The sequence below is a fragment of the Phascolarctos cinereus genome, unplaced genomic scaffold (assembly GCF_003287225.1).
Source record: "Phascolarctos cinereus isolate Bilbo 61053 unplaced genomic scaffold, phaCin_HiC Scaffold_1;HRSCAF=81, whole genome shotgun sequence".
NCBI classification, from domain to species: Eukaryota; Metazoa; Chordata; class Mammalia; order Diprotodontia; family Phascolarctidae; genus Phascolarctos; species Phascolarctos cinereus.
Genome location: NW_027555514.1, coordinates 92,013,547 through 92,154,736, shown reverse-complemented (window position 1 = coordinate 92,154,736; position 141,190 = coordinate 92,013,547). Strand labels below are relative to the sequence as shown.

The 141,190-nt window shown below is 38.6% G+C and overlaps 3 protein-coding genes, 1 long non-coding RNA gene and 2 pseudogenes across 7 annotated transcripts; 4 read left to right on the top strand and 2 right to left on the bottom strand.

Annotated features, from left to right (window-relative positions):
- The first annotated feature begins 10,909 nt into the window (after positions 1 to 10,909).
- Positions 10,910 to 27,630, top strand: LOC110201958 (GTPase IMAP family member 4-like). 2 transcript variants are annotated; one of them, XM_020977883.2, is made up of 3 exons: positions 10,910 to 11,053; positions 17,026 to 17,098; positions 25,352 to 27,630. In XM_020977883.2, the coding sequence occupies exons 2-3, from the start codon at positions 17,077 to 17,079 to the stop codon at positions 26,281 to 26,283; spliced, it is 954 nt and encodes a 317-aa protein (XP_020833542.1). In that variant the 5' UTR covers positions 10,910 to 11,053; positions 17,026 to 17,076; the 3' UTR covers positions 26,284 to 27,630. The 2 variants fall into 2 exon arrangements, with proteins under 2 accessions (XP_020833542.1, XP_020833541.1); XM_020977882.2 differs by having other exon boundaries at positions 17,026 to 17,143.
- On the bottom strand, positions 24,466 to 47,512 carry LOC144456850 (uncharacterized). Its single transcript, XR_013486025.1, has 5 exons — positions 47,144 to 47,512; positions 42,663 to 42,702; positions 40,334 to 40,467; positions 38,401 to 38,457; positions 24,466 to 24,830 (listed from the first exon to the last, which is right to left on the bottom strand). It is a non-coding gene; the product is annotated as an uncharacterized LOC144456850 (long non-coding RNA).
- A 2,345-nt stretch (positions 47,513 to 49,857) lies between these two features.
- LOC110201959 (GTPase IMAP family member 8-like) lies at positions 49,858 to 60,961 on the top strand. Its single transcript, XM_078149772.1, is given in 4 exon segments — positions 49,858 to 49,905; positions 50,549 to 50,976; positions 50,978 to 51,144; positions 56,850 to 60,961. Coding segments are annotated over 4 exon segments (1,278 nt in total). The 3' UTR covers positions 57,485 to 60,961.
- Positions 60,960 to 63,734, top strand: LOC110201984 (GTPase IMAP family member 8 pseudogene; annotated as a pseudogene).
- Positions 63,735 to 83,869: 20,135 nt separating this feature from the next.
- On the bottom strand, positions 83,870 to 130,195 carry LOC110201974 (GTPase IMAP family member 4-like). 3 transcript variants are annotated; one of them, XM_078152854.1, is made up of 5 exons: positions 130,121 to 130,195; positions 105,867 to 106,015; positions 98,655 to 98,730; positions 93,511 to 94,355; positions 83,870 to 84,884 (listed from the first exon to the last, which is right to left on the bottom strand). In XM_078152854.1, the coding sequence occupies exons 3-5, from the start codon at positions 98,674 to 98,676 to the stop codon at positions 84,876 to 84,878; spliced, it is 876 nt and encodes a 291-aa protein (XP_078008980.1). In that variant the 5' UTR covers positions 98,677 to 98,730; positions 105,867 to 106,015; positions 130,121 to 130,195; the 3' UTR covers positions 83,870 to 84,875. The 3 variants fall into 3 exon arrangements, with proteins under 3 accessions (XP_078008980.1, XP_020833583.1, XP_020833582.1); XM_020977924.2 differs by lacking the exon at positions 83,870 to 84,884 and having other exon boundaries at positions 91,994 to 94,355; XM_020977923.2 differs by lacking the exons at positions 83,870 to 84,884; positions 130,121 to 130,195 and having other exon boundaries at positions 91,994 to 94,355; positions 105,867 to 106,192.
- LOC144456847 (cysteine-rich PDZ-binding protein pseudogene) lies at positions 90,609 to 90,968 on the top strand (annotated as a pseudogene).
- Positions 130,196 to 141,190: the final 10,995 nt, after the last annotated feature.

The following is a 141,190-nucleotide window of genomic DNA, read 5'->3' as shown; positions in this document are numbered from 1 at the left end:
CAGCACTGCAAAGGGCCCCAGGCAGATAAACACCCTGCACCACTCATCTAAAAGGAGCTAAAGAAAGCTAAAGGAAAGGAAAAGCAGGCAACCTAGAATTACCTGAAAGTTCCAGCCTTGCTGACTCCAGCCCAACACGAGGTAAGCTGCCAGAACTCTACAGCCTCTAATTATCAACATAAGAGGCCCCAGCACACAAACCCAGTGACCAAGACCTAGGCTCCCAACACAAGAAGCTTGGGTCAGTGCCCTCTATTCCCCAGAAGGAGAGCTCAATCTCTTTAAAGGCCAGGGAATAAAGAAACACCACAACTAAAAAGAAACATGCCATAGATTCATATTATGAGAAGAGTGAAGATCAAGACAGAAATTCTGAAGAGGACAACACCATCACAAGCCCACATCTGCAAACTGAAAAGGGAATATGAACTGGTCTGAAGCCCAAAAAGCCTTCTTAGAAGAGCTCAAGAAGGATTTTAAAAGTCAAATGAGAGAGGTAGAAGAGTCCTTAAAAAATACAATTGGCCAATTGGAAAAAAAGTACACTGAAGAAAACAAGTCCCTAAAAAACAATTGGCCAATTGAAGAAGGAAGTACAAAAACTAACAGAAGAAACAATCTGTTAAAAACTAGAATTGGACAAATGGAAACTAATGACTCTATGAGAGAGCAAGAATCAGTCAAACAGAAACAAAAAATGAAAAAATAGATGAAAATGTAAAATACCTCATCAGTAAAACAACCGACCTGGAAAATCGATTCAGGAGAGACAATTTAAAAATTATTGGACTACCTGAAAATCATGATGAAAAAAAGAGCCTGGACAGTATCTTTCAGGAAATCATAAAGGAAAACTGCCCTGAAGTCCTAGAACCAGAAGGTAAAATAACCATAGAAAGAATACACCGCTCACCACCTGAAAGAGATCCCAAATTGAAGACACCAAGGAATATAATAGCAAAATTCCAAAATTACCAGATGAAAGAGAAGGTGCTGCAAGCAGCCAGAAATGAACAATTTAAATATCATGGAACCACAGTCAGGATTACACAGGACCTTGCAGCTTCTACATTAAAAGACCGCAGGGCATGGAACATGATATTCCATAAGGCAAAGGAGCTTGGATTGCAGCCAAGGATCAACTACCCAGCAAAAATGAGCATCATTTTTCAAGGGAGGAGATGGATATTCAATGAAATAGGAGACTTCCAAACTTCCTAAAAAGACCAGAGCTCAACAAAAAATTTGATCTTCAAGTACAAGATTCAAGAAAGACATAAAAAGGTAAATGGGACAGAAAGATACAATATGTTGTTAATAAGGGCAAACTGTTTACATCCCTACAAGGGAAGATGACACTTGCAACTCTTGAGAACTGTATTGTTATTACACCATGTTAAAGGAGTATACATAAAGGGGATGGATATTAGTTGACTTTGATAACAAATGATAAAAAAAATCTAATCAAGTGGGTTAAATGGATCCAATAAGTGGATATCTGATCTTAGAAAATGTACTGAGAAGGAGGAGGCAGACAAGGGTAAATTACATTACAGGAAAAGACAGAAAATCCTATTACAGCAGAGGGAAAGAAGGGAGGGGGTGAGCATTGTTTGAACCTTACTCTCATCAGATTTGGCTCAAGAAGGGAATAACATAATCAGTTAGGTATAGAAATCTAACTTGCCCTATAGGCAGTAGGAGGGAAAAGGGGAAAGAAAAGGGAGGGGGATAGAAGGAGGGAAAGCAGTAAGGTAAAGGGGAAGAAAAGGGAAAGGAATAATAGAAGGGAGGAGGGACTGAAGGAGGAGTGGTCAAAAGCAAAACACTAGTGGGGGAGAAAGAGGAAGGAGAAAGAAAAGCATTAATGGGGGGAAAAAGGATGGAGAAATAGACACAGATAGTAATCATAACTGTGAATGTGAATGGGATGAACTCTCCCATAAAACAGAAGCATATAGCAGAATGGATTAAAAACCATAATCCTACAATATGTTGTTTACAGGAAACACATTTGAAAAAGAGTGACACATACAGGGTAAAGGTAAAAGGCTGGAGCAGAATATATTATGCTTCAGCTGAAGTAAAAAAAGCAGGGTATGCAATCCTGATCTCAGACAAAGCAAAAGCAAAAATAGATGTAATCAAAAGAGATAAGGAAGGAAACTACATCCTGCTAAAAGGCACCATATAGTTACTAAACATACATGCACTAAATGGTATAGCATCCAAATTCTTAGAGAAGTTCAGGGAGTTACAGGAAGAAATAGACAGCAAAACTATACTAGTGGGGGACCTCAACCTCTCTCTAGATAAATCTAACCACAAAATAAACAAGAAAGAAGTTAAGGAGGTGAATAGAACATTAGAAGTTAGGTATGACCTCTGTGAATGGGAATAGAAAGGAATATACTTTTTCTCAGCAGTACATGGCACATAAAGTGACCATGTAGGGCATAAAACCTCACAATCCAATGCAGAAAGGCAGAAATATTAATGCCTTTTCAGATCACGATGCAATAAAAATTATATGTCATAAAGGGTCATGGAAAGAGAGACTAAAAAATAATTGGAAACTAAATAATCTAATCCTAAAAAATGATTGGATCAAACAACAAATCATAGAAATAATCAATAATTTCATTCAAGAGAATGACAATTATGGGACAACATACCAAAACTTATGGGATGCAATGAAAGCAGTTGTTAGGGGAAGTTTTATATCTCTAAATGCTTACATAAATAAAATAGAAAAAGAAGAGATCAATGAATTGGGCATACAACTAAAAAAACTAGAGAAAGAACAAATTAAAAATCCTCAACTAAACAACAAATTAGAAATATTGAAAACCAAAGGAAAAATTAAGAAAATTGAAATTAAGAAAATTATTAATAATAAAACTAAGAGCTGGTTTTATGAAAAAAAAGCAATAAAATAGATAAACCTTTGGTTAATTTAATTGAAAAAAAGAAAGAAGAAAACCAAATTACTAGTATCAAGAATGAAAAGGTGAAGCTACCACCAAGGAAGAGGAAATTAAAACAATAATTAGGAATTATTTTGCCCAACTACATGCCAACAAATTTGACAATCTTAGTGAAATGGATACATATTTACAAAAATATAAATTGCCCAGATTAACAGAAGAGGAAGTAAAATACTTAAATAACCCCATCTCAGAAAAAGAAATTGAAGAAGCTCCAGGGCCAGATGGTTTTACATGTGAATTCTATCAAACATTTAAAGAACAACTATTTCCAATACTACATAGATTATTTGGGAAAATAGATGATACAAATATGGTGCTGATACCTAAACCAGGAAGAGTCAAAACAGAGAAAGAAAATTATAGACCAATTTCTCTAATGAATATAGATGCAAAAATTTTAAACAAAATATTAGCAAATAGATTACAGCAACTTATCACAAGAATAATACACTATGACCAGGTAGGATTTATACCAGGAATGCAGGGTTGGTTCAATATTAGGAAAACTATCAGCATAATTGAGCATATCAACACCAAAACCAACAGAAACCACATGATCATCTCAATAGATGCAGAAAAAGCTTTTGATAAAATACAACACCCATTCCTATTAAAAACACTAGAAAGCATAGGTATAATGGAGTCTTCCTTAAAATAATAAATAGCATCTATCTAAAACCTTCAGCAAGCATTATATGTAATGGGGACAAGCTAGAAGCATTTCCAATAAAAGGGGGCGGTGAAACAAGGATGTCCATTATCACCACTGTTATTCAGTATTGTACTGGAAACGTTAGCTTTAGCAATATGAGAAGAAAAAGAAATTGAAGGTATTAGAATAGGCAAAGAAGAAACAAAGCTATCACTCTTTGCAGATGACATGATGATATACTTAGAGAATCCTAGAATCAAGTAAAAAACTACTTGAAATAATAAACAACTTTAGCAAAGTTGCAGGCTATAAAATAAACCCACATAAATCATCAGCATTTCTATATATTACCAACAAAGCCCAACAGCAAGAGATAGAAAGAGAAATCCCATTTAAACTTACTGTAGACATTATAAAATATTTAGGAGTCTACCTCCCAAAACAAACCCAGGAACTCTATGAACACAATTACAAAACACTGTTCACAAATAAAATCAGATCTAAATAATTGGAAAAACATCAGTTGCTCATGGGTAGAGCTAATATAATAAAAATGACAATCCTACCTAAGCTAATTTACTTATTCAGTGCCATACCATCAAACTACCAAAAAATTTTTTATAGAGTTAGAAAAAATAATAACAAGATTCATTTGGAAAAACAAAAGGTCCAGAATATCAAAGGAACTAATGAAAAGAAATGCAGGGGAAGGTGGCCTAGCAATTCCAGATCTTAAATTGTATTATAAAGCAGCAATCATCAAAACTGCTTGGTACTGGCTAAGAAATAGAGGTGGATCAGTGGAATAGGTTAAATATGCAAGACACAGTAGTCAATGACTATAGTAATCTATTATTTGATAAACCCAAAGACCCAGCTTCTGGGACAAGAACCCACTCTTTGAAAAAAACTGCTGGGAAAACTGGAAAAGAGTATGGCAGAAACTAGGCATAGACCCAAATCTCACACCATATACCAAAATAAAGTCAAAATGGGTTCATGACTTAGATATAAAGGCTGATACTATAAGTAAACTGGGAGAACAAGGAATAGTTTACCTATCAGATCTATGGAGAACAGAAGAATTCATGACCAAACAGGAGATAGAGAACATTATGAAAAGCAAAATGGATAATTTTGATTACATTAAATTGAAAAGTTTTTGCAAACAAACAATGCAACTAAGATTAGAAGGAAGGTAGAAAATTGGGAAAGAATTTTTACAACCAGTCTCTCTGATAAAGGCCTCATTTCTAAAATATATAAAGAATTAAGACAAATTTATAAGACTACAAGCCATTCCCTAATTGATAAATGGTCAAAGGATATGAACAGACAGTTCTCAGATGAAAAATTAAAGCCATCTATAGTCATATGAAAAAATGCTCTAAATCATTATTGATTAGAGAAATGCAAATCAAAACAACTCTGAGGTACCACATCATACCTGTGAGATTGGCCAACATGACAAAACAGGAAAATGATAAATGTTGGAGAAGATGTGGGAAAATTGGAATACTAATGCATTGTTGGTGGAATTGTGAAATGATCCAACCATTTTGGAGAACAATTTGGAACTATGCCCAAAGGGCTATAAAAATGTGCACCCTTTGACCAGCAATAGCACTTCTAGGGCTATATCCCAAAGAGATCAACAAATGGGAAAAGGACCCACATGTACAAAAATATTCATAGCAGCTCTTTTTGTGGTGGCAAAGAATTGTAAATTGAGAGGATGCCCATCAATTGGGGAATGGCTGAGCAAGTTGTGGTATGTGAATGTAATGGAATATTATTGTGCTATAAGAAATGATGAACAGGCTGACTTCAGAAAAACTTGGAAAGACTTGTATGGTCTGATGCTGAGTGAAGTGAGCAGAACCAAGAGAACGTTGTGCACAATAACAGCCACATTGTACTATGACTAATATTGTTAAACTTAACCCTTCTCAGCAATACAAGGACCTAAGACATCCCCAGAGGCCTCATGATGGAAAATGCTATTCACATCCAAAGAAAAAACTATGGAAGTAGAATTGCTATCATTTTTTTCTTCTTCTGTTGAGTTTTGTTTCCTCTTTCTAATGGTTCCTTCTATTGGTTTTAATTTTTACTTACAACTTCACTAATGTGAAAATATGTTTAACAAGAATGTAAATGTATAGCCTATATCAGATTGTGCGCCGTCTTGGGGAGGATGGTGGGGAGAAAGTGGGAGAAAAATTTTAAACTCAAAAGCATTTGGAAGTGATTGTTGATAAATCAAAATAAATTAATAAAATTTTTTTAAAAAGAGAAGAGGAAGTGGAGGCATAGAATCTAGATTATAGATGGCTTTCTTAAAGAATTTAGTGACAAAGGTAGGGATGATAGGATCAAGTGAGGTTTTTTTTTTTGCTTTAAATAGTATTTTATTTTTTCCCACAATTATATAGCAAGAAAATTTTTTAAATTCATTTTTACAAGATTTGAGTTCCAAATTGTTCTCCCTCCCTGCCTCCCCTCCTGTCTTCTGAGAATAGGAGGCAGTTTGGCATAATTTATACATATGCTATCATGTAAAGCATGTTTCCACACTCATCACAGTTGTGGAAGAAGAAACAGATCAAAAGGGAAAAAACATGGGAAAGAAAACAGAAAGTGAAAAAAATATGCTTTGATCTGCATTCAGAGTTCATCAGTTCTTTATATAGATATGGATAGCATTTTTCTTTATTAGTTCTTTGTACTTGTCTTAGATCATTGTGTTGCTCAGAAAAGCTGAGTCATTCATAGCTGAGTCATTCATAGCTGATCATCACATGATGTTGCTGATACTGTGTACAGCGTTTTACTGGTTCCACTCATTTCACTTTGCATCTGGTGTACAAGTCTTTTCAGGTTTTTCTGAAATGTGCCTGTTCCTCATTTCCTATTGCTCAATAGTATTCCATTACATTCATATACTACAGCTCGTTCATCCTTTCCCCATCTGATGGGCATCCCCTCAATTTCCAATATTTTGCCACCATGAATAGGGCTGCTATAGATATGTTTGCACATGTAGGTCCTTTTCCCTTTTTTATGATCTTTTTGGGATCCAGACTTGGTAGTGATATTGTGGGATCAAAGGTTATGCACATTGTGATTGCCCTGTGAGCTGTACGGCATGTAAGGATCTTTAGAGGGGGAAGGGGACTCAAGTAGGGAAGGAGTTCTTCATTTTGCAAGCCTAGTCCAGATTCCTGGGAAAGCCATCTACCTCAGATGTCAGCTTCTTCAGGCCCTCATGAGGCCAAAAGGCAAGGCCTCCAATGGGTTCAGACATCCACTCTGAGATGAGGCCATCTTCAGATGATCTAGGAATTCATACCCACAAGTTGGCAGCTGTGGGAGTGATCAGAAGGACTGGTAGGGGCCCTTACAAGACACATGGGGTGACCATTGAGAGAAAACTCCTTGTACCAATCTTCGGATCAGAATTTTTGGTTAGCATGACATAGGTCCTTGGTTAAAGGCCCATAGAGATGGTCTAGTTCCCAGCCACACATGGCTAGGTTCAAATAATGCAATAAAGTTTTCCTCACAATCTCATAATTGAATTGTATTAAGTCAGGTACAGATCAAACTATTTAGAGGGCTCAAGATGGACTAGTTTTGAGGAAGGAGATTTACATGTCCCCAAGATAACCAAGAAAACTTAAACATAAACCTTGCAAAACAATACAGTGATTATTATTGTTAACTAATATGAGGTCTCCTTGTATTCCAGCATCCCATTCTCAATATCCATTTAGTCATCACTTTTTGAGTTCCAAATGTCTCATGTACTTATCTGGTCCCTAGATATCTTTTCTTAGACACTAGGCTTTATTCTCAGGACAGCTCTAAAAAGGGCTCTGCTTCTCTAGTTCGGAATATAGAGTTTCCTAGATAATTTTCATTTAATATAATTTAGTACAATCACTTAAACTTAGTTCTACAGTTCTGGAACTTCAGAGAATTTCAGTTTACTACCATTTGCTGTTTCTATCCTTACCTAAATCCTTACCTGACACAAGAATCTTTTTTTTAAAAATTTAAGGATCCAACCATAAAATAAACTCTTATGCCTTTTAAAATTATCAGACAGATACATTAGTAATGAGAAAATAAAATTTCACTTTCTTTACCATTATCTGTACAATTTATGCATCTTTCAATGCTTATTTTGTCCTCTGGTTCCAGAACATTAGGCCAGTTTTACTTGAAAATTTCTTGAAAAATGCTGTCCAGGTCCTGCTTTTGATTATGGCTTTTAGGTAGTCCAATGACTCTGATATTGTCTTTCCTGGATCTATTTTCCAGGCCAGTTGTTTTCCCACGAGGTATTTTACATTTTTTTCCATGTTTTCATTCTTCTGAATTTATTTGATTGATTTATGAGGTCTTATAGAGTCATTAGCTCCCACTTGCCCAATTCTCACTTTTAAGGTGTTGTTTTCCTCAGTTAGCTTTTGTACTCCCCCTCCTCCATTTAGCCAATTGTACTGTTTAATTGTTCTCTTCAGTGGATTTTTGTATCTCCTTTTCCATTTGGCCACTTCTATTTTTTCAGCAGCTTTCTAAGTTGTTGAGGCTCTTTTCATAATTCTCTTGCATCACCCTCATTTCTTTCCTCAATTTTTCTTCTATCTCTCTTGTATGATTTTTAAGCTCCCTTTTGAGCTCTTCCATGAGTTCTTTCTGGGCTAGAGCTGACTTCCCATTTTTTTGGGGGGGGGTTGCCCATAGGTGTTTTGACATTGTCGTCCTCTTCTGAGTCTGTGTCTTGATCTTCCCTGTCACCATAATAACTTTCTATGGTCAGATTCTTTTGTTTTGTTTGGTTTTTACTCATTTTTTTCACCTTTTTCCTTTCTTTTAAATTTGATCTCTGATCCCAGGGTGGAAGAGGCTCTGTCTTAGGCTTCTTGTGCCAAGGGCTGCAGTCTCTGGCTATTTACCTGGTGCTGTGCTGATGTTGCCCTGAGGCCCATGGGGCACCCTTGTGTCTGGTGTTACAATGAGGGGGTGTGTCTGGGATGGTGGCTGGCGCTTCAGGAGGCCATAAGAGTCTAGCAGCTTGTCTGTTGCTGCGCTATGGTCCTAGTGGTGGTGCCTGACATGTCCTGAGTCCAGGTGGGGTTTTTCTGCATTTCCCTAAGGATACATTGAAGCACATGGAGTTCTGGCCTGGGAAGGTAACCCGTGCCTGGGGTTATATTGAAGCATGTGATGGAACCTGGAGTCTGCTGTTTCCCTCAGATATGCTGAGGCATGGGGGAGGGGGGCAGGGGAAGGTCCTGGTGCTGACATTTTCCTTCTGTATCATACTGGGGCTCTGGATCTCCTCCTGGTTTGCTGAGGTGTCACTTGCTGCTGGCTTACTGGGATGCTTCCTGTCCTGTTATGCACTCCTTTTTTACCTGAGCAAGACAGACCTTTCTTGCAGATTCTCCAAGTCTCCAGGGCTAAAACACTGTTCCATCCCTTCTTTCTGCTGGCTCTGCTGTTCCAGGATTTGCTCTGGGAAGCTATTTTATGATTGTTTGGAGGTGAATATGTGAGAGCTACAGTGATTTCCTGCTTATTCTGCCATCTTGGCTCCCAGAAGACCCAAGGGAGGATTTTGAGTTACCATATTTATGCCACAATTCATTTTCTGCCCAAACCTGTTCACATTCTATCTGAAAGCTATATTTCTTTATAAACATGTAATGAAGGACTGATTAATAAGCCCAGTTCCTATGAGCCTTAGCAGAGTGCAGCTGATGCAGTTCGTCATGTGGAAGAGGCAGGGGAGTCTGCTTTAGGAAAATTGTGATGACTGTATAATGGAAATGCATTGGAGAGGCATTTGGAGTATGCACATTTTGGAGTGTGCACAAACATTCTTTCACTCATTCCCCTACCTATTAATCACATGGTCAATAGCAGTTGCTTTGTGTGGCTGCATTTGGACACGAATTTGGTGGAAATTTTGTTTCTAGAAAGTTTATTAGTTGTGTGAGCCCACTATCTCCCCAGAGGTCAAGAAGTTATAGGGGAGAGTATGTCCCTGAGGTGATTGGGGGAAGTATTTGTGTTTGTTCTTCTTATATCTTTAAAGTAAATATCCCTTTCTAAAAAGCTAATTGATGTTGAATAGTTAAATAGAACTGTGGCTCCAGTCACCATAGAAAAGGATACCACAAGCCTGAAGGTTACCTCTAGGGAGATATAGTAGCCTGCTGGTGCTAGGAAAGTGGTCCTGGAATACTTGTTACATATCTATTTTACTAGTTCTGCTTTTTCTATTCAGAAGTTCTTTCCCTACTCATTTTAGGCACCCAAAGGTGTGTCTGCAACAATGGCAATATCTTATCTTCCTCACGAAGACATCTTTTCTTTATACAAAAATAGCTTTTCTCACCTCTTCTTCAGAAAACTGTTCCTTGTGAAGACCTTATACAAAAATAACTTTTCTCACCTCTTCTTCGCAAAACTGTTCCTTGTGAAGGCCTTAAAAGGATTGTTGAAAGGTACATTGTCTCAGTTCCCCATTGTTCCCAGTCCTGACCATCAATCAGGATGGGGGGGGGGCATCTGGTAGGAAATGAGACACTGATTCTGCAGCTTTTTGTATCACCTGCTCTTTGTCACATACCCCAACCTGCAGATTGTCATGTTCTTCCTACCTTGGGGAGGAACTGAGACTGAAGGGCCCAGTCTCTTCTGCTGAGGTGGACTTATCTGATTTGTCTTAAAGTTACCTATCAATGACCAGTCTTCAATGTGTTGCTGCCTTGACATACTTATAATACAATCCATTTAATTCTCTTTGTCCTGAGTTTTGCCTCTTTGATCAGCATAAAAGTCCAAATGAAGAATTTTTCTTTCATCAGGACAGTATAGATTATAGGACAAGAGAAGTGGAATAATTTACTTATCAGAGGATTTTAGTGAGAGGGGAAGGAGGAGCTTGAAAATCATGGCCAGGTGAACACGCAGGAAAATGGTCCTAAAGTGCCAAGGGAGACAGAGGAGAGAGAGTGAGCAAAGGTCTAGTTAAGCCAGAAATCTAATAATTAAGAGTTGGTTACATGTTACTCCAGAGGATTGTTTTGTGCCAAGTAAAAATCTCTTTTTCCCTGGTTCCTCAATTCACCAACCCTTTTGCCTCTAAGAGGCTCAACAGGGATGGCACACCCAGTCAGGTAATATTAGAGGTCTGTTTTTCTTTATCTCCCCAGTTTCAGGAAATGGGAGGTCCCTAGCACAAGTAACTTTCATTTTACATCTGCCTTTTGCTGCTCACACACAGCCAGGCTCCAGGCACACCCTACACCAACGCTAATTCCAAAACTCAGCTCTGTGAGGAGGGAGAGAAGTCTGTGCATTTTGGTAAAGCCATAGTGCCCAGACTGGCCAGGTAAGGGGTTGATGGCACCTCTTCAGGGGGGTGGGCACCTTGCTTTGTCCAGGGGCAGACCTTCCCCTCTCAGACAGTCTGCTTTATTTCTCTGATTGCTTAAAATCTTAGCTTTGGCTCCTGCTGAGTCTGGGTGAAGTACATGTGTGTTGGCCGAATCCCCACTTCCTCCCAGAGCCCCAAGGTTGGTTCCTAGAAGACCATCCCTTCTCAAGTGTTTGGTTGTCCTTTCACACTTTGCCAAATTTGTGAGTGAGGGATGTTCTTGAGAGGTGGTGGGTGAGGAAGAAAACCTGCACTGGATCAGCAAATCTAAAGGAAGGAACAAACAAATCTGCCTATAGAGTTGGGTCAAGGTCATTACTGAGTTGAGGTTTGGGTCATTACAAAAAAACAGGGACTCATAGCAAAGTCATTACCCTAAAATGAAAAGCTAGCCTTACCCTTAACAGAGAAGGTGGTGTTCTCAGTGTTGTAGTTGAAAGACCAATTTCAGTTTCCCCAAAATGTCCCCCTTTCTTTTTCCTGCCTCAAATACCTGTTCCAGATCTCATGATTAGACACTAATTTCTTTGGGGTAACCATTGCTTTCTCCAGGTGTCCTCTAGCTACATTCTCTTCCTAGAGGAAGATTTACTTAGCTTTTCCCAAAGGAAGGGAAGAAAGCCAGCCCAGGCTCCCCTTCCTTTGACCTTCCTTCTTGGTACTCTGGCCATTCCTCTCCAATCCTGGGTGTTCCCAACAGCCCCCTGGAAAAAAGAAAGGGGGTGAAAAAAGGAGGCAAAAAGGCATCAAAGGCAGACTGAGCTCACTTCACAATTTTGTTATACTCTGCAGTGAGCCAGCTAAGAGTAGCCAACCACGGCTGCTGTGATACTCACAAAGAATACCTGAAATAATAGGGGAGGGCCATGTCATGGAGCTGGAAGGGCCCTGCAGAAGCACCTATGTGGGGCTGGGTGGCTCCATTTGTCCAACCTAAGAAGTGTGTGTCTGGGAGGGGAGGGGGGAAATGAGGGACGAATGGCCAGGGCAGCCATTAAGAAGGTCTGGGGAAGGATGGGGAGCCATCTGTCTTGCTGTAAGACAACTTTGAGGTCTTCTCTCTGGGAATTCTATGACTATACAGTCTCATCTCCCCAGCAGCGTCACTGTCCCAGGGAAGCTGACATCTGAGCAATTTATCTTTGGTGCCCCCAACCTCCTTTTTCTGCTCTTTTCTCCATGAGCTTCCCTTCTTCACCAGCAACCCAGAATCCTAATGCTGCTCCATTTCTTCTGTCAGAGAGTAGTCATCTAAAAAACTCACACATAAGTGTTACAAAATTACTAGAGTTGCAGTGTGTTATCATCCTGCCCCTAAACCACTTGTCCTCTAAAACAGGATCTCAGGGAGAAGGCAATGTTTAACTCAAAAGAATGTCCTACCAAGGAGAGAATTTCAGGAAGAGGAAAGAAGACATTTTAGGAGAAGAGATTTGCTTGGTATCCTTTAGACCCTAAGATGTAATGTGGCTAGACCATCTGCCATGTTCGTGAATAAGGAGAGTATTAGATAGACAGACCCTTTCTAGTCGTGGAGGTATTTAGGAGATAGTTTCCATTCCCTGTGTCTACCCTTCCCCCACAGACTGGTGGGAGCCCTGGACTTGGGTACAGCCTGTGCTTCCCAAGGCCATAGGAAAAGCTGAGGGCCTCTGCTTTGACTCCCTGCCAACACTGGGGTAGACTAACCTCTGGCTTTAGACAAGTCAATCCCTTCTATCCCTGGTTTACTCTTCTACCGTTTTTGGACATTGAGGGTTACACTGAGAAGCAGCAAAGAAAATGAGGGTTCCAAATGTTTCTTCTTTAGGGTTTTAATTTTCTTTTGTTTTATTTCTATATGAGAGAAGTGGCTGCATTTCCTGTTTAGTACTTTCCTTTGGCTCCAGAATGAGGCTGCGTATGGGGGAGCAGCCTAGAGGCTTCTACAGGGGGCATCTATAGCCTTCCTTATATCTCCCTTTTTGCATGGATCTTTATATTTGAAAATGAACAGTCTTGCTGTCACACATACTTTGCTCTATGTTTTAGAGAAAAGCCAAAAAAGCAAGAAAGCCATTCATGCCCCATGAATGTAATCCATTTGGCAGCACAGGACTGGACTAGATGTCTGAAACCTGTCGCCCTCCAAGAGTTTGGTCAGAGAAAGACAAACATGATTAGGTTGTGGCCATCATTTTATTTCTCTCAAAGCAAGCAGTCATGAATTGCATGGGAGCTAACAGTTTGGAATTGAGAGATCACTTTGGGTCCTGGTGTAGTTTATATGTCCTTTGAAGAGTAAGTGTTCCCAAGGGGTGTCAATCAACTCTGATTGGTTAACACACTGGGAGTTGGGCTATATTAAAATGAAGGTCTTGGGGAAAAGGGTCACCTAAATCTTGGTCAAAGAGACATCAATTTCCATATCACCTGTCTTGGCAATAGGGAGAGTCAACATTTTCCCAGACCTGTCAGAGCAAACACAATGAGCAGGAATACACCCATTAGCCCAAACTGAAGAGTTTCCTTTACTACCTGATTAGATGTTAGTTTGGGTAAATCTTTAAGGAAGAGTTCCCACATTGGTTGGTTTCTGGATAAGGAAGCAGATTAAATTACTTTCTGGCCTTGAGTTGGGTTTTGACCAGGATAAGGAGAATAAATGCAATATCATTATTAATAATGTTCTTCAGAAGAAGAAACTGAACTTTGGAAGAAGAGGCTGGGGAAAACTCTGAATCTCATTTTTCACAAACCCCAACACTGATTTTTACCAGTTGAAAAGGAATGATTTTTCTGCTCTCTTAATAAAGAAGGAAACAACTCTTTTCCCAAAAGAAAGAAAGGGATTTTGTAATCTCAAATTTGCATATAATGGCTTCTTAGGAAGTAGGGGTTTCCTTAGTTACCAGCCTTCCTTGGTTACACATGGCTTTTAGCCAAAGGATTTCAAGCCAATGAAAATATTTTTAAACCATGCTGAAACAGAGAAGATTATTTATCCCTTTTTAAATTGACCTCATACTTTGTTTTTAGAGATGGAATAACAAATGTTTTCAGTTTCATATTGCAGAGATTACATATTTGGATGCAGTAATAGCAATATGTAGCAATACCCACATTATGGGCAGATATCTATTTAAAATCTAAAAATCCCTTTATTCCCATATTGTCTCATATTCTCTCATTTGAGCTGTGTGGAGAAGTGAAGACACCAGGAAGTTAGTTACCTTTCTTAGATCACACACCTAGTGAGTGAGGAGACTGGGAATGGAAGGCAGGATTTCTGATTCAATCTCAGATGAACTAGCTGGTAGATATACTCTCATAGCCAGTAGCACTGTGGAAGAATGTCAAGTTACTCATAACTAAATTAGGAAGTGATCTCTGTGCATTCAGGTAAGTTTTTGGTATAATATATATATATATATATATATATATATATATATATATATATATATATATATATATATATATTATATATATATATATATATATATATATATAGAGTGTCCATTGTCAAGAATGTTGAATGCACTCACCAGAGGGGCTACCTGACTCTGATTCCATGGTTGGAGCCTATTGCCAATCTGCTGGTTTTGTGACTTTCCTCCTTGCTGCACCTACAGCCCACTGTCCTGTGGGCTCCCCAGCCCTCCTTATGGACCTTCAATTATTATGCAAAACAACTTATGTGACAGCTTGCAAGGCTATGCCTTCAGTGACACTTCCTCCCTGTTGAAATGTTTTTAAACCCTGCAATGTCTGCACCTGTTCGGCTCCCTAATACTTTGGTCCTGCAATGGTGCCCAGAAATGAAATTCCATTGCTTCAATTAAGGACTCTGGTTATTAATACTCTAGTAGTCCTTTAGATTTCAAGTTGACAAGAAAAATCTTGGTTTGGGATTTGTGCTGGTCAATAAGGCAAGCTCAGGAAACAAGGCAAAAGCAATTTATTATTACACCCACACAGTAAGCAGCACTTATTACAAACTGCCATAGCTTTTATAGACAGGAGTAAACAACTTCCATGTAAGGGCAAAAAAAAAAATGCTGATTGGTGTATGCATGAAGAAATGCGTTTTATGTCATGCCATTTTCCCCCATGTCTAATTATGCATGCCCAAGGCTTATTTCCAAACTGCTGTTTCCCATGGACTGGTTACCCAAATACCCAATGGTCAAGCAAGGTTTAGACATGGAGTCACTTAGAGTAACTTTGCACACTCATAAAACTTTACTCCCCAAAAGCCAAAAGTCAACATATGGGAATTGCAAGCCTATTCTTAAATTCCTAAAGTTTTAATAGGATTGTGATGTGTTATGGGAGAAATATCTCCTCTCTTAGTTCCCATTGTGGGTAACTCTGCCAAATAAATATCTACCACATTGCAGAAATTATAGAGGTAAAAATCTAGGTTTTAATATTATGCTGACACACCGGTTCCGGCCTCAAAGAATTCCTGAAAGCCAGTTAGGACCCTAGGAAGTATTCTTATACAAAATTACATTAGAGCAACAGAAATACTTTTTTTATATGTTGTAATTCTGCACGTTTCTCTTAGGTCATCAAAGTTATACAGATGATAGATTCATAACCCTACATTTTCTTCAATGTTATGAAAGTTGAACAGTCTTTGTTACTTGTCATAAATCTGTGTTGTGGTCTTAGAACACGGCATTATCTATAAGCAAGGAGTGTCATTTTATATTTAACCTCACCCAAAAGAGGGAAATGCAAAGCTGCATAGAATATTGGGTAGACAGCTGGTCTCAGAGATAGGGCACAAGGAAACAAGCAGACAAGGAATTCTGGTAGAAGGACACAAGACCTCTGCCATCACTGAAATATACTGATCCTATGACCCTGGGCAAGTCACTTAAATTCTCAGTGCCTCAGGAAAATTTCTTCAGCTTGCACCTTGCAGAGCAGGTGCTGACATGTGCCAGTAGAAGGAGGCTCATCACGAGGAATTTACTAATTCTGATGAAAACCAGTCATCATATTCAAAAAAATAAGGGGAAGGTGGGGAGTGCCAGACAAATGGAAACCAGAACTCTTTCCTCTGACAGGGATTGCGGCAAAGAGTTAAAGTATTGGGGGTTTTAAAATCTCAGTTAACACCGTTTAGATAGGGAGCAGGGGGCACCAGAGGTAGGGCACTCAGGGCTGGCCAGAGGATCAGCAGCAGCTCTTGGTAGGCAAATCCGGACCCTTGGGCAAGTCCAGATGAGTGAAGGGGATGAGGCACAGACACAACCTGGAAGAAGTGGCTAAATGTCAGCTGGTAGCTTTAGACTGCTGTATCATAAAGAAATAGTTCATGGTTGATGAAGAAGTTATGGTCATTTTTAGAAATGGCTGCCCTCGGTTGGCATCATCACAACAGTAATGAGAGAAGGCAAGGAGTGAACGTTTCCCCTGGAAACATTTGGAGAGAGGACCAGGCCAAGAGAACCACACTTACAAACCCTGCATCTGCTCTCTGCTACTTGGTCTCCCTCTTCTCAGTCTCTCCCTTCTCCCACCCATCCTCCACACAGTTGTCAGATTGATTTTCCTGAAGCACAGTCTGAGCAGGTCACTCTCTTAGTCAATAATCTCTGTTGGCTCCCTACTGCCTCTGCAGTAAAATATAAAACTGTCTGTTTAGCATAGAAAGCCCTTTGACACCTGGCCCCAAGTTACCTCTCCTATGATACATGTAGTACTCCCTTTCATGCATTTTCCAGTCCAGTCAAGCTTGTCTTCTTGCCATTCATCACCCATGATATACTATCGCCAGTCCAGGACCCTGTGAAGGCAAGTGATTTGGCCAAGTCCACAAAGCCAGTTAAAGGCAGAGGTGTGGACCAGAACCTAGGTCTCCTGACCCTGAGTCACAGTCTCTTTTTACTTCAACACAATTGACAATGACTTTAGTTCCCATTCTTTTTCTACAGAAGCTGCACCCTGTAATCGTCAAAGGCTATAGTGAAGAGATTCCTGCCAACATGAATGAGGAGACAAGCTATGGTGAGCAGACACCCAGGACTCCCCTGGACAGGGCTGGAAAAAAAGGTGACCAAGATCAGATAAGGTTCCCTCTTTTTTTTTTTTTTTAGCCATTAGGATTTTGGCCCTTTTCTAAGTAGGCCAAAGCTGCTCTGAGCAGCATTCTCCATTTGCCTGGCCTTTACTCAGTTTCTCTTTCTTTATTTTCCTCTTTCCTTCATATTCTGTAATTCATTCTCCTTTTTTCCTTTCTGTATGTTTAACCAGTCCCCTTATTGTCACAACAACAACCATAGGAAAGAAGGGGGATAAGAGTCTGTTTACTTCCTCCATCACTAAAATGGGTTCTACTGGATGAGGTTGGCCATAGCCAGGACATCTGGGGGTTGCCACTCTGTATTTAATCTATCTATTCTTTCTGACAAGATGTTGCACTTGTGTAGTGTGGAATGGGAAGAAGAAATGAGAAGGTGGCTGCTTTAGTAGCTACTACATCCTTTGTGGGAAAATGTTCCCTGCTTGTTTGAGGGCATGGCTATAACTAGACTGGATCAGCTGCTGACGTTCAGGAGGCACCCTTCCTTCTTGTATATAACCCAATGCCTCAGTCCTCCACTAGTGTCCACCCTGAGGGGAAAGAAGGGTAGTGGAAATGTCAACAGTGTTAGGTTGAAGGCCAACAGAGAATGGGAGAGGAGGGTAATTGGATCAGCTACCTCCTCCACTTAATTAGAATGTCGATGTGATACCACCCTCCAATTTTCATCTATCACCTGTTAGCTGTTTTTGTTCAAGGGGAAAAATACTTCAATGTATTTGTTCTTAGGGCTTAATAATTTAGTTGCCAGAGCATTCAAGGTCTACCAAGAATGGTTACTATCATGTGCAAAATCTTAGAGCCCCCTGCCAATTGCATATAGCGCTTCATCCCTGGCTCCATCCTTGGAGCATTTGCTGCTTACTGGCCCTAAACCTCTCTTCTCTCTTTTGTCCGTTTTTCCTCTTGGCTTTTGCCAACCAATCAAAGCAATGTTGGATGCGATAGTACAGCATTTGACTTTTTCAGGTTTTTGTTATGGTTACTCACGTGTGCTTAGATATGGCTTCTTCTTTATGAAAGTCTTTATTTTCCATTCATGCATACAGTTATTCATGCATACACACATAACAGTTACCATTTACATAAGGTCTTTTGGTTTGCAAAGCACTTTTCTCAGGTTTTCTCCATTGGTCTTTACAATACTCCTATGTGGTAGGTAATTTTATTATTCCCATTTGACAAAGGAAACTGAGGCTGAAAGAGAATTGACAATTTCTCTAAGACCACATAGGTAGTAAGTATCTGAGGAAAGATTCAAATTTGGGTCTTACTGTCTCCAGGTCCAGAATTCTATCTATCATGTCAGCTGGTTGCCTCTCTACGTAAACTACTTCTGGGTATAGATCTGTTTTAATTAACAAAGGATTCACTGCATATGTAAAACAATCAATGTTAGCACAAGGCAGGTTAGACAAGTACTAAAGAATGGCAGAGATGAAAAGCACTATATGTTTTGAGGATGAAAATTTCACCATGGGCTGAGGTCATTAGGAAAGATTTCAAGAAAGAACTAAGCCCTGAATGAAGTCTAGGTTCTAGGGAAGTAAAGAACAATGTGACATTCATTATGTGGAAAATGGAGTGAACAAAGTCTTGGCAATTAGAATGCTGGCAGTTAGTCTTGGAAACAGTGGAGAGACTTTCCTGATTGGCATGGAGAGGATAATCTATGAAGGAGTGGGTTACAATTTATTTCAAAATAGTATTTTCTTTTTTTTTCTTTTTTTAAAATTTTAAAAAATTTTTTCCATATGCTTTTGAGTTGAAAATTTTTCTCCCTTTTCCTCCCCCCCACCCTCCCCAAGACGGTGCACAATCTGATATACGCTTTACATTTACATTCTTGTTAAACATATTTTCACATTAGTGAAGTTGTAAGTAAAAATTAAAACCAATACAAGGAACCATCTGAAAGGTGGTTTTTTTTTTACAGAAGGTAAAAATAAGTGATAGTGATTCGACTTCCATAGTTCTTTCTTTGAATGTGAACAGCATTATCTATCCCGAGGCCTCTGGAAATGTCTTAGATCCTCATAATGCTGAGAAAAGTTCAGTTTAACAATCTTAGTCATTGCATAATGTGGCTGTTATTGTATACAAAGTCCTCTTGGTTCTGCTCACTTCACTCAGCATCAGACCATAGAAGTCTTTCCAGGTTTTTCTGAAGTCAGCCTGTTCATCATTTCTTACAGCACAATAGTATTCCATTACATTCATATACCACAACTTGCTCAGCCATTCCCCAACTGAGGGCATCCTCTCAATTTCCAATTCTTTGCCACCACAAAAAGAGCTGCTATGTATATTTTTGTACATGTAGGTCCTTTTCCCATTTATTTGATCTCTTTGGGATATAGCCCTAGAAGTGCTATTGCTGGATCAAAAGGTATGCACATTTTTGTAGCCCTTTGGGCATAGTTCCAAATTGTTTTCCAAAATGGTTGGATCATCTCACAACTCCACCAACAATGTATTAGCGTTCCAATGTTCCCACATCCTCTCCAACGTTTATCATTTTCTTGTTTTGTCATGTTGGCCAATCTGATAGGTGTGATATGGTACCTCAGAGTTGTTTTGATTTGCATTTCTGTAATCAATAACGATTTAGAGCATTTTTTCATATGACTATAGATGGCTTTAATTTCTTCATCTGAGAACTGTCTCTTCATATCCTTTGACCATTTATCAATTGGGGAATGGCTTGTGTTCTTATAAATTTGTCTTAATTCTCTATGTATTTTAGAAATGAGGCCTTTATGAGAGAGACTGGTTGTAAAAATTCTTTCCCAATTTTCTACCTTCCTTCTAATCTTAGTTGCATTGGCTTTGTTTGTGCAAAAACTTTTCAATTTAATGTAATCAAAATTATCCATTTTGCTTTTCATAATGTTCTCTATCTCCTGTTTGGTCATGAATTCTTCTGTTCTCCATAGATCTGACAGGTAAACTATTCCTTATTCTCCCAGTTTACTTATGGTATCTGCCCTTATATCTAAGTCCTGAATCCATTTTGACTTTATTTTGGTATATGGTGTGAGATTTGGGTCTATGCCTAGTTTCTGCCATACTCTTTCCCAGTTTTCCCAGCAGTGTTTTTTTTCAAAGAGTGGGTTCTTATCCCCAGAAGCTGGGGTCTTTGGGTTTATCAAATAATAGATCACAATAGTATTTTCCCCACAGTTACCTGTGAAGAAAATTTTTAGCATTCATTTTCACTAGATTTCAAGTTCCCAATTTTACACCTTCCCTCCTTCTCCACCCCTCTTCTTAAAATGGTAAGCAGTTTGATATAGTTTATACATACGCTATTACATAAAGCATATTTCCATGTTCATCATCATTTTGAAAGAACTAACATTTAAAATAAAGAAATGAGAAAGAATAAAGTAAATGAAAAAGATATGTTTCAATCTGAATTCAGAGTCCATCAGTTCTTTATCTGGATATGGATATCAGTTTCCTTTGTGAGTCCTTTGTATTTGTCTTAGATCATTGTGTTGCTGAGAAGAGCTGAATCATTCATAGTTGATTATCACGCAATGTTGCTGATACTGTGTACAATGTTTTTCTGGTTCTGCTCATTTCACTTTGCATCAGTTTATACAAGTCTTTCCATGATTTTCTTAATCTGCCTATTCATCATTTCTTACTGCATAATAGTACTCCATTACATTCATATACCACAACTTGTTCAACCTGTCTCAATTGATGGGAATCCCCTCAGTTTTCAATATTTTGACCATCGCAAATAGAACTTTCATAAATATTTTTTTCTTTTTTTTATTAATTTATTTTGATTTATCAACAATCACTTTCATAAGCTTTTGAGTTTAAAATTTTTCTCCCCCTTCCTCCCCACCACCCTCCCAAAGATGGCACCCAATCTGTTATATGCTATGCATTTATATTCCTATTAAACATATTTCCACATTAGTGAAGTTGTAAGTACAAATTCTCACTAGTGTTTTGCTTTTGATCACTGCCTCCCTCCCTCCCTCCCTCCCTTTCCTTTTTCTTCCCCGTTAGCCTTACTGCTTCTTCCCTCCCTTCTATTCCCCCTGTCTTTTCTTTCCCCTTTTCCCTTCTACTGCCTATAGGGCAAGTTAGATTTCTATACCTAACTGATTATATTATTCTCTTCTTGAGCCAAATCTGATGAGAGTAAGGTTCAAACAATGCTCACCCCCCTCCCTTCTTTCCCTCTGATGTAACAGGATTTTCTGTCTTTGCCTGTAATGTCATTTACCCTTGTCTGCCTCCTCCTTTCTCAGTACATTTTCTAAAATCAGACTAATCCACTTACTTGGATCCATTTAACCCACTTGATTAGATTTTTTTTTATCCTTACATCAAAGTCAACTATTATCCACCCCCTTTATGTATACTCCTTTAACATATTGTAATAACAGTACAGTTCTCAAGAGATGCAAGTGTCATCTTCCCTTGTAGGGATGTAAACAGTCCACCCTTATTAACAACATATTGTATCTTTCTGTCCCATTTACCTTTTTATGTCTTTCTTGAATCTTGTACTTGAAGATCAAATTTTTTGTTGAGCTCTGGTCTTTTTATCAGGAAGGTTTGGAAGTCCCCTATTTCATTGAATATGCATTTTCTCCCTTGAAAAATCATGCCCATTTTTGCAGGGTAGTTGATCCTTGGCTGTAATCCAAGCTCCTTTGCCCTACAAAATATCATGTTCCATGCCCTGCGGTCTTTTAATGTAGAAGCTGCAAGGTCCTGTGTAATCCTGACTGTGGTTCCATGATATTTAAATTGTTTCTTTCTGGCTGCTTTGCAGCACCTTCTCTTTCATCTGGTAATTTTGGAATTTTGCTATGATATTCCTTGGCGTTGTCAATTTGGGATCTCTTTGAGGTAGTGAGCAGTGCATTCTTTCTATGGTTATTTTACCCTGTGGTTCTAGGACTTCAGGGCAGTTTTCCTTTATGATTTCCTGAAAGATACTGTCCAGGCTCTTTTTTTCATCATGATTTTCAGGTAGTCCAGTGATTTTTAAATTGTCTGTCCTGTATCGATTTTCCAGGTCAGTTGTTTTACTGACGAGGTATTTTACGTTTTCATCTATTTTTTCATTTTTTGTTTCTGTTTGACTGATTCTTGCTCTCTCATAGAGTCATTAGTTTCCATTTGTCCAATTCTAGTTTTTAACAGATTATTTTCTTCTGTTAGTTTTTGTACTTTTCTCAATTGGCCAATTGTATTTTTAAGGGATTTGTTTTCTTCAGTGTACTTTTTTTCCAGTTTGCCAATTGTGTTTTTTAGGGACTTGTTTTCTTCAGTGTACTTTTTTTCCAATTGGCCAATTGTATTTTTAAGGACTCTTCTACCTCTCTCATTAGACTTTTAAAATCCTTCTTGAGCTCTTCTAAGAAGGCTTTTTGGGCTTCAGACCAGTTCATATTCCCTTTTGATGTTGCAGATGTGGGTTTGTTGACAATGTTGTCCTCTTCAGAATTTCTGTCTTGATCTTCACTCTTCTCATAATATGAATCTATGGTACATTTCTTTTCACTCATGGTGTTTCTTTATTCCCTGGCCTTTAAAGAGATTGAGCTCTTCTGCTGGGGAACAGAGGGCACTGACCCAAGCTTCTTGTGTTGGGAGCCTAGGTCTTGGTCACCAACTTTGTGTGCTGGGGCCTCTTATGTTGGTAATTGGAGGCTGTAGGCTTCTGGCAGCTTACCTCATGTTGGGCTGGAATCAGCAAGGCTAGAACTTTCAGGCAATTCTAGGTTGCCTGCTTTTCCTTTCCTTCAGCTTTCTTCAGCTCCTTTTAGATGAGTGGTGCAGGGTGTTTATCTGCCTGGGGCCCCTTGCAGTGCTGTCTCCCTCATTTCTTCTAACACACTGGGAAATTCCTTTGTAGTAGAATGCCCAAGCACCTGGTGGTTTTCTGAGCTGGTTTCCACAGATTCCCCCCTCAACTCCCCTCCATTCCCCCCCCACTGAGGCACTTAAAGGTCCAAGTGTTGGTGTTTGCCTGCTCTGCCACCTGGGCTTCAGGATCTCTTCCTGGTTAACAGTTGAAGGTTCTAACAGCTTACCTGGTGTTGGGCTGGAATCAGCAAGGCTCAGACTTTAGGTTCCTTTCTTCAACTCCTCTCAGATGAATGTTGCAGGGTGCTTATCCGCCTGGGGCCCTTTGTAGTGCTGCTTCCCTTATTTTTACTGAGGCACTGGGAGACCCATTTGCTGGGCTGCTGTACTGCTGTTCCCCATTTTTCTTCTAGTTCACCTGTTCCAGGGTTTTATTTTTTTTTCTGGAGTGATATTTTCTGAGTTTTCAAAGGTTGATAGGGGAGGGTGAGAGCGACTAACTTTTTACTCCACCATCTTGGCTCCTGGAAGTGGAAGTCCTCATAAATATTTTTGCACATGAAGGTCCTTTTCCCTTTTTTGTGATCTCTTTGGGATACAGACTTAGTAGCATATTGCTGGATCAAAGGGTATGCATAGTTTAGTTGTCCTTTGGGCATAGTTCCAAATTGCTCTCTGGAATGGTTGAATCAGTTCACAACTCCACCAACAGTGCATCAGTGTCCCAATTTTACCACATCTTCCCCAATATTTATCATTTTCCTTTTTTGTCACATTAACCAATCTGATAGGTGTGAGGTGGTACCACAGAGCTGTTTTGATTTCATTTCTCTAATCAAAAGTGATTTAGACCAGGGCTTCTTAAATAGTGGGTCACAACCCCATAGGGGGTTATATAGGGTCACAGAAATGAATGTTGAGGTTGTGAAAAATTTGGCAACAGTAAAAGGTTTCTAAATACGCAATGACCAAAAACTAATTCAAAATCAAGTGTGTAATGAATCCAAGGTGTTTGTAGCAATGCTTGCCAAAGTTGCATCGTGCAACTTCACTGTGCAGCCTTGCTTCTGAACATATAAATGGGCACTTTGCACTGTGCATGTCATCATGCCAAGCAATGCAATGAATGCTGCCAGAAACACCTTGGTTCAGATTTGAGATTTGTATATTATGAATTGCAGTGTTTTTGCTGTACATACAAAATCATTAAATGATTTTTTGCTTGGATTAGGACAAAATTTCCAACAATTTCTGAAATGGCACTAAATATATTTCTGCCATTTTGTACTACATATTTATGTGAAGAGGCATTCTCAGCATTGATGATTACAAAATCAAAATATAGATCAACTCTGAAAATGTTGAAGTCGCTCTATGTCCTATAGTATTCAAATATTCTACCAAGATTTAATTCTTTATGTAAAAATAAATACGCATATCCATCTCATTAGTGTACAAATTTGCTTTCTTCTTTAATAAATGGTAAAATCATATGTATACCAAAGAATTATTTTAAAACAAATTTCTTTATGATTTATATCAGTAAATATTTGATTTCTATACCTGTTTTATATATCTATGTACCCAGGGTCATGCAAAAATTTCTTGGGTGAAAAGGGGTCACTAGTAGAAAAAGTTTAAGAAGCCCTGATCTAATCCAACCTCCTCATTTTACATGTGAGGGAACCAGGGCTCCCATAGGTGAGGTGACTTCCCCAACATCACACAGGCAATAAGAAGCAAAGCCAGCCTTACAGCCCACAGGTCGTCTGATTCTGAATCCAGCATTTTCCCCATGACACCACTCTGCCTCTGTGGATTGAGAAAGAGAGATTAGACTCCACTTATAGAAATACCATAATAATCTAGGTCTGAAATAGGGTATTAGGAATGGGAATCAAAAGCTAAGGACAGAAGAGAGAAACATGTAAGTTCATTGACAACATGCTCTGTGAATTATTTCCCTTATAGTTCTCTCCAGGCTCAGTGCACTGCCTCGCACATAGTGGTCACTCAACAAATGTTTTATTAAATTATATTAAAAAACAAAAAGTTTTGTGAAGATAAATAAGGTTAGTTCTAGAAGCATATGAGGGACACAGGACAGGCAGACCAATAAAAGAGTCAATATTAGGTGACAACCATCACTAAGGTGAACCTATTTCTGAGCCAGAGAGTTATGTGCTTGTTACTACTGAAGGACATAATGCCATTGTGCATGTGACTCTGAGGCTGAAGCTAAGGGCAGAGACACAGCTATACTGTGTGGGAAGAGGGATTGAAAGGATAGCAGCTGAAGGTAGAGTTTAACCCTGTCACTCTTATTACCTCAGGTTATGGAAATGAAGACCCCAGCGAAAATCAACTGAGACTTGTCCTGGTGGGTAAAACAGGAGCTGGGAAAAGTGCAACAGGGAACAGCATCCTTGGTAAACGAGCATTTGAGGCAAGACTAGCAGCAAAGTCAGTGACCAAGAACTGTGCGAAAACAAGCAGATTGTGGAATGAGAGAGAAATTGTAGTTGTGGATACTCCTGGGATTTTTGACACTGATGTGTCTGATGTGGACACTTCAAAGGAGATCAGCCGCTGCCTCATTATGTCCTCCCCTGGGCCTCATGCCATCATTCTGGTGGTCCCACTCAGTCGTTATACCAAGGAGGAACAAGATTCAGTGAAGAAGATCCTGGGAATTTTTGGCTCCAAAGCCAAGAAATACATGATCCTTTTATTCACCAGGAAAGATGATTTGGAAGGTATTGATCTGAATCAATACTTAAGTGAAACTAGGAATGAAGCTTTGAAAGACCTGATTGGTCAGTTTGATGGAAGATACTGTGCATTCAACAACCGGGCCATGGGAAATGAGCAAGAGACCCAGCTAAAAGAACTTCTGAGTGTAGTTGAGCAAGTAGTACAGAAGAATGGAGACTCTTGTTACACAAACGAGATATATAAACTGGCAGAAAAGAATATTCAGAAAGAAACTGAAGCATTGCAAAGATCCTACAAGCAAGACCTGGAAAGACTGAAAGAGGAAATAAGACAAGAATATGAAGAGGCAATCAGAAACTTAAAGGATGAGCTGAAGCGAAAAGAAAGAGAAAAAAAAATGAATAAGGAAATTGCAGAAAAAGAAGCTTTCTATGAAAAAAAGCAAAGAAATGCCAGAGATGAGATTATGAACTTTAATTGGTTCTTCGACAATTTTCTGAAAATCTGGGGAGTGGCTTCTAACATCATTAAATTTCTATTTAAGGACTAAGGAACTTGGCAAAACTATTTTATGTTTTCTGTTGCTTTTCCAGCTCCTTCCTTCTCTTTTGGTTATTGATGAATACTCAAGCATCACAAGTCCATCCTACCACTCATGTTCCCAAGAATAAAGATAGTTGCAAATTTGGTATACAACAACTACACTAGTTAATAACTAACATCGCAGTCTGAAAATAAAAGGACAGGTTATTTTCCTGCGAAAATCTAGAAAAGAAAATTCTAACTCATTCTGAACTGGAAAATTTCCCTCCAAGAAACAGAGGAGGAAAAAGGAACAATAGTCAAGTGTGAAAATGGTTTTCAATATTTCTCCGTCTTCTCCTCCCTAGGAAGGGTATGTATTCTCTGCGTGGTGACTCTCATTCACATTTCAATTGTTGTCATCATCAAGGAACATAATAGCTAACAGCTAATATTTGTGAAGGAATTTAGGGTTTGCAGAGCACTTTACATAATGTTTACTTACAAACACAGTTACACATAAACCATGTCATCTGATTTGACCGTCATAATAACCCGGTAAGATAGATGCTATTATTATCCACATTTTATCAATAAGGAAATTAAACCTCAGAATCTAAGTGACTTGCTCCTGATAACAGGGTTAGCAAGTTCCTGAGGAAGGATTTGAATTCAAAACTTCTTTTCTCTAAGTCTGACACTCTACTCACCACACCACCTACATTCTAGTTTCACATTGGCCATTATATCCTTGTTATTCATCTTAACCAAATAGTACTTGTGGAAGGACAAAATGAAATCTTGTTTTATTCATATTTCTTAATCCTAAGCTGGAATTGCCCATAGGTTTTCTGTTTCCTAATGATCCACTCTCTCTCATTCCTTGTCCATTTAAATTGTCAGAATTCTATATCATTGACTGTCATGTTACTTGCCATTTTGTCGACAATTCATTTATGTAGCTCTTTATGATTTACAAAACCTTTCCCCACAGAAAATCTCTGAAATAATATTGCAGGTATTACTCTTATTTTACAAGTGAAAAATTGCAACTCAGAAAGAATTGCTTTTTCCATTGTCATAAAGTTGTTAGTGTCAGGGTTAGAATACAAGCCTGGATTTCTTCTGATTCCAGTGCCTTTTTACTACACCACATCACCTCTTCCATTAAACAACCGTTCACCAAACATTTGCAAATTTAATCTTTCCTGTGCCAATCACATTCAGAGTATAATAATGGGGCAAGTGGAATGTTAAATCCCTAAAAATTCATAGGCAGTGACTCTGACCCAGTAGATGAGACAACGTGGTTTAATGTGTTGATTTTACTCTGCTAGTCAAACTGCATGATCTTAATAAAATTTGATATCTCTGATTTTTCCTGGCCTTATTTCTGTTCTGTATTGACATGGGGAGAGAAGAGGGAAGCAACAGCACCATAATACCTTGGCAAATGAAGACAGGTTTCTTTTTTCTTGTAAAAATAAAAAAATAGGGGTGTCTTTGCATTTGTGTATGAATTGGTTTCTACCCCATTATAGGAATCTGTTGAATGAAGTTCTTCACATTTTATTCCCAGATCTTCTTTGGACCCATCCTCAACTGATCACCCCACATCCCGAGTAGTCTACTCTCTCATATCAGGCTAACACAAATACCTTGCCAAATAAGCTGGATATGTGTGGAGTGAGGCCAAAGCTGTCACCTTTGAAGTTCCCCATCTTGCTCCACACGTAGACACTCCTTTCTTGTCCTTAGAACAGCAAGATATACAACATAAGTATAGAAATAGATGGGCTGGGGGGCAGAGCCAAGATAGCAAAGTAAAAGCAGTGGCTTGCTTGAGCTCTCCCCAAATTCCTCCAAATACCTGTAAAAATGGCTCTAAACAAATTCTGAGGCAGGAGAACTCACAAAATGACAGAGTGAAAAAAATTTCCAGCCCCAGACAACCTGGATGGTAGATTGGAAAGGTATAATGCACCAGGTGGTAAGAGGAGCACAGTTGAGTGTGGGTATGCAGGCAAAACAGACCTCAGTGAATCTGGAGCAGGCCTTAGAGGACTGAATCACGGGCAGCTGTAGCAGTTTCCAGACTTCTCAACCCATGAACGCCAAAGACAACTTAGAAGGTCAGTAGGAAAAGTCTGTATCTCTGGTGAGAGAGAAGTTTGGTCCCAGCCCCAGTGTTCAAGCACAGCCCAAGGGTGGCAGCTGATTCCAGAGCTTCTGGCCCACAGACTGAGGGGGAATTGAGTGGCTGATTAGAAGGGGATTGCAGGGATCTCTTTGCTGGTGCAGGATTCTTTAGCTTTGCCCATTCTTGGATCTGGGTCACAGTTCTGAGAGGTGGTCCTAGGGCTAGGAAGAGTGCTGGCCTGGTGCAGCTTGTAATGGTGATGTGGAGAAAATCCTCCTCACAGTTCCAAGACAGAAAAGAGTGCTTGTGGTCATTCATAGACCAAAGCAGAGGACAGGAAAGGAGTAAACACTCCAGTCCTTATCATACCACCTTGGAAGAAAGGAAAATTTATAGGTCCCTAGAATTGTCTCTGAAACTAGCTGCACAAAACCCCCAAAGCTTGGGACAGTACGGTCTCCACACTGGAAGTAGACCCTTACCTTAACAAAGAATTCATAACTCAAGTAATTGGCTGGAATCATGAGTAAGCAGCACAAAAAGAGTCAGACCATAGAATCTTACTTTGGTGACAAAGAAGATCAAAACATGCAGTAAGAAGACAACAAAGTCAAAGCTCCTACATCCAAGGCCTCTAAGAAAAATATGAATTGGTCCCAGGCCATGGAAGAGCTCAAAAAGGATTTTGAGAAGCAGGTAAGAGAAGTACAGGAAAAACTGGGAAGAGAAATGAGAGTGATGCAAGAAAACCATGAAAAACAAGTCAACAGATTGCTGAAGAAGACACAAAAAAATACTGAAGAAAATAACACCTTAAAAAATAGCCTAACCTAATGGCAAAAGAGGTCCAAAAAGCCAATGAGGAGAAGAATGCCTTAAGAAACAAAATTGGCCAAATGGAAAAGGAAATCCAAAAGCTTAGTGAAGAAAATACTTCATTAAAAATTAAAATGGAGCAATTGGAAGCTAGTGACTTTATGAGAAATCAAGACACTGTAAAACAAATTCAAAAGAATGAAAAAATAGAAGACAATGTGAAATATCTCATCGGAAAAAGAACTGACCTGGAAAATAGATCCAGGAGAGAGAACTTTAAAATTATTGGACTACCTGAAAGCCATGATCAAAAAAAAAAAAGAGCTTAGACATCATCTTTCAAGAAATTATCAAGGAAAACTGCCCTGAAATTTTACAACCAGAGGGCAAAATAGAAATTGAAAGAATCCACCAATCTCCCCCTGAAAGAGATCCCCAAAGGAAAACTCCTAGGAATATTGTAGCCAAATTCCAGATTTCCCAGGTCAAGGAGAAAATATTGCAAGCAGCCAGAAAGAAACAATTAAAGTATTGTGGAAACATAATCAGAGTGACACAAGATTTAGCAGCTTCTACATTAAGGGACCAGAGGGCTTGGAATAGAAAATTCTGCAGGGCAAAAGAGATAGGATTACAACCAAGAATCATCTACCTAGCAAAACTGAGTATAAGGCTTCAGGGGGGGAAATGGACATTCAGTGAAATAGAGGACTTTCAAGCATTCTTGATGAAAAGACAAGAGCTGAATAGAAAATCTGACTTTCAGATACAAGACTCAAGTGAAACATGAAGAGGTAAACAGGAAAGAGAAATCATAAGAGATTTATTAAGGTTGAACTGTTTACATTCTGCATGGAAACATGATATTTGTAACACATGAGTCCATTGTCAGTATTAGAGTAGTTGGAGGGGAAAAATTATATATATATATATATATGTATACATAGTTTATTATAAATCATTTTTATAGATATTTCACTTTTTTTTTCACTTTGTTGTCTTCTAATTATATCCCTAAATGCCATTTGGATGACTTTGCTTAATGAGGCCTCTCACCAAGCTTGTTTTTCTCTTCATTTCTTTTCCACTTTTTCCTCTTGTGCTCTGATTTCTTTTCCAATTGTTTCCTTTAGTAGTCTCATTTCATTTATAAAATCATTTTCAGCTCTTTTTAGGAAAAAAAAAGCTCTTGCTTTTACTATCCACAAATGCTAGTTGAACTTGTGCTCTGGTTGTGTTTTTCTTTGAGGTTTTTCTTGTAAATATTTTTGAGTCTTCTTGTCTTCCAGGTTTATGTCTTGAGCATCATTGTCATCCTAATCACTCCGTTTATTGTTGTTGTTTACTTGTTCTTTCACCCTGACTTCATACTTTTTGTTAGGGCTAGTTATTGAACACTCCTGAGCCATGCTTTATCCTGTTTTGAATACATTTAAGCTCTTCTGCTGCTTTCTTGGGATATTGAGTACTGCGTTATTCAAGATACATTCGGCCTTTCCTCTAACAATGGGCACCTCCTTTACTTTCTACTTCTTTGCTGCATTAGAAAGTGCCACCAAGAATATTTTTGCATGTATCAGTCTTTTCCCTTCTCTCTGGGGTATAAGAATTTTACAGGTATTCCTGGGTTGAAGTTTAGTCACTTTTGGAATATAATTTCTAATCATTTTCCAGGATGGCTAGGCCATTTAAAAATCCCATCAATAGTACATTACTGTGTCTATCTTCCTAAATCTCCTTTATGAATTCTCATTTTTGGGGCAGCTAGGTGGCGCAGTGGATAGAGCACTGGCCCTGAAGTCAGGAGTACCTGAGTTCAAAGCCAGCCTCAGACCAAACACTTGACACTTACTGGCTGTGTGACCCTGGGCAAGTCACTTAAACCAAATTGCCTAAAAAAAAATAGAATTCTCATTTTCATTTTGTCATTGTTGCCAAGCTTGATAAATGAGATAGAAACTCAGAATTCTTTAATTCACATTTCTCTCATTAGTAATTTAGAGCATTTTCCCCCTATGGCTAGTGAAAGCTTAGGTTTTTTCTCTTGCATCTAACTTCTTCATATCCTTTGGTCATCTATCCAAAAATAGCTTTTGTTCTTATATGTTCCATTTCCTAGATACTCTGGATGTCAGTTTTATCAGAGAAAAATCCTACAGATTTCCCCCCAGTTAATCATTTCCCTTCTAATTTTATCTTCTTTTTTTGTACAAAATGTTTTTAATTTTATGTCCTCAAATTTGTCTGCTTTGTCTTTTTAGATCCTTTCTATGCCTTATTTGGTCAAGAATTCTTCTTGTATTTTAACTTGTGAATGTTATCTCCCCCCTGTTCCTCTAATTGGTTCATGATGTTACTTTTTACATCTAGGTTATACATACATTTGGACTTTAGGTACTATATGTTATAAGATGTTCTAAAAATTAGGTTTCAACCTAATTTTTTTCAGATATCAAGTGTGTCTTTCATCATTTTAAGGTGCACATTATTTCACTTGGTAATTTGGTAAGTGTAGTGTACTTGCTCCAGCCCTTTCACTTTCTCTTCCAGTAAAGAAACATACTGTTCCCTAGAAGTATAAAAAACATACTCTATACAAATCACTATAGAATTGCTCTTACTTTCTATATTTTTATATTTACTTGAGCTTAGATACTTAGTACTCTGTCACTCTTGAGCTCATATGTATAACTCATTAAGCTAAATATTGTCAAAATGATTTACTTTTACCTAGGCTCAATTGCTAGTGATTACTATGCTTGTTTTCATGCATGCCATCTGGCATATGCCATTTTCCTTTTTTTAATCATCTTATCCAATCAGATAAGTGATGCCTTAGAATTGTTTTAATTTGAATTTCTTTAATTATTAGTGATTTAGAGCATATTTACCCATATGGTTGTTGATACCTTAGATATATCCTCTGAAAACTGCCTATTCACATCCTTTAACCATTTATCAATTGGGAAAAGGGCTCCTATTTTCATGACTTTGATTCAGTTGTCTATAAATTTTAGAAATGAGTTATTTATCAAAAATTGGCTTCAAAGAAACACCATTTCCTGCTTTCCTTCTAATTCTAGTTGTATTGATTTTTTTTTTCAGAGTAGAAGTGAGGACAGTAAGTACTCCAGGAGCAGAAAGAAGGAAGGATCTGATTAAACTACCCACTCTGGGGGAAAGGAAGCTGAATATATCATATTACTGTTTTCCAGCAGCTTGCTACCTCAAGCGAGTGGCATGTAGGTGCCACACATGAAGAACATACCTTGGGATGATAGTAGACTAAGAGAGAATGAGAGGGAGCTGGGGACCTGATTGATGGAGGTCAACTTTCCCAGGCCAAAATCAGTGCTCTTGTTTCCTGTGGGGGAGGTATCATTGTACAGGAGTGAAGACTGGGAAAGGAGTATAACCATTGCAGGATTAAGACAGGGTGGTTGGGTGCTCAAAGAGATGAGCAGCCATTGGAACACAACCAAAAGCAAGTATAGAAGGACAACAAAAGGGGACCTGAGGTAGGGGGATTGAGAGGCATAGTGAAAGACAATAATACAGCAAAAGCAGACCAAAACCAAACCTAGGCCAGCCAAGAGATATAGGAAAAATGGCATATGGCATGTACGGATCTAAAAGTGAATCAAACCATAAAATAAAACCACATAAATCATCAGCATTTCTATATATTGACAACAAAGCCCCAACAGCAAGAGATAGAAAGAGAAATTCCATTTAAAGTTACTGTAGACATTACAAAATATTTAGGAGTCTACCTGCCAAAACAAACCCAGGAACTATATGAATACAATTACAAAACACTTTTCACACAAATAAAGCCAGATCTAAATAATTGGGAAAACATCAGTTGCTCATGGGTAGGCTAAACTAATATAATAAAAATGACAGTTCTACCTAAGCTAATTTACTTATTCAGTGACATACTAATCAAACTACCACAAATATATTTTTATGGAGTTAGAAAAAATAATAACAAGATTCATTTGGAATAACAAAAGGTCCAGAATATCAAGGGAACAAATGAAAAGAAGTGCAGGGGAAGGTGGCCTAGCCATTCCAGATCTTAAATTGTATTATGAAGCAGCAATCATCAAAACTGCTTGGTAATGGCTACAAAATACAGTGGTGGATCAGTGGAATATGTTAAGTATACAAGACACAGTTGTCAGTGACTATAGTAATCTATTATTTGATAAACCCAAAGACCCCAGCTTCTGGAATAAGAACTCACTATTTCAAAAAAAGTGCTGGGAAAACTGGAAAAGAATATGTCAGAAACTAGGTATAAATCAAAATCTCACACCATATACAAAACTAAAGTCAAAATGAGCGCATGATTTAAATACAAAGGCTGATACTGTAAGCAAATTGGGAAAGCAAGGAGTAGTTTACCTATCAGATTTACGGAGAACAGAAGAATTCATGACCAAACAGGAGATAGAGAACATTATGAAAAGCAAAATGGATAGCTTTGATTACATTAAATTGAAAAGTTTTTGCACAAACAAAGCCAATGCAATTACGATTAGAAGGGAAGCAGAAAACTGGGAAAGAATTTTTACAACCCGTGTCTCTGATAAGGGCCTCATTTCTAAAATATATAGAGAAATAAGTCAAATGTATAAGAATACAAGCCATTCCCCAATTGATAAATGGTCAAAGGATATGAACAGGCAGCTCTCAGATGAAGAAATTAAAGCCAACTATAGTCATATAGAAAAATGCTCTAGATCACTATTGATTAGAGAAATGCAAATCAAAGCAACTCTGAGGTACCACATCACACCTATCAGATTGGTCAACATGAGAAAACAGGAAGATGATAAATGTTGGAGAAGTTGTGGGAAAATTGGAACACTAATGCATTGTTGGTGGAATTGTGAAATGATCCAATCATTTTGGGGAGCAATCTGAAACTATGCCCAAAGGGCTATAAACATGTGCATACCCTTTGACCCAGCAATGGCACTTCTCGGGCTACATCCCAGAAAGGTCATACAAATGGGAAAAGGAATCACATGCACAAAATTATTTATAGCAGCTCTTTTTGTGGCGGCAAAGAATTGGAAATTGAGAGGATGCCCATCAACTGGGGAATGGCTGAACAAGTTGTGGTACATGAATGTAATGGAATACTACTGTGCTATAAGAAATGATGAACATGTTGATTTCAGAAAAACCTGGAAAGACTTGTATGGTCTGACACTGAGTGAAGTGAGCAGAACCAGGAGAATGTTGTACACAATAACAGCCACGTTTTGCAGTGACTAATATTGATAGTCTTAACCCCTCTCAGCAACACAAGGATCTAAGACATCTCCAAAGGCCTCATGAAGGAAAATGCTATCTGCAAAGAAGAAAGAATTATGGAGTTTGAAGGCAGATCGAAGCATACTACTTGCTAATTTTTTTTCTATTGTGTTTTGTTTCCTCTTTCTGGTGGCTCCTCCTATTGTTTCTAATTCTTACTTACAACATCACTAATGTGAAAATATGTTTAATAGAAATGTACATGTATAGCCTTTAAAAAAAAATGATGAGCAGGATGCTCTTAGAAAAACTTGGAAATGTTTACATGAGCTGATACAAAGTGATATGTACTATATACAATATAATAAAATGGTTAGCTGTGAATGACTTAGCTATTCCAAGCAATACAATTATCCAAGACAACTCTCAACATCTTATGATGAAAAATGTTGTCTATCCCCAGAGAAAAAACGGGTGATGTCTGAATACATTGAACCATACTATCTTTACTTTATTTTTCTGAGGTTTTTTTGGTCTATGTTTTCTTTCACAATATGACTAATATGGAAATGTTTTGCATGACTGCACAGGTATAATCTATATCAAATTACTTGCCTTCTCAATAAGGGGTAGTGAGGAGGGAAGAAGGGAGAGAATTTTGAATTCAACATTTTAAAAACAATTTAAAAAATTGTTTTTACATGTAACTGGAGGAAAATAAAGTACTAAACAAAAAATTGGGGGGAAAAAGAATGATTGGCATCTTGGACAGTTAAGTAAACAGCTTTTTGGCAGATTCTGAAACTGTATGGTTGACAAAATTGTGGTAGTATTTGATACCATCATGATGATGTTTGGGTATAATCTGTTAATGATGTTATTGTGAGAAAATAGATGGGACAATGATATGTAGTTTAAGCTAGTGTCCTGGTTTACCTTGTGGAAGCAGATTTTAAAACTCCTTTTGAGTTCAACTGAAAATATTAAAGAATAATATTTTCTCTACTCCAAAATGTTTTCTAGATATTTCCCTTTGATACTATAATAGCAGAGTTCTTTAATTGTCCCCTCTCAATCTAGATCAATTTAACCAAAAAATAAATAAGAAAGAAGTTGAGAAAATGAATAAAATTTTAGATAAATTAGATATGATAGATATCTGGAGAGAAGTGAATGGAAATAGAGAGGAATACATCATTTTCTCCATAGTTCATGGTACCTTTACAAAGATTAACCATATATTAGTACATAAAAATTTTATAGTTAAAAGCAGAAAATCAAAAATATTAAAAGTATCCTTTTCAGATCATAATGCAATAAAACTTATATTTAATTAGGTACCAAAGAAACAAATATCAAAAATTAATTGGAAATTAAACAACAATTTTAAAGAACGAGTGTGTTAAAGAACAAACCATAGAAACAATAATTTCATTAAAGAGAATGAAATATTGAGACAACATATTAAAACCTTGGGATGAATGTGGCACTGTAGGGAGCAAGAACATTTTAGAGATAGTGTGGTTGTGAGACCTAGCTGTGGCTTAGGAGAGGAGAAATTTCCCTAAGGTTGAGCCTCCTGACAGAATTCAGAAAATAACAGTATATATGATTTGAGGCTTAGGGAAACATTATGCACAACTTGCCGTTAAAACTTGATAATAATATTAAGCTGCTAAAAATAAAATAAAACAAATTTAAAATAAAAATGAGTAAGCAAAGAAAAAAGAACCTGACCATTGATAGCTACTTTGGTGTAAAAGAAGATCTGGTTCATATTCAGAGGAAGATAGTGAAATATTTAAAAAGCCACCCCTACCCTGAAGAGCAATGCCAAATTGTCACAAGACCAAAAAGAAATCTTGGAAGAACTTAAAAAGGAATTCAAAAACCCAATAAGAGAGAACAAGGGGGGGGGGGGAAAGCAACTCAAGACAATTATAAAAGAAAAAGTTAATCAATTAGAAAAGGAGATACAAAATCTTTTTTTTTTAGGCAGTTGGGGTTAAGTGACTTGCCCAGAGTCAGACAGCTAGTAAGTGTCAAGTGTTTGGTCTGAGGCTGGATTTGAACTTAGGTCCTCCTGACCCCAGGGCCAGTGCTGTATCCACTGCACTACCTAGCTGACCCAGAGATACATAATCTTAAAGAAGAAAATAACTCCTTGAAAACTAGAATTGTACAAGTGGAATCAAATGATGTTATAAGACAAGATATAATGAAATTTTAAAAAGTAGAAAAGAATCTGAAATATCTCAAAAAAACCCCAACTGATCTGGAGAACAGATCAAGGAGAGACTATATAGGAATTGTAAGGTTACATGAAAGTTATGATTTTTTAAAAATCTGGATACAATATTATAAGAAATTATTAAAGAAAGTTGCCCTGAAGTTTTAGAACAAGAAGGTAGAGTAAAATACAAAGAATCCACCAATAACTACCTGGAAGAGATCCTAGCAAGAAAACTTACAGAAATATCATAACCAAGTTTCAAAAATCCCAAATTAAAAGGAAAATCTTGCAAGCCACAATGACAAACAAACAATTCAAATACTGCAGGAAAAAAAAATCAGGATTTCAAAAGACCTAGCAGTTCCTACACTAAAAGACTGTAGTTCTTGGAACTGGGATTGCATCCAAGAATAACTTATTTAGTGAAGTTGAATATAACCCTGAATGAAAAAAAATGTTCATTTGACAAACTGAAAGACTTCTGGGTACTTGTAACAAAAAGACCAGAACTTAAAGGAAAATTCAAAATAAAAGATCCAGAAGAAATATAAGGGAATCATTAAAGATTAATTATAAGGTACTGATTTAGGTCAAACTATTTACTTATGATATATGAAAATGTTATTAATATTAGTAATTATTAATTATTATTAGTAGTAAGTATTCTTGAAACTGTTATCATTATTACGATAGTTTGAAAGAAAGGTTGGAGCTGAGCTGTGTATGATTAGTTGATTCTAAAAAACAAAATTGGGTAATAAAAGTTTAAAAGGAGAAATGATCTCAGAAAAACAGGCAGTGAAATGAAGAACTAGTGCAGAGGAACTATGTGGGGTTGGAGGGCTGGTAATATTGGAAGCTGACTCCCATCTTGGTTGAACAGGAAACAATGCTTACATCTGAAGAAGTGTAGAAATCTTCTGCACTTTCAGAGAGATGAAAAAAAAACTAGTAGATAAGGTGGGGAGAGATTTTAAGAAAGTTATATAGATTAAGATTAGGAGAGTGGGGTGAATAGATGAGAGAGGGACTTTTAGACTTGTGGGTAGAATTAGGAGTAAGAGGGTAAGGGGAGAAGATAAGATAAAAGGGATAGGGTGAACAGAAAGGTTGAGAAGGAAAACAGTGAGTAAAAATATGTTGGAAGAAAATCCACAAATAGTAATTATAACTTTGAATGCGAATTAGAAAAAATAATGACAAATCCATTTGGAAAAAACAAAAAATCAAGAATATAAAAGGAAACAATGAAATTAAAAAAAAAGTGTAAAGAAAGGAATGTTAGCAGTACCAGATCTTAAACTGTATTAGAAGGCAGTAATTATCAAAACTATCTGGCACTGGCTAAGAAATAGAGAGGTAGATCAATAAAATGATGTAGACATACTATTTACATCATGCTGGGAGCATTGGCAATGATGATGATGGTGTGGCACTTTCCTGCCAGTGCCAATTGCATTGTCTTGAGCCTGTCATCAACAGTGCCCATATTCCCACCATGACCAACCCTGATGAGGTGAAAGAAAAAATTTATGAAGACCTGGAGACCTTTACCATCAATGTGTTAAAAGAGGATGAGCTTATACTTCTGGGTGAGTTTAATGCCAGAATGGGCACAGACTGCCAGATATGGCAGGGAGTCCTTGGGAGGAACAGAGTTGGAAACAGCAACAGCAATGGTTACTTACTACTGAAGATTTGCACATCTCATGGCCTTCTTATCCCCAATGCTGTCTTCCATTTACCTAAATGCAAAAAAACCTTCATGGATGCACCTTCCCAGCACTCCTTAGCATGTAATAGACTATGTTGTAAAGAGAAGAGACAGACAGGATGTGAGAGTGACAAAGGTGATGCATGGCACAGAGTGCTGGGCTGATCATAGATTTATCCTCTCTGAATTAAATATTTGTATTCAACAAAGTGGCAATCCCAAAGAAAATGACTACCAGAATATTTAATGTCAACAGATTAGAGTGCTTCTCTGAGCAGAAATAGTTTATTACTAACTTGGAGGAAAAGCTGAGCCAATACACGGCTGGCAACAGAGAAATAGAAAAGGAGTGAGCAGCTTTCAGAGACTTGGTGTACAGCACTGCATTTGTACTCATCTGGGCAAAACAAACATCACGATTGGTTTGATGAAAATGGCGGGGAAGTTGAACAATCACTGAATGAAAAATGAGGATTCTACAGGGTTTTACCAGAAGGATAGTTTATCCATTTCTAAGAAGGAAGCATTTAACTCAATCTCAAGTAAACTGCAATCAAAGCTTAGAGAGATGAAGGATTCTGGGCTCAGTAAGAAGGCAGGCGAAATGCAGTTTTATGCTGATAGCAACAATCCAAAGAGCTTTTATGATGCTCTGAAGGCTATTTATGGGCCTGTGGTGCATGTCAACTATTCAGTGCTGATGGAGCCACATTGATTAGTGATAAGGACATGATCCTAGAGAGATGGGCCAAACACTTCCATAATGTTCTAAACAATCTGTCATCAGTCAGTGTTGAAGCCAATCCCTCTCTCTCCAAACATCCAATCGCAAAAGAGATTTTAAATGCCATTAGGCTCCTCTGGTGTGGCAAAGTGCCCAATGCTTATTCTATTCCAGCTGAGATTTACAAGGTAGGGGTCCACTGCTCATACAAAAGCTGACTGAAATCTCCTGGGCTCTCTGGCAAGAGGAGGTTATCCCCCTAGAAGTTCAAGGACACCTCCATTGTCCAGCTCTATAAAGTAAAGGAAATAGATTGTGCAGTGACAATCACATCAGGGTCTCTCTTTTATCATTGCTGGCAAGATTCTTGCCAGAGGCTCCTGAAATGGCTGATTCTTCACCTGGTAGGTGCTCATCCACCTGAGATTCAGTGGGGCTTCAGAAAGAGCCAAGGGTTGACATGGTGTTCACTGCCAGACAACTCCAGGAAAAATACCAGGAGAGGAACAAAGGCCTATACACAACATTCATTGATCTGACCAAGGCCTCTGATACTATCAATTGTGAGAACTTGTGGGAAATTATGGCAAAATTTGGGTGCCTAGGGAACTTAATCAGTATTTTACATCTTCTTGATGGCATACTTACCCAGATTCTGGATAGCAGACGATGCTCTTACACTTTCCCGGTCACTAGTGGAATGAAGCAAGCCTGTGTGCTTGCTCTCGTGCTTTTTACCACCGTGTTTTCAGCAATGTTGTCTTATGACTTCAGTAAGGATGAAAACAGCATCAAGGTCAAGCACTCACCTACTGCACTGACAGTAAATTGTTTAACTTGAAAAGGCTGTAAGCCAGGCATCAGTGGAGAGAGAGTTGGTGCATGATTTTTTGTTTGCAGATGATTATGCACTCAGGGCAGCCTCTGAGACCAAGATTCAACAAAGTATGGATCAATTCTCTGTTGCTTGTGCTAATTCTGGCATAACAATCAATAACAAGAAAACACAGGCTTTCCACCAGTTACAGCAGAGGGAGAAATATTGAATGTTGTGGAGAACCTGGGAAGTATGCATTTCAGAGATGTACACGTAGATAATGAGGCTGACGAAGCATTGCCACAGCTCGCTCAGTGTTTATGAGCCTCTGAAGGAAAATGTGGGACAGAAGGATAGACTACTCACCAGACTGAAGGTCTAGAGCTCCACTGTGCTGACCTCATTGTTGTATGTCTGTGCAACTGGTATACCAGTGCCATGCCAGGAAACTGAATCACTTGTGTCCATTTGAATTGTCTGAGGAAGATTCTGAAGATCACCTGACAAGATGAGGTATGGGACACTGAGGTCCTTTCACAAACTGGACTGCTAAGCATTCAAATTCTACTGCACAGAGTGCAACTCTAACGGTCTGACCATATTGTTAGAATGCCAAAGGTGCTTTTGCCTGAAAGATTCTTTTACAGAGAGACCTTGAGAATGTCCTTGTATCACTTCTTCTGACCTCCTATGAGTGCTTGCTTTGTTTGAGTTTGGTAGAGGCTATGGCTCCCCTCTCCCTCCCTTCATATTCCGGGCTCCTCCCCCCTCCTCTCATTTCTAGTAATCCAAGCCCGTACTCTACTTTGTACCTTTAGAGCAGGCCTGCACAACATTTGGCCCATGTGTCACTTACGACCCACCAAAGGATTTTAGGTGGCTATTGAAAATTACAGAGGCTGTAAAACAGGCCTGCACAACCTACTGCCAGTGGGTCGTGTGCTGTGCAGGCTTGCTTTGGGGTCTAAGGACTGTACTTTTTCCTGTTCACAATAACCACAGCCACCTGTCTCTCCTTGGTTTTTCTTCCCTGCAGCAAGAGTGAGAATTCCCTCCCCACCCCACCCCATTCCCTCACTGCCTAGCATACCAGGCAACAGAGAAGTAACAACAGGAAGGCAGTGTATATGTGTGTGTGTTCTCTACTGACATGAAAGTCCTGCCTCCTCCCTCTTCCTGGAGAACTCATGGCACAGAGTAGCTTTCATTTTCTTCTCAGTCACATGGTTTCTTTTTAAAGCAGAGTATTAAGTAGCAGTCCCTGAGAGAGGAAAACTAAAGCTGCTGATCCAAGAAAGACAGGTAGAGAACTGCTGACCTTTGTCCTAATCCACCTTTCCACCAAGAACTTCTTCCTTGTGGCAGATTCTATAATAACTGCATTGGGAGGAAACTGGGTGCCTGGAAGTAAGTAGAAGACATCTAGCCTTCCCAGGAGAGTAGGAGAAGCAGGCTGGGATCAGGTTGAAAGTGAAGAACCTGGGAGCATCCAGAGCCAAACAGACTCCACTGAGCTATTGTCTGTCAGCATATGCATGTGTACTTAGGTGTTTGAAATATGAATGGATTTGAAAGTGACAATTCTTTCAGAAAGAACTCCAAATCAGGGCAGTTGTATGCAGATTGGGAAGATGGCTGCCTGCCTTGTCACGGATGTTGAGAAGGATCAAACATCTCTCCCTGTGCATGCATACATAGCACACCTAGAATCCCTCAAATGGGTCAGAGTCTTTCATTCTACAGAGAAAGCTTGAAATAAAAACTTTTCCAAAGAGAGAACCTGGGGTCTTAGTTTACACTGAAGTGTCAATGGCTATCTAAAGACTTCTGTGAGAGCAGTTTCTCATTCTGATTCTGTGGAAGGCTAGAGGTTAGATGTTTAAGTTTTGAAAGGATGATGTGTGTGTGTGTGTGTGTGTGTGTGTGAACCCGCATGCACACACAGGTATAAGTAGAATATGTGACTCTGAGACTAAAAAAAATGGAGACCTTATAAGCTCAAATATTAAAATGCAAACTTCTCTGAACTTTTTACAGCCCTTTTTGAAGATCTTGGGGTTGCAGGTTGGGGTAGGTAGGTAAGATTCTAAAGGATCGCTGAGAAAGCCCTCCACCTGTGTCTCCTTTGGCCACCATTATGACCAGCTCACCAGATAGCTTGTGACCAAGAGCTGAAGACTTGTTTCTTTCAACAGAAAAGTTCTATTCAGGGCTCAATATGTAGCTCCAAGGCTAAGCATTGACTGTGCTGTCAGTTTCCAGCACTGGATCTGCCTGGAAGCCTGCTCAAGGTGTCTGAAGAGGGTGGAATGGGGAAGATAGAAGGGATGGCGGAGGGATGGAGGGGGGTGTAGGGGGAGGAGGAGAGGGTCTTTTGTTTCTCCTTTAAATCTTAGGGGACCCTATAGAGCACACCCCAAGGAAAGAATGAGATTCACTGGCAGGTTGTAGGCTTTAAGGCCTTAAGAGACAGAGTGATAAGGAATTGCAACATTTGAGGAAAAGTAGCAAGTAAAATTTAAAAGTTGTTTTGTTTGGAAATACATTGTAATGCCTCTTCTTACTTCTGCCAAGGTTCTCTATAATCCTCTGCAAGTCAATTAACCATTTGTACTTTCCTTTTCAATATGAAAATGGGGGGGGGGGAATGACTTTGGAATCAGCAGGACCTGTGTTCAAACCCTCAGGCACTTACCAGTTCTGAGACCCTGGGCAAGTCATTTAGCCAAGATTGTCTAAAAAAAAAAAGGGATAAAAATCATCACTACACACCTCACAAAAGAAATAAAGTAGAGAAGTTGTCTAGCCCACCCATTTCTTGACCATCATGTACTGAGGCTGGGACCTCTCCAGAGGGAAATAAGACATTTTTCCCAGGGTCCTTAGGTAACAGCTAATTTTTGAACTTTTCTTGATAACGGAAAGAAGAATATTGCAGGAAGCAAAAATAGCCTCAGTGGTTGCCAAATCCAAAGAGGGGCCTGGTTGCTTATGCATCTGCACAGTCTGTTCATAAAAGTTGTTTCCCATAGTCCTGGCTATATTCACCTCCATCTGTAACCAGGCTGGTAGGAGACGAAAAGCAGCTTTCTTGTATATTCTCACACCTAAAAATTGTCCCTAACATCCTTCTATCTTACACAAATCCTCTCTGCTGTTGTGTGTTTCCCTCTCCATCTTTATTATAATTAGCTGTGTGACCTTGGGCAAGTCATTTCTCTTCACTGAAGGGGCTCTAGTTGCTTCTCAGCATAGTGGCAGGGTTGGACGAGAAGATCTCAAAGGTCCCTTCCAGCTGTAAAGTTTATGATCCTAATATTCTGGATATTATTTCAGGGGAATTTAAATGCAACCAAAAGAAACATTCCTAGTGGAACTCGGCTAAGTTTTGGGCCCTGGAGCATCTATGTAAAAATTGCAGGAAGAAGCCCTTACCCATCCTTGGATGACTGCAAAATAAAATGACCTGGGGCTTCCCTTACTGGTTAGGGACACTTGAGCGTCATGTCTATTAGAAGAAGAAAATTACAGGCCTTCCTTTTTTGAAGTTCAGCAGTTTTGAACCATGCATTTTATTTATTTATGTTATAGGAAGGTTATTGGGTTTTGCATTTGACCTACTGTCCTAGTTTTGTTTTTAAAACCATCATGGAAAGTTTTAAGTTCTGAACTGAAAGCTCTAGTTCCTGACCTTAATTTATGCCTTCTTCCTTATTTCATAAATTTTCTTTCTATTTTGAACCATTGTGGGATTTTTTGCTCATGTTCTATGATCTCTGGTGAGCTATAGGATTCTGTCATTTGTCAGACAATTTCACAAAATCATAATCACAGAATTTGAGAGTTGCTGGGGACCTCTGCAGCTAGGGAGTCCAGCTGATACCTAAGGGGAATTCTGACTCATTAGCTTGAGGAGTGGTCCTCCTTCCTATCCTGAAAGATCTCCAAGGAGAGGCAGCTCCACCTCCCCCCCAAGGAAGTGCATTCTACTCCTGGACAACTCTCATTGTTAGGAATTTATAAGACATCAAGCCTCAGTTTGTCTCTTTGCAACTGCTTTCAGATCTTCACTCTGGGGCCAAACAGAACCAAACACATTCCTCTCATATACAGTGGCCTTGAAATATTTGAATATGGCTATGATATCTGTTCAAGAAAAAATATTAATACTAATAGTGGATTCTGCCATTTTGGCTCAAGTCTGGCAGAAACTGTTTTCTTCAATATATCATTCAACTCTATACAAGTTGAGAGAGAGAGAGAGAGAGAGAGAGAGAGAGATAATCCTCACACTCTGACATGACTGCCTCAAGTTAATTTTAGATAACATTTATAGGAATCTTGAACAAAGAAAAGAAATCTTAAAATACAGTCTGGGTTAATATTCCAGCATTGTTGAGTAACTGAGTTGCCATCCTGTTCCCTCTAGGAACACTCCCCACACTCTAGGAGCTAAAACAAAGGGACTTCCTCAGTGCCATTGATACCTTAACCCTTTCTCCACTGAGAGGGATGTGTCCTTGTGCAGGGATCAGTGTAGGTGGCCAGGTAAAGAGCTCTTAGCTGGGTAAATAACCAAATCACTTCAGTGGGAGGGAAAGCAGACATCCATCCCACACCATTTGAAGCCTCTTACAACTATGTAGTAGTTTTGTTGTCTTCCTAACTTCCCTGAACAACCATTTTGTCATGCTCAGGGACCTTTTACAGCTTCTTATAACTCTAACCAACTTCCAAATTCACTTGCTTTGCTCCTGCTGGGGCACCTATCTCCACCTCCTTCCAGCTACCCATAGCTTCCTGAGGCTCTGGGTCCACACCCTGAGGCTGAATCCCTATCGTAAATGATAACCTCCCAGAACTCATTTCTCAAACCTACTTCCACTCTGCAATCTCCTTCTCAACCCCATAATTCTAATCCCCCATTGCTATTGTTCAAACCCTGTCCTCTGTCCCCTACTGACGACTTCCTTATTCCCATCTCTTTCCATCCCTCTTCCTCCACTTCCTGGTCTACAGCTACTTAACCCTTCCCCTTTGCACTCTGGAATGCCTGCTCCACAGGTAAAAAAAAAAAATTAGATTTCGTCTTCTATATTTTCCTTTCCTGGTTACTCTATTCTGTTCTCACTGGACTTGATTCCCATGTGATGACACAGCTTCCTTAGCCACACTTTCTAGCTCTCAATGCACTTTTGCTCATAACTCCAGAATAAGTAGTCAGGAATTCAAATACTCTTTGCTACCCCTTGCCACCTCCAGGTTCTCCCTCTACCACCATGATTCTAATCTCTCTTCCTTTGAGGTTCATTCAATCCACATTTATCATCCAATCAAGATTCTGGTGGCTATTGTCTACCAATTTCTAGGATGCTCTCCTTTCTTTTTCAAAGACTTTAGTGACTATCTCACAGTCTTCCTACCCATACTAGGCTTCTTACCTTCATACTAGAGGATTTCAACCTATGTGTTGATACTCCCAGTTCTTCAACTTGCTCGTTTCCTAGGACCTACTCTACCACTTCAACTCAGCTCCACTTATCTTGCCATCACCCAGAAATGTACCACTTTCATGTTTATGAACTGAAATCCCCTCATTTGATCCCAATCTGTTCTCCTTTCATCTTTCCTTCAGCCTTACAACTCCAAATCTTGTTTTTCCTCCTTACTGGAATCTCCAATTCCTCCATCCATCAGTTCTTTCCCAGAGTGTTGCCCCTGCACTGGCTACACTCTCTTCCCTCCCCCAACTTGAGCCAGTTCAACTCAATACTATCCTTTTCTCTTAAGCTTTTTTGTGCTATCGTAGATTGTTCCCTGCCAAGCTTCAGCCTTGGATTACTCCTACAGTTTGTTCCCTCCACTCCTACTCACATGCAACTGGATGAAAGTGGAGACAGTCACAAAACTGTGCTGAGTCCACTACAAATTTATCTCACATAATCTCAGCTGGACCTTCATGGAAGCAAGGCAATCCTTTTATATCTCTATTTGACTCATTTTCTCACTCACTGCAGCAGCTTTTCCAAACCTCCTATGGCTCCCCCTTCCCACACTCTCAGCTGAGAACCTTTGCCTCATGTGAGGTCATTAACTGACAGTATCCTCTATTCCTCATCCCACACCCTTTAGATGCTTTCTTCTACTCCTTCATCACCATTTCACATGAAGAGGTAGCCCTTCTTGCCAACACAAACCCCTCTACATACTCAAGTGATCCCATTCCATACTATCTACCCCAACAGATCTTCCTCTATCATCTATATTTTCTTACTAATCTTCATTTCTCCTGATCTACTGACTACTTCCTCCAAGATTCTGATGTCTTCCCCATCCTCACAGATTCCTCACTGGATCCATCCATCCCCACTATCTATCATCCAGTGTCTGTCCTCCCTTTTCTGTCTAAACTTCTTGAGAAATCTGTCTACAATTGGAGCCTCTGCTTACTTTTCTTTCATTCTCTTCTTAACTCTTTGCAATCTGGCTTCCAACTTAATCATTCATTTGAAACCATTGTCTCCAAAGTTACCTATGATCTCTTCATTATCAAATCTAAGGGCCTTTTCTCAATTCATTCTTCCTAACTTCTCTGTAGCCTTTGACGCTGTTGACCACCCTCTTTCCCTTGATGCTCTCTTTCAGGTTTTTGTAACTCTGCTTTCTCTTGGTCTCCTACCCACCCACTTACTTCTCTGACGGCTCCTTCTCAGTCTCTTTTGCAGGATCTTTATCTAGTCTGCCTATTAACTAGGGATGGCCTTTATGACTCTGTCCTGGGCCCTCTTTTCTCTCTCTATACTGTTTTGTTGGTGATCTCTTCAGCTCCCACAGCTTCAATAATCATTTCAATATAAATCACTCTCAGAGCTATTTGTATAGCCCTAACATTTATCCTGATCTTTAGTCTCATATCTCCAGTTGCTTATTGGACATCTTGAACTGGATGTCCCACTGACATTTTAAATTGAACATGTTCAGAACTGAACCATCTTTCCTTCTAATCCCTCCCTTCTTTCTATCTTCCCTGTTATTGCCAAAGATATCTTCCCACTTTCCAGGGCTTACTTTGGTATGACCTTTGACTCTTCATTCTTTCTCACTCTCCATATACAATCTGTTGCCAAGTCCTGTTAATTTATCTTTAAAACATTTCTCCTATATGTTCCCTCTTACCTTTTGACATGGCTGCCATCCTGGTTCTGGGCCTCTTCGTCTCAAGCCTGGACTATTGTAATAACCTTCTGGTTGGTCTCCTTGCCTCAACTCTCTCCCTTACTCCAGTTCATCCTCCATTTAACTGTCAAATTGGTCATCCTAAAGTCCAGATCTGACCATGTTGTCTCGCTCTTTAATAAACTTCAGTGGTTCCCTCTTGTTTCCAGAATCAAATATAAAATCTTCTTGGTGTTCAAAGCTCTACAGAACCTGGCACCTTCCTACCTTTCCAGTCTTCTTATACTTTATCCCTTTCCATATACTTTGTATCCATTTGCACCGGTCTTATCACTGTACCTATCACATGACACTCTTCTTCTCACTGACTGTTCTCCATATTTGGAAACATTTCTTTCCTTATCTCAGCCTCCTAAGTTTACTTGGCTTTTCTCAAGCCTAAGCTGAAATTCCACCTTTTGTAAGAAGCCTTTCCTAGTCTTCCATAATTGTAGTGCCTTCCCTCTGTGAACAATTCCCAGTTATCACATATGTGTGTGTATATATGTGTGTGTGTGTGTGTGTGTGTGTGTGTGTGTGTGTATGTATATATGTGTGTGTGTGTGTGTGTATATGTGTGTGTGTGTGTGTGTGTGTATATATATATATGTATATATGTTTGTACCTAGTTATCTGCATAATCCCCCGTTCTTGAGTAGAGTAGAGAATATTGTTTTTATTTTGTGGCCTCTATATATTTGAGACCCTAGTACAGGGACTCACATATAGTAGGTGCTTAACAAATGCTTGTTGATTTGAAAAGACTTAAAAGTTAAGTCATAAGCCTCAATCCACTTTCTTAAGAAATTCTTTCTTGCCCTCTACCTATCAATCCACTTCCCAGTGGGTTTTCCCTAGAAATATGGAAAGAGTTGTAGAGAAAAATATTTTTTCTTAATATTTTTAGGGCAATTAAAAAGGAAATTTTTAAAAAAATATGTTTCTACAAATTCCTCTTGAGCCTTCTTTTCTCCAGACTAAACATCCCCATTTCCTTTAACTTTATGTGCTCAAACCCTCCACCTCCTCTGGACACTCTCAGGCTTAGGAATATCCTTCTTAATTGGCTGCAAATAGAATTTAGGGCAACATTAAAATTTGTTTTTAATCTAGATACTATATTAGAAGTGATCAATTAGTTCCTTTTGAACTAATATGATGCTAAATCTTTAATATTAAAACATATCAAAATGTTCCATACTAATTAAAAGTTTTATGTTTAGGGGATAAGAGACCTGGAAAACATAAAAAGCAGCCTTCAATTAACACCAAAAAAAAAGTCTGTGAATTGCTCTGTCACTTCTATTTCTTCTTCAAAACTAAATTTTCCCCAGATGCTCCAGCAAGCTACAGACATGAATCATCAAGAAAGACTTCAAGACCAACAACTGGGTAAGAAAAGGATTCATGGGGAAGGATTCCTTTCCCCCACATCACAAACTGTCTCTATAATGGTGGTCTTTCAGTGTCTGTGCTTGTGGGGAAAATTGTCCATTTTGGTGACTATTCCTGAATTTCAAGTAAATTGCTAACAAGTGACAGTAGATAAATGTGTAGCCACAGTCCAGTGGAAAGACTGCTAAATTTAAAGTCATGGGACCTAAGTTTGAATATAAGCTCTGTTAACTGAGTTACTGCCTGAATCATCATTTAATTTCTCAAGGCCTCGATTTCCTTGACTGTACAATTAAAGGGCTGGACTTCCCCAGGCTATCACTCCTGCTTTGGCTATTACCTTCTCCATTCCCAACTGTGACACTTTTGTTAACTTCATACCCTATTCTTTCTGTTAAGTTCTTTGCTTCCACTTGTCATAACCCAAATTATTCCCACAATCTATCTCCTTTGCTTCTACTTCTATCTACTGAATAGAGTAAGTAGGAGCCATGCAGCTGTGTTGATTGGCTCCACTAAAAATTCATGTTATATCTTTCCTGTTGGGACCTCCTCACAGGGATTCAATCTTCTATTTTCCTCCAACTTACTTCCTATTCCTATTCACTCTTCCTATTTCCTATTCACTCCCCAAAGAAGCTGTTCCAAACCTTCCATTCTCTCCCATACCACTCACCCACCTCACTCTCTCAGCTGAGGACTTTACACCTCATACTTTTCTGAGAAAATGGAGGTTATTTGGGGTAGCTAGGTGGTGCAGTGGATAGAGCACTGGCCCTGAAGTCAGGAGGACCTGAGTTCAGATCTGGCCTCAGACCAAACACTTGACACATTTACTAGCTGTGTGACCCTGGGCAAATCACTTAACCCCAACTGCCTCAAAAAAAAAAAGAAAAAGAAAATGGAGGTCATTCAGTGGGAGTTCTTTTCTACTTCTTCACATCTCACAACCCTTTTACATCACCTGCCACTATCATATTCATTAATACAGTTTCTGATAAGGCCTTGGCCCTTTTCCTCACCAAAACCAAAAACTTCTACATATATCCTTAATCCCATCACCTGCCAACTCCTTTTACCTGAAGTCAGGAAAACCTGTGTTCAAAACTAGCCTCAGACATTTAGTAAGTGTGTGACACTGGGCAAATCACTTAGAGTCTGTCTCCCTCAGTTTCCTCATTTATAACATAAGGGAAATAATAGCACTATAACTCCCAAGGTTGTTGTGAGAATAAGATAATATTTGTAAAGCTTTTTGTAAAATTTAAAGTGTTATAGAAATGCTAACTCATCATCATTATGGCTTTTATCATGATTCCACTTACCAGGTAACCCTGAATGTGTTTTGTATGTGTTTGGTGTGTAACTATAGATGTGCCTGTTCTCTCCTAGGTTAGAAAACAAACTCATCTGGGACTGTTTTGATCATGTCTTTGTCACCTCCCTTACATAGCACAGTGAATGGCAGAGAGTGAGCATTTAGTAAATGATTATCAATTGGTTGATGGGATTAGATGGCTTGAAATCCCTTCCAAATCTAGATGTATAATCCTAGGATTTTATGCCTCAGGTGGAGCTGAGCTCTCACTGATTGAGAGCTAATGACTTAGGCTTCTGCTTCACTGAGAAGATTGAAACTGTCCAACTTATCTCAGTCCTCAGAACTCACCATCATCAGTCACTCTTTTCTCCTCCCTTCTGGTACCAGGCAATATGATATACTTATTCCTCACTAATTTTCTCTACCTGAATTCTCTACACCACTTTCTCTGTCTGATCCCATGTTGACATTGCCCCCACCTCTAAGATTTTATTCCGACAATCTCTCTCTTTCATCCTTCCTCAGTTTTGACTATGTTGAAGTGAGGCCCTTTGGGAGGTCCCAAGTCCTGCCTAATTCCTGATGAATATGGTTGCCATTTGCAGTGAAAGGTAATTAATGAACAAGTGTGGTTTTCTTTTTTCCAACAGGGTCTGGGTACAGGAAAAAGCACGCGGGATAATGAGATAGATGAACTGAGGATTCGCCTTGTAGGGAAACATGGTTCAGGAAAAAGTGCTGCAGGAAACAGCATCCTGGGCAGGCGTGTGTTCAAATCCAGATTCAGTGAGCAGCCAGTGACCCAAGAGTGCCAGACAGAGCAGCAAATCTGGAGACACAGAAAAGGTGTACTCATTGACACTCCAGATATCTTTTCCCAAAGAGATTTCCAGAAACAGCTGTACCATCTCTCCTCTGTAATCTCTGCAGGCCTACATGCTCTCCTCCTAGTGACTCCACTGGGCTTCTATACAGAGGAAGATGAGACAATAGTGGGAAACATTAAGAAGTTTTTTGGAGAAGAAGCCCTGAGGAAATATGTGATCATTCTGTTCACCCGGAAAGAAGACTTGGCAAGCAGACTTGATGGAGTTCATAAAGAATACAGACAAAGCTCTTCAGAAACTCATTTGGGACTGTGGACTTCAGTACTATGCTTTCAATTACCGAGTCACTGGAAAGGAGGAACAATTCCAAGTGAATGGGCTCTTGGAGGAGATCATCAAAATGGTAGAAAGGAATGGAGGTCAGTATTTTATCTTTAGGAAGTCTGTTATTAAAACTAGCAGGAAAACAAAATGCAGAAACTCTAAAGAATATAGTCTGAGGAGAGAGGGAGAAGTGAAAAAAATGTATACATTGTCAGGAAATGACCCCAAATCAAGCCTTTTTTGATTTTTCTAACTTTTCACCAATCTCTTCTCTGTCATCATACCTTTACAATCTGTCTCCTTTCATTATTTTCTGTCCCCTATTATTTTCTAGTCACTTTATTTGGGTCAATCTCATTTTACCAACTACTTTGTGATAGAAATCTGTGAATAAGAGAAACTGAAGCATAAAGTTCCAAGCATAATCAGTTTTCTAGGAAAGCTAGCAGTCACCAATAAATGAGGTTAGTGACTTCTCAGCAGTCCAGACTTGGGGTGTGCAAAGATTATTTTATAGTCATAAAAGAAGAATTGGAAAAGTGCAAGGTTTTCAAGAAACATGTTTTGATTGTATTTTCATTGGCTGGGACATGACAAAAGACATGCATTTAGACTAGGTACAACATGGATGATTCTGAGGTTATGAGAAAGAGTCTATTGCTGAATTGGAGGGGAGTTGGAATCATAATAGAAATCTGTGCACTGTCTGGCTTCATAGAAACTCAGCTCTGTAAAAAATGAGAAACTCTATGTAATCTACTACAGTGAACACACACACACACACACACACACACACACACACACACATCTTTCTTATCCTAACAGCTTTCTTATAAAAACTAAATTGAATCAACAGGATAATCAATACCTTCTTCACTCAGGATTTTTCATTATTTCTTTCACTCCTTGAGGGCAAGGATCATAGTTCTAGTCATCTCAATGTTCCTCAATAGCTAGCATGCTGTCTCTCATATAGAACAATAGCTTAAGAGTCAGAAGAGAACATAGATCTCCATCTACTATGCTAAGCCCCTCATTTTATAGGTGAGGAAAATGAGGCCCAGAGTGAGTAATTTGGGTGAGTCATGAAACTAGAACATGGCAAAGTCAAGATTTGCAATCAGGCCCTCAGATTCCATATCCAGGATTCTTTACATCTGCCCATACTGTCTCTAATAAGAGATTTCAATAAATTCTGACTGGCTGATTCTTTGGGATCTAAGTCCCTTTGCCACACATCCCTCTAAATTCTCCCATTTCTCATATCCATTGTCTTTTCCTGCTTTCCCATCTCTTTTTAAGGTTGTTTAGAGCTTCTGGCTCTGGGAGCAGGGTAAGAAGAAAGAGGCAGAAGGGCTTTAAGGAGGCCCCTACTCCAACAACCTTTGGCCAAGAATCATTAGCTAGACATAGTCCCGGACCCTAGGTGTTCTTCAGAAACAGGACAAAGACTATCCCCAACAAATAGGTCAGTACTTTACTTTCAAGAAGTCTGTCTTTGGAATGCATAGAAAAATTTTCAGAGATGCTAGAGAAGGGTGAAAACCCCACAGGGAATAAGGTATGATGAGAAAGGATGTACATTCTAGGGCAGAGGATTTTAAACTTTTTTATGCCATGGACCTATTTGATAGTCTTATGAAACCTATTGACTCCTTCACATAATTGTGTTTTTAATGCATATAATAAAACATATAGGACTAGCAAGAAAGCCAATTAGATTGAAAAATAGCTTTCAAAATATTTTTGAATGTTCACAAATTTTAGGCTAACATCTCCTGTTCTAGAGAGATATGGCCAGGTCTTCCCTTTCTTTAATATTTCTTAGTATCCCAAATTTTATTTCTCTCTTCTATAACTAAATTGAATGACATCTTTTCCCTTCTCTGGAATTCACTTTTCTTGTCTTTCATGTGCAAAAATTGGACTAGATGATTTCTGGGGTCTCATCTACCTCTAATAGTTCATAGAGAGCATGATCCACCCACATTGTATCTTTTACTGACCTCAGTTTAGCTTGTTCTTTTGCAGTTTATAAAGACAGGGAAGCTTAACGCAGGAGATAGAACAGCTAAAAGATTTCTCTTTCAAACAAAGAGTTAAGCTCTACCCTTCACAACCTCTGCTATTTCTGCACACTTGTTCTAGAGCAGGGCTAATTCCTTCTAAGTGACTCAAGTCTCTGGGCAACTTCCAAAATAATATATTGTACACTTATCATACACATAATGCAATGGTGGTATTATAAGAAAACAATGGAAATGTAAAGCATAATTCCAGGTCTAAAGGTCCATCTTGGGAGAGAAAAAATATGCGCAGATGAAAAAAATAGTGTGCAGTAGAAGAGAAAAGTGCCATAACAGAACCTAAATTACAAGTGCTATTAGGAGTCCATAGAAAGGAACCATCAATCTTGGTTTAATGGATGGGGAAGGCTTCATGGAGAAGCTGACTTAAAGGCATCATTAGGCCTCAAATGGCAGGTAGGATTTGGGCAGAGGGGAGAGAATTTAGGAGGGAAATTTACTCAGGTTCAAGGGAACCACATAAACAGTGGAAGGAGAGAGTATAACATTTTTGTGGAGTGTATAGGAGGATTCTCTGACTGGAGCAGAAGGATAATATTTATGAGGCAGCTATATTGGACATAAATTATAAAGCGATTTGACTTTCAACTTTATCAGACAAATAAAAGAGAGTCATTTTCATTTCTACGGCAGAAGAATGACTGGGTGAAAGCAGTGTTTGAGAAAGAAATGTTTGGTTTTTTTTTTCATGAACCAAGTTTGAGCATGGGGACCAGTAATAACAACAACCACAACAATAATGATAATAACCACATTAAAAATTTGCATTCAAAAGTGATGAAATTGGTAATCACTGACTGCCTTTAGGATAGCTTCAAAGTGGTCTTCTAAGGGCAGCTAGGTGGTGCAGTGGATAGAGCTCTGGCGTTAGAGTCAGGAAGACCTGAGTTCAAATCTGGCCTCAGACACTTGAAGCGTACTAGCTGTGTGATCTCGGGCAAGTCACTTCACCCCAATTGCCTCACCAAAAAGCAAAAACAAACAAACGAAAAAACAAAGTGGTTTTCTAAATATTCTACAACAGAAGTCTGTCTGAAAGGGAGATTTAGTAGATAAGAACTAGGACAATCATGAGAGAAGACACAGAAGAATACAGCACAGAAAATTCTTCACCTCTAAATTCCAAAGCTCAAATAATTCAAATTTTCTTTGTCATTTACAGTGATAGTTTGCATTCATCATGATGACTTAAAGTGACCTAAAGATTAGAATCATCAAAAAATTTCATTATGTTCAACATATTTCCATCTGAAGCACTTCTTAGTGTGTTTTAATGTTAGAAAGCTGAGAATTCTTTGATGAGACACACTTGTGTAATTCTTATCATGTTTTCAAAGAAAATGATGAATACTGTACTCTGTGTCATAGGCACATTTCTACAAGAAACAATTTCTATTCATTTAACACTGATCTAAATCCAAACATTTCTAGCTTAGAAAAAGAAAAGTCCAAACTGACCTAGTTCCTTCTGCTCTCCCCCATCCTAAACACTTGGACATCACTGTACTCCAAGATAATTGGAGGTAACAATTATAGGAATGTTGAACATGGAGAATGTCACAAAATGACAAAACATTGTTTTGGCCTTAACATTCTCCCTCATCTAATGGAACAAGAGTGATTTGATCTTTTGGAATTCTCCTGGAGAACACTTCTCAATCCCAATTGCCAGGCTCTTAGTCTTTGCCCTTTCTACATATATTCTTAAAGGGAAAAATCTGGAAAGCATTTAGAACTATGGGAAATATTACTCCTTAATATTCTTAATTGAACTAAAACACAAGTTTGTCATCTGCTTCTACAAGGTAAACTGGGATACCAGTTGTTTCATCATTGAAACTGGGATATCACTGTTTCATCCCTTCTTTCACAATAACATCATGAAAAGATTATAACCAAACACCACCACAAAGGGGTCAACCACATTGTTACAGAATTTGCTGTAAAGCTCTTTAGTTTCTTGTCCATGATGCCAATCATCCTTGTGGAATTTACTAACCATGCAATGCTTCTTCCCCTGACTACATTAGGTCAGTCAGTCAATAAGCATTTATTATGTGCCTACTGTGCCCTGGCACTGGGCTAAGTACTACAGAAACAAAAAGAGGCAGAAGACATCCCATGCCTTCAAGGAGTTAAAAACCCAATGATAGCTCACATTAGGTGAGGTGTAAGAGAGATGAGAGATTCCCCCTCTCCTGTCTCTGTCTCTCTCTCTCTCCCTCTCTCTATCCCCCTCCATACACACACACACACACACACACAACACAAACATATATGGAATAGGTATAGGCAAATATTTAACAACTATCTCTTTAAAATTTTAATTCGCATTATTAACATTTTTTCCATCATTTCCTTAAGTCTAGACAATCAACAAAACAAAAGAAATCCTGATTTATATTATTTGCTGACTTCAGAGGTGTAAATGCTCACATTGAAAATATCTTAAACATGTTTTTATTGATTTCTTCTGTTTTTATACCACCATGGTTATTCCTAATATCACTCCTCCTCGCATTCTGAGAATGCCATCATATATAACAAATAGTATTTTTTTAAAGAGGAAAAAAACCATCACAAGTAATTGATAGATTCAAAAAATGCAAGAAAACATATTCAGTGTTTGACATTTGTGGCATGAAGGGATAGTTTGGTTGGGGGGGGGTTCTCATATTTCTTCATTCAAGTCATGCTTGATCTTAATAAATTTTTTTTGCATTTACCTTTGATTTCTTTCAAATGTGGTTGTTTTTTCTATTTACATTGTTGCAGCCATTATGCACAGTTTTCTTGGTTCTGCTTACTTTGCTTTGCATCAGTTCTTTCCATTCTTTTCTGTACTGATCACAATACTATTTCTCATATGACAATAATATTCTATTGCATTTATGTAGCACAACGTGTTTAGCTATTCCCCAATTGATGGACATCTCTTCTGTTTCCAATTCTTTGCCATCATAAAAAGTGCAGCTATAAATGTTTTGGTATACATGGGGACTTTCTTTGATTGATAGCTTCCTTGGGGTATAAGGCAAGCAATGGGTTCAAAGAATTTGGGCATTTTAGTCACTTTGTATAATTCTAGATAACTTTCTGAAATTGTTAGATCCTTTAACACTTCCGTCAACAATGTATTATTCACACTGAAATTTTAACAACTGGACCAGTTTGATTCAAAATGGCTCTAGCACACCCTGGAATATATGTATATAAAGTGCATACATACATGTATGAGTCCATATATAAGATTCACATGTACATATATAAACATAAAAAATAAATGCATGTATGGTATATATATGGGCTCACACATATATAGAAATAGAAATCATTTCTCTCTCCCTCCCTCTCCTCCTCCCCCCTCTGTGTGTGTGTGTGTGTGTGTGTGTGCGTGTCTATTTTTCTCTCTCCATTCCCCAACACACAGACCAGATCTGTTAAATTCTAAAATGCTTCAACAGGTTACGTGATTTTCTTTAAAAATAAAATTGCTGTACTAAAGTCAATACAAAAAGAAAATCTCTTATGATAATTTTGGGATCCTTTCTGACTCTATAATTATAGGATTCAACTATTCCATAACCTCTGTTTTGACCATGATGAAGTGAGGCCCCTTGGTCAGATCCCAAGTCCTGCCCTGAGTCCTGGCAAACTTGGCTGTCATTTGTAGGAAAAGGCTCTTAATTAACATGTCTGTTTTATCCCAACAGGGTCTGGGCACATGATAGAGCCCAAGCAGGACAAAGAGATAGATGAATCGAGGATTCTTCTTGCGGGGAAACATGGTTCAGGGAAAAGTGCTGCAGGAAACAGCATCCTGGGCAGGCGTGTGTTTGAGTCCAGACTCAGTAAGCAACCAGTGACCCTAGTGTGTAGGAAAGAGCAGTGGATTTGGAGACAAAGAAGAATTGTGCTCATTGACACTGCAGGTATCTTTTCCCAAAGGGACTCCCAGAAAGAGCTCCACCACCTCTCCTCTCTATGCTCCCCAGGCCTGCGTGCCCTCCTCCTAGCGATCCCTCTAGGCTCCTACACAGAAGAAGACCGAGACAGCGGTGATGAACATCAAGGAGGGTTTGGAGAGGAAGCTCTCAGGAGCCACGTGATCATTCTAGTCACCCGAGAAGAAGATTTGGCAGGAAGGGACCTGATGGAGTTCATAGAGAACACAGATAAACCTCTTTGTAATCTCATTTGGGGATGTGGATTTCAGTACCATGCTTTCAGTTACCAAGTCAGGAGAGGAAGAACAATTCTGGAGAAGATTGACAAAATAACGTATGACAATGGAGGCCAACTTTGTACCTTTAGGGAGTCTGCTACTAGACCTGGTAGGAAAATATAATGTGGAAACTCTAAAGAAAAGGGGCTGAGGGAAGAAGGAGGAACAGAAAGAATGAACACATTGAAGGGAAATCTTTCCAAATGAAGCCTTTATTTTTCTTCTCACTTTTCACCAATCTCTTCTCTGCCATCAGCCTCTTATAGTCTGTCTCCTACAGTTTAGCATTTCGTTATGTCTTGCCTCTATCATTTTCTAGTCATTTTATGTAAGTCAATCTCATTTCCTTTCTTTCAATTTTTAATTTATGGAGTAAAACAAGTATTTCCATAGCACAGTACAGTAAATAAGATGATTGTGCATGAAACTGCAAATGTACTATGCACAACTTGCTACTCCTTTCAAACATGCAATAAAATTGTCATTATATTTCTTTTTTTCTCTTACCTTTCCATCCCCAACCTAGAGATAGCTATCTTCAGACACAAATATGTGTGTATATGTATATGTATATGTATGTATGTCTGAATATATGTATGTAAAAGTATTCCATGTACATTTCTATTTATCAATTCTTTCCCCTAAAAGAGTATGCTCAGTTTTGCTGAGTAGGTGATTCTTGGTTGTAATCTTAGCTCCTTTGCCCTCTAGAATGTCATATTCTAAGCCCTCTGATCCTTTAGCTTAGAAGCTGCTAAATCTGGTGTTATTCTGACTGTGGCTCCACAACACTTGAATTGTTTTGTTTTGCTTTATTTTTTTCTGGCTGTTTGAAGTATTTTCTCCTTGACCTGGGAGCTCAGAAATTTGGCTATAATGTTCCTGGGAGCTTTCATTTGGGGATCTCATTGAGAAGGTGATCAGAGGATTCTTTCAATTTCTATTTTACCCTCTGATTCTAGAATATCAAGACAATTTTCCTTGATAATTTCTTGAAAGATGATGTCTAGGCTCTTTTTTTTATTATGATTTTCAGGAAGTCCAACAACTTTTAAAATTATCTCTCCTGGATCTATTCTTCGGGTCAGTTGTTTTTCCAATGAGATATTTCTCATTGTCTTCTATTTTTTCATTCTTTTGGTTTTGTTTTAATTGTTTCTTGATTTCTCAGAAAGTCATTCACTTCCATTTTTTTCAATTCTAATTTTCAAAGAATCATTTTCTTCAGTGAGTGCCTCCTTTTCCATTTGGTCAATTATACTTTTTAATGAGTTTTTTCTTCAGTGAATTTTTGTGCCTCTTTTTGCATTTGGCCAATTTTAATTTTTAAGACATTCTTCTCCTCATTGGCCTTTTGTACCTCTTCTACAATTTGGCCTAGTCTGTTTTCTAAAGTGTTATTCTCTTCAATAATTTTTTTTGTATCTCCTTTACCAAACTGTTGGCTCATTTTTTATGATTTTCTTGCATCACTCTCTTCTTTTCCTACTTTTTCCTCTACCTCTCTTGCTTGACTTTCAAAATCCTTTTTGAGCTCTTTCATGGCCTGAGATGAATTCACATTTTTCTTGGAGGCTTTGGATTTAGAAACTTTGACTTTGTTATCTTCTTGGTGTGTGTTTTGATCTTCCTTATCACCATAGTAACTTTCTGTGGTCAGATTTTTTTTTCTGATGTTTTCTCATTTTCCCAGCCTATTTCTTGACTTTTAACTCTTTATTAAAATAATTCATTGAACAGTTTATTAAAGTTGTTCAGCTCTTTTCAGAGATACTTCTGGGAACCTGTAAGTACTCTGAGGGGTTTAGGGAGAGTTCAGATGAGTACCTGCTTTCTCTCCATCATCTTGGCTTCACCCCCTTGATGCTAATCATCTTTACTAACCACGAAATGCTGCCTCTCCTGATTATGTTGGGTCAGTCAGTCAGTCAATAAGCATTTATTAAGTGTGTACTATGGCCAGGCACTGTGCTAAGCACTGGGGGGGCAAAGATGCAGAAGGCATTCCCTACCTTCAAGGAGTTAAAAATCCAATGACAGCTCACATTCAGTGAGGTGTAAGAGAGATAAGAGATTCTTGATGTGTCTCTGTGTGTGTCCCTCTCTTTATGTCTCTCTCCCCCCATACACACACACACACATACACACACACACACACACACACATACATAAGCAGCTGTATGCTGGCAAATGCTTAACAATTCTTTCTCTCTGAATAAAGCATTTTAAAAGTTTAATCTGCATTATTAACATTTTCTCCATCATTTCTCAAGTGCAGACAATCAAAACAATAAAGCCCTGATTCAAAGCATTTGCCAATTTCAAAGTTATAAATACATTGAACATTTTTTAAATTAATTTTTATTGATACTTTCTGTTTTTACTCCATCATAGTTATGACCAATATCCTTTCCCCTCTGCCTCCCAATGAGCTTTCCCATTTAATAAATATTTTAGTATTTGCCATATAACAATATTTTCTTGTAACAAATATTTCCCATATGATGAAATTTTTAAGGAGGAAGAAAATCATCACAAGTGACTGATACATTCAAAAAGTAGAGGAAAACATGTAAAATATTTTGTGGACTCTCCCCTACCTCCATGAAAGGGTAGTTTGGGAGTTTCCTTTCATATCTCTTTTTTCAAGTCATGCTTGATCTTCATAATTTTATTACATTCACCTTTGAATTTTTTTCCTGTGCAGTTGTTCTTTCTATTTACATTTTTTTCAGTCATTGTGCACATTGTTTTCTTGATTCTGCTTACTTCATTCTGCATTAGTTCATACAGATCTTTCCATTCTTCTCTGTATTCATCACATACATTCTTTTTTACTTGACAGTAATATTCCATTAATGTTCCTCAATTTGTTTAGCCATTCCCCAATCAATGTGCATCTCTTCGGTTTCTAATGCTTTATGACCATAAAAAGGGCCTTTATAAATGTTTTGGTATATATGGGACTTTCTTCTTACTAATAGGTTTCTTGGGGTATAAGGCAATTAATAGAGTCCCTGATTTGATGGGTATGGATATTTTAGTCACTTTATTTGCATAATTCCAGAAATGGTTGGACTCTTCCATATCTCTAACCACAATGTATTATTTGCACTAAAAATTTAACCATTACATCTGTTTCATTCAAACTGACATTAGTATACCACAGAATATGTATGTGCACATACATAAATATATGCACGTGATTCCATATATATACCCCCAAATATGTGCATATATGAACATAGAAAAATAAATGTGTATATATGTATATGTCTATATATACACACATATACGTATATGGACTCACACATATATAGAAACAGAAACAATATCTCTCTTTGTCTGTCACTCTTTGTCTCTCTCTCTGTCTCGTCTCTCACACAGACACATACTTATGAGGTGGTTTGGCAGGAAAGAGGTGAAGATCAACACAATTGGCGTTGTTCTGAAAGTCTTCAAAGCATCAAGGAGAACACTGGAAATGGAAATAAAATAGGTGCCATTCTAGAACAAGATGACTTAAGGATTGCCTTTTGTTTTTCTTTGTGTCCTCAGTGCTTAGCACAATGATGCATAATAGAGGCTTAATTAATGTTTATTGACTGACAGACAGCATTCCGTGCTAGGTCATGGTTGTGAATCTTTTATTTTTCTTCCCCTGGATACACTGAGCCTCATCATAGTAGGAAAGTGTGGAGCTGGGAAGAGCTCAACAGGGAACACCATTCTTGGAAGGAAGGAATTTCTAGGCCATGTTCAAAGAGAGCCAGTCATCAAAACCTGTAGAAAACATGTTAAGGACCTGGAGAGTACTATTGTGGTTGTTGATACCCCATCATTTTACCTTCCATTAGAGGGTGAATAAGATCTCTATAAACAAGGAGAAGAGATCATTTGCATCCTTACTTTGCTTGAAGGACCCGAAGTTTTTATTCTGGTGATTCAGAAAGGACAATTCGCTCAAGAAGATGAGAAGACCATTGCAGTATTAGAAGCCATATTTGGAACAGAGGTCACCAAGTATATGATTGTGCTCTTGACTAGGAAGGATAATCTAGAACCTTATACAGTGAAAGATTACATCAAGGATTTCACTAACGAACCTCTTAAAAAGGGGATTAAACAATGTGGATACAGATTGTGTGCTTTTAACAACAAAGAAAGTGGCCTGGCCCAGGAAAAGCAGGCAAATGAGCTTTTAGAAATGACTGATGAACTGGTCCAGTATTACGGAGGCCAAGGCTTTGCGTTCAATACTGTTAATCTTCAGGCTCATGCCAAAAGAATCAAAAATCACCAAAAGTGACAGTGTAATATGCTGTCATAGAAGTAAAATTTGTAATAATTTCACTTATTTTCTGGCTACTGGAGTACCTGGGAGTCCACTTAAAAAATAATACTGGTCTTTAACTAGCACCTTAGAGTTTGCAAAACTCTTTATGTATGTTAATTCCTATGGTCTTTACAACAACTCTGGGAGGTAGATGCTGTTATTATCATTCCCATTTTACTGTTGAAAAAACTGAGACATAGAAGGGTGCCTCACCTATCTTTACCTTATCTTATTTTACTTGCCTAAGATCACACAGCTAGTAAGTGTCTGAAGGAGGATGATTGCTGATTCCTATACTCTATCTGCTGTGCCACCCTTCCCTATATACAGTGAGGATATTCCTTGGGACAGTCAGCTAGAAAACTCTATTTATCCTGAGGCTACAGAATTAAAACTTGTACTACATGTTTGATGCTTCAGCTGATAAGCAAAAATGAAGACTGAGTAGGTAGTCACTACTGGATAGGATCTCCAGCAGATTGTAATTCAAGGCTCAGCTCAGTTATTACCTCCTGTCAACCCTTTCTGAGTCCCCTTGGACTTAGCAGTCTTTTTCTCTTCCAATTATCTTGTATTTTACTTATTTGTCTACATAGTATATTTCCTTGAGCAGAATATAATCTGCCTTAGGTTAGAGGCTATTTCATCTTTATCTTTGTTTTAAGGACCGAGACTTCATTGGCCAGCCCCTTCATTCTCCTTCTATTATCTCAATTATTCCTTCACTAACAGTGATCACCCTGGCCTCACTGACTGAAGGCCAAGTATATTATTACATTTCACCTGTCTCTCAGGGGACTTCTAAGGTAACTTCCCTTTAGTACCTTTAAGGGGATTTGGGAGTATCTAGGCTTTCTGACATTGGCTCCAGGCCCCAACAAAGGTGTTCCCTCAATTTTAGGGGTCCCCTGCATTCCTGTTCAATTTAACCACTTACCAGTCAGTTTAGCTTTGACAAAGGAATATTTACTTCAAAAGAATAGCAGGAATAAGCATACAAATCCCAATACCTGGGAGCATACCCCAACCCCACCCCCCCCACACACACACACTGGAGAGGGAAAGGGGATTAGATTCACAATTTAGCTTAGTTTCTTCTTTTTTTAATTTTTTTTTAGGCAGTTGGGGTTAAGTGACTTGCCCAGGGTCACACAGCTAGTAAGTGTCAAGTGTTTGGTTTGAGGCTGGATTTGAACTCAGGTCCTTCTGACTTCAGGGCCAGTGCTCTATCCACTGCACCACCTAGCTGCCCCATTAGCTTAATTTCTACATAGTACAATTCCAAGTTTCAAGTCTAAAGCTCCCCAATAGGCTTAAGTCTCAGGCACTCTGGTTCCTCAAGGCTTTCTTACTAGACTCGCTAGTTCTAGCTATCTCTGGGCTGGAATGCTGCCTCCAATGTTGCCATGGCTTGAGCTCCTGTTGGGGAGAGGAGGAGAGGGGAGGGAAGATGGGGAGAAGCCTGGTGAGAGGTCAATGATTCACCATCGGATTAAAAAAATGAGCTCAGTCTGTGTGCAACTAATCCTTGCTCTGATAGCCAGATTGAAAATGTGCCCTATTAGGAACAATGATGGCTTGGGTAAGGCTGTCTGTAGCATAATTCCATTCAGCTGAAGAAATATCTTGGCACTAGTGAGCACTTGCATGGCCCACCCTGGGACAGTTAGCTGATTGAGAAAGATTTTGAAGTTGTTCTTGCCCCAAAAGAGAAATCCCTGAAGAGTCCGGTCTTTGGACTTCCAGTCTCCCGACTACATAGTGAAGCCCATAGCAACATGTACTCTTGTGTCCAATGATACTGGCCTCTTTGCTGTTCCTCTGTCTCTTAGCTCTGAGTATTTTCACTGGCTTTTTCCCATTCCTCAAATGATCTCTCCTCATCTCTTCCTCCTGGCTTCCCAGAATCAGGAGAGCTATACTTTTCAATGTATATCCTTACTGAATGTTCCTTCGTATAAAGTAAAATGGACTTTTCTTCAAAATTGTTTTTGCTTTATTGACTCAATTTCTTTAAGTTCTATTCTTGTACTTCAGACCAACATGTTCCTGAACTAAAATATTCCCATTTTGGTCCATGGGTCAGGGAATTTATGGCATGGATTACATTTGGTTGGAGGAGATAGTCTTTTGAAGAGCCAAGAAAGGAATAGAAGAATGAATTTACATTGCTTCACAGAAATGTTTCAAAGACCTGAAACTCAAGCTATAACTCCTTAAAGTCAAAGCCCCATTTTTCTCTGACCTAAAGAACATACTTCATGACCATTCATGGCATATTGGGAAAACTTCTGGCTCTAAAGTCTGAGGACTTGGTATTCACTATCCTGCTCCTTACATTAACTATCTGTATGACTTTTGGCAAGTCATTTAGTCTTCCTGGGCCTCAATTTCTTCATTTCCAAAATGAGGGGGTTGGAGTACATGGCCTCTGAGGTCCCTTCTGGCTCTAAATCTATGATCTAAATCCTTGGAGCTGGTGAAGCTAATTATAGCTAGGAAACAGTTTAGATTACTTCGATTATTTTGCTTTTCATTCACCTATGAATTTATTTTAATTTCACTCTTTTGACTTATATACCTTAAACTGTTGGGAAGATCTCTATTTCTAAAATTGTGTCAATCCAAGTGAAACGGATTTTTTTTGTAACATTCTAGTTCCCATAAATAACAAACTTTTGCACTGTAAGCAGAAATTTTTTAAAAAGGTGATCATTACAGATGGGTAATTACATATATACATATATGTAATACATATACATATACAATACAAATAGATTGGTCATTACATTCAGTTAATCAGTGTCCTAGAAACATAGGGAACTAGAAAATTGAAACAACTTTAATGTGCATCCAAGATGGGATCTTTTTGTGCAAAAATGGAGCTTGTCAGCCATCTTTGGTGGTGAGCTGCTACCTTCTCCACTGTGCCCAATAGCCATCATCGAAAGTAAAATCTAGGGGGTGTAACACCTAGAACTGTAATGAATGCCAGTATCTTCATGATTCTTCAACTTGCTGCTTGGAGACTATGGGCCTCTGTGCTGCCCAGTAAGTACATGAAAAACCATCTTTGGTGATGCAACTCTCTCAAGAACTGAGAAAGTTGCCACCTAACTACCTACTAGCCATTTGGCAACTATCATCTTCCCCCATTATATGTCCCCAATCCCTTTTCCTCACTAAATGACCTGAGATTCCAGAACTCTGCTTTTCAGATAGCTGGGTAGTGGAGATGGGGTGTAATGCACCTTGACACATAGGTCTAAAGAGTCTCCCATTTTATTTCCAGCTTTCCTCAGACTTCCACTGGTTACAAAGAGTATCCTTTAATAAATATCTTTAGCACAATGAGTTCTATGCCTGTGTCTTAATTTTTCCCCTAGGTCACTTAATCACAAAATCATTTATTTAGAAGACAACTGCTGCTAAATGGAGAAAATAATATGAATAGAATCTGACCAGCTCCTCTTTTCAATTTTCTACAAACCTCAAACACTGGACACATTGGGGAAAGGGAACAGGGTCCTAAAATATTCTTGTCCTTGTTAGCCACACCAACACTTGATGAAAATCACCACATATTGTGAGCAGTCTGTGAGTCTCATTTCTCTGGGTGTTTCTGCCACTTTAGAGGGAAGAAATGGTCAGAGTGGAGCTAACAATATGAGAGGAACACACACAAGAACAAGAGTATAGGTATTTCATGTTTGCATGACTCACATGTATGGAGGCAGTGCTAGTATCAATACAGAAGGGGATTGAAGAACGGATTTACATTGCTCAGAGTAAATCACAACTCTGGCAGGCTCTGATGTCATCCATCCATTTAGTACCATCTATGCAACAGGAAATAGCTTCTCTGCTCACTTGTTTATCTTTACCCACTCTTCAGCCATTTTCTTTTCTTCGATATTCAAACATAACATTTACAATCTCCTTCAACTCAAAACCTCCCTTAAAAAGTCATTTAGGGGCAGTTAGGTGGCATAGTGGATAGAGCACCAGCCCTGGAGTCAGGAAGACATGAGTTAGAATCTAGCCTCAGACACTTACTAGCTAGCTGTAAGACCGTGGGCAAGTCACTTAACCCCCATTGCCTTAAAAAAAAAGGCACTTAGAATGTGTAACTTCTTAATTTAAATAGCAATTTCCTTCATGCCAGACAACTGCCAAGCTCATCAGGCTGGCTACCTCTGTATGATCTAGAGTAGTTCAGTAAGCTCTTTACTTATGAGGATACTGCATCAATTAACAAGAATATAGGCCACAACAAATAGATGAGGTAGACTAGATCAACCTGCTCTTCTCATACAGCAAAACTGGAGCAATACCTATCTTCTCCCACTCAAATCAGAAGGGGCAGAAAGGGAAACATACACTTCTGAGAAGCTTCATCTGTTTTAAGTTGTAGGTGGTACTGAAGGCAGCTTGGTGGCACAATAGATAGAATGCTGGGCCTGGAGTCAGGAGGATCTGAGATGAAATGTGGCTTCAGACTTTTACTAGCTGTGTGACCCTGGGCAAGTCACTTAACCCTGTTTGCCTCAGTTTCTCATCTGTAAAATGAGCTGGAGAAGGAAAGGGCAAATCACTCTAGTACCTTTGCCAAAAAACAAACAAGAAAACAAACAAAAAAATGCAAAACAAATGGAGTCATAAAGAGTGAACAAGTCTTAAAAACAGCAAAAAGCAATAGCCAGAACTACAGTCTTTATTTATCTAAGCAGGAAAAGGAGCTAAACCTTCTGATCAGCTGACCCACTCACTGCTGGTCTCTTCAAACAGCTCCAAGAATCTGCTTTTGGCACCCTGTTCTTTCCTTTTTTTTGATAGTTCTTCAGTTTTCAGACTCATCCTCATCTCCTAGCTCCTATATAATTTAAAATCTTAACTCGTATCTTCCTCATTCTCTATGAATCATCTTTGACTTAATTTCCCTAAGAAACTAATGGTCCTTTAAAAATTATTCCCCAATCTTTGAAAAGTGTTTTTTCATTTCTTTTTTATTCTCTGTACTTATAAAACAATCATATGTTGATGAGTTGAGGGCCCTCAAGGTTCTGCAACCATTAAGTTTTCATCAGAGTCCTTTCTCTTATTTTGTGACCCTGGGCAGTATTTATTTCTTCATACTCATGTTCTTCTATTGTTTAATAAAAAAGTAATGTCTCTGCTTCTTTAAACCATCAAACTATTCACCTATAAATGAAGCATCATGCTACATCATTTATAGGTTGGGTTAAGTATTTATATTTACATTACAGATAATTTTCTACACCAAATTTCTCAAATCTCATCTAAATTCTGTTTCTTCACTCACATTTTACTGGCTGTTTTTTTTAATTGTTATTATTACATCAAAGTTCTTTTCCCACTGCTTTTAGGCAGTTCACATAAAATACTTGAAGAAAAAAGAGAGAAGAAAGAAAAATACGTGTTTGACGCCTTTCAGCCCTTACACTACACCATGTGAAAAGGGCCTTAAAGGGATTGTATCATGCATTGTAAACATTGAATAAACACCCGAGTTTTACAATTTCATTACATTAAAATATTCTGAGCACATATGATTTGAACTGGGTTTTTTTGGAAGGGGCCTCTCTTAATAGTCTACACTCACACAGTTATTTTGAAGACTCTTATCTTAAAAGTAGTACTATAAAATCTTTCAAACCAATTATTAGAAGTTTGGAATAAAGGCATGGTACTTAGAGTACTGAACTTGGAATATGATTTCAAATTTGATCTGAGTTCAAATCCTGCCTCAGATACTTACTATCTATGTGACCCTAGGCAAGTCACTTAACCTCTCAGCCTCATTTCCTTCATCTATAAAATGGGAATAATAATAGCACCTACCTCATAAAGATTGGTGTGACTATCAAATGAGATGCCACATGTAATGCATGTCTCAAACCTTAAATCATTGCATAAGTATTATCATTATTATTGGCATGTTAAATCTTTATACATTGATGTAATATAACCATCCACCTGTAAGAGAACAACTCAGATATCCTTAGGATATCTTTATTTCCATCTATGGAGAAAAATTATTCATATAAAGAAGTCTGTATACTAATGTATAAATTTACAAAATCCTTATAATATTTTGTCACAGTCTAAAGCCCTATAATTGAAAAATTGGTTTCTTAGAGAATAATTGAATTTTCATCCACACACATAGTAATTCTTTTCTTATTTTCTCAAGACCAGTACAATTTCATGAATTTCACAGAAACGAATAATTCTCTCCCTCCCCAGTCTTTAAGATCCAGTGAAACTACCTGCTTGCTGTTCTTGAATGAGACCCTCCATCTTCTGACTTGGGCCATTTTTACCAGCTCTCCCATATGCCTGGAATGTTCTCTTCTCATTTCTGCTTTCTATACTTCTTGTGCTCCTTCAAGTCCCAGCTAAAACCTCACCATCCACAGGAAGCCCTTCTAATCCCTCTTAATTCTAGTGCCTTTCTTCTGTCAGTTTTCTCCAATTGATTGTCACCTGTGTACAGTTTGTACATAGTTGATTGTATGTTGTCTCTCAAAACAGGGGTCCTCATGGGACAATTGGAAAAGATCTGAGGAAACCACTTAAAAGTAATCCTATAAGGAAAACTCATAGGAATATTATAGTCAAATTCTGAAACTCCCAGCTCAAGGATGAAATATTAAAAGCAACAAGAAAAAAACAATTTAAATATGATGTGCCACAATTACAATGATACAAGACCTAGCAGTGGAGACATTAAAGAACTGCAGGTCTTGGAACACCATACATCAAAGAACAAAACTGGGGCTTGGGCCAAAAATATCATACCCAGGAAAGTCCAGCATAATCCTGTATGAAAAAAAAAGGGCATTTTATCAACTGTCAGACTTTCAAGGTTTCACTTAAAAACATAAAACCTGAACTTAATAGAAGATTTGACATACAAGTGCCAAGAGAAACACAAGATACATACCAAAGACTGATTATAAGGGCTTCAATAAGGATAGACCATTTGCTTTTTATATATGTAAAATGCAAAATGTGTATCTAAGATTCTTATTAAAAGTTGGGTAGCTCATAAGAAAGATTGGAGTAGAACTGAGTATAATATGACTTTAAAAATTAAAGCCATTTAGAAACAGCTAAAAAGGGTAATCATTTTATACAAATGAGGTGCAAGAGGAAGAATCAATTCAGGGGAATTAAATGGGTGAGGAGGGCTGGTAGTTCTGGTAATCTACTTTCATTGGGAATGGGTTTAAGAGGAAATGATACATGTATATTTAGAAGAGTATAAAAGTCTTCTAAATTTAGAAGAAATAGAATGATGAGGGAATAAGGAGGGGGAGAAGACAAGAGAGGGATCTCCAGAGGGGAAGGAGAGGGAATAGTTTATAGGGGGCTATAGAAAGGTGCTTAGATTTATGAGAATGGGATTATAGGGGAGCAATCCTTGGAAGGGGGTACACTAAGTAATAAAAGGACAAAGTAGTGGGTAGAAGTGAAATACAGGAGTCAGGAGGGATAGGAAGCAAGAGATATGCACAAACATAAGAACAAAGATCAGGAGTTGAATTTGTTTGGGAATGTATATGTCTATATATGTAAGTATATATGTGTATATATGTATATGTATATATTTATAGCTACAAATATATCCACACTCACACTCAATTGTAGCCTTCTTGGCAGTGAGGTGTGGGGGTGGGGGCAGGGAGACGGGAAAAAAGAACAAAGTAAAAAAAGTGCACAGCAGAGAGCAAAAGAAAACTTACAAGGAAGCAAAGAAAAGATGGACAGTTTTTGACAAAACATGTAGTATTTATTATACAGGATTTCTTGAAATGAAAATTTTTGTTACATATTTTGAATCATCTCTTATGTTCTGCAATACACATGACATGCTTTTTTTTCCTTTTCTTAATTCACAATTAAGTTCCAACATTTAAGTTTAGGATATGTTTTTTTCCCCTTCTTTCTGGTATTTGAGTCCAAAATAAAATTCAATAAAAAAAATTAGAAAAAGGAAAGCAAGAGCACAACAGCTTTTTACAATATATTATTTGCAAGAAGAAAGGTGACCAAGACAAATATGTGACCACTAAGTGATTGTTACAAAAGCATTCAGGATTTCAGCATCCATAAATTGAATGGATAAAGCATTAGAAATTTCTGCAATTCTCTCAAAGTAGTTTCATATAGAGGGATCACTTCTTCATTTGGGGATATGATATTACATGAACTTAGCAGGATACTGATTCAGAACTTAAAGGCAGCCTGAATCTCTTCATATGTGTCCACTAGATGCTTTTTTCTCCCCCTTTGGAATGGAAACTCCTGGGGCAAAGCCAAGATGGCAGAGAAAAGGGAGGGACCACCTGAGCTCTTGCAAACTCCCATCCAAACTTTTTAAACTACTTCAAAACAAAAAGCAGTGGGTGCCCCTAGAACTCTCAGACCACAGATGGTAAAGAGGTTGGAAAACTGGTCAGAAGGGGATTACAGGGGCCCTTTTGCTGGCACTTGGTGCAGGATTCTGTTGCATTGCCCATACTCAGATCCTAGTCAAAGTCTTGAGTCACAATCCCAGAGTGAGGAGAACTAGCATACCAGAGATTGTGGCCCCGGGGAAGTACAGACTTACTCACGGTTCGGGAGGGGGGTGGGGGAAGAGTTCTTGTGGTCACTCACAAATCAGAAAAAGTGGCCAAAGAGTAGTAAACAATCCTTAGAAAATACCACCTTGGAAGAACTGATAGCTTACAGACTCTAAGAACTAGCTGCACAAAAAAACCTGTAGCTTGAGACAGCACCCCCTCCAATCCCAGGAGCAGAGCCAAACCAATATAAAGTTCAAAGTCAAGAAATGGGCAGGAAAAATGAGCAAACAACAACAACAACTAAAAATAAAAGATCATGACTACAGAAAGTTTCTGTGGTGACAGAGAAGAGAATATTAAAACATAAACTCAGAAGAAGACAAAAAAGTCAAAACTGTTGTATCCAATGCCTCAAAAAAATGTGAATTAGCCTCAGGCCTAAAAGGATTTCCTAAAAGAGCTCAAAAGGGTTTTAAAAATCAAATAAGAGAGGTAGAGGAAAAATTGGGAAAAGAAATGACAGTGATGTAAGGAAATCATGAAAAAAAAAGAGTCGATAGCTTGGTAAAGCAGGCATAAAAAAATTACTGAAAAAAATAATACCTTAAAAACAGCATAGGTCAAATGATAACAGAGGCACAAAAATCCAATGAAAAGAATACCTTTGGAAGCATAATTGGCCAAATGGAAAAAGATATTCTAAAAACTGACTAAAGAGAAAAATTCCTTAAAAAGTAGAATTGGCCAAATTGGGGTCGGGGGGGGAGGTACAAAAGCTCACTGAAGAAAAAAATTCCTTAAAAATTAGAATTGAGCAAGTGGAAGTATTCACTCCATGACACATCAAGAAACAATAAAACAAAATCAAAAGAATAGGGGGCAGAGACAAGATGGTGGAGTGAAAGCAGTGACTTGCTTGAGCTCTCCTCCAAACCCCTCCAAATACCTATAAAAAATGGCTCTAAACAAATTCTAAAGCAACAGAACCCACAAAATGACAGAGTGAAGCAAATTTCCAGCCCAAGACAACCTGCATGGTTGATCAGAAAGGTATATTTCTCAGGGCTGGGAGAGGAGTGCAGTTTGGCATGGGCACACAGGCCTCAGAGAACCTGGAGCAGGCCTCAGAAGGCTGAATTGCGGGCAGCTGTGGCAGTTTCCAGCCTTCTCAATCCATGAATGCCAAAGACAACTTAGAAGGTCAGTGGGAAAAGTCTGTTTCTGTGGTGAGAAAGAAAGAAGCTAGATCCCAGATGCAAGTCCCAAACATGGCCCTGGGATGGTGGTTGACTCCTGAGCATCCAGCCCACAGACTGAGGGGGAATTGAGTGGTTGATCAGAGGGGGATGGCAGAGATCTCCTTGCTGGTTCAGGATTCTCTTGCTTTGCCCATGCCTAGATCTGGGTCACAGTTCTGGGTAGCGGTCCTGGGGCAAGGAGGAGCACTGGTGTGGTGGAGCTTGTAGTGGCTGGGGAGAGAAAATGCTTCTCATGGTTCCAAGACAGAAAAGACTGCTTGTGGTCACTCATAGACCAGAGCACAGGCTAAGAAAGGAGTAAACACCTTGCTTCTTGTCACACTGCCTTGGAAGAACTGAAAATTTACAAGTCCCTAGAAGTATCTCTGAAAACAGCTGTACAAACCCTGAAACCTGGGACAGTACATTCTCCACATTGGAAGCAAACTCTTACCTTAACAAAGAGTTTAAAACTCAAGTAATTGGCTGGGATCATGAGCAAACCTCGCAAAAAGAGTCAGACTATATTATCTTACTTTGGTGACAAAGAAGATCAAAACATACAACCAGAAGAAGACAACAAAGTCAAAGCTCCTACATCCAAAGCCTCCAAGAAAAATATGAATCAGTCCCAGGCCTTGGAAGAGCTCAAAAGGGATTTTGAGAAGCAAGTAAGAGAAGTAGAGGAAAAACTGGGAAGAGAAATGAGAGTGATGCAAGAAAATCATGAAAAACAAGTCAACAGCTTGCTAAAGGAGACCCAAAAAAATACTGAAGAAAATAACACCTTAAAAAATAGCCTAACCCAAATGGCAAAAGAGGTCCAAAAAGCCAAAGAGGACAAGAATGCCCTAAAAAGCAAAATTGGCCAAATGGAAAAGGAAGTCCAAAAGCTTACTGAAGAAAATACTTCCTTAAAAATTAGAATAGAGCAATTGAAGCTAGTGACTTTATGAGAAATCAAGACAGTGTAAAACAAATCCAAAAGAATGAAAAATTAGAAAACAATGTGAAATATCTCACTGGAAAAAAACTGACCTGGAAAATAGATCCAGGAGAGAGAATTTAAAAATTATTGGACTATCTGAAAGCCATGATCACAAAAAGAGCCTAGACATCATCTTTCAAGAAATTATCAAGGAAAACTGCCCTGATATTAGAACCAGAGGGCAAAATAGAAATTGAAAGAATCCACCAATCTCCCCTGAAAGAGATCCCCAAAGGAAAACTCCTAGGAATATTGTAGCCAAATTCCAGAGTTCCCAGGTCAAGGAGAAAATATTACAAGCTGCCAGAAAGAAACAATTCAAGTATGTGGAAACACAATCAGGATAACACAAGATTTAGCAGCTTCTACATTAAAGGACCACAGGGCATGGAATATAATATTCTGGAGGGCAAAGGAGATAGGATTACAACCAAGAATCACCTACCCAGCAAAACTGAGTATAATCCTTCAGGGGAAAAAATGGTCATTCAGTGAAATAGAGGACTTTCAAGCATTCTTGATGAAAAGACCAGAGCTGAATAGAAAATTTGACTTTCAAATACAAGACTCAAGTGGAACATGAAGAGGTAAACAGGAAAGAGAAATCATAAGAGACTTATTAAGGTGAACTGTTTACATTCCTGCATGGAAAGATGATATTTATAACTCATGAGACCTTTGTCAGTATTAGGGTAGTTGGAGGGAAAAATTATATGTATGATATAGATGATAGATAGATAGATAGATAGATAGATAGATAGATAGAGGCACAGGTGAGTTGAAGATGAAGGGGTCATATCTGGAGAATAAAATTAAGGGATGAGAGAGGATTATACTAGGAGAAGGAGAAAGGGAGAGGTAGAATGGGGTAAATTATCTCACAAAAAAAACAGAAAAGAAATCTTACAGTGGAGGGGAAATAGGGGAAGGTGAGAGGGAATGAGTGAATCTTATTCTCATAGGATTTGGCTTAAGGAGGGAATAACATATACACTCAATTGGGTATTGAAATCTGTCTTACCCTACAGGAAAATAGGGGGAAGGGGACAAGAGAGCAGGGGATGATAGAGAGGAGAGCAGATTGGGAAAGGGGGTAATCAGAAGCAAATACTTCTGAGGAGGGACAGGGTCAAAAGAAAGAACAGAATAAATGGGAGGGCAGGATAGGATTAAGGGAAATAGAGTTAGTTTTTCACAACATGTCTACTATGGAAGTGTTTTGCATAACTGCACATGTACAACCTATATTGAGTTGCTTGCCTTTTCAATGAGGGTGGGTGAGGAGGGAAGAAGGGAGAAAATTTGGAACCCAAAGTTTTAAAAAAAACATGTTTAAAAAAATCTTTTCATATGCAACTGGGAAATAAGAAATATAGGAAATGGGGTACAGAAATCTATCCTGCCCTACAGGAAAATAGAAGGGGAAGGGGATAAGAGAAGGGGGGGAGAGATAGAAGAGAGGGCAGACTAGTGGAAGGGGTATTCAGAATGCATGCCATCTTGGGAGAGGGGTGAGATGGGATGAAAATTTGGAACTCAAAATCTTGTGGAAGTAAATGTTGAAAACTAAAAATAAATAAATTTATATTTAAAAAAATCAAAAGAATAAAAATATAGAAGAAAATGTGAGGTATCTCTTTGGAAAAAGACTGACTTCAAAAATAGATCCAAGAGAGATAATTTAAGAATTATTGAACTATCTGAAAGCCATGAACAACAACGAGCCTAGACATCATCTTTCAAAAAAATTAGAAACAGAGAGAAAATAGAAATTGAAAGAATCTGCTGATCGCCTCCTAAAAGAGATCCCAAAATGAAAACTCCCAGCTAAATTTGAAACCTCCCAGGTCAAGGACATGTGAGACAGAGACCACCCACCCAAATTAAAACCAGAGTCTTGACAAAAGTTTGCAAAAAGGAGAAATTTCTTGATTGACTTTCTCGATAAAGGTCACCCCCATGCTGCCTAAGCTGCCCCAAGAGTGTGGGTGTTCTTTGTTTAAGACAAGATTATATAGACCCTAATGCAGCAGCCCAACCTAACCCCCTTCCTGTCGGCTCATTGGCTGAGCCTCAGGTGTACAATCTATTCATGTAAAAACTACCCCAGTAACAGAGAGAACAAAGTGGTATAGAAATTATGTTAGCATGTTCCCCTTTTCAGGGCCTCACAGTTTCAGTAGCCTTTTACCCAAGGTCATACAAGTAGGTAGAGGATGAGATAGACAGGATGCTCTTATGGCTCAGGAATTTCTGCTAACATATCTAAGAGTAGGGGAGGGAGAAGGCTAGGGGAGGGGGTCTTCTATTCTGAGGGGTCTTCACTTAGTGTTGGTACACATGTACCACTCAAAAGCAACAATACTAGAACCATTGACAAGAATTAATGACCCTTTGAGGAGGCTTCACTTCTGAGAGATCATCTCGCACAAGGAGAATTACAAGCAACCAGAAAGAAACAATTCAAATATTGTGGAGCTGCAGTCAGGATAACACACAATTTAAGAGTTTCTACATTAAAGGGCTTGGAATATGATATTCCCAAGGGCAAAAGAGCTATGATTACAACCAAGAATTACCTACCCAGCAAAATTGAGTACAATCCTTCAGGGGGAAAAATGGATAGTCAATGAAATGAGGATTTTCAAGCATTCCTGATAAAAAGATAAGAGCAAAAGAGAAAGTTTGACTTTCAGATACAAGACTCAATAAAAGCATAAAAAAGTAAAGAGGAATGAGAAATCATAAGGGATTCAACAAAACTTGAACTGTTTATATTCCTACATGGGAAGGTAATACTTGTAACCCCTAAGAGATTTCTCATTCTCAGGGCAGTTAAAGGACTATACATAGACAGAGGGCATTAGTTGAATATGATGGCATCATTGTCTAAAAAAAAAAAAAGGGAGAAATGTACTGGAAGAAAGGGAAAAGGAGATGTAAAATGGGATAAATTATTTCACGTAAAAGAGACTACACAATGAACACACGTGTCAAGTAGCAAAGAATATATAAATATGGCTTAATGTTTATCCAAATTGTCTTCCATTACAGCCCAAGAACTGGATGTTTGTCTATGGCCTGAATTCATGATAATTCTAAATTCCTAACCCAGTCTCTAAATCCTAAAGCATTCTATCTATATAGGTGCATTAAAACTATTCATATTGACTTGAGACTTCCATTCAGTAATTCATAAACTGAACAGGCTTGCATCTCTTAAATGACCATGTAACATGGTGTTCACTGGCATGGATGAGTTGCAATGTAAGGAATGCTTATATTGAGATCACAGACCCTTTGAAGTATTTGTGTAACATAACATAGATACAGAAAATATAATATATACAGTAGCTTGTAAAATATAGTACATAATAGGTTATGGCAACTGCTAAGGACCATTTCCATGAAGTCAAGGAGAAGTTGTGCTCTGTTTCCATAAATAAACATTTGTTAAGCACCTACTATGTGCCAGGCACTATGCTAAGCACTGGGGATACAAAGAAAGGCAAAGACAGCCCCTGCTCTTGAGTTCAGGCTAGTGGGGGAATATAATGTTCATACAACTATGCAAAAAGGAAAAACATTTACATGGTAAATTGGAAATAATCAGTAGAGGGAAGGCACTAGAATTAAATGGAATCACAAAAAGCTTCTCATAGAAGGTGGAGTTTTGACTGGGACTTAAAGAAAGCAGTTTATTGGACCAAGAAAATATAATTCTCTAGGGAAAAGAGGATGTGGTTCAAATGATGTTCTGAGAATGTAAACTAGATGTAACTCTGGATCAAATCAGAGCTCACAGGGCAATCAGATAAGATAGCTTAGGCAGGAGGCAGGAAAGGAACTAATAACATTAAATCTATTTTCTCCTCACAGGAGTCAGTAGCAGGGGACGTCAAGAAGATCAAACCACAAAAGAAAACAGTTAGTACCAGTGAAATTATAGTAGCCTGTGGGGATGACCAGCTCTGGATCATTTTAAACTTCGGTCCAATTACAGGAAGTTTTATGGTAATTCATCTTATCTGGTTTGTTTTGCACATATGCAGTTAGAAACAAGTGAGAAAAATGATTATTTCTCTCTCATACTAATAATCGATTATTGGATTAGGACCAGGATTTTTTTTCTGAAGCCTATAGGTTGTTCAGTCTCTGAAGGACATTGCTGATAATGAGATTGAATTAACTTTCTCCTCAATTTTGCTCAGACCCTACCCAGATGGAGAAGCCACTGTGCACTACATAGGTTTGGGTGGGGTTAAAGTCTTTGATTACATTACCCAAGGCTGGGAAATTTAGGAGTAAATGACATGATCAAAGTTAAGTCCTCTAGCCCCTCATTAGAACAGGTCCACCTCTCACTATAATACTTATTTTTCTCATTTTTTAAATTTTATTTTTAATTTATAGAATAAAACAAGCATTTCTATAACATACTACAATAAAAAAGGTGATTGCACGTGAAACTGAAAATCTACCATATACAACTCGCTATTCCTTTCAAATATATAACAAAATTTTCAGATAAATTTGTTTTTCTTCCCTCACCACCCCACCTAGAGAAGGCTACCATCAGACACAAATAGGTATAGATATGTAAAATTATTGTATTTTCTATATATTATATATATCCTTCTATTTATCAGTTCTTTCTCTGGAAGTAGATTGCATTTTTCTTCATGTGTTCTTTATAGTTCATTCGGGTATTTATAATGGTGAAAAAATTAACTCATAGTCATTCTTAAAACAATATTACTGTTATTATATACAAGGTTCTCTTGGTTCTGCTCATTTCATTCTTCATTATTTTGTTCGAATCTTGTCATGTTTTTCTGAAATCGTTGAGCTCATCATTTCTTATGGCACAATAACATTCCATCGTGATCACATACTACAACTTGTTCAGCCATTACCCAATTGATGGGCATCCTGCAAGTTCTAGTTCTTTGCCACCACAAAGAGATCTGCTATAAACATTTTAGAACATATTTTCCTTTCTCCCTAATTATCTTTGGAAATAGACCAAGTAGTAGTATTGCAGGGTCAAAGGGCTTCTCATTAATTGTTAGCCAATCCCAGTTGATTGCCACACTCAGCAATACCTAGTCTTCTAAGGGCACATAAACTCTGAGCCCACTCCACGATTAGTCTTTAGCATTAGGGAGTGTCACTGACCCATTTTATTTGTAATATGCTAACATCATTAATGAAATGGTTAACCAGAAATTATGTCTCTGGAACTTTTTAAATGTCACACTAGGAATTGCTCAAGGTAAGCCAGGTCAATATAATCAAGTAGATACCATTTTAAGATCCAGATACCATTTAAGATACCAAATTAACATGAAAATCATAATCAATAAAATAATAAAACATTTAATCAGTATTTTTAAAAAATAGCAAAATAACAGGAAAATGAAATCAGCACACATTGTGAAATGAGTACAATTTCATCTCCTTAGAGTAGTTTATAAAAAAATCATCGGCGACTCATGGTTGTGGAATGGGGGCAAAGTGTGGGTAAAGGGCCAGCCGTCTTGTTGTTTGGGGGCCTGGTTTGGCTTAACCAGAATGCAAAGAATTTTACTTAAGGTTTGTGGGAATGAGGAAGACAAGACTAGATTAAGTTGTAATGACTGAACAGTTTGGGACCAGAGTGTGTGAAGGAAATTATGATTTTTCACATTAATCAATATGATATTGTAATGAATATACTAATAGATTAGATTCTCAGAATTGCCCTTCTTGCCTGAGACTCAGAATTAGTAATGCAGCTTGAAATGATACATCAAAACCCTTGACAACCTCTCACAATCACTTCATTCTTGTACCTGTGTCCCTTAAGTGAATCAAATCAAAGATTGTAGAACCTGTTCCTATCACAGAACCCTGGATCTGTGTCTTGGGGCTGGTCAAGACCCTTCAAATTTGAAATAATCAAAGAGTTTTTTGTATTGTGGGATTTGTGGGTTTGTGGTGGGAAACCACTCAGACTCTGGGATATGATTGTTTGTAATCCACCTTCTCCCATCCTTCCCCTCCTGTGATTTATGTATAGAAGCTGTGCCTTTACTTCAGCTTAAAGAGCATTCCTCACTCTGAAATTGATTAATTAAACCACTACTTGATTACTAGCACTGTCATCTCTAGGCCTGCTTTGTACAGCTCTGAGCATTCCCAGTTAAGAGACTGACTCAGTAAAAATCCTGTTAACAAGTGTAAGGTACTTAAACTATACCTAGGTGTGCTTTCAGTTTTGTTCTCATTAGTTTCATTTTAGAGAGGCTTAGTTTTAGACATCAATAGGACATTAACCTATATATAACAATCATCACAGCAGCAATAATGGCCATAATTTGCACTACAAGTAGTGTTTCTTGGTATGTATACTCTTGGTTTTTTGAAGATACCCAGAGACTTAAGTAGAGTACTGCTTTTTGCAGGTAATGATGTGAAAATTAATCAACTACTGATCAATCACTTTTGTTTAGTCACATCCTTTAATTACTTATGTTGCTTGATTCTTATCAATCATCGTAGATTAAGAAGTGTGTATGGAATTCTGCCTAAAGCTGATAGGGCAGCTTGATTTTGGTGTTCAGCTAAGCTTCCCTGCTAGCCAACTTACCCTTTTCTGCATAACTGAGCCTCTGCAGCTCAACTGTCAGGCCAAGTTCCTTATTTCTCTTAAAAAGCCTCTGCCAGCATTAGCTCCTTATTTTTAGGATCCTCACCACCTATCACAATCATGGTTAGTCCATGGTCAAACACAAGTCACACGAGGATAGAAAACATCCTGAGCTTTACTCACCTGTCACCATTGCGAATTCCCTGTTCTCCTCAAAAATAATTATGTGAAACAGACTTACATGATGACAATGGAAAGCCTCAAAGCTACCCTAACCAATCAGAACGTATAAATGCCCATGTGAATCAATATCATGTTCCTCAAACTGAGACCTGTGTTCCACATTTATTGTTTACATTCCCAATTCTAATGCCCTTATTTATGCCTGTTACATGCTCTATGAACTCTGCTCTGGGTCCTTAAACCAACAGAGATGGTCTTGGACCCACTGTGATGGGTGAAAGGTAAAATGACTGAGGAAACCAAGGTTTGAATTTCTGGGCATATTCATTTATTAAGCAATACAATTACTCAATAAACCAGGACCAGACCTCCTCAGCTTAAGCCTGGATCCCAAATACAGAGGGAGACAGACTACACATATTCAAAACAATTAGTCAAACAAGATCAATTAATTAAAAGGAAACAATTAACTAGGTTACAACATTAGGTAATCTGATTTCTAATTGGAGGAAGCATTAGGGATTTTCCATGTTGGGAGGGGAAGAACAAACAAATGCAATTCTCTGAAATCAGAAAAGGAGGTGTCGTACTTCCCCCAGGTACCGTAAATAATAATAATAAAAAAAACCATGAAAAACCATACCTGATTGATCAGTATGGGGCCAGTTTTCAGATGAGACATATGAGTTACTTGAGATCTATAACTGTGAGAAAACTCCTTGCATCATTCATTGAATCTGACTGGGTTTCTGGTCAGCATTGTCAATTTCCTTAGTTAAAGGTCTCTAAACAGCAAGTAGATCCAACTTACCAGTCACACAAGGCTAAGCTCAAACAATGCAATGAGGTTTTCTCCCAATTCTAACAACCGAGTAAAGTTTTCTCACAAGATGGGAATTGGACTAGACCCATAACTGAACAGAAAGAGGATGGAGCAAGCTCTAGAATTGAGTCACAAGATGGAGTTAATGTGGTTCACTCAGTTTCCACAATTAACCACTACCACTTGCTGCACCATTCCCCTCAATTTCCTCAACACTTTACTGGCAAACTGCCATCTATTGCTAATAAATTGATTTGCTAGGAGCTTTTTGCCTCAGTTTCTCAGGTTTCAATCATGACAATAGCATAGCTGGAGGTCTAATGTATCTAAAAAGATATAAACTGCTTTTATAACAGGAAAACCATATCCTGTCAAAGTGGCTTAGTCAAAGCATAAGCATTTTAGATACTTATCATTACATCATTCTTGGATTCACTTTAGCTTCTTTGAATCTGCAATTGCAGATTCGAAGACCTTGTCAGACAAGTCAACACACCAACTACACCATTTCTTAGGTAGGAGACACAGGAGGGCTTCTAGCACCTTTCTCATTAGCAGGTTCACTTTTGATCCAGTCAGGCAGGAAGACAGGGAGACAGGAATGAAGTGATAATAAGGGTTAAATAAGCTTACTTTATTCTAGTCTAGTCTTCTCAAAGGGAGTTTGCTGATAATGGGAGCTCCAATTCCTACAGCATTCCCTGACAACCCTTCTCAAAGGAGCCAGTGTGAAGTGGGGGGCAACTACCCCTCCATCTCAATGGGGTCATTTGAGACAAGCACAACTTGTGCACTCCCCTAAATCCCTTCAAGCCGCAATGGGGGCCAGTTGAAGCAAACACACAGATTCTCTCTCCCAAGCCTTGATAGGGGCCGATCAAGGCACACGCAGCATTCAGCTTGCACATTCACCCCTATGGGTCACTGACCAGCGCCCACTTGATCTAAAGGGTAACAGACAAAGAAGGCATATTGCCTGCAATAGCCTTACAATTTTACATCACTTCATCGCTATATCTACTGTAACTGCAGTAGCAACTGTTTCCAACCATGGTAGTGAGAAGTCATATCTAACACCTGAGAAGTACAGATTTTTGTGGCTATGGATCCTGGAAGAAAATTCTAAGAAAGAATAACAAAAAATCCACCTTCACACACTAAAATTCACTTATTACAGACTTGAAAAAGACTCAACCATTGGAGGGAGACCCAAGCTTCTCTCTACTCCGTTAGAAGGGATTTCATCTTAACTGTTCTTTGCAACTTTATTTTCTTTTAAAGTCCAGGTGGGAATGGATGTGTGAGGAACAACATGTGATATTGATTTTCTGATCCTTCTCCTATAAAAAGTGGGCAACCACCTATATGTTGTGCTTTTACTCTCTTCTTATTTCTCTAGCTTCTGTCCTCTCATTCAACTGAAACTTCTCTCTCCAAAGTTACCAACGATTTCCTTATGAAGAAATTTGCCTTGAGAATGCCCAGATTGCCTAACATAGAGGCACCCTACATTCTGCTTTCTCCTACCATGGGAGTAGATGTAGCCTGCTCTGATTGACTATATAGCTGGAACAGGCTGCATCTTTAGAACTGGATAGCCTGGGAGAATCTTTCTTTTCTGTACAGCATTCATGCTTGTTGTGTTCAGAAGGTGAGGATCACAAAGTTCGTTCACAGCACAGGCACCATGAACTGAATGAATGAGGGGGAAGGAGGATTTTTTTCCCCTTCACTCTTCTCTTTTTTACCCCTTCTTTGAAGTGTTTGTCTTGGTTCTTTTACCTGTCCTCAGTTTCAGGTATAAGCAGTAAAATCCCCATCTGAATGTGAGCTCAAGCCAAGATGATCTTGAAGCCAGGAAGGATTCCAAGTCGAATGTTACAGCAGTTGATCCCAGAGAAACCAGAGTGCCTGGGACCCAGTCCAAGCTAGGTTTTGGGCTTGGAACTTAGGACTGTGCTGTATAGGACCTGAGCTAAACTATGAAACTAATTCCCTTTTTCTCCACAGAGACTGAGGGGTTATTTGGGGGGGGGGGGAGATTAAGCCCCATGTATTATGGAGTAATCTATGTGAATATGCCTTTGGTATAAATTTCTTCTGTAAAAACTAATCTATTATTGACTAAATGGAACTGAGGTGCGGGAGACCAACCCCTATAATTGAGCAAACACCATCTGTTGAGATTGGAGCCATTGGCAGAGGACCTAGACCTGATAATGTGCTTAAGGTTACCAAAAAAACCCTGTAGTATAGGAGAAAATTGACATACATGACCTTCAAGAAATCAGAGCCCAATCCCTTTTAAGGGTCCTGGAATCACTTCATTTCCCTACTCTTGGCATTTTCACTCACTGTCCCCCATGCCTGGAAAGCTCTCCCTTCTCATCTCTGCCTCCTGGCTTTCCTGACTTCCTTCAAGTCCCAGCTAGAATCTTACCTTCTACAGGAATCTTTTCTCAATTCTTCTTAATTCTAGTGTCTTCCTTCCGTTAATTATCCCCAATTTATCAAGTGTATATCGTGTTTGTATATAGTTATATTTGTACATAGACGCATGTTATTTCTCTTAATACATTGTGAGCACCTTGAAGGTGGGAACTATTTAACTCTTTCTTTGTATCCTTAGCATTTAGCACTGATTTAGTCTGCTTGATTACTATGAGGGAACACTTGAATTGCCTGAAGTTTCCTCATCACTTATTCTTTTGGATTAACGTGCAACTGTTTGCTGGGAGGCATGTAAATTGGAGAAGGAGAAGGGTTGCTATTATAGATGAAATCAATTAACAAACACTCTGCCCTTGTTGCAAGGAAGAAGGAGACATGTCACTGGTACTCCAACTCTCGTTCTCCTGGCTGCCTTACTCACCCAACTTGCATTTAGACTGCTGGTCCTGGAGCTCACAGAAACAGTTATGCAATGTTGCCATAATTCAAAATACTCTATCTGGATCCTAGGGTTAAGCTGGTTATAGGGAAAGATATACTCTTACTACTTCCTATTTTAGCTGTTGAGTCTCCTTGAGTGTCCCTTTCTGGTCCTCTTCTAGGCTCTCAGACTTCCAAACCATGCTGTCTCACCCTGGAACTTCCCTAATCACTTAGAACCTCTTTCACCTGAAATATCCAATCATGCCTGTGACCCTCTCAACCTGAAATCACCTCTCGGACAAGTATGTTCCCTTTCTCACATTGGTGAATCCCTGCACTTTGTGGATGGATCCAAGCCAGTCTTCAGTCCCCTCCCAACCTTGTTCCCAGCTCTCAGATTTCCAAAATATGTTGTCCTGCTCTGGAATTTCCCTCAGAGCCTGGAATCTGCTTGCCATGGAACAACCAATGAACCCGGCAGTCTTCTCAACTTCAAATATTACTGCCTCCCTTGTCCCATTGATGAGTTCCTCCTGTAGCCTCCATTTTCTGGGGACAACCCTGGCCAGCCTCTTCCTTCCCCTCCCAAACCTAATCCTGGTGGGCAGAATACCTTTTCCTCCTCTCTTTTCAGCTCCCTTTGGTGCGTTGACTTTCTGCATTTGAATGCAATCTTCTTGAGGGTAGGGACTGTCTTCTTTTTGCTTGTGAGTGCCTGGCACATAGTAACTGCTTAAAAATGCTTGTTTCCTTCCTTCCTTCTTTTGCTTATTTGTACTTTCCTTTGTTCCTTCTTTTCTTCCTTCCATTTAAATGAAACCAGTAATCATGACAACATGCATTCTTGCACATACATTTATTTGTTAAAAATAAAGCAGAACTAGGAATGATCATAGCAATTATTTATGAGAAAGAACAGACAGAAATAATCAAACACCAGTTACTCAATCAAAAGCATAAGCAGGGATGATCAGAACATCTGAGTCCATACATGAATCTAAGTCATGCTCTTGCACTAATGCATGCAATGTCTGTAGAGGAGATTGAGGACGGATTTAGAGAAACCTAGCAGGGAGGCATATAAATAAGGGAAACCATGTGCCAGGGGAACTCATAACTCTGGACTACAGATTTTGATGCCCTTGGTGTCTTCAAGAACTCTCTGTGCCACACAAAGGCTCTCTTCCCTGGAGAGGGACCACACTCAGGAGCCTTGGGCTGTCAGGGGGCTGACAGTAGGGATAGGAGGAGAAGAGCTCTGAAAAGAGGGTGCAGAAATGCAGAAGGCAGAACTTGCCTATCTTACTGTGTTTGGGGTGAAGTTTTAACACATTTGAGAGCCTCAATTTTTCTCATCAAGTCATCCAATTGACTTTGCTTCTCTTCCTCTTCAGCAGTTTTGTTATTGAAAGCACAGTATGGAATCTTATGTTTTTTAATGAGTTTCTTAAGATGCTTATTGCCTGAATTTTTCACATAATCACTGAGACTGCCCCCCCCTAAATCTTCTTTCCTTGTAAAAAGGAGAACCATTTTCTTACGGGCCTTTTCAAAAACCTTTTTCACATATCTGTAGACTTCCTTGTCCTCTTCTGTGTACCGGCCCAATTGAATCACCATAATTAGAATGCAAAAATCCTTTTTCCACTGGTTTATCAAATCTACATCCTTCAGAATGGGAGGAGTATCCACGACAAGCAATGTCCCTCTTTTCCATGTCCCGCTACTTTCCTGTACTGCCTTGGTTACGGGTTGTGCTGACAGTTTGGAAGTAAATACAGTTTTCTTGAGGATACTGTTTCCTGTTGCGCTCTTCCCAACTCCACTTTTCCCCACAAGAATGAGAGTCAGAGGGCCTGTTGGAGAAATTTGTAAAAATCTTTTTTTATAATGATGAATTATTTACTGGTAATATTGCCCTGAAAGTATACCTTAGAATAATATATAGTCTTTTTAATTTAATAGTATATCATTCTTTCTATGATTTGGCTGTCTCCTACATTAGTGTAAAGTCTCAATGAGATTTCTGTCATTTCTACCCTTCCCTTTATTCTGTTGCTCAAGAGTCAGGTGAAGTCCTCTAGGCAAACCAAAATGGTCTCATGGCTTTCAGCAGCTTGAGAAAGAGAGCCTTTCAAACAGAGGAGAGTTGTTGAGAATGAAAAGGGTTTGGGTGAGGAAGAAAAAGAGTGAGAGATCACTTGTCAGAGGATGATTTATAATAATTATTTATATTTCAGGACATTAGAAATTGGTGTTTGCTGGTAGACATGTTATTTAATATCTGTCTATTTGAGCCCCTGGGGGCTGTGACTGTGTCAGAAAGGGCAGTCTCCTTCACCTTCACCCTCAACTAAAATGAAGGGGAGACCAGAAACCTCACAAGAGGCAAGAAATGAGCAAGTGTTCTGAAGGTAAAAGATGAGAAGTTATAGCAGCACTGATTGGAGAAGGTTTAGTGCTACTGCATTGGAGAAGTATGGAGATGCAGTAGGGGAAGACAGTGCATCCATGACAGTGGGGACAAGAGCTGTTGTTTGTTTTATGCCACAGCCTGCCAATTGGCTTCAACTTTGATTCTATGGTGTGTGAAAAGGGGAGGTCGCTGTGACTCTGATAGACTCTAGTCAGTGCTGAGTGTAAGATGGAGATACGGGGTATTGCATCCATTAAGCTAAAGAGACAGAACTCAGTGGATCCTACACTTCCATGCTCAGTCTCTCTTGCTACACCACCCTCAACACTGGCTGTGTCCAACTGTCTCTCTCTTTTTTCCTTTCTCTTTTGCTTTTTCTCTATTTGAATCTGCTTTACCAATCCTTTTTCATCGAGAGATTATTTACTGTTTTGTCACTTGCTGTAAAGGTATTGCTTTTTCAAACATCAAGAGGTTATTATAAATGTTTAATAGCTTTTTGCGTCCTTGTTTGAGGCCTCTAGGTTGTACAGTGGATAAAGCAGTGAGAGAGGGAGAGAGAGAGAGAGAAAAAAAAAAGAGAGAAAGAGAGAGAGAGAGAGAGTTGAAATAAGATTCTTAATGATTTATATTTTATGACTTTTCAAATAGAGAAAGACCTTCAAAAGAAACCAAGGCATAACTGAGTTCTACAGTAATCCTTATGGGAGGAAGGGCTGGAGTTAGTTCTGCTAAGGACAATTGCTTTAGGCTCTTGTTATTCCTGAACAGATTAAAGAAATCCATACCCCTAAGGGGTAGATCTGAGGGTATTACTAAAGAGAAAGTCACAACTGAAAGGAGTTGGGAACCAGTGACACTACCCACATAGGACCGGTTTTCTTACATGAAGATGCTTAAAAGAAGTAGGAAAGAAAGGGGAGAAGGAATATACTGGAGTAGGGGGAGGGGAAGGGAAATCATCTCACATAATTAGGGCACACAAATAAAAGCCTTTATATAGATTTTGTATAAAAGAAGGAAAGAGTGGGGAAAGAAGACACTTGAAATTCACTTAAATCTGAATTGCTCAGAGGGAAAAATACACACGAATGCAAAGAGTACCCATGGGTAGGGGAGTGGCTGAATAGATCTTGAATAACACAATACTCAGTACTCCAAGAAAACAGCAGAGGAACCTAAAAGTAATCAAAATAGGATAAAGCATGTCTCAGATATTCCCTTCAGAAGTGTTCAGCAGCTAAACCTAACAAAAAGTATGAAGTCAGGCTGGAAGAACAAGTAAACAACAGCAGCAAATGGTTATTACGATGACAAGGATGCTCAAGACACAAACCTAGATGACAAGAATGACTCTAAAACATTTACAAGAAAAGCCTCAAAGAAAAACACAACCAGAGCACAAGTTCAACTAGAATTTGTGGATGAGTAAATGCAAGAGATTTTTTTCCTAAAAAGATCTGCAAATGATTGTATGAATGAAATGAGACTACTAAAGGAAACAATTGGAAAAGAAATGAGAGCACAATTGGAAAAGAAATGAAGAGAAAAACAAGTTTGGTGAGAGGCCTCCTTAAGCAAAGTCATCTAGATGGCATTTAGGGATATAATTAGAAGACAACAAAGTGAAAAAAAAAGTGAAATATCTACAAAAATGATTTATAATAAACTCTTTTAGCATTAATTATAGTACAGTCACCACCTGTGGATCCTGAAATCATACTCTGTTGTTCAGTCATTTCAGACACGTTTGACTCTTCATGACTCCATTTGGGGTTTTTTTGGCAAAGAATTTGGAGTGGTTTGACCTTTCCTTCTCCAGCTGATTTTAGAGATGAGAAACTGAGGCAAGCAAGAGTAAATGACTTGTCCAGGGTCACAGAGCTAATAAGTGTCTGAGACTAGATTTGAACTCAAGAAGATGAGTCTTCATGACTTCAGGCCCAGCACTTTATCCATTCCACCATCTAGCTGCCCATGACATCATAGTGCCTGTTGAGAATATAGAAATGACACCAGAGACAGCAAAGATAAGAAGAAGACCTGGGCTGGACCAAATATACATAGAGAAGGTACCTATGCTGATGGCAAACAATTTTAAGGGAATTGGGGGACTGATTTTCAAGATATCTGAAAGAGAGGAGTCAGCACGGTATTATTAAAAACAGGTCAAACCAGACTAATCATAATGCTCTTTTGACTAAAATATCAGAGTTATCCCCTAAGCACAGCATGACTGGATTTCACCAAAGCTTCTGACAAAATCATTCCTGTTGTCCAAGATGGAGATATATGAGTTATATGATGATAAATTGTTTCAGAGGTGGTTATATAACTGGAACCAAAGAGTACTCATTAACAGATCAATCTCAATCTAAAAGCAGTTCTGTATTACTGTGTCCTTAGGAATCTATCTTTGGATTTGTGCTGTTTAATACTGGTATCAATTACTTTTGTGAATGCATCTCTCTATCTATCTCAAGTTTATCAGATTTTTCAGTGATCCAAAGTTGGGAGGAATAGTTATCACAGGAAGCAAAATAATTACATATATGTGTGTGTGTGTGTGTGTGTGGCTGATATAGGGTGATCTCAAAGGACTGTAATAATAAAAGTCACTTTCTCCAGGAAAGAAGCCAAACACTTCTGATTGAAAACTCTTTCATGATTCCTTCAGTGAATAAGACCACCTAACTGATGTCTTCACAAAATTTCTAGGTGTCCCTTTTCTGCACCTAGCATACCAAAATTTCCTATACGTGAGGATTGCTATCCTGCATCTCATAAAATGAACCACTCAGAATCAGGAGTGTGAGCAAAGTATTTCAACAAAAATCATTCCAATACCCTCAAGTAGAAACAATTCTCAAAACAATTTTAAAATAATGTAGTTCATAGGATAAAAACAAATAAAAACCTCTGGGAAGGTTAAAAAAGCAATCAGCAATGATGTTCCATATAGGTGGGTCTCAGGAGCTCCCTACCAAAGTTTCAAAAATCATATCCCTTTTGTCCAAAAGGCCCATAGCTAAATCCCAGATCAATGTCCATGAGGAGGATGTTAACCCCAATTGCCCCAGGTCTGCACCACAGCTTCTTTGCTTACAAGAATACTGGTTCATATTTTGGGACTTGGGGGGTTAACTCACACCTCTCCAAATCCCAGCTCACAACCATATACTATAGGCAATCCTCTTGTAGGTCCAAGCTAATTTCCTCTAAGTCTATATACCAAAATTTTCCCCAATATACCCCTGCTGTTGCATAATCCAAACGCAGTTTCTAATTCATGCCTCACTAGTACAAGCAGGTTATTTTAAAGAAAATATACTTGGGAAATCTCTCAAAAAAGTAGGGGCTCCTAGAAAGGGATTGAGCACTTAGAGTTAACTACTCAGGCTTTGTAGGTTAGGAGGTAAACCTTACTCCATAGACCCACAGTCTGCAAAGAACTCAGACAAATAGTCAGGGGTAGGGAACCTGTGGCCTGAAGGTCACATATGGCCCTTTAGGTCCTCAAATGCAGCCCTTTGACTGAATCCAAGCTTCAGAGAACAAATCCCCTTAATAAAAGGATTTGTTCTGTAAAACTCTCAGTCAGGCAAAGAACTGCATTTGAGAACCTAGAAGGCCACCTGTGGCCTTGAGGCCGAAGGTTCCCCACCCCTGGTCTGCACTCAAGTCATAATAAGGAAAATATTCTAGGTCTTCTTTAAAAATCAAAAGAAAAATATAAGTATTTGTGAGCTATCATAGCATGTTTTAGGTGAACTTTTAACCATTAATATTCTAGGGATTTAAATTCTTTCTGCTTATATTAGCAGTGATACTTATATTTGGTACAATCATATAATAAACACTCAAAGAAGCAAAAGTTATGACAAAGAAATTGGTTTTATGTAAGAAAACACTCTAGAAAACTGACTTTGCAATTATGATCTAAAAGAAAAGAGAGGGGAAAAAAATTCTGAAAACTAGGGTCTGAAATAACAAAAGTCCTGGATACAGAATCTCTTTAGCTGGTCCCCACAAAGTCAAAGGGCCCCATATTTTATCTCAGACAAGGTGCCACATGTAATACAAATAGATTCTAGAGCTACTCTCCCAATCCCCTACTGGCACTGGCAGGCTGGGGTCCTAAAGCAAGGCTGTTACTCATCCCCTTAGCATCTAGGAGTAGCCCTAAAGGGTTGGTGTGTGTTAAGGGACCTGATCTCCAGGCCTGAAGCAAGTTATAGCTGGTAGGCTCCATTGAGCCAAGGGTTGGATGCAGCTCACACAATGAGATAATCATCTATAGTTATAACATGGGTAGCATGTTTTAAGTGCATATGTAACACCAACGACTTGGTCCAAGACATTTTTAGGATTTATAAGGAGGCACATTATCAGATCCCTAAAGCTTCTTATCATCAGTAGAAGCTGGAAATGTCCCTGGGAGTTCAGTTGAGAACTTGAAGCGACATCAGGGATTTGAGAAAACTTTACAGAGCATTTTCTCTGATCTTAAAGGCTCTCTCTCTCAACCAGGAAGATGTAATCTCCAGGGACTTTTGCAGACAAACAAAGCTCTTCTTGGAGGCAAAGACCCACCTTGGGTGATGTTATGAAGCTGATAGTGGTCATTCTACAAACAAGCCCATCTATTTCATCTGTACTCACATTTTGTATCTTGCTGATCTAAGGACAAGAAAGGAGTGTCTATGTGTGGAGCAAGGTGGGGAACTGCAAAGGTGATACCTTTGGCCTCACTCCACACATATCCAGCTTATTTGGCAAGGTATTTGTGTTAGCCTGATATGAGAGAGTAGACTACTTGGGATGTGCAGTGATCAGTTGAGGATGGGTCCAAAGAATATCTGGAAACAAATTGTGAAGAACTTCATTCAACAGATCCCTACAACGGGGTAGAAACCAATTCACACACAAACACAGAGACACCCTTCATTTTTTTTTTTAACAAAAAAAGAAACCTGTCTTCATTTGCCAAGGGACTGTGGTGCTGTTGCTTCCCTCTCCTCTCCCCATATCCATACAGAACAGAAATAAAGCCTGGAAAAATCAGAAATATTGATGACCTGGAAGGAGTTTCCTGGGCCAAACAATTCTTTACATTTCAAAGAAACCTGTTCCTTAGTTAAACTGACTTGGTCCCTCTGACAGAATGGTTTGTGAAAAACATGAAAAGAAACTTGGTACTGTTATTACTCCAGATAGTTGGAAGGAAGGAGCAAGGAACACTACAGAAAGTGGTGGAAGGAAACTAAATGAAAACAAAGCTTTGACTTCAAAGAAAGTAGGATTTGACCCATATGGAAAGAATAAGTTCTCCATTTGCAGAATTCGTAAAAGTTCTGTGCATCAGCCAGGTTCTCATTACTGCCAAGGCTGTGCTTACAAAAAGGGCATCTGCTCAATGTGTGGGAAAAAGGTTTTGGATACCAAGAACTAAAAGCAAACATCTGTTTAGCTGCACTGATTGGCTTTCTGGCTTCTACTTTTATATTTCTATATGATTTTTATTTTCTGCTATATGTTCTCCAAGGTATAATTGTACAATATTTCAAGGCAAATGACTAATATTAGACCAATGTTCAGAGTTTTCCTCTTTTCTTTCAAGAAACCCTAAATACAAAATAACATTTTTACAAATATTTTACTAGGCTTAATTAATAGAGCAGATTTAATGAAAACATTTTCCCCAATCCTTTATGCACTTTGTGCTTACTATATTTAGTTAAATAATTTCCCCCTTTATTTCTGTACATATTTTTACCAGAGGGATGGGAATGTTAAAAGTTTGCTAATATTTCCCTGACAACAGTGAACCTTGGAACTGAAATCATTGTTTATCTCCTTGACAGGATGCATGGCTCTTAGCACCATCATCCTTAGTTAATCAGAATTTGAAAGGACAGATAACGCTTGAAATTTTAATAGGACTTTGTCAGAGACCATGGTACTAAGGTGGCCATTCTGCTTACCTACCTACTCATTAGACCATACTGGAGAAGGTTTGAAAGTTTTAATTTTAAGATTTTCATTCTTGGAGAAAAGGAAAAGAATCCTTCTAGGGAGTAGCAAAAATAGAATTAATATTTCTCCTATCCCTTTGCCTGAATTCCCCCCCTGCCCTCAGCAGACAAACCCTAGGAATAGCTCAGAATCAGTAATATTTCTGTGAATTCAGCCAGTATCAGGAAAGCCAGGAGAGTGGGATCTAAGCAACCAGCATGGGGAGACATCACTACTGTTTGTAAAAGCCCCAGAAGCAGAGATCAAATTCTTCTCCCCCCTCCTCCCCAAAATAGCAATAATATGAAATCCAGTAGAGGATATGAATGGATAAACATTGCCAGGATTTTGTATGTAAAATCCCCTAAATCCAATACTGGATGTCAAGGAAGAATGTTCTTGCTGTACCTTCGTAGGTTTGGGATCTTTGCTGTTGAAAGCAAGTGCTTATCGGGAGATAATTATGCAGCAAGGTAAAAATCTTTTTTTCCTTTTGAAAGTTGGTGCGTATGAGAAATACATGAAGCTGATGGAGTCCTTACAAGTCACATTTTTATTTAAGTTTTGAAATGATTATGAAAAGTAATTAAAGTTGTATTGTCAAAAAAAATCAGAAATATAAAATTTTATTAAGATCATGCAGTTCAACTAGCAGAGTGAAATGAACACATTAAACCACATTTTCTCATCTGTTGGGTCAGAGTCACTGACTATGGATGTATAGGGATTTAACATTCCACTTGCCCTATCATTATACTCTGAATATGACTGGCACAGGAAAGATTGAATTCAGAGATGTTTGGTAAACAGTTGTTTAATGAAAGAGGTGATGTGGTATAGTAAAAAGGACACTGGAATCAGAAGAAATCCAGTCTTGTATTCTAACCCTGACACTAACAACTTCATGACAATGGGAAAAACCAATTCTTTCTGAGTTGCAATTTTTTCACCTGTAAAGTAAGAGTAATATCTGCAATATTATTTCAGAGATTTTCTGGGAGGAAAGGTTTTGTAAATCTTAAAGAGCTACATAAATGAATTGTCGACAAAATGACTAGTAACATGACAGTCAATGATATAGAATTTTGTCAATTTAAATGAGCAGACAATGAGAGAGAAAGGATCATTAGGAAGCAGAAAACCTATGGGCAATTCCAGTTTAGGATTAAGAAAAATGAATATAATAGGATTTCATCTTCTCCCTCCATAAGTACTATTCAGTTAAGATAAATAGCAAGGACATAATGGACAATGTAAAACGGGCAAATAGGTGGTGTAGTGAGTAGAGTGTCAGACTTAGAGAAAGGAAATTTTAAATTCAAATCTTTCCCCAGGCACTTGCTAACCCTGTTATCAGGAGCAAGGTTAGATTCTGAGATTTAATTTCCTTATTGATAAAATGTGGATAATAATAGTATCTATCTTGCCAGGTTATTATGATGGTCAAATCAGATGACATGGTTTATATGTAGCTGTGTTTGTAAGTAAACATTATGTAAAGTGCTCTGCAAACCCTAAACTCCTAAACACATATTAGCTATTAGCTATTATATGTCCCTTGATGAGGACAACAATAGAAATGTGAGTGAGAGTCACAACACAGAGAATACATTCTGTTTCTAGGGAGGAGAGGATGGAGAAATATTGAAAACTATTTGTGTGCTTGACTTTTGTTCCTTTTTTCCTCCTCTGAATCTTGGAGGGATATTTTCCAGTTCAGAATGAGTTAGAACTTCCTTTTCTGGATTTTCACAGGAAAATAATTTGTCCTTTTATTTTCAGACTGAGATGTTAGTTATTAAATATTAGTGTAGCTGTTATGAACAAAAGTTTGCAACTATCTTTATTCTTGGACACATGAGTGGTAGGATGGACTTGTGATGCCTGAGTATTCATTAATAACCAATAGAGAAGGAAGATGCTGGAAAAGTAGCAGAAAACATAAAATAGTTTTATCAAGTTCCTTAATCCTTAAATATGAGTATAATGATGTGACAAGCTGCTACCAAGATTTTCAGGAAATTTTCAAGGAACCAATTAAAGTTCATAACCTCATTTCTGGCATCTCTTTGCTTGTTTTCATAGAAAGCTTCTTTTTCTGCAATTTCCTTATACATTTTTTTTTCTCTTTCTTTTCGCTTCAGCTCATCCTGTAAGTTTCTGATTGCCTCTTCATATTCTTGTCTTATTTCCTCTTTCAGTCTTTCCAGGTCTTGCTTGTAGGATCTTTGCAATGCTTCAGTTTCTTTCTGAATATTCTGTTCTGCCAGTTGATACATCTGGTTTGTGTAGCAAAAGCCTCCATTCTTCTGTACTACTTGTTCAACCAATAGCAGAAGTTCTGTTAGCTGATTCTCCTGCTCATTTCCAGTGGCCTTGTTGTTGAATGCACAGTATCTTCCATCACACCAGCCAATCAGGTCTTTCAAAGCTTCATTCCCACCTTCATCTAAGTATTGATTCAAATCAGCACCTTCCAAATCATCCTTCCGGGTCAATAAAAGAATCATATATTTCTTGGCTTTGGAGCCAAAAATTCCCAGGATCTTCTTCACTGCATCTTGTTCCTCCTTGGTATAACGACTGAGTGGGACCACCAGAATGATGGCATGAGGCCCAGGGGAGGACATAATGAGGCAGCGGCTGATCTCCTTTGAAGTGTCCACATCAGACACATCAGTGTCAAAAATCCCAGGAGTATCCACAACTACAATTTCTCTCTCATTCCACAATCTGCTTGTTTTTGCACAATTCTTGGTCACCGACTTTGCTGCTAGTCTTGCCTCAAATGCTCGTTTACCAAGGATGCTGTTCCCTGTTGCACTTTTCCCAGCTCCTGTTTTACCCACCAGGACAAGTCTCAGTTGATTTTTGCTGGGGTCTTGGTGTCCATAACCTGAGGTGTGGGTAATGAGAGTGACAGGGTTAAACTCTACCTTCAACTGCTGTCCTTTCAGTCTCCCTTTCCACCCAGGACAGCCATGTCTCTGCCCTTAGCTTCAGCCTCAGAGTCACATGCACAATGGCATTATGTCCTTCAGTAGTAACAAGCACATAACTCTCTGGCTCAGATATAGGTTCACCTTATTGATGTTTGGCACCTAGTATTTACTCTTTTGTTCATCTGCCCATTCTGAATCCTTCAAATGCTTCTAGAACTAACCTTATCTATCTTCATGAAACTTTTGGTTTTTTAATATAATTTAACAAAACATTTGTTGAGTGACTGCTATGTGCAAGGCAGTGCACTGAGCCTGGAGAGAACTATAAAGGGAAATAATTCACAGACCGTGTTGTCAATGAACTTACATGTTTCTCTCTTCTGTCCTTAACTTTTGATTCCCATTCCTAATACCCTACTTCAAACCTGGATTATTATTGTATTTCTATAAGTGGAGTCTAATCTCTTTTTCTCAATCCACAGAGGCAGAGTGGTGTCATGGGAAAAGTGCTGGATTCAGAACCAGAAGACCTGGGCTGTAATGCTGGCTTTGCTTCTTATTACCTGTGTGATCTTGGGGAAGTCACCTCACCTATGGGAGCCCTGGTTCCCTCACATGTAAAATGAGGAGGTTGTGTTAGATAAGGGCTTCTTAAATTTTTTCTACTAGTGATCCCTTTTCACCCAAGAAATTTTTATGTGACCCTGGGTATATTGGAATATAAAACAGGTATATAAATCAAACATTTACTGATAATAAATCATAAAGAAATTTATTTTAAAATAATTCTTTGGTACACATATGATTTTACCATTTATTAAAGAAGAAAGCAAATTTGCATACTAATGAGATGGATGTGCTTGTTTATTTTTACATAAAGAATTAAATCTTGGTGGAATATTTGATACTGTAGGATATAGAGCATCTTCAACATTGTTCATAGTTGATTGATATTTTGATTTTGTAATTATCAATGCTGAGAATGCCATTTCACATAAATACTGAGTATAAAATGGAAGAAATATGTTTAGGGCCATTTCAGAAATTGTTGGAAATTTTGTCCTACTCCAAAGCAAAAATTCATCTAATGATTGTTTATGTACAGTAAAAACACTGCAATTCATAACATACAAATCTTGAATCTGAGCCAAGGTGTTTCCGGCAACATACATGGCATTGCATGGCATGATGGCATGCACAGTATAAAGTGTACGTGTTGTGTATTCAGAACCAAGGCTGCAATGAAATTGCATGCTGCAACATGGACAAGCACTGCCAGAAACTCCTTGGATTCATTACATGCTTGATTTTGAATTAGATTTTGGTCATTACGCATTCAGAAATCTTTTACTGTTGCCAAATTTTTCACAACCCCCAAATTCACTTACATGACTTTATATGAGGTTACAACCCGCAATTTAAGAAGCCCTTCTCTAAATCACTTTTAATTACATAAATGAAATTAAAACATCTGTGAGGTACTGCCTCACACCTATCAGATTGGCTACTCTGTCAAAAAAGGAAAATGTTAAACATTGTAGAGAATGTAAAACTCTAATGAATTGTTGGTGGAGTTGTGAACTGATCCAACCATTCTGGAGAGCAACTTGGAACTATGCCCAAATGGCAACCAAACTATACATACCTTTTGATCCAGCAATACACTACTAGGTCTGTATGCCAAAGAGATCACAAAAAAGGGAAAAGGACCTTCGTGTGCAAAAATGTTTATAGCAGTCTTATTCATGGTGTCAAAATTTTGAAAACTGAGGGGATTCCCATCAATTGGAGAATGGTTGAACAACTTGTGGTATGTGAATGTACTGGAATACTGTTGTGCAATAAGAAATGATAAACAGGCAGATTTCAGAAAATCATGGAAAGACTTGCATGAACTGATGCAAAGTGAAATGAGCAGAACCAGGAAAACATTGTACACAGTAACAGCAACATTGTGTGATAATCAGCTATGAATGATTCAGCTCTTCTCAGCAGCACAAGATCCAAGACAAGCACAAAAGACTCACAAAGGAAATTGCTATCCACATCCAGATAAAGAACTGATGGACTTTGAATGCTGATTGAAGCATATTATTTTCACTTACTTTATTCTTTCTCATGACTTTTTTGTTTCTTCTTTCACAACTGTGATAAATATGGAAATATGTTTTACATAACAGCATATGTATAAACTATATCAAACTACCTACCATTTTAAGAAGAGGGGAGAGGAAGGAGGGAAGGTGAAAAATTGCGAACTCAAAATCTAGTAAAAATTAATGCTAAAAATTTTCTTCACATATAATTGTGGGGAAAATACTATTATGAATTAAAATAAAATGCCATATTCATCACATTACTTCCATCTTCTAAAACCTTTCATGGCTTTTCATAACACTTTATTATATGGGATAAAGACTCAATACTTTAGCCTGACATTCTAGGTTCTGCATAATCCAGTCCCAGTTTACTTTTCTAATCTTGTAACCCACTCTTTCGTAGATTATCCTCTCTTTGCCAATCCGGTGAGTCTCTTCATTGTTTTCAAGACTCACTGCCAGTATTCGCATTGCCAAGACTTTGTTCACTCTGTTCTTCACGTAAAGAATGTCAGATTGTTCTTTACTTCTCTAGAACCTAGACCAATTTCAGGGCTTAGCCCTTTCTTAAAATCTTTCCTAATGACCTCAGCCCAAGGTGAACTTTTCATCCTTAAAACTTATGTAGTGCTTTTTGTCTCTGTCACTCTTTTGGTTTTTGTCCTACCTGCCTTGTACTAACAGTTACAGTTTTATACATGCAGTGAATCCTTTCTTAATTAAAACAGAACTATGTCCAGAGATATTTTATATAGAGAGGTAGGTATCTGACATGATAGATAGAACTATGGAACTGGAATCAGTAAGACCTGAATTTGAATCTTTCCTCAGATACTCACTACCTATGTGGTCCTAGGCAAGTCATCTATGCTGTTTCAGCCTCAGTTTCCTCTGTCAAATGGGAATAATAAAACTACCTACCACACAGGAGTGTTATAAAGACCAATTGAGAAAACCTGTGAAAAGTGCTTTGCAAACCCAAAAGCCCTTATGTAAATATTAACTGTTATGTGTGTATGCATGAATAATTGTATGCATGAATGGAAAATAAAGACTTTCATAAAGAAGAAGCCATATCTAAGCATACCTGAGTAACCATAACAAAAACCTGAAAAAATCAAATGCTGTAATATCACATCCAACATTGCTTTGATTGATTGGCAAAAGCCAAGAGGAAAAATGCACAAAAGAGAGAAGAGAGTGAGTAACTAATTAAGCAGCAAACGCTCCAAGGATGGAGCCAGGGATGAAGAGCTGTCTGCAGTTGGCAGGGGTCTAAGATTTTGCACATAACAATAACCATTCTTGGTAGACCTCACAATGCGCTGGCAATTCAATAATTAAGCCATGAGAATAGACAAAATGAGGTATTTTTCCCCTGGGACAAAAACAGCTAACAGGTGATAGATAAAAATTGGAGGGTGGTAGCACACAGGACAATCTAATTAGGTGGAGGGGGTAGCTAATCCCATTGTCTTCCTCTCCCATCTTCTGTTGGCCCTCAACCTAACACTGTTGGCATTTCCACTACCCTTCTTCCCCTCAGGGGTGGACACTAATGGAGGACTGAGGTATGGGGTTACATATGAGAAGGAAGGGTGCCTCCTGAATGTCAGCAGCTGATCCAGTCCATTTATAGTCATGCCCTCAAACAAGCAGGGAATATTTTCCCACAAAGAATATATTAGTCACTATAGAAGCCATCTTCTTATTTCTTCTCCCTATTTCACACTACAGAAGCACAACATCTTGTCGGAATGAATGGATAGCTTAGACACAGAGTGGTAACCCCCAGATGTCCTGGCTATGGCCAACCTCATCCAGTAGAGACCATTTTAGTGATGGAGGAAGCAAACAGACTCTTAGCCCCACTTTTTTTTCCCTATTGTTGTTGTTGTGACAATGAGGGGACCAGTTAAAGATACAGGAAGGAAAAAAAGGAGAATGAATTAAAGAGTATAAAGGAAACAGGAAAATAAAGAAATAAGAGAAACTGAGTGAAGGCCAGGCAAATGGAGAATGCTGCTCAGAGCAGCTTTGGCTTACATAGAAAAGGACCAAAATCCTAGTTGGCCAAAAAAAATGGGAATCTTATCTGATTTCATTCACCTCCCACTCTAACCCTGTCCAGGGGAGTCCTGGGTGTGTGCTTACCACAGTATGCATTCTTGCTCATGTTGTCGGGGAAGAGGTCTTCACTATAGCCTTTGACGATTACAGGGTACAACTTCTGTGGAAAAAGAATGAGAGCTGAAGTCATTGTCAACTGTGCTGAAGTAAAAAGAGACTATGACTCAGGGTCAGAAGACATAGGATCTGGTCCACACCTCTGCCTTTAACTGGCTTTGTGGGCTTGGCCAAATCACTTGCCTTCACAGGGTCCTGGACTGGAGATAGTGTAGAATGGGTGATTAATAGCAAGACAAGTTTGACTGGACTGGAAAATGCAGGAAGGGGAGTACTACAGATATCATAAGAGAAGTAACTTGAGGCCAGGTGGCAAAGGGCTTTCTATGCTAAACAGAGGGTTGTATATTTGATTGTGGAGGTAGTAGGGAGCCAATAGAGATTATTGAGTAAGGGAATGACCAGCTCAGACTGTGCTTCAGGAAAATCAATTTGACAACTGTGTGGAGGATGGACAGGAGAAGGGAGAGACTGAAAAGAGGGAGACCAAGTAGCAGAGAGCAGATGCAGGGTTTGGAAGCGTGGTTCTCTTGGCCTGGTCCTCTCTCCAAATGTTTCCAGGGGAAACGCTTACTCTATGCCTTCTCCCATCACTATTGTGACGATGCCAACCAAGGGCAGCCATTTCTAAAAATGACCATAACTTCTTCACCAGCCATGACCTATTCCCTTATGGCACAGTGGCCTAAAGCTACCAGCTGTTGTTTAGCCACTTCCTCCAGGCCATGTCTGTGCTTCATCCCCTTCACTCATCTGGACCTGACCAAGGGTCAGGATTTGCCTTCCAAGAGCTGCTGCTGAGCCTCTGGCCAGCCCTGAGTGCCCTGCCTCTGGTGCCCCCAGCTCCCAATCTAGAAGTGGTTAACTGAGATTTTAAAACCCCCTAGTACTTTAACTCTTTGTTGAAATCTCTGTCAGAGGAAAGAGTTCTGGTTTCCATTTGTCTGGCACTCCCCACCTTCCCCTTATTTTTTTGAACATGATGAGTAGTTTTCATCAGAGTTAGTAAATTCCTCGTGATGAGCCTCCTTCTACTGGCACATGTCAGCACCTGCTCTGCAAGGTGCAAGCTGAAGAAATTTTCCTGAGGCACTAAGTTAGGTGACTTGCCCAGAGTCACATGATCAGTATATTTCAGTGATGGCAGAGATCTTGTGTCCTTCTACCAGAATTCCTTGTCTCCTTGTTTCCTTGTGCCCCATCTCTGAGGCCAGCTGTCTACCCAATATTCTATGCAGCTTTGCATTTCCCTCTTTTGGGTGAGGTTAAATATAAAATGACACTCCTTGCTTATAGATAGTGCAGTGTTCTAAGCCCAAAACACAGATATGTGACAAGTAGCTACATTTGTTCAACTTTCATAACATTGAAGGAAGTGTGGGGTTATCAATCTATCTTCTTTTTAACTTTCTGATCTAAGAGGAAAGTGCACAATTGCAGCATATAAAAGAATTGTTCCTCTGTCACTCTAATGCAATTTTGTCTCTAAGAAGGCTAGGGTTATAATTGGCTTTCAGATCTTCTTTGCTTATGCTTGAGCATAATAATAAAACCTACATTTTTACCTCTATAATTTATTTTTTGTTGTTGTTGTGCCCAACAGTTGCCTTACTTTCTTTTTTTTTTAAATTTTATTTGGATTTATCAACAATCACTTCCATATGCTTTTGAGTTGAAAATTTTTCTCCCCCCTCCCCAAGACGGCGCACCATCTGATATAGGCTTTACATTTACATACCCATGAAACATGTTATCACATTAGTGAAGTTTATAATTTCTGCAATATGGTAAATATATATTTGGCAGAAGTTACCCACAATGGGAACTCAGAGAGGAGATATTTCTCCCAATAACACATCACAATCCTATTAAAACTTTGAGAATTTAAGAGTAGGCTTGCGATTCCCATATTTTGATTTTGTGCTTTGGGGAGTAACGTTTTATGAGCGTGCAACATTACACTATAGTGACTCCATGTTTAAACTTTGCTTTACCATTGGGTATTTGGGCAGCCAGTCTATGAGAAACAGCAGCCTGAAAATAAGTATCGGGCATGCATACTTAGACATGGGGAAAAGATGACATGTCATGAAACCCATTTCCTCATGCATACACCAATCAGCATCTTTTTTTTTTTTTGCTATTATATGGAAGTTGTTTACTCCTGTCTATAGAAGCTGTGGCAGTTTGCAATCAGTGCTGCTCACTGCATGGGTATAACAATAAACAACTTTTGCCATATTTCCTGAGCTTGTCCTATTGACCAGGGCAAGGCCCAAAACAGATTTTATCTGTCAACATGAAATACAAAGGACTACCAGAGTAGCAAAAACAAGGGTCCTCAACTGAGGCAATGGAATTTCATTTCTGGGCACCATTCCAGGACCAAATACTAGGGAGCCAAAGAGAAGCAGACATTGTAGGGTTTAAATACATTTCAACAGAGAGGAAGTGTCACTGAAGGCATAGCCTTGCAAGCTGTCACATAAGTTGTTTTGCATAATAATTGAAGGTCCATAAAGAGAGAGGGCAGGGGAGTTCACAGGACAGTGGGCTGTAGGTGCAGCAGGGAGGATTTCACAAAACCAGTGGGTTGGGGATAGGCTCCAACCATGGAATCAGAGCCAGGTAGTCCCTCTGGTGGCTGCGGTCAACATTCTTGACAATGGACACAAAAATACATATATATATATATATATATATTGTGCCAAAAACTTACCTGAAGGCACAAAGATCACTTCCTAATTTAGTTATTGACATTGACACTCTTGCACAGTGCTACTGGCTATGAAAGTATATCTACCAACTAGTTCCTCTTGGGAAAAGAGGAGAAACTGAGTCAGAAATCTTGGCTTCCATTCCCAGTCTCCTCACTCACAGCTGTGTGATCTAATGTGAGAAATATTAACAGTTTGGTTTCCACAGGTTTGATAGAAACACGGTGGGGGAGGGGGAGATTAGGTTATTGATTAATTGATTTATTACTTTATTGATTGATTGATTGATTGGTTTACTGTTTTATTGGTTTATTGGTTTACACAAAATATGCAAACAGAAGTGTGAGAGATGATCTCTCAGAAGTGAAACCTCCTCAAAGGGTCATTAGTTCTTGTTAATGGTTCTTGTATTGTTGTTTTCAAAACCCTCCCTTCTCAGATCCTGCTTTTAAGTATTTAGCAGAAAGAATAGCTCCACCCCCAACCTGAACTGCTTGCCCTTGCAAAACTTCCTGCCTTGTCTTATCTCTGGGCAAACTTGTGTCTCCATGAATAGATTGTACCCCCAGAAAGCCCAGCCAATGGGATAAGGGGAAAGGGGTTAGGGAGGAGGAGCTCGCATTAGGGTATAAACAAGCCTTGATTTCTGTATCGAACTTGTTCTCTCCTGGCTGGCAATGGAGACCAGGGGCAGTACCCTTTCTCATGAGAAAGCAATAAACTCCTTTCTACTTTCAAGGTATCTAAGTCTTTTTATTTTTGAGTAAATAGTCTCTGTCCCACACAGAAGAGATTGGTTTTCACAGATTCTGTAGAAATAATAGATATTATAAACACAGATGGCACACGGAATGTGCAGGAATGTTGGGACAAGTTGGGGGTTAAAATCAAGAAATCCTATACAACTGTTTGCTCTACTTCAGTATGGGTGTGTGAGTTCCATGAAAGAATCTGCACACCCATTTCTTGCGAGAATCATCACATAAAGGTATCTCTTCTTTCACTCCAAAAACTGTGATTTCATAATTACCTAGTTAACTCTTGTTTGGGGAATTCACTGAGTCCAGTCTTGGACTGAATTCCAAATTGAGTCTGGGGTTTTTATAACATCTAAGAAAAGTAACTAACTTCTTCATGTCTTCACTTCTCCACATAGTTCAAATAAGAAAATATGAGAAAGTATGGGAATAAAGGGATTTTTAGATTTTAAACAGATTATCTGCCCATAATGTGGGCTTTGCTACATGTTGCTGTTACTGCATCCAAATACGTAATCTCTGCAATATGAAACTGAAAACATTTGTTATTCCATCTCTGAAGCAAAGTACGTGGTCAATTTAAAAAGGGATAAATAATCTTCTGTGTTTCGGCATAGTGTAAAAATATCTTCATTGGCTTGAAATCCTTGGCTAAAAGCCATGTGTAACCAAGGGTGACTGGTAACTAAGGAAAACCCTATTTGCTAAGAAGCCATTATATGCAAACTTGAGGTTACAAAATCCCTTTCTTTCTTTTAGGAAAAGAGTTATTTCCTTCTTTATTAAGAGAGTAGAAAAATCATTCCTTTTCAACTGGTAAAAATCAGTGTTGGGGTTTGTGAAAAACGAGATTCAGAGTTTTCCCCAGCCTCTTCTTCCAAAGTTCAGTTTCTTCTTCTGAAGAACATTATTAATAATGATATTGCATTTATTCTCCTTATCCTGGTCAAAACCCAACTCAAGGCCAGAAAGTAATTTAATCTGCTTCCTTATCCAGAAACCAACCAATGTGGGAACTCTTCCTTAAAGATTTACCCAAACTAACATCTAATCAGGTAGTAAAGGAAACTCTTCAGTTTGGGCTAATGGGTGTATTCCTGCTCATTGTGTTTGCTCTGACAGGTCTGGGAAAATGTTGACTCTCCCTACTGTCAAGACAGGTCATATGGAAATTGATGTCTCTTTGACCAAGATTTAGGTGACCCCTTTCCCCAAGACCTTCATTTTAATATAGCCCAACTCCCAGTGTGTTAACCAATCAGAGTTGATTGACACCCCTTGGGAACACTTACTCTTCAAAGGACATATAAACTACACCAGGACTCAAAGTGATCTCTCAATTCCAAACTGTTAGCTCCCATGCAATTCATGACTGCTTGCTTTGAGAGAAATAAAATGATGGCCACAACCTAATCATGTTTGTCTTTCTCTGACCAAACTCTTGGAGGGTGACAGGTTTCAGACATCTAGTCCAGTCCTGTGTTGCCAAATGGATTACATTCATGGGGCATGAATGGCTTTCTTGCTTTTTTGGCTTTTCTCTAAAACATAGAGCAAAGTATGTGTGACAGCAAGACTGTTCATTTTCAAATATAAAGATCCATGCAAAAAGGGAGATATAAGGAAGGCTATAGATGCCCCCTGTAGAAGCCTCTAGGCTGCTCCCCCATACACAGCCTCATTCTGGAGCCAAAGGAAAGTACTAAACAGGAAATGTAGCCACTTCTCTCAAACAGAAACAAAACAAAAGAAAATTAAAACCCTAAAGAAGAAACATTTGGAACCGTCATTTTCTTTGCTGCTTCTCAATGTAACCCTCAATGTCCAAAAACAGTAGAAGAGTAAACCAGGGATAGAAGGGATTGACTTGTCTAAAGCCAGAGGTTAGTCTACCCCAGTGTTGGCAGGGAGTCAAAGCAGAGGCCCTCAGCTTTTCCTATGGCCTGGGGAAGGACAGGCTGTACCCAAGTCCAGGGCTCCCACCAGTCTGTGGGGGAAGGGTAGACACAGGGAATGGAAACTATCTCCTAAATACCTCCACGACTAGAAAGGGTCTGTCTATCTAATACTCTCCTTATTCACGAACACGGCAGATGGTCTAGCCACATTACATCTTAGGGTCTAAAGGATACCAAGCAAATCTCTTCTCCTAAAATGTCTTCTTTCCTCTTCCTGAAATTCTCTCCTTGGTAGGACATTCTTTTGAGTTAAACATTGCCTTCTCCCTGAGATCCTGTTATAGAGGACACACAGTTTGTGGGCAGGATGATAATACACTGCAACTCTAATACTTTTGTAGCAGTTATGGGTGAGTCTTTTAGATGACTTTACTCTCTGACAGGAGAAATAGGGCAGCATTAGGACTCTGGGTTGCTGGTGAAGAAGGAAAGCTCATGGAGGAAAGCAGAAAGAGAAGGTTGGGGGCATCAAAGATGCTCAGATGTCAGCTTCCCTGGGACAGTGGCCCTGCTTGGAGATGAAACTGTATAGTCACAGAATTCCCAGAGAGAAGACCTCAAAATTGTCTTCATCACAAGAGAGACATGGGAGAGTAATAAAGAAAGCCTCCAAGTTCATTGTAAGGAAAAGGCCGTCAGCTTTGGCTCTCCATTCTATCCCTTACTTTCCTGGTGGCAGACCTGGCCAATCTTCTCTACTCCTTCCCCCATCCCACTTCACACACACACACACACACACACACACACACACACACACACACACTTCTTAGTTTGGAGAAATGGAGCCATCCAGCCCCACATAGCTGCTCCTACAGGGCCCTTCCAGCTCCATGACATGGCCCTCCCCTATTATTTCAGGTATTCTTTGTGAGTATCACAGCAGCCGTGGTTGGCTACTCTTAGCTGGCTCACTGCAGAGTATAACAAAATTGTGAAGTGAGCTCAGTCTGCCTTTGATGCCTTTTTGCCTCCTTTTTTCACCCCCTTTCTTTTTTCCAGGGGGCTGTTGGGAACACCCAGGATTGGAGAGGAATGGCCAGAGTACCAAGAAGGAAGGTCAAAGGAAGGGGAGCCTGGGCTGGCTTTCTTCCCTTCCTTTGGGAAAGGCTAAGTAAATCTTCCTCTAGGAAAGAATGTAGCTAGAGGACACCTGGAGAAAGCAATGGTTACCCCAAAGAAATTAGTGTCTAATCATGAGATCTGGAACAGGTATTTGAGGCAGGAAAAAGAAAGGGGGACATTTTGGGGAAACTGAAATTGGTCTTTCAACTACAACACTGAGAACACCACCTTCTCTGTTAAGGGTAAGGCTAGCTTTTCATTTTAGGGTAATGACTTTGCTATGAGTCCCTGTTTTTTTATAATGATCCAAACCTCAACTCAGTAATGACCTTGACCCAAATCTATAGGCAGATTTGTTTGTTCCTTCCTTTAGATTTGCTGATCCAGTGCAGGTTTTCTTCCTCACCCACCACCTCTCAAGAACATCCTCACTCACAAATTTGGCAAAGTGTGAAAGGACAACCAAACACTTGAGAAGGGATGGTCTTCTAGGAACCAACCTTGGGGCTCTGGGAGGAAGTGGGGATTCGGCCAACACACATGTACTTCACCCAGACTCAGCAGGAGCCAAAGCTAAGATTTTAAGCAATCAGAGAAATAAAGCAGACTGTCTGAGAGGGGAAGGTCTGCCCCTGGACAAAGCAAGGCGCCCACCCCCCTGAAGAGGTGCCATCAACCCCTTACCTGGCCAATCTGGGCACTGTGGTTTTACCTTCTGTCTCCTTCCTCACAGAGCTGAGCTTTGGGATCAGTGTTGGTATAGGGTGTGCCTGGAGCCTGGCTGTGTGTGATCAGCAAAATGAAAGTTGTCTGACATAAGGACTGCCCATTTCCTGAAACAGGGGAAATAAAGAGAAAGAGACATCTAATGTTACGTGACTAGGTGTGCTGTCCCTGCTGAATAGAGAAATCAGGAGAAAGATTTTTCTAGGCACAAAATACTCCTCTCGACTAACATGTAAGCAGCTCTTAATTTTTAGATCTCTGGCTTAACTAGACCTTTGCTCACTCTCTCTCCTTTTCTGTCTCCCTTGGTACCTTAGGACCATTTTCCTGCTTGCTTATCTGGCTGTGATTTTCAAGCTCCTCCTCCCACTAAAACCTTCTGATAAGTGAGCCATTCCCCTTCTCTTCTCCTATAAGCTATGCTGTCCTGATAAAAGAAAAATTCTTCATTTGGGCTTTCACATTGATTAAGGAGGCAAAACTCAGGAAAAATGAAATTAAATGGGTTGTATTATAAGTATGTCAAGGTAGTAACACGTTAAAGGCTGGTCACTGAAGATCTGCAAGGGCTTTTACAGGTAACTTTAAGACAAATCAGATAAGTCCACCTCAGCAGAAAGACTGGGCCCTTGTGTCTCAGTTCCTCCCCAAGGTAGGAAGAACATGACAATCTGCAGGTTGGGGTATGTGACAAAGAGCAGGTGATACAAAAAGCTGAAGACTTAGCATCTCCTTTCCTACCAGAGCCTCCCCCAACTCTGATTGATAAACAGGGCTGGAAACAATGGGGAACTGAGGTAATGTACCTTTAAAAGTCCCTTTAAGGCCTTCTTCACAAAGAATAGTTCTGTGAAGAAAAGGTGAAAAAAACGTATTTTTGTATAAAGAAAAGATTTAAAACAACTCTTGAGGGATATAAGATATTGCCATTGTTGCAAACACACCTTTGGATGCCTAAAATGAGCCAGAAAAGAACTTCTGACTACAAAAAACAAAACTAGTAAAATAGATATGTAACAAGTATTCTAGGCCCACTTTCCTAGCACTAGGCTGCTACATCTTCCTAGAGGTAACCCTCAGGGTTGGGGTATCCTTTTTATGGTGACTGGAGCCACAGCACTATTTAACTACTTAACATCAATTAGCTTTTTGCAAAGGAATATTTACTTTAAAGATATAAACAAATACAAACACCCCATCACCTCAACCACTTACTCTCCCCTATAACTTCTTGGCCCCTGGGGAGACAGTGGGCTCACACACCTTATAAACTTTCTAGAAACAAAGCTTCCACCAAATTCACGTCCAAATGCAGCCACACAAAGCAACTGCTATTGACCATGTGATTAATGGGTAGGAGAATGTGTGAAAGAATGTTAGTGCACATTCCAAAATATGCATACTCCAAATGCCTTTCCAAGGCATTTGCATTATACAATCATCACAATTTTCCTAAAGCAGACTCCCCTGCCTCTTCCACGTGACGAACTGCATCAGCTGCACTCTGCTAAGGCTCATAGGAACTGGGCTTATTAATCAGTCCTTCATTACATGTATGCAAAGAAACATAGCATTCAGATGGAATGTGAACAGCTTTGGGCAGAAAATGAATTGTGACATAAATATGAAGACTCAAAATCCTCCCTTGGGACTTCTGGAAGCCAAGATGGCACAGTAAGCAGGAAATCATTGTAGCTCTCACATATTCACCTCCAAACAATCATAAAATAGTACCCCAGAGCAAATTCTGGAACAGTGGAGCCCACAGAAAGAAGGGGAAGAGCAGTGTTTTCACCCTGGAGACTTATAGGATCCACAAGAAAGGTTTGTTTCACTCAGGTAAAAAGGGAGTGCATTCAAGGACAGGAAGCCAGCAGCAAGCCCCACCTCAGCAAACCAGTAGGAGATCCTGAGCCCCAGGATGGTGCAGCAGGCAAAGGCCATAACCAGGACACATACACACACACACACACAACACACACACACACACACAACTCAGCATATCCAAGGGAAGCAGCAAACTCCAACTCCCAGCACCACCACTTGCTTCAGTATAGCCCCAGATAGGGCTATACTGCCGAGGCCAGAACTCCAGGTGCATCAATGTAGCCCTAGGGAAATACAGAAAAACCCCACCTGCCCCCAGGACATGCCAGGCACCACCACTAGGGCCCTAGCTCAGCACCAGACAAGCCTGCAGATACCTACGGTCTCCTGCAGCACCAGCCACAATCCCTGACACATTCCGTCATTGCAACACCAGAGGAAGAATAGGATGAAGGGAAATACACAAGTAGTAGTCATACATATGAATAGGATGAACTTTCCCATAAAACAGGAGCAGATAGCAGTGTGGATCAAAAACTAGAACCCTGCAATATGTTGTTTATAAGAAAAGCACTTCAAGCACAGAGACACACACTGAGTAAAGGTAAGGGGCTGGAGCAGAATCTATTATGCTTCAGCTAAAGTTAAAAAAAAAAAAGCAGGAGTAGCAATCCTGGTCTTAGACAAAGTAAAATCAAAATACACCTAATTAAATAAGGAAGTAAACTTCATCTTGCTAAAAGCTACCATAGACAATGAAGCAATCAAATTAGAAGAGCAAAGAATAGTCTGCCTGTCAGATCTATGGGGAGGGGAAGAATTCATGACCAAACAAGAGATAGAGAGCATTAAAAAATGTAGACTAGATTATTTTGACTATATTAAATTGAAAAGCTTTTGTACAAACAAAATCAAGGCACCCAAGATTAAAAGGCAAACAGAAACCGCGGAATAATCTGTACAGCAAGTGTCTTTGATAAATACCTCGTTTCTCAAATATATAGAGAACTGAGTCAAATTTATGAGAATACAAGCCATTTTCCAACTGATAAATGGTCAAAGGATATGAATAGACAATTTTCAGATGAAGAAATCAAAAGTATCTCTAGGCATACAAAGAAGTGGTCTGAATGACTTTTGATTAGAGAAATGCAAATTAAAACAACTCTGAAATACCAACTCACACCAATCAGATTGACTAATATGACAGAAAAGGAAAATGACAAATGCTGGAATGGAGTAGTTGTGGGAAAATTGAGATGCTAATGCATTGTTGGTGGATTTGAGAACTGATCCAGTCATTCTGGAGAGTAATTTGGAAATATACTCAAAGGGTAACCAAACTATGCATAACCTTTGATCCAGCAATACCACTACTAAGCCTGGATCCCAAAGAGATCAATAAAAAAGGGGGAAAGACCTACATGGACAAAAATATTTATAGCAGCTTTATTCACGGTGGCAAACTATTGGAAATTGAGGGGATGCCCATCGGTTGAGGAACAGATGAACAAGCTGCTGTATGTATGTAATAGAACACAATTGTGCAATAAGAAATGAAGAACAGGCACCTTTCAGAAAAAACCTGGAAAGACTTATGCAACTGATGCAAAATTAAATGAGTGGAACCAGGAAAACATTGTACACAGTATCAGCAATATCATATGATGATCAGCTATGAATGACAACTTTTCAGCAACACAATGATCCAAGACAAGTGCAAAGGACTGATGAAGGAAAATGCTATTTATATCTATATAAAGAACAGCTTGATTCTGAATACAAATCAAAGTATATTTTCTCACTTACTATTTTCTTTCTCATGTTTTTTTTCATTTTGATCTGTTTCTTCTTCCACAACTGTAGTGAGTATGTAAACATGCTTTACATGATAGCATATGTATAAACTATGTCAAACTGTCTACTATTTTCAGAAAGGGGAGGAGAGGCAAGGAGGGAGAAAAATTTGGAACTCAAATCTTATAAAAATGAATGCTAAAAATTTTCTTGATATATAATTGTGGGGGAAAATATTATTTGTAGCAAAAAAAACCACATTCCTCACTTGATCCTATCATCCACAGGTAACAATCATGCTACATATCTCCTACACTGTGTGACTAAGTTCTTTGAAATAGCCATCTACAATCTGTAGTCTATGCCTCCACTTCCTCTTCCCTAACTTGCTGCTCAAACCTCTCCAGTCTAGCTCCTGAACACATCATTCAACTGATACAGTTCTCTCCAAAGTTACCAGTTATTTCTTAATTGTCATACCTAATGGCCTTTCCCCAAAGTTTCATCGGCAGCATTTGACACTATTGATCACCTTCTCCTGGAACATCTCTTTAGGCTTTTATAACAATCTTCCCTCCTGTTTCACCTCTTCTCTTTCTGACTTCTTTTTAATTTCCTTTGTTAGGTTTTCATTTATGTCATGAGGCAGCTAGGTGGCACAATAGATAGAAGGCTCATCTTTGTAAGTTCAAATCTGGCCTCAGACATTTATTAGCTGTGAGACCTTGGGCAAGTCACTTACCCCTGTTTGTCTCAGTTTCCTCATCCATTTTAGAGCTGGAGAAGGAAATGGCAAACCACTCCAATATCTTTGCCATGAAAACTGCAAATGGGATCATGGAGAGTCTGAAATGACTGAACAAACATTTATGTCATGTCAAATAACCATGAGTGTCCTCCAAGACTTTGCCATGGGTACTCTTCTCTTTTTGCTTTATAACATCTCACTTGGTGATCTTATTTCCCATTTCCGTTAGTTCCTATACACGGTCAATTATTGTCTTTATGCAGATGATTCCCAGAGCCATATATGCAGCTCTAATTTCTCTCCTGACTTCTGCTCATGAATCACCCACTGCCTCTTGAACATCTTGAACTGGATGTCTTATAAGCATTACAAAGTCAACATGTTGAAAACAGAATTTATTCTATTCCTTCACCCCTGCCCCAACTTTCCCCTCTTACGAACTTCCCTAATACTCTTGAAGGCACCACCATCTTTCTGGTCACCCAGACTCATTCCTTGGTGTTTTTCTGGACTCCTCACTTTTCCTCACCTCATATAGCCAATCTGTTCTTAAATCTTACTGCTTCTACCTTCAAGATATCTCTCTTGTACATATACCCTCCTCCCTACTCCCACAGCCACCATTCAAGTTAAGGCCCTCATCACCTCTCCTTTGGACAAGAGCATTTTGATGGGTGTCCTTGTCTAAAGTTTCTCCTCATTTCAATGCAGCCTCCACTCAGCTTCCAAGACAATTTTTCTAAAGGGAGGATCTGATCACATCACCCCTTCTCCAGACTCTGCCCTCTCAATCAGCCCCAAGAGCTTCCTATTACCTCTAGAATCAAATCTAAACTCCTCTACTGGGCATTTAAAGCTCCTCATCACCTGGCCCCATTCCTACCTTTCCAGATCTTCTCACACTTTACTCCACTCCATGCACTCAAAGATCCAGCTACACTGGCCTACATATTGTTCCCCAAACAAGATTCTTCAGCTCCCATCTCCATGCCTTTGTACTGACTGTCCTCCATACCTGGCTGCTCTCCCCATCTCCAGACCCCTCCCTTATCTCTGCCTCTTAGTGTCCTTGGTTTCCTTCCAGACCCAGATCAAATATCACCTTATGTAGGAAGCCTTTCCTGAGACCCCTAGCTGCTTACCTTTCATCTCCATTATTAACAGGCGATCTTTATGCAATATTGCTGTTAATGTGTATCCTGGTTCTGCTCATTTCAGTTTGCATCAGTTCATGTAAATCTTCCAAGGTTTTTCTGAGAACATCTTTATCGTGTCTTATAGTACATAGCATTCCATCACAATCATATACCATATCATGTTTAACCATAGGAGAATTTTGTGGAGTTGTTACCTTTCTAATTGAAAGGTGAGTCACTGAAAGTCAAGACCATCACTAAGCTATTGAAGGAAGAGAAACCTGAGAAAGGAATCTGGCATAGGAACTTGAGAAGGAGAACTGAAGACTCATCAGGGGACTGAAAACATTTCGTCTGAACCACGATAGCTAGAAGCAGTGAGCTGATAGAAGGCGTTAGCAGGGTGATTCTTCTTTAGTGGGTCAGATCACTGCTTTTTGTTGTGGTTTTGATAAGGGTGTCAGTGGCAGCTATTCCTTCAAGGTTAACTGGAGTTGGAGAGAGGTGAAGCTTCTCCATGTGTCTGTCACTCTCTGTTGCCACTTCTAGTTAGAGAAGGAAAAACAGAGGGGAATACAGGCTTTGCAGTTAGTATGTATTGTGGTGAGATGGCACCACAAGAAAGAGCCTTGACATCATCTTTCAAGAAATTTTCAAGGAAAACTGCTTCAGCATCTTAAATATAGAGGGTAAAGAAATTGGAAGAATTTACTGATTATCTCCTGAAAGAAATCCCAAAATGAAAACTCCCAAGAATATAATAGACATATTCCAGAGCTCTCAGATCAAAGAGAAAATACTTCAATAGCCAGAAATAAACAATTTAAATATCATGGAGTCACAGTCAGGATAACAGAAGATTTAGTGGCTTCCAAGTTAAAGGAGAACAAGACTTGGAATATATTCTGGAAGGCAAAGGAGCCAGGATTACAAAACAATAATAATAATAATAATAATAATAATTTATTCAGCAAAACTATCTCCTGGATTATTGCCTTGTCATGGTGGAGGCTTGCAGAGCTTGATGATACTATGAACTCTGCCATGCCAGGTTATCAAAGATAGCCAGGTCTTATTGGAGAGTTCTGACAAAAGGTGGTCTACTGGAGAAGGAAATGGCAAACCACTCATGATACATTTAATGTATTCCTTGTGTATCTTGGAAATAAGATCTTTGATCATACAAATGAGAAAAGGACCCACATGCACAAAAATATTTATAGCAGCTTTTTCTGTGATGGCAAAGAATTGAAAATTGAGAAGATGCCCATCAAAGAATCACCCTACTAAAGCCTTTTATCAGCTCACTGCTGAACAAGTTACGGTATATGAATATACTGGAATATTATTGTGCTATAAGAAACAATGAACAGGCTGACTTCAGAAAAACCTGCAAAGACTTGTATGGTCTGACGCTGAGCGTAGTGAGCAGAACCAGAAGAGCGTTGTACACAATAACAGCCACATTGTGCAATAACTAATATTGATAGGCTTAACCGTTCTCAGCAATACAAGGATGTAAGACATCTCCAAGGCCTTGTGATGCAAAATGCTATCCACAAAGAAGAAAGAATTACGGAGTTTGAATGAAGATTGAAGCATACTATTTGCTATTTTTTTCTTCTTTGATTGCCAGCAATCAAATAGTGCACCAAACGGAAGAGCACAAAATAAACTTGAGACATGGGCCAGGCAGAGCAGCAGAACTGACTCAGTTTATTCATCTGAGGGTACAGGATACATAGAGAAAATCTAGCCTAACTTCAAAAAGCCCTCCCTGTGAGATACTCCCCAAAACATCTGCTGAGGACGTGACAACATACATTTCCTTGTCATCAGGGGTCCTAGATTGGGTTGTATTTTCCAGGGTTTTCCCAGGTGCCTTGGTGCCACCTGCATAGAGGACTGAATGTGTAAATCTAAGGTTCAAAGAGTGAGAAGGAATGTCTCAGGAGCCTCCCTTGCAGGGGGAGATTTGGAGAGCCCTGCTTCCTAAATGATTTAGCCCTGTGGGTTAAGCCTGGGCAAGAGTCAAACTCTGTCCTGGATCTTAAACCCAGATTAGACTCTTAGAGCCAGCCTTCAACATGTTGTGTTTTGTTTCCTCTTTCTGGTGGTTCTTCCTATTGGTTCTAATTCTTCCTTACAACTTCACTAATGTGAAAGTATGTTTAATAGTAATGCGTATGTATAGCCTATATCAGATTGCACAGCTGTCTTGGGGATGGAGGTGGGGAGGGAGGGGAAGAAAAATTTAAAACTCAAAAGCTTATGGAAGTGATTGTTGATAATTCAAAATAAATTAATTTTAAAAAAGATAAAAAGAAATAAGACCTTTATTGGAGCAACTTGCCGCAAAGGTTTTTTGAAATCAATTATTTCCCTTCTCTTTTAGTTGCATTGCTTTTATTTGTGCTACTAAAATTTTTTATAAAATCAAAGCTGTACATTTTATCTTACGTGATCCTCTTTGTGAATATACACCACAATTTTGTGAGATAATTTCCTCCACTCTTGCACCTCATTTATTTGTTTTGACCTCTCTCTTCTTCTTTTAAGATCATTAAAGAAACCACTCCTTGGACCTTTGTCTTATTAAGCTCCCTTGATGATATTTGCTGATGATTAGGAGTTCTGGGATGGGGGGCCACAAAAATCGCTTTCCTGTATTAGAATATGAACAGTTCATATTTCTGAAGTCCATTATGATTGCTCGGTTATAATTGCATTTTTATATTTCTCTTGACTTCTGTGTTTATATTTTAAAGTGTCTACTCAATTCTGGTCTTTTCATAAGGAAAGCTTAGAAGTCCTCTACTTCACCAAAAGTCAATTTTTCCGCTATAATATTATATTCAGTTTTACTGAGCAAATTACTCTTGATTGTAAGTCTGCCTTTTACCTTCTGGACCATCATATTCCAAGTTCTCCACTTCATAGTGGTGGCTGCTAAATCTTATGTGATCCTCACTGTGGGTCCTTGGTACTTGAACCACTCTATCTGTTTATAGTACTTTATTTCTTTGACCTGGAAACTCTGGATTTTACCAGAAAAATAACATTGACTTTTTTTTTTTTACAAAACTATTGCATCAGGAGAAAAGTTGTGTTTAATTTTCTGAAATGAGCACAAAGCACACCTTTCCCAATCACACTGAAAGCAGGCATAAAGACTGTCAGTGACCTTGGGCTAAAGGTAGCTTTGTAAAAAGAAAAATGTCCAATAAATCAGTGCCCTTTCTGATTCTTGGCAAAAATAATTTTTTTTACATAAAAGTTAGTCCAAACTTACAAAAAAAAAAAGCACAAACGTGCATAGTTCAGATGACCTGCAATAGGGTCATCAAATGTTTGTATCCCCAAGTTTAGCATACACTAATACTTGCAAAAATACAAAATAAAATTCCTAATTATGATCTGAAGATGTACAATCCAGAGATCTAGTTTTCAGAACAGCATGAATTTAATCCAAGGTGGGTTTTTTGTGTGTGAGGTTTTGTTGTTGTTTTTTTAACTATTCAATGCAAGACCCTTTTTCACATAAAAAAATAAAGCTGTTGTTGATTAACATTATTCAGGTCTGTTGGACTGCTGCCTAAAACTGCATTTAGGAAAAGTCTTTCCAGATAAAAATGACACATCTGAGGAAAAACAGCTACTCAGTAAGGCAACCCTCTGCCTCAAACTCTGCTTGTAGATGTTCTAATGTGTCTCTTGTGTTCTTGGGAACAGCCAGGGCCCTGGATACAGTAGGCCAAGTCTGTCTATGAAGAAAGCCATGGTCCACTGGGCTTTCCTGAAAATTGCCCTCATAGTTGTAACTGTGCATCTTGACTGGCAAAGCATGAGAGCTGTCATGCTCCATGGCAGAGTCACTACTCTTGGCCAGAACTGCAACTGGGCCATGACTATACCCAAATCTATGATCTTTATCTCTACTAAACAACATAGAACCAATGTTGAGGTTTTAAAGGCTGTTTTGAAGACTCCTGCTGGGGTGTTGGTAAATTTGTCTGTTTTTCACCAAGTGCTATATTGGTGTTTCCTTGAATTGTGCGGTTATCATTTTCTCTGCAACTTACAATCTTAGGGAGTTGCCTATGGCACTGGGAATTTAATTAAGTCAGATTAGATATGACAGAAGATGGGCTTTTAGCTGGATCATCACTGTCCCACCCCTGCACCTGTAATGGGCCTATTCCATTTGCTCTAGTCCAAGGCATCTGGGTCCCTTGAAGAAATGCTGCCCCTCACTGAGGTCCCAACCCAGTTATGGTTCATGGACTATAGGGATATTGAGTGCATCTTTACAGGTACCTATATAAAACTTCAAGTTGACCCCTCATGCCCTGTCCCATGTCTCAACTGGTACCCACTTCTCCATGCCACCATTGAGGGTGCTAGGCCCCTATTCCAGAATTACATTTTAAAGGAATAAATTATCTCCTGTACCTCCTCTTGCAACATTCCCATCTTTCCTGTTAGGAAGCCTGGTAACTGAGGCTGACACCTCATCCAAGATCTCCATGCCATTAACACCATTGACCTACCTCACTCACACATGGTGCCTAAACCCCATACGCTGTTATCCCTTATTCCTCCATCTGCCATTGTATTCACTCCTGTCAACCTTTACAGTGTCTTCTTTTCTGACTATACCTGGGCCATCTGGACCATCCTCCCTCAGGGTTTCATTGAATCTCCAGGTAAAATTAGATTGGCATGTATTTGTCTTGTCATTTTATCTCTGTCTGTTTCTCCATGTTTGTAAAATGTCTGTGTCATACTTGTGCTGTGAACTAGACTCTGTTACCTTAAAAGATTTAAAATGCAACAAGCCAGAAAAACTTTTAAGGACTATAGCTACAGAAAATACTGGGAAAGATTAATGAATCTTCTCATTATTTTGAGGTCATAGTTAAAGAAGTTGTCTCAGTAAACAGGACTAATTCCCACCTTGGGCTTTCTATGGGAGACTAGGTTACAAGAGAAGAGGAAAAGCCTGTAAGACACTTTTTTTCCCCCTGTCATTACAACACTGACTAAGTTGGAAGTACAGAAATAAAGTTAGATAATCAAAATTGCTAAGAACATCTTAGCAGATTCTGACAATTTGGAAATCAATCATTAAGGAGTTTAGAAACTAATCATTTTAAGGTTGCATGAGAGAACTCCTGAGACTTTAGAGAATTAAGTAAACCCTTCTGCCTACTCCACACCTTTCCCCTGGAGTCAAGAGTATATCTCAGTATGGGGATTGCTAACAGCCCATGTCTCCCTGTTCATCCCTCTCATCTCAGATCAGATTAAAAAAAGAAAATGCTGGAGAATTATAGGGAAACTTGAATCACCTTTCCCCACCTGGTGGAGGGGTGGGGCAGCAGCCACAGTGAGGCCCCACTAGCCCTGTGTCCCTGAACATCCTGGAGCCTGCCCCTTTAGGCAAACCCAGGTATAGTACATCCTGCCCACCCTGCCCCAGCAGCTGCAAGTGGCCTCAGCCTAGCAGTACCTGCAGCTAGAGGGTTGGGCTGGGGGAGTGGGGGAAGTCCCACAGCCAGCATTTGCCTTGCCCTACCACCAGGAACTACCACCAAAGAGACTGCCCCAGCACCAGGCACCCCAACCACTAGGCAGCGCACTGTGCCACACCCTCCAAAACCCAGTCAATCAGTGTCTTTAGGGGCAGCTAGGTGGTGCAGTGGAAAGAGCACTGGCCCTGGATTCATGAGGACCTGAGTTCAAATCCAGCCTCAGACACATAACACTTATTAGCTATGTGATCCTGGGCAAGTCACTTAACCCCATTGCCTAACCCAAAAATAAAAAAAAAAATTGGAGCTCAAAATCTTGTGGAAGTAAATGTTGAAAACTAAAAATAAATAAATATTTAAAGAAAGGAAAAAAATGATCAGTACTAGATATAATCTTTACCTATTTCACCATTAAATAATGGCCAATAAACAATATAGCAAATTTAAAGAAAAGAAATGAAAAGGAGGTGCAAAAGCTCACTGAAGAAAATTTTTAAAAATTAGAATTGGGACAGGCAGAGCCATAATGGTGGAACTAAGGCAGGACTTGCCTGAGCTCTCCCCAAAACCCCTCTGAACATCTTTAAATAATGCCTCAAAATAATTTGATTCTGGATTGGCAGAACCCACAAAAGGATGGGGTGAAACAATTTTCCAGACCAAGACAACTTAGAAAGTCAGCAGGAAAGGTATGTTGCACCAGGATGGAGAGTGGAGTGCAACCCAGTGCAGGCTGTGCCAGCTTAGACCAGGCCATAACAAACCAATTCTTGAGAGTGAATGAATTAGCAGAGCCAGTGGCTGCTTCTGGAGCCCTCAATGCACAGATGGTAAGGGAGTTAAGCTGATTAGAAGGAGATTATAGGGGTCTCTTTGCTGGCACTGAGGACAGGACTCTGTTTCTTTGATGATACTTGGATCTGAGTTGTAGTCCTTGGTGGCAGTTCCAGGATGAGGAGGAGCACTAGTACATCAGAGCTTACAGCCATGGGAATGGAGACCATGGTCATAGTTCCCAGAGCAGAAAAGAGTGCTTGTGATCACTCATAGGCCAGGAGAGAAGTAAACACATTTCTCTTTAGATTATACCATCTTGGAAGAATGGATTGAAAACACCTGCACAAAATCCCTGAAGCTTGGTACAGTGTGCCCTCCACTCTGGAAACAGAACCTCACTTTGACAGAGTTAAAAGTCAAGAAATAGGCAGGAAAAGTGAGCAAATAACAGAAGATCCTGCCTATGGTGACAGGAAATATCAAGATACACACTCAGAAGAAGTCAAGTCAAAGTCAAAACTTCTACGACCAAAGCCTCAAAGAAAAAGAAGAATTGGCCTCAGGCCATGGAAGAGCTCAAAAATGATGTTTAAAATCAAGTAAGAAAGGTAGATGGAAAATTGAGAAGAGAAATGAGAGTGATGCAAGGAAATGATGAAAAAAGAGTCAAGAGTTCTTGATAAAGGAGGCACAAAAAAATACGGAGGAAAATAACACCTTAAAAACAGAATAAACCAAATGGTAAAAGAGGTACAAAAGTTGAATGAGGAGCAGAATGACTTCAAAAACAAAATTGGCCAAAGGGAAAAAGATATACAAAAATTCACTGAAGAAAAGAACTCCTTAGAAAGTAGAATTGGCCAAAGAGAAAAGGAGATACAAAAAACTCACTAAAGAAAATAATTCCTTTGTATATGTATAGCCTATATCAGATTGTGTGCTGTCTTGGGGAGGGAGGTGGGAAAGGAGGGGGAGAAAAATTTAAAACTCAAAAGCTTATGGAAGTGATTGGTGATAATTCAAAATAAATTAATTTTTAAAAAAGAAAATAATTCCTTAAAAATTAGAATTGAGCAAGTGGAAGCTAATGAGTTTATTGAGACATCAGGAAGCAATAAAACAAAACCAAAAGAATGAAAAAAATAGAAGACAATGTGAAATATCTCTTTGGAAAAACTACTTACCTGGAAAATAGATCCAGGAAAGATATTTTTTAAATTATTGGACTGCCTAAAAGCCATGATCACAATAAGAGAATAGACATCATCTTTCAAGAAATCATCAAGGAAAACTGTCTTGATATTCTAGAACCAGAGGTTAAAATAGACATTGAAAAAATCCACTGATCACCTCCTGAAAGAGATCCCAAAATGAAAACTCCCAGGAATATTATATTTAAATTTCAGAGCTTCCAGGTCAAGGAGAAAAAATTGCAAGTAGCTAGAAAGAAATAATTCAAGTATCATGGAACCACAGGCAGGATAACACAAGATTTACCAGCTTCTACCTTAAAGAATTAGACGTCTTGAAATTTAATATTCCAGAGGGCAAACGGGGTTGGATTACAACCAAGAATCACCTATTTAGTAAGATTGAGTATAATCCTTCAGGAGAAAGCATGAGTATTCAATGAAATGGAGGACTTTTAAGAATTCATGATGGAAAAACCAGAGCTGAATAGAAAGTTGTACTTTCAAATACAAGACTCAAGAGAAGCATAAAAAAGTAAACGGGAAAGGGAAATCATAGGGGACTTAATAAGGTTAAACTGTTTACATTCTTACATGGGAAGATGATACTTGTAACTCATAAGAACTTTCTCATTATTAGAGCAGTTAGAAGTAGACAGAGGGCACAGGTGTGAGTTGAATATGATGGGATGACATAAAAAAAAATTAAAGGGTGAGAAAGAGAAATGCATTGAGAGAAAGAGAAATAAAGAGGTAGAATTGGGTAAATTATTTCATATAAAAAAAGCAAGAAAAAGCTTTTACAATGGGGGCAAAGAATTCAGGAGGTGGCAGGAAACACTTTAACCTTACTCTTATTGGAATTGACTCTAAGAGGGAATAACATACACACTCAATTAGGTATAGAAATCTATCTTACCTTACTGGAAAGTAGAAGGGGAAGGGTGCAAGAGAACAGGGAGGGGAGGGTGATAGAAGGGAGGGTGGATTGGGGAAGGCAGTAGTCATAAGCACAACACTTGTGAGGACAAATAGGGTGAAAGGAGAGAGAATAGAATAAATGAAGGGAACAGTATGGAAGGAAGTACAGTTAACAATCATAACTGTGAAAAAAATTGAAACAAGTTTCTTTAAGAAAGGCCTCATTTCTCAAATATATAGATAACTGACAAATTTATAAAAATAAGAGCCATTCCCCAATTGATAAATTATCAAAAGATATGAACAATCAGTTTTCAGATGAAATAATCAAAGCTATCTATAACTTTATAAAAAATGCTTTAAGTCATCATTGATTAGAGAAATGTACATTAAAACATTTCTGAGGTACTACCTCATACCAATTAAATTGAATAATAGGACAGAAAAGAAAAATGGCAAATGTTGGAGGGCATGTGGGAAAATAGAGACACTAATGCACTGTTGGTGGAATCGTGACCTGATTCAACCATTCTGTGGAGCAATTTGGAACTATGCCCAAAAGGCTATAAAACAATGCAAACCCTTTGACCCAGCAATACCACTACAAGGTCTATATCCCCAAAGAGATAAAAACAAAAAGGAAAAAGGACCTACATGTACAAAAACATTTGTAACAGCTCTTTTCTGGTGGCAAAGAATTGGTAATTGGGGGGATGCCCATCAACTGGGGAATAGATGAACAAGTTGTGGTATATGATTGTGATGGAGTCTAATTATACTATAAGAAATGATGACAACGGGGCAGCTAAGTGGCACAGTGGATAGAGCTCTGGCCTTGGAGTCAGCAGTACCAGAGTTAAAATCCAGCCCCAGACTCTTCACACTTACTAGCTGTGTGATGTTGAGCAAGTCATTTAACCCCAATTGCCTCGCCAAAAAGCAAAAAAAAAAAATGATGATAACAATTTTCTCAGAAAAACCTGGAAAAACTTATAAGAGCTGATGCAAACTGAAGGGAGTAGAATCAGGATAACATTGTATACAGTAACAACAATATTATAAGATGATCAACTGTGAATGACTTTGCTATTCTCAGCAATACAATGATCCAGGACAATTCTGAAGAATGTAAACAAAAATCTACCAGGTTATTAGGGCATAAAAATTTCACAATCAAATGCAGAAAAGCAGAAATATTAAATGCATCCTTTTCAGATCATAATGTAATAAAAAATTACATTCAATAAAACCAGTAGAAAGATAGATTAAAAATTAATTGGAAACTAAATAATCTATTCCCAAAGAATGACAGTCAAAGAACAAATTATAGAAACAATCAACAATTTCATTAAAGAGAATCACAACAATGAGACAACTTATTAAAATTTATGAGATGCAGCCAAAGCAGTACTATGAGGGAAATTTACAGATCTCAATGTTTATAACATTAAAATAGAGAAAGACCAGACCAATGAATTTGGCAAAAAGTTTTTTAAAAAGAACAAATTTTAAAACTCCACTTAAACATCAAATTGGAAATGCTGAAAATCAAAGGAAAGATTAATAATAAAACTAGAAGCTGATTTCATGAAAAAAAAATCAATGAACTGGATACACAATTGGTTAATTTGATTTTAAAAGGGAAAAAGGAAATCCAAATTACCAGTACCAAAAATGAAAGGGGTGAATTCACCAACAACGACGAAGAAATTAAAACAATTATTGGGAGCTATTTTGCCCAATTATATGCCAATAAATCTGATAATGTAAATGAAATGGATGAATATTTGCAAAAATATAAATTGCCCATATTAGAAGAAAAGGAAATAGAATACTTAAATAACCTAATCTTAGAAAAAGAGATTGAAAAAACCATCAACGAACTCCCCAAGAAATAATCCCCAGGGCCAGATAGATTCACAAGTAAACTGTTGGGAAAAATAGGTGAAGAAAGAGTCCTTACAAATTCTTTTTATGACACAAATAGGATGCTGACACCTAAAACAGAGCAAAAACAACAAAAAAAAGAAACTTGTAGGCCAATTTCCCTAATAGATATTGATGGAAAATTTTTAAATAAAATACTAGCAAGGAGCTTACAGCAATAGATTACAAATATCATACACTACAACCAGATGGGATTTATACTAGGAATGCAGGACTGGTTCAGTATTGGGAAAAGTATTAGCATAATCGATCATATCAATAACAAAACCATCAGTAATCATATGATTATCTCGAGAGACAGTAAAAAATCTTTTGACAAAATACAGCACCCAATCCTACTAAAAACACTAGGGATTTTAGGAAAAAAGGGAAGTTCCCTAAAATGATAAGCAGTATCTATCTAAAACCATCACCAAGCATTATCTGTAATGGGGGTAAACTAGAAGCCTTTCCAATAAAATCAAGCATGAAACAAGTATGCCCATTATCACCACTATTATTCAATATTGTACTAGAAATGCTAGCTATAGCAATATGAGAAGAAAAAGAAATTAAAGGAATTAAAATAGGCAAAGAAGAAATGAAACTATCAATATTTGCATATGATATGATGGTATATTTGGAGAGTTGGAATAATTAACAATTTTAGAAAAATTTCAGGATACAAGATAAACCCATATAAATCATCAACATTTCTATATATTACCAACAAATTCCAGAGGAAGACATAGAAAAAGAAATTCCATTGAAAATAACTGTAGACAATATAAAATACTTGGGAGTATGTCTGCCTAGATCAAACCAGTAATTAAATATACACAATTACAAAACATTTTTCACACACACAAAAAAAATTAGATCTGAACAATTGGAAAATTATCAATTGCCCATGTGTAGGTTGAGCCAATATAATAAAAATAACAATTCTACCTTAACTAATTTATTTATTCAGTGCCATACCAAACTACCAAAAAAGTATTTTATAGAGCTAGAAAAAATAATAATAAAATTCATCTGGAAGAACAAAAGGTCAAGAATATCAAAGGAATCAATGAAAAAAAACGTGAAAGAAAGTGACCTGCCATACCAGATCTCAAACTATATTATATAAAAAAGTAATTACCAAAATAATCTGGTACTGGCTAAAAATAGTGGTGGATCAGTGGGATAGATTAGGTACATAATGGCAGTAGTAAATGACCATAGTAATCAAGCATTTTATAAATGCAAAGATTTTGGGAGAAAAACTCATTATTTGACAAAAATTGCTGGAAAAACAGGAAAACAGTATGGCAGAAGCTCAGTATAGATGAACATCTCACATCATGTACCAAGATAAGGTCAAAATGGGTACATGATTTGCACATAAAGGTTGATACTATAAGCAAATTAGGAAAGAATGGAATTATTTACCTGCTAGATCTTGGATAAGGAAAGAATTTAAGACCAAACAAGATACAGAGAGCATTATGAAATGTAAAACGGATAATTTTGACTACATAAAATTAAATAGGTTTCACACAAACAAAACCAAAGCAACTAAGATTAGAATGAAAGCAAAAAACTAGGAAATATTATTTACAGCATGTATCTTTGACAAAGGCCTCATTTTTCAAATATATAGAGAATGGAGTCAAATTTGTAAAAATACAAGATATTCCACAATTGATAAATGGTCAAAGGATATGAACAGGTAGTTTTCAGAAGAAATCAAAGCTATCTATAGTCATATGAAAAAATGCTCTAAATCACTATTGGTTAGAGAAATGCAAATTAAAATAACTCTGAGGTACCACTTCACACCTATCAGATTGGCTAATATGACAACAAAAGGAAAATGATAAATGTTGGATGAGATATAGGATAACTTGGACACTAAAGCCCTATTGGTTGTGAAGAATAAAAGGATTTGAGAGACAGTTTATGGATAATTTAATCATTTTATTACTAAGGCCAGCAGGTTATTAAAAGGATGGTCATTTGGTCATCTCTCTTAGACCAAAGACAATCATGGTGGCAGCCTCACAGTTTATATACCCTTAGAAGAGTAACTGTTCAATGAGGGGCTCAGAGTGACATCATGTCACCTCCGGATAGAGAAATTATCTCCTTCTGAGTCTTACCAAATTCTTTTTATGATACAAATATGGTGCTGATACCTAAACCAGGAAGAGTCAAAACAGAGAAAAAAAAATTATAGACCAATTTCTCTAGCGAATATAGATACAAAAATTTTAAACAAAATACTAGCAAATAGATTACAGCAACTTATCACAAGAATACTACACTATGACCAGGTAGGATTTATACCAGGAATGCAGGGTTGGTTCAATATTAGGAAAACTATCAGCATAATTGAGCATATCAACACCAAAACAAATACAAACCACATGATTATCTCAATAGATGCAGAAAAAGCTTTTGACAAAATACAACACTCATTCCTATTAAAAAAAACTAGAAAGCATAGGTATAAATGGAGTCTTCCTTAAAATAATAAATAGCATCTAACACCTTCAGCAAGCATTATATGTAATGGGGACAAGCTAGAAGCATTTCCAATAAAATCGGGGATGAAACAAGGATGTCCATTATCACCACTGTTATTCAGTATTGTACTGGAAATGTTAGCTTTAGCAATAAGAGAAGAAAAAGAAATTGAAGGTATTAGAATAGGCAAAGAAGAAACAAAGCTATCACTCTTTGCAGATGACATGATCATATACTTAGAGAATCCTAGAGAATCAAGTAAAAAACTACTTGAAATAATAAACAACTTTAGCAAAGTTACAGGCTATAAAATAAACCCACATAAATCATTGGCATTTCTATGTATTACCAACAAAGCCCAACAGCAAGAGACAGAAAGAGAAATTCAATTTAAACTTACTGTAGACATTATAAAATATTTAGGAGTCTGCCTCCTAAAACAAAGCCAGGAACTCTGTGAACACAATTACAAAACACTTTTCACACAAATAAAATCAGATCTAAATAATTGGAAAAACGTCAGTTGTTCATGGGTAGGCTGAGCTAATAATATAATAAAAATGACAATCCTACCTAAGCTAATTTACTTATTCAGTGCCATACCAAACTACCAAAAAATTATTTATAGAGTTAGAAAAAATAATAACAAGATTCATTTGGAAGAACAAAAGGTCCAGAATATCAAAGGAACTAATGAAAAGAAATGCAGGGGAAGTTGGCCTAGCAATTACAGATCTTAAATTGTATTATAAAGCAGCAATCATCAAAATTATCTCCCTCTCAGGAGTTCATCAGCTTTGGGCTATCTGTTCAAACAATCTATATCCCCTCAAGCCTGAGCAGAACACAATGGGCTTCCCCATCAGGTTAAATTCTTTGTAAGGTTGGGTGGGTTCTGACCTAGACTGATGAGAGTTAATTCAATCCATTATCAGCAATGTCATTCAAGAGACTGAACTTTTAAAAATCAGGAATTTGAAGAAGGGGAGAGCTCTGTCTCCCCCAGGATATTCATTATTAATAATCATTCCTCTTATGGAGTTGTGAAGTGATCACAAGCATTCTGGAGAGTAATTTAAAACTATGCCCAAAGGGCTATTAAACTGTCCTTTCTTCTAGAAATACCACTGCTAGGTCTATATCACAAAGAATTATTTTTTAAGGGAAAAGAACTTACTTGTACAAAAATATTTATAGAAGCACTTTTTCGTAGTGGCTAAGAGCTGGAAATTGAGGGGATGCTAGGCAATTGGGGAATGGCTAAACAAGGTGGCACATGATTATAATGTAATATTATTGTCCTATAAAAAATTACAAGCAGGATGACTTCAGAAAAACCTGGAAAGACTTACATGAACTGATACAAAGTGAACAGAACTAGGACAACATTTCACACAGTAACAGCAATATTGTACAATGAAAAATTGTGAATGGCTTAACTATTCTCTGCAATACAATAATCCAAGACAATACCAAAGGACTGATGATGAAAATGATATCCACCACCAGAGAAAGAACTTATACTGTCTGAATGTGGACTGAAACATACTATTTTTCTCTTTCTTCCTTCTTTCCTTTCTTTCTTTTTTTGTCTTTCTTTCTTTCTTTCTTTCTTTCTTGTCTTGCACAAAATGACTCATATGGAAATGTTTTACATGATTGCACTTATATAACCTATATCAGATAGCTTAATATCTAAGGGATGGGGAGGGGAAGGAAGGAGGGATAGAATTTGGAATTTAAGACTTTATAAAAAAAAAACAATGAATGGTAAAAATCGTTTTAACACGTAATTGGGGAAACAATAAAAAAAAATAAAAAGAATATAGCCAGGGATGAAGAGTTGTCTGCATTGGAGAAGGTGTCCAAGAGTTTGCACATAGTAACCTTTGTCATTAGAAATTGAAATTCTATCATGTATATTTTTATACCCTTGGGTACAGATACAACTACTTTTTTTTTCTTCTAGGGCAAAAACAGTTAATGTGGTGGCAGCAGAGAGCAGTCAGACTGGGTAGACAGAAATGCTAATCTCTTTGCCTTCCTCCTCCAATCTCTACTGGCTCATAGTCTGAGATTTTATACATCTCCCAAGGTACTTATTGTCTCATAGGGATGAGAGCTGGTGGAGAAATATGAATTGTGAGGCATGGACACAGGGGTATTCAGACCACTACAGAAAAGAAAGACACTCCAGCATCTAGGGCAAAGTACTGGATGCCCCAGAGGGAAAGATGTCAAGCTGAGAGAAGACCAGAGAAATGGAGAATGCCACTCAGAGCAGTTTTTGTCTTGTTAGAAAGGACCAAAATTTAAGTTTCCAAAAGAAAATGGGAACCCTATCCCACTTCAATCATCTTCTTTTCCAGTGCTCTCCCAGGTTGCTCTGGGCTGCTGCTCACCATGCCTTCTCCCCTGGATAATCTCGTCAAGAATCTCTCCACGATATCCTGCTGCCTTTCTGTGCAACTTCTGTAGACAAAGAATGACAACTGAAGTCATTGCCAATTGTGGTGAAGTATCTTAGTATATGAAAAACAGCATAAGTTTAAATGTGTTTTGAATAGGATCCATCACTTTCATTGGGGGGTAGGGAACTACTCTGGAGGAAAGGAATATTGAGGAATATAATGAAAGATGTTGGTCTAAGCCTGATTTCTGCCAGACTGCTTTCCAGTTTTCTCAGATTTTAAAAAATCAAATAGACAAGCCAAGGAAGATTCAGAAACAATGGAACTCAATATCCCAGTATTAGATAAATCAGAAAACAAAACTTAAATAAGAAAGAATTCCCTATGTGACAAAAACTACAACACATTCTAAATGCATATTTCACCTGCATATTAAAAATCATACAGTAAAACCTCCCTCTGCCAATTCAGGTCAGCACCTGCTCTCCAACATGTAGCTTTAGAACCCTGCCTGGCCATGGAGAACGAGGAGAAGCAGCACATGACCACGCTGCTGTGCATGGGCTTCTTGGCCTGCACCTGGCCAAGAACGACATCAACGAGGCCGTGGCGCTACTCGTGCTACTCGCCCATGAGCGCCCGGGCCTCGATTGCAGCTCCTACCAGTCCATGGACAGCGGCGGCCCCGGAGGGTCTGGGTCTGGGCCAGGCGGCAGCCACCTGCAGCCGTAGAGGTCCGCGGGCAGAGGAGGCGGTGGCAGGGCAGCTTCGATTCCCACCTGCCTACCACATGGTCTTGGAGACAAAGTAATCACTGATGTAGATTTGAGATTATCTTTACCACAACCACCAAAGGGAGAAAGAAAATAAGAGAGGAAAAAAGGCCTCCATGTCCCATTAAACCAAGTGAAGTAACTCCTGTACCAAATGAAGAAAACACTCCTCAAACCTGGAGATTCACCAACAGCAGAGAAAAAAGGGCCCTGCTCCTTTGCTTCTGTTTCTCCAAGTTCGCTTCAACTTCCAAAACAAAAAAATCCTCAAATGGAGACAAATGAAACCGGGTCCCATGCGAATTCTTATTCAAATTGATTATCAGCATGACTTCAACACCCACCATTTAATCCTTTTCTATATTTGTCATGTTTCCTTTTTTTTTTTTTAGTATCTGGTAATACCTCCTGTACCTCAGCTATGGCTTGGATGTCATCTTCCAGTCTTCGAGTCTTCATTTTCAGGATTTGTGTCCAGGCCCCATAGAAGTGTCAACTTCTGAAAACAAATGAGCACCTTCCAATCCCACCCAACAAACATTTATTAAGGCATCTGTTATTTCATACTGATATGTAACTATTCCTGGAAGTGATATTTTTTAAGAACGCTCATTACTTTATTGTTAGGGGCCTTTTGTTATACTTTGCCAGATTAAGAATTCTTTGAAAAGAGTGTACAGCCTGCATCATTTTGTAATACTTTGATGAGGTACAATCATTGTCCAGAAATAAAGTAATTAAGTATTTCAAAAATCGTTCATAAATGTATATTTGAGAAAAGGCCAGTTAAAGTTTTGGCAGTAAACACGTTACTCAGAGAATGTTATGTGTGCTGATTGAACAGAGAATTAAGGACAATGCGTACAGGCGGCTTGGTTTTCATTACCTGCCACATGATTTAGTTTGAGCTGTCTCTATTGGACTGATGGTGCCTGAGCTGAAAGTACTCCAAGTATTCATAAAAGAGATCAAAGTGCAAATCTTGAATTACATTACACTTGTAACAAAAGTTACATTACAATGTATAGTGACTAGAATACCAGAGGTACGTATTAACATTTCTTTCCAAGGAAAACTTCTTAAGTTTTAAAAGAATGCTATTTTGTAATTCTAAAAGTATTTTTCTTCCCTCTCTCTTCTCTGGGGTAGTAGTGCAGTAAACGTTCATGAATAATTAAAGATAATTAAAGATACTTCAGGTAAAAAGAAAAAGAAAAAAAAGAAAGTTGCCTGGGGCACTGGGAGGTTAGGTGACTTGCCCAGGGTCATGCAGCTGGTATGTGTCAGAGATAGGTCTTAAATTCTTGTCCTTCGACTCTTTTTCTCTGAGGCCAGCCCTCCATCCACTATTCTACATTGCTTCTCATTTCCTTCTTTGGGGTTTACATACACACACACAGACACACACATGTAATATACAATATACACATACATAAACACATACATGGATAAATACATTAAATTGCCTTGTTCAGTCATATCCAATGCTTTGTGACCCAACTGAGGGTTTTTTTGGCCAAGATGATAGAGTGGTTTGCCATTTCCTTCTCCAGTTCATTTTACAGATGAGGAACTGAGACAGAGTTAAGTGACTTACACAGGGTCACACAGAAGGGTACTTGATATCATCCAGTCAGTCCTATGTCTTCCTTTTATAGATGAGGAAACTGAGGCCTACAGAAATTAAGTCAATTTCCTGAGGTCACACAATAGATATATCATAAATTTTTTGAAACGCTTTTTATGGATACTTCTTATCATGACATCATGAACATATTAAAATTCTAGAGTAGGCTTACAATGCCCGTATTTTGACTTTGGGGTATTGAAGGGTAAAGTTTTGTCAGTACAGAAATAAATAATAAAAGCATCCTGGAATGCACAAATACCATTTTTCTACTTTAGTTGTGAATGATTCCAGGTTCCTGAACAGTGTTAATAGACAAGGGAATGTAACTACTAATTCATTGGGGGTTGGGGGAAAGCACCCAATCTTAGTCTATCTAATCTAATCCCCTTCACTCATTAGCTATGTGATCTTAAATAAGTACCTAACTAGTCACTGTCTTCATTTCTCCAAATGAGTTGTACAGGGGTGATGTGAAAAAGTGAATAACTAAGGGGAGTGTTCATTCTGAGTAGACATTGTTTGCCCATAATGTGGGCATTACACGTTTCTCCATTGCTGTACCTGAATGGTAATTTCTGCCATATGATGGTGCCAACATTTGAATTAAAATATTTGGGGGGGGGGAATTGGTAAACATTCTGTTCTATTTCAGTGTGGTTTAAAATCACTTTTTTTGTGTGTTTTGAAACTCAGTACTTTTATAAATCATTTCGAAGAACCCTTTGGCTAGAGGCAACAGGGCTAGTTTCAGCTTCTAACAACTGCCTTCCCTCAAGAACAGCCCTCACTCACAAATTTGGCAAAGTGTGAAAGGCGAATCATTCACAGAGAAGGGATTGTCCACTAGGAGCCAACCCTAGGGCTCTTGGAGGGAGTGGAGACTCAGCCATCGCAGTGTACTTCACTCCTACTCGACATGAGCCAAAGCTAAGCAAGCAGAGAAACAAAGCAGGCTGTCTGAAAAGGGCAGGTCTGACCCCCGGACAGAGCAGGGAGCCCACCCTCCCGAATAGGTGCTGCAAACCCCTCACCTGGCCAATCTGAGCACCGTGGCTTTACCAAAATGCACAGCCTTCTGTCTCCCTCCTCAGAGCTGAGCTTTGGGGTCAGTGTGGGTGTGGGTTGTGCCTAGAGCCTGGGTGTGTGGTAACAGCAAAAAGCAGATGTGAAAATGAAAGTTATCTACCCTAAGGACTGCCTATTTCCAGAAACTAGGGTGATTAAGAGAAAGAGAGGTCTAAGGTTACCTAACTGGTTGTGTTCATGCCTTCCGAGCCCTTTTGAGCCAAGAGGATTCCTGAGCTGAGGAACCAGGAGAAAGACTTAGTAGGCACAAAACACTTCTCTGGACTAATATGCAGCCAACTCCTAATCATTAGATTCGTGGAATAACAAGACACTCCTCTCTGCCTCTCTCTGCATGCTCGTGTGTGTGTGTGTGTGTGTGTGTGTGTGTGTGTGTGTGTGTGTGTGTGTGTGTGTGTGCAAGCGCGCGCACGCCTTGGTACCTGCCTACCTTTGACCATTTTCCTGCTTGATCCCCTGGACATTATTTTTAAGTTCTTCCTTTCCCTCCCACCAAAAGCTTCTGATAAGTGAGCTTTTCCCCTTCTTTTGCCCTGTAAGTCACACTGTCCTTTTTAGGCTCCTTTCACATAGAGCAGTTTTGTGATGAAAAGATGAAAAAAGGAATTTTTGTGCAAAAGAGAAGATCTAAATTTTAACATATTTAAGATGATGCCACCATTAACAGATGAACTTTTTGATGCCCAAAAGGAATAGATGAATTATTTAAATTTGGGGAAAAAACCTTGTAGAATATGTGTCTAAAGAAGCAACTTTCATACAGGATTTGAATAGTTTCTGACAGAAAATATGCTGTGACATAAATATGAAATACTCAAAGCCCTCACTTGATCCTATCATCCAATTAGCTAGCCTCTGCTTAGTGGTTGAAATTCTTGAAAGAGTTGGTTTGACTCAGTGCCTCCAGTTCTCCTCCTACTCCATTCTTTTTTTTTTAACATATGAATTGTATCTTTTATTTTGAATTCAAACACCACAGAAAAGCATTTCCATATATATAGCAGAACACAAAAAGGAACATTGCATATGAAATTATGAATGGCCATTTTGTACTCTCTTTTTAGAAGAGTGTAATAAATTCCACATATTACTTTCAAAATTGCCACATTTATCTGTACTTCCTTCTGTACTTCTTTCTTTTCTCTTCCTTCAACCCCCACTAAAAAACAAAGAAAATTGTGACTAGGATATTCAAACAATATAAATTTCCAAGGTTACTAAATCCAACTCTACACACACACACACACACACACACACACACATACACACACACGTGTGTGTGTGTATATATATATGTGTATATCTTTATTTATTTATTTTTAGCATTCATTTTAAAATTTTGAGTTCCAGATTCCCTCTCTCTCCAGCCTATTGAGAAAGCAAGCAATATGACACTTATTATACAACAATATTTAACTCTTTCTGCACCTTCTATTCTGCACCTCTCTGTTAAGAGATGCACAACATATTTTATCATGGGTCCTCTAAAGACTTATTTGATGATTATTTTTAACAGAGTCCTTATGTCTTTCAGATTACTTTTCTTTACAATGTTGTTTTTCTTATAATAAATTTTTGTTTTTCCTAATTTCATTCTGCATGCATCAGTTTTGTTGGTTCTCTGAAATCATTTTTTTTCATTTTTTATGATTAACTACTATTTGATTAAATGTATAATACCATAACTTGCTCAATCATTCCCCAACTGATGCATTTCTCTTCAGATTCTAGTTCATTTGTAATCCTCTTACCCTTATTAATTATCTCTTCACAATCTGGAGGTTTGCTTTCTTTATAACTACTCCCTCCTTCTTCTTAAGATACCAATCCCCCACCTTGTTTCCTATTGAGTTTAACATTTCTCTTTTCTACATTAATGTATTCCTTTTACTTTACCTCTGCTTCTCCCTTTTAAAACCATTTGAACAGAACCAATCTACCCCTAGGTTTTCTGTTTTTCTTATTTAACTCCCTCAATACCCATTGAGGACATTAAGGTTCTGAGGGGACATTTGTTTTTTGTTTTTTTTACCCCACAGAATGTTAGCACTCTAATACCATGTAGTTATTTAATTTGTTCAAATAAATTTAACTTCTTAGGTTTCTCTTAAATCCTGTGTTTTCACTTCAGTGTTTCTATTCAACTCTGGTCTTTTCATTAGTAATGCTTGAAAGTTCTCTATTCCATTAAAAATTATTTTCTACCTTGAAAGATCATAGCCTATTTTGCAGGGTAAATTTTTCTTGATTGCAAGACTATCTTTTCCCTTTCAGAATATTGCATTCCAAGATCTCCTCTAGTTTATGTTAGCAGCTATCAGGTGCATGATTTTGATTATAGTTCCTTAGTAATTGAACCACTTTGAGGAAAGATTGAATGCTTGAAGTATATTATTTTTCATGTGGGAGCCCATAATAACTATGACATTCCTAATATCTTTTCTTTTAGGGTTTATTTGCTTCTGTTTCTATTACATCTAGGGGAGTTTCATTTATGATTTCTTGAAATATAGTGTCTGCATTCTAGTTTTGGTTATGGCTTTCAGCAATGATTCTTAAATTTTTCTCTTGATTTTTTTGCAATACAGATGTTTTGAGGATGATTTCTCACATTTTATAATATTTTTTCAATCTTATGACTTTGTTTTAATATTCTTTGATGTTTCATGGAGTTATTAGCTTCTGTTTGATCAGCATTTTCATTATGAATACTTTGAAATTATTTTGGATCATTTTATTGATTGGAGTAGCTGAATCTTTCGTAGTTGATCATTATTACAATATTGCAATCACTATGTACAATATTCTTTTGGTTCTGTTTGCTTCACTTTACATCACTTCATATGTCTTCCCAGTTTTTTTTTCTGAAACCATCCTGCTTATCATTTTATATAGCACAATTTTATTGCGTCAAAATCGTATACCACAAGTTGTTCATCCATTTCCCCAATTGATAGACATCCCCTCTATTTTCAATTCTTAGCCACTACAAAAAAAAAGTTGCTATATAAATTTTTGTACATATAGTTCCTTTTCCATTTTCCTTGATCCTTTGGGAAACAGATCTAGTAGTGCTATTGCTGGATCAAACAAAATGCATAGTTCCACAGTTTTTTGGGCAAAATTCCAAGTTGTTCTCTAGAATGGTTGGACCAGTTCACAACTCCACCAACAGTGCAGTAATGTCTCAATTTTTCCTCATCCCCTGTAGCATTTCTCATTTTCTTTTCTCACATATTAGCTAATCTTATAGGTCAAGTAGCTACCACAAAGTTGTTTTAATTTGCATTTCTCTAATCAATAGTGATTTAGAGCAGTTTCTTATATAACTATTGTTAGCTTTGATTTCTTCTGAAAATTGTCTGTTTGTATCCTTTGACCATTTATCATTTAGGGAATGTTCCATCTCTTGATTGAGCATTTTCCCTGGCTGTCCCACATTCCTGGAATGCTCTCCTTCCTCATCTTCACCAACTGCCTTCCCTGGCTTCCTTTAAATTCCAACTAAATCCTACTTTTTACAGGAATTCTTCCCCAACCCCTTGCAATTCTTCTACTTTGTCTTTGTTAATTATTTCCTCTTTATCCTGTATATAACTTGTTTACACATATTTGTTTGCTTTTTGTCTCTTCTATTAAATTGTGAGGTCCCTAAGGGAAGAGACTGTCTTTTGGTTAGCACAGTGCCTGGCACATAGTAAGTGCTTAATAAATGTCTATTGACTGACTGGTTGTATATGGGGGGTAAGGGAAAGTGTAGTCAGTCAATCAATCAATATTTATTAAATTTGTACTATTACCATGCATTGGGCTAAGCATTAGGAATTTTTTTTAATGGCAAAAGGACCCTGCCCTCAAAAAGCTCACAATCTAATGGTTATAACACATTAAAAAAAATTGGAAGGGGTGCATGGCTTATTTAGCTTGGGAGGGAGCATAATGAAGACCTGTAGCTGGGTAGAAAATGATGAGATGACTGTCCTGAGTTCTCTTCTTATGTGGGAGATCTGAGAGGACCTCTCTAATATCTACCTTCTCCACCTTCCAATCTGAGGGAGAGAGAAGTCCCCAACCTAGTAGACACTAAGGAGATATGAGTTTCAGAGTTGATTCAATCTTACAGGAAGATAAATTACTGAAGATTTGAAGTTCACTGCAAGGTTGTGAACCTAGGTGACTAGAAAGTTGTTGCTGCTATGGATGTAAACAAGATAGTTAGGAAAAGGGAACCATGTGCTTTGAAGAGAAGATGATGAGCTCCATTGCAGCTCTAAATCCATGTTCTTTTATTGGGTTTGAAGTGTCTATGGGACATGAAAATGGAGATAGGTGGGCAGCAGGTAGTCAGAGAAGAAGGATAGTTGCTCAGGAGAAGGATGAAGGTTGGCTGTGTAGATTGCGAGCTATTTGCATAGAGATAACCCTATGAGATGCTGACAGATCACCAAGAAAAAGAAAAAGTAAGAAGAGAAGAGGGGACAAGACAAAGTACATTTTACCATGAGCTGCTGGAGACAACAGCTCTGTGTTTTGGGTGTACATTAAAAATTGAATGCTGGAAATTATCTTTATGAGAGAAGGATGCGTGGTCATGAACTGGGGGAGATGCATTTGAGCAGGGAAGAAAGTTTATGGGTCATGGTTCAGGTCACAAAACAGAGATAGATGTGTATGTATTCCACCTGAGGTTAGCCTCAGGCCTTGCTTCAAACTTTTGTTTTTGCTTCTTAGCTCACTGTGAGCAGGAAATGATTATTTTTTTCACTGCCTCAGCTGACCAGAGAAACCACATTTCTTCTGGTAAGAGGTAATGAATGTGAAAATTAAAAAAAAAAAACAATTTTAAAGTGAGAGAGGAAGAGGGCCAGCATCTGCCTTGGAAAGCCCTGACAATTCTAGTGAAAGCAAGCTATAGTTGTCAAGTTGTCATCTGCCTTAGATGATAATGATATATCAATTAAAAGGCGTGTTATATGGGAAGAATGAAAAAAGAATTATTTGTGGGGATAAAAATACAAGCAAGACAGTCCCTGTCTTCAAGGAATTTACATTGTAAGAGGAGGAAAATGCATATAGGGGAATGGTGGCCAAAGAGAAGTGCTTTAGACAGTGAAGTCACAGGAAATAACGGTTAGTTTCACAAGATGATTGATTGATTGATTGACATTTTCTTTCCAGTGTTGAAGTAATTACTCAGAGTCAGAGCTAGAAAGTGTGTAGGAAGGGTGGGTGGGAATGGTAAATGGAGACATGTCAAGTCAATTAAATAAACATTTATTAAGCATTTACTATATCCCAGGCACTGTGCTAAGCACTAAGGATACAAAGGCAAAAAAGGGGAAGAGGATAAGAATTTATGTAGTACTTACTATGTGTCAGACACAGCACTAAAGGCTTTAGGCTTTCCAGGTATCCTCTGCTTTGATTCTTACAACAACTTTGGGAGGTAGGTGCTATTATTATTCACATTTTACAGTTGAGGAAACCAAGGCAGACAGGGTTAAGTGAATTGCCCAAGGCCACATATCCAGTAAGTGTCTGAGGCCAGATTTGAACTCTGGTCTCCCTGACTCCAGGTCCAGCAAATTATACTGTGCCACCTAGCTGCAGATTGTGCTTTCAAGAAGTTCACAGTCTAATGGAGGAGATAACAAATTTTCACATGTGTGTATACACACACACATAGACACATATGTATGTATATTTAGATGTATGTGTATGGATATGTGTATATATGTGTATATATGTGTATATGTATATGTGTATGTATACACACATTTCTATATAAACATATATATTTCATTAACTATATACACATGTGTAAATATGTGTGCATATGTATGGGTGGGTGGGGAGAGAGAGAGAGAGGGAGGAAAGAAGGGAGAGGAAGGGAGAAAGGGGAAGGGACAGAGGGAGAGAGAGATAGGATATGGAGAGATAATCTCAGAGGGAAGACAGTAAGATTAAGAAGGACTGTAAAAGCCATCTTGGAGAAAGTAGCCATTTAGCTGAGATTTGAAGGAAGCCAGGGAAGCTAGTAGGTCGAGATGAGGAGCAAGAGTTCTGAACATGGGGAATAGCACCTGAAAAACAACAGAATCTGGAGATACAACAAAGTGTTGAGCAAGGGATGACAAAGAGACCAGTGTGACTAGCTTATAGTGTGTGGAGGGGAGGACAACATGAAAAGAGAGGCAAAGTAGGAAGGGACCATTTATTGAAGGGCTTTAAATACCAAAGACAGGATTTTATATTTGATCCTAGAGGCAATAGGGAGCCACTGGAGTTTATTGAATAGGGGCATGACAGATACTTTAGGAAGGTAGTTTGACAGCTGAGTGGAAGATGGACAGATTGAATAAGTTCAGTTTTGAACATGATAAGTTTAAGTTATTTAAAGGACAGCCAGTTTAACATGTCCAATAGAAGAGTCTTAAGGTTAGGAAGGAGGTTAGGGCTGAATAAGCAGATTTCAGAATCATCAACATAGAGATGATAATTCAATCCGTGAAAGGTTATGGAATCATCAAGTGAAATCATAGAGGAAGAAGAAAAAACAGCCAGTAAAGAACATTGGAGTGTCTATATGAAGATCCAACAAAAGAAACTAATAAGGAACAGTTAGATTGGGCTGTATACATCAGCATTGCAGGGAGATGGCCAGGAAATGGCATGGCATACCAGAAATCAGGAGAGAGAGAGGGTGAATGCATATCAGTCGGAATCTAGGATCATGGAGATGAAAGTACAAAATCTAGGTTGGGCAGGATGTGGCTGGAGCTGGTACATACACTGAATGGAGATGTCTATGAAGAATTGGCTTTTGGTTAATCCCCCCCTCTGCATTTCTTATCTGGCTCATTAGAGAGGCACAATGGTATTTCTCTTTGGGTTTGTTAATCATCTACTTCATTGGACAGGTTCACATAGTTTCCATTTTCTGCTCTCATTAACAACGGGCTCCCCAAGCAGAACACTTCATTTGTTGCCCTCCTTTCCAGTACTGTCCGTTCCTTCTTTCATATCTCTCTCCCCCAATTCATTCATCCTATAGTGGGAGTCTAAATACTCATTGATCCCCATTGCCACTAACAGACTCTTCTAGCACCTCACTCAGCAGCCTCTCTTCCCTTGAGGTTCCCATAACCCAAATATATCAGCCACTTCATACACTGGTGACAGTTATCTACCAATCGCTACTCTTCTAGCAAATTCAGTGCCTTGTTCAGTCTCCCTCCACTCCACCTTCTCCCCTCATACTAGGGGACTTCAACATACATACCGACGTTCGCTCAAAAAACCTCATTTCCAAGGTCTTCAATCTACTCAGTTTCCATGGCCCACTTCTCCACACTACCTCAGCTACACATAAGAATAGCCACAACCTTGATCTTGAAATCTCCTACAAGGGTTCCACTTTCATGATCACAAACAATGAAATTCTATGATCTGATCACAATCTCCTATCATTCCGTCTCTCCCTATGCCTCACTCCTCCTAAAACTATTACTCATCCCTTCTGTGATCTGCAAACATTCCACCTCTCAGTATTTTGCCAGACCATCACTCCTGCTCTGGCTACAATCTTCTTCCTTCTCAATCTCAACCCTTAAGTGAACCTATTCATTTCTATGCTCTCCTCTCTTGACATCTTTGTTCCCATGCCTTATACACTGATAATGCCTTGCTAATTCTAACCCTGAATCACTCCCACCACAGGTCTCTGATGCTCCTACTTATGTGCTGATGCTGAGTGGAGCTGGAGAAGTCACACCACCTTGCTTAATGGATCCATTCCAAGTTTATGTCATCTAATCTCAACTGGACCCCACAGTAGTGAAGCAATCCACTCATTCCTTCCTAATTGATTCCCCATCTCACCACCCATAACCCTGCTGCAGAATCCTTTACATTGTTTTCTCAGTTGAAGTCCACATTTCATACACTACAGAGAAAATTAAGGTCACTTCTCAACCATTTCCTCTTATGTCCTCCTCTTACAGTCCCTTGACATCATGCCCTATTATTTATTCTTTAATTTCCATGGGTCTAATGAAGAGATGGTCCATCTCTTCAGCAAAACCAACTCACCTTAATGTACTCTTTATCCCCTCCTACATATCTCTTTTCCCTTGTAATGATTAAAAAGACTTGAGAGACATAGTTTCTGGGTGATTTAATCATTTTCTTAATAATGCCACCATATTTTTAATAAAAGGATAGTCATTTGGCCATCCCTCTTGGACCATAGACCATCATGGCAGTGAGCTTACAGTTTATGTACCTTTGGAAAAATAGGTGTTCCTAAGGGGTAGCAATCAACTCTAATTAGTTAACACAATGGGAGGTGGGCTATATTAAAAAGGGGGGAAGGCAGCAGGTAGGTGGTGCAGTGGATAGAGCACCAGCCCTGAAGTCAGGAGGACCTGAGTTCAAATCCTGCCTCAGACCAAACACTTGACAAGTACTAGCTGTGTGACCCTGGGCAAGTTATTTAACCCCAATTGCCTTAAAAAAAAGGGATGAAAGTGACATCATGTCACCTTTGAACACACTATCTCTATACCCAGACTACCCCCAGCCTTCAGCCAACTATTCAAAGAATGCATGCCCCAGCCAAGTCTGAGCAGAACACAATGGCTGCACTACCAGGGTGAGGTCCTCATCAAATCTAATTATCAGCAATGTCCTTCAAGAGACTGAACTTGTAAAAATCAAGACTTCCGAAGAAGGGAAGAACTCCGGATCTTTCCAAATTATTGGTTATTGGTAATCATTTCTTTCACCCTTCTTCTGTCAAACTCCTTGAAAAACTCATCTACACTTGGTTACCTCCACTTCCTCTCCAATCACTTTCAACCCATTTCAGGCTGACTTTTGACCTCTTCTCTCAATTGACACTGCTTTTTCTGGTGTTATAAAGATCTCTCAGTTGCCAAATCTAATGATCCTTTTCACCTTTATTCTTTTCAACCTCTTTGCAGACTTTGACATTGCTGATCACTCCACTGTCAAAAAATGTTCTTTCCCATCTTTGTTTTCATGACAGTGCTCTCTGCTAGTTATTTTCCTACCTGCTTAACTATTCCTTCTCAGTCTCTCTAGGCTCTTTCTTCGCACTCTACACTCTTTCGTGGAGGAGGCCATCTCCAGTCATCCTGATTTATAGCTTGCCACTGGACCCAGATGGCTCTGGAGGAGAAAGGGAGGCTGGTGACTTTGCACAACCCTCCCTCACTTAAATCCAATTCACTTGCAACTCATGGCATCACCTTCCTGATGTCATAGTCCTTTTAAAGAATGAAGGACAACAACAACAACTCTCATGGTGACTTCATCAGTTCTTGTTTATTCAACTACTATCTTAATGGCAATGATTCCCAGATCTAGAGATCCAGTCTTAGTCTTTCTGTTGGGCTCCAATTCACCATCATAACCCGATCATTGCACATTTTGAATGGGATGTTCCATAGATCTCTCAAACTCAGTATGTAATTATCTTCTTCCTACCCCATCCCTTCATTTTGTGTGAATATAAGGACATTAGAAGGCTACTGAATTCAAGTGCTATAAGAGATTTTTGAAACTACTAATTTATCCCTCAGAACAATAGCATGGGAAACACCATTCAGCCTGTATTTTCCAAGTAGTCAGAAATGAATTTTTCAGAAATTCCTAATGTAGTTGCAATAACAGACAGTACTTGAAAATGGAGTCATAAATTCAGTTCTAAAGAGGAGGGTTTATAAATGTTTGAAATCATAATGAACAAAGAAGATTTGCCGGTGGATAAAATAGGGCTGAAAAAGATATTTTGACTTGGACAATGATGGATCTGGATACCATATGTTATAGAAGACCACAGGCTCCTTGAGGAAGAACAATTGGACTGGTTATCTGATGAAATTAATGCAGCATTGAGTTAATAAAAAAGATAGATGGCTGCAAAGCCTTAACCTACTAGCTTTTGAATTTATGCAGTCCAAAGGCTGTGTATCCTGCAGTCACACAGCAAGAATGGTTGTGATGGGGTTGGGATCTAGGCTCCAGAAAGGAAAAACCCTGGACTTTACCACATGGCCAAATCTCTGGTTCACCTGAGGCTATAATCCCATCAACTGGTCTTTCCTCTCTATGACCCCAGGCCACTTATTACCTCATAGACTACTTGGCCACTCCTAGATCCCTCCCACAGTCTTTATTGTTTTAATGTGTAAACTAGCCAAAAAACTCTAATGACTGGCTTTTTACACCGGACTAATTTAAGTTTGAGATGTAAATCCTGGAAAAGGTTTTCCTTAGCTGTGATTAGTAAAACTTGCTGTTTGAGGTAAACGCTCATAGGATTTTTTCTTGAGTTGTCTGATGGGTCATAATTCATCAATAATCAATAATCTACCGTCTGAGAGAAATGTCATGAACTACTCAGAGAAGGTGATACTGGTAGGAAGTCAGCATTGAGAAAAGCTGAGAGGACAATTTTAGCCTCAGTCTAAGATGGGATCCTCCTGGTTCAGTTTCCCCATTATGTTCCTTTGAAAGGGACTGTTACCCACCTGGCTATTCCCGAGTCTGGCTATGAGGTGGATTTGATACTGCATGGTTGGAAAACCGAATTATCTAAATCCAAACAGAGCTAAGGATGTTTTCTCCTCAAAGTTGGGCCCTAAATCTAGCCACTGTGCAAAATCTAGCCACTGCTGAGATTCTTATAATCAGAGATTTGGCCATGTGGGAAAGTCCAGGGTTTTTCCTTTCTGGGGCCCAGATCCCAACCCCATCAGTTGAAAATGATTGTGTCGATGATGAAGCATAAACAGATTAATTTGTCACAAAGGGATCTTGTTTCTCCATGTCGCATTTCATCATCAAGGGGAAACGCTCTATGTTTTTGTGATATATACGTGCAGATTACTGCTACAAGAGAAAGGAGCAGTAAAATTTCATGAAGATGGAGAGATCACGCTATGCTAACAAGCAAAGACACAATATTCCATCAAGAGCTGAGGATGCAC

Bases quoted from the DNA above. Each gene is read 5' to 3' on its own strand.
- LOC110201958 (XM_020977882.2), top strand. From the start codon at position 17,077: ATGAATGAGGAGACAAGCTATGGTGAGCAGACACCCAGGACTCCCCTG. The intron at 17,144-25,351 runs GTGACCAAGATC...TTATTACCTCAG, and splicing joins GGACAGGGCTGGAAAAAAAG to GTTATGGAAATGAAGACCCC.
- LOC110201974 (XM_020977924.2), bottom strand. From the start codon at position 98,676: ATGAGCAAGAATGCATACTGTG. The intron at 94,356-98,654 runs GTAAGCACACAC...CCCACACCTCAG, and splicing joins GAGCAAGAATGCATACTGTG to GTTATGGACACCAAGACCCC.